The sequence below is a fragment of the Arvicola amphibius genome, chromosome 5 (genome assembly GCF_903992535.2).
Source record: "Arvicola amphibius chromosome 5, mArvAmp1.2, whole genome shotgun sequence".
In the NCBI taxonomy this organism is placed as follows: domain Eukaryota; kingdom Metazoa; phylum Chordata; class Mammalia; order Rodentia; family Cricetidae; genus Arvicola; species Arvicola amphibius.
The window spans coordinates 9,697,119-9,840,840 of record NC_052051.1 but is presented as its reverse complement, the minus strand read 5'-3'; the positions used below and the strand labels follow the sequence as shown (position 1 = coordinate 9,840,840).

Here is a 143,722-nt window from a genome sequence, read left to right as displayed (position 1 = left end):
TCCTGCCTCTGCCTCCTGAGCGCTGGGATTAGAGGCGTTGGGAAGATTTGGAATCCCCAAACCAAACCAAAACAACAAATTTTAAAGATTTGAAAAGGACCACTATTTTTATCTGATTCTCTTTGGAGCGCAAGTGGGCGGGAGAACAGGCTTGCATTGATTCTAGATGGGATCATTGGAAGAGGGAGGAAATTGAATGCCTGTAAGTAAAAGACTAGAGGAGGGAGAGAGAGAGAGAGAGAGAAAGAGAGAGAGAGGGAGAGGGAGGGAGGGGAACGGGGAGGAGAAGGGGGAGGGGGGAGGGGGAGGAAGAATGAGAGGGAAAGAGGGGGAGGAAGGGGAAGGGGGAGGGAAGTGAGGGAAGGGGAGGGGGATCTGGATGAAGCAGACCTGCCCCTATGCCAGCAGGACACTTCCTGGAGGATTCTGGGCCTTTGCTCTCTCGCCTTTTACTTCTTTGTCCGCTCTGATGATTCTCAGCTCTGCGACTGCACATGCTATACCTAAGAGTGGAAATGAACTGAATGACACCACAGTTATGGTTGGGAGGTCGTCTCCAGCCAGGGTTTGGGATAAGGCACAAAACCCCACTCTGTGTGGTGGGGCCAGAATCTTCAACCTGTGATGTTTGAAGTCTGAAGGAATTATAGTAGTAGTGACAGAAATTACCACCCTGAGCCGGGCGGTGGTGGCGCACGCCTTTAATCCCAGCACTCGGGAGGCAGAGCCAGGCGGATCTCTGTGAGTTCTACAAGAGCTAGTTCCAGGACAGGCTCTAAAAAAAAAAAAAAAAAAAAAAAAAAAAGCTGCAGAGAAACCCTGTCTCGAAAAAACAAAAACAAAAAAAAAAAAAAGAAATTAGCACCCTGGTTGTATTTACATGATCACAGTTTGCCACTTGAAGTTGATGCTTACTAGGTCAGACATGGGAGCTGGTGCACATTATAATCCTAGCATCCTGCAAGGAGTAGCAGGGGATCAGGAGTTCAAGGTCACACTCAACTAAGTAGTGAGTTTGAGGACAGCCTAGGCTACATGAGACCTTGTCTTGGAAACAAAGCAAGAAAACTCAGGTAAACTGTAAATGAAACTGGACATGGTGGTGCAGTCCTGTAATCTTAGCTTTGAGGCAGGAGAATCTCTAGTTCTAGGCCAGTGTGGGAAACAGAGTTAGCTCTAGGTCAGCCTAGACAATGTCGTAAGACCTGTCGCTAAGGATATGCTTCAGCGGAAGAGTGGTGTCCTATGTGCCCAGAGCTCTGGGCTGGATCATCAGTAGCCCTCGTCTCTTCCCCACCAAGAGTTATGAAGGCAACTGAAATGGTACCGTCCATCTGTCCATCGCACCTCCCGTTATCACCTGCCCACCCATCCTTATTCATCCATCCATCCATCCTACCTGTCTGTCTGTCTGTCCATCCATCATCCATTCATCCATCTACCCGTTCATCTGGAGGCAGAGGTAGGGGATCTCTTTCTGAGTTTGAGGCCAGTCTAGTTTATATAAAGAATTCCACAGGGCTAACACTGTCAGACTCTGTCTCCAAAAAACAAAAACAAACAAAAACAAACAAAAAACAAACAAACAAACAAAAAACAGGTAGTAACTGTTAAATGCCTAATGAATGAATAAATGAATGAATGAATGATTGAATGAATGAAACCTCTCTGCTGCAGCAGCTTGAACCCTGAGTGTCCCATGCCTTTTAGGAAAGCATGCCTGAGTTACCTGAAGTTCTTTAGTGTCCTTTTAGGCAAATGACACACACAATGGCCAGAGGAGAAGTCTTGTGCTTGAAGTTTACTGGCGTAATTGTTAGGGCTGAAAAGAGACTTCCTAACAAAAATAAACAAACAAATAAAAATATTTTAAATTTTTATTTTTGTGTGCATGATCTCACTGGTGAGCCATCTTGTGGGGTGCACAGAAGCGGTGACGTGGTTTCACGGGGTTCCCTTTCCCCAGATTACCCTGCTCCTCTGAGAAGCTTCTCCAGACATGGTAAAGTTATCATCTTTAATGAAAATATGCCCGCAGTTGGGGGGAGAGCCTCCGAGCCATTTGGTCCTTTCCTGTCTGCAGCGGGAAAGGCCTGAGCAAAGCCAATGGGGCTTATTGTCACTTCGTAAATGAGCAAATGGCTCTGTCAATACAATAAAGCCTGTGAGAACGTAGTGGGGGAGGCCATCAAGAGTGTAAAAATGGATTTTGATTAGCCTGGGTTCGACTTCTTTTTATTCTGCTCCTTCACTCTACGGCATAGGAATGCTATGGAAAAAAACAAAACAAAACAAAACAAAAACAAAAACAAAAACAAAAAAATCCAAACCCATCCAAACAGGAAGTTGATGGCCATTAAAACCCTGCAGGGCCACCTCCTACTGAGTGACAGTAAATAGTTCTCATCAAACCCATAACTGGGAGGAGGGACATATTTGCACACTCAGGCTGGGCCTGTTTGGGGTTCTGAGCAGAATTTTCTCTCCCCTAAGTGTTAATTTTCACACGGTTTTCATATTTGGGTCATAAATATCTTTTAGACACTGGCAAAAATGGCCGAGGTGTTTATGGGCTGCAAAAAACACAGATGGCAAATGCAAAAAATGGATCATTCGCACCCCACCTGGAAGGAGTGGCTCCGGAGTAGGGGAGGGGAGTCCGGAGACCCACTTCTACCCCTTTCTTCCCCCTTCACTGCCCTGGAAGTCGTTAAGGGGTATGTGTCTCATAAAGATGTTTACGAAGTGATCACAACTATTTGGGCCTGGGCAGGTGTGGGGACATGCCAGACTGTGTGGAAGAACTGGGGTCTGGCTGCTTAAGGGGCCACTTTCTCCTATGTGGCCTGAGGGGACCATGGAGCAGCCTCCTCCGGCACAGATACAGAGGACTGGGAAGGGGATTTTGGAAGAACCTCACAGTGGCAATTTCTAACAAATTCCAAATCCACACCTCGGGGCTAGATCTAGATTTGTTCTGATCTTCAGAGGTCTCCTTCCTTCCTTCCTTCCTTCCTTCCTTCCTTCCTTCCTTCCTTCCTTCCTTCCTTCCCTCCTTCCTTCTTCCTTGTTCTCCAATATTTATCGTAAGATTTAATATATTTTTTTACTTTTGCTACATCTTATCTGTGTGTGTGCTCCCATACCAGGGTGCGTGTGTGGAGGTCGGAGGACGACTTTCAGGAGTGTGTTCTCCTCCACTAAGTGGGTCCTTGAGTCTGGTGACAAGCTCTTTGCCTAATGAGCCATCTCGCAGCCTAAATTTTTTTAAAACATTGTATTTTATTTATTTGTGTGTGTTTATGTGTGTAAATGTAGGCACATGAGTGTCATGGAGTGATTGTGGAGGTCAGAGGACAACTCACTGAAACTGATTTTCTCTTGACACCTTGTAAGAGCAGGAAATCAGGCTGCCAGGGCCTTCTTGAAAATGCTTCTTACTGCTGAGCCATCTCTCTGCCTCTCCCCAACATTTGTGTGTGTGTGTGTGTTGTGTCTGGTGTGCAATGTTGGCTGAGCCATCTCTCTGCCTTTCCCCAACATTTGTGTGTGTGTGTGTGTTGTGTGTGGTGTGCAATGTTGGCTCAGCCATCTCTGTGTGTGTGTTGTGTGGTGTGCAATGTTGGCTGAGCCATCTCTCTGCCTCTCCCTAACATTTGTGTGTGTGTGTGTGTGTGTGTGTGTGTGTGTGTGTGTGGTGTTTGGTTGCATGGGTCAGATGTATGTCATAGCATTGTGTGGAGATCAGAGGAAATTTGTGGGAGTCAGTTCTCTCTTTCCAGTACGTGAGTTCTAGGGATTGAACTCAGGTTCTTGGCTTAGTGGCAAGTACCTTTACCCACTGGGCCATCAAACTACCCCTTTTGTTCTTTTTATTTGTATGTTTCCCTGAGTGTGTATATGGGAGGAGGTGTGCACATGTGTGTATGGGGAAGGGGTGTGCATATGTGTGTATGGGGAGAGTGTGTGCACATGTGTATATGGGAGGGGGTGTGCACATGTGTGTATGGGAGGGGTGTGCACATGTGTGTGTATGTTAGGCGGTATGCACATGTGTGTATGGGGGTGTGTGTATGCACATGTGTGTGTGGGGAGGGGGTGCACACATGTCTGCAAATGCCTGTGGCGGCCAGAGGTGGACAGCTTGTGACTACTTCAATTGCTCTCTACATTTTTTGTTATTAAGATTTATTATTTTTTATGCACATGAATGTTTTGCCTTTGTGTATGTCTGTGTACCACATGGGTGCCTGGTGCCCACAGAGGTCAGAATTGGGCTTGGAAACCCTGAAAACTGGAGTTACAGACAGCAGTGAGCAGCAATGTAGGTGCTGGGAATGGCACCCAGTTCCTCTGAAAGGTACCCATCTCTGCATGGAGGCACCCATCTCTGCATGGCGGCACCCACCTCAGCATGGAGGCACCCATCTGTGCATGGCAGCACCCACCTCTGCATGGAGGCAGCCATCTGTACATGGAGGCAGCCATCTCTGCATGGCAGCACCCATCTCTGCATGGCAGCACCCACCTCTGCATGGAGGCAGCCATCTGTGCATGGAGGCAGCCATCTCTGCATGGAATCACCCATCTCTGCATGGAGGCAGCCATCTCTGCATGGAGGCAGCCATCTCTGCATGGAATCACCCATCTCTGCATGGCGGCACCCACCTCTGCATGGAGGCACCCATCTGTGCATGGCGGCACCCACCTCTGCATGGCGGCACCCACCTCTGCATGGAGGTACCCATCTGTGCATGGAGGCACCCATCTCTGCATGGCGGCACCCACCTCTGCATGGAGGCACCCATCTGTGCATGGAGGCACCCATCTGTGCATGGCGGCACCCACCTCTGCATGGAGGCACCCACCTCTGCATGGAGGAACTTACCGCCCCAGCCTCCATCCACTTTATTAGAGACAGGATCTGTCAGCAAACCTGGAACTTGAAGGTATACCTAGATTTCTGGGAGCTTCCCCTGTACCCTTCCTGCACTGGGAAGATGGGGTGCAGTTCCTGTTTCTGGAGCTATGAGCACTCAGGTCCTCATGCAGAAAGCGCCTGACCGACAAAGGCATCTCCCAGCCTTCTTTTTTGTTTTGTTTTGTTTTCTAAGGCAGCCTCGCACACAGTCCAGGCTAGCCTCGCACACAGTCCAGGCTAGCCTTGAATAGTCCAGGCTAGCCTTGAAGCCCCTGGATAACCTTGGAATTCTGATGCTCCTGCCTCTGCCTCTAAAGCTCAAGGATTGTGGATGTGTGCAGCCATGTCAGGCTAAAGTCACTAGACCTTTGTTGCTGGGGAGCTGGGACCCAGGGTCTCAGTGCATGACAGGAGAGCACTCTGTCACCTAGCTACAGCCTCAGCTCTGATGTCCTGCTCCAAGTTTAGTTAAAGACTTGATCTCAAGGGAATAAGGCAGACTGTGATACACAAGACACCCAGAGTCCTTATCTGGCCTCTCTGTGCATGCACGCACGCGCGCGCGCGCACACACACACACACACACACTCAGTGCACATCTGTGCACACATAGGCACCCCCCCATAAACAACACAACACAAAATGATAAACAAGTAGATGGTTTTGGGGAGAAGCAAAATAGCACACTGTACAAGCTTTGGTTGATTTGCAGCAGCTCTGTTGTTGGATCTGCCGCAGGGAGACGGAACACACAGTGATAGGATTGCCTGGGATCATTTATGGGTGTCAGCGGTCAGTGAGCCAGGTGAAGGGCATGGGGGCCACTTTGTTATTCATGGAATTTTAAACTTTTCTCAATGGAAAGTCCTAGGAAAATGCCAGATTAAATCACAGTGCTGAGCCGGGAGGTGGTGGTGCATGCCTTTATCCCAGCACTCGGGAGGCAGGGGCAGGCAGATCTCTGTGAATTCAAGTCGGCCTTGTCTATAGAGCCGACAGCCGGGACAGCCAGAAATGTTATATACAGAAACCTTGTCTCAGAAAATCATTAAAAGAAAAAAACCAAACCAAACAAACAAGCAAACAAACTACAGAGCTGAAAACCTGGGAGGCTTAGAAAGTGGTAGCTGCAGTGGCAGGATGGAGGCTGCAGTGGGCAGGATGGAGGCTGCAGTGGGCAGGGCAGGGTGGAGGCTGCAGTGAGCAGGGCAGGGTGGAGGCCACAGTGGGCAGGGTGGAGGCTGCAGTGAGCAGGGCAGGGTGGAGGCTGCAGTGGGCAGAGTGGAGGCTGCAGTGGGCAAGGCAGGGTGGAGGCTGAAGTGGGCAGGGCAGGATGGAGGCTGAGGTGGGCAGGATGGAGGCTGAGGTGGGCAGGATGGTAGCTGTTGGCTTTCATTGCTCTAAGTGATTCCCAAGTACAGTGAATTTGAAAACCCTTCTTGAAAAGGCTTCTGGAATGTTCTTTATGATTCAACTTTCTGTAATCCATAATTTTCTGTCTTCTGAGTCATTTTGATCATGGGAAGAAACCTGCAATCTTATCGTATACTAGAATTGGCGGGTGTCTTGTTATGGAGAAACACATAGGGCCAGTAAGACAGTCCCGGGGATAAAGACACTGGACACCAAATTCGAACCCTGATGGAGAGAATCAACTCTTCCATGTTGTCCTCTGTTGCTAAATAAATACATTAAAAAAGAAAAAGAAAAAGAGAAAAGAGCTAGACATGGCAGTGCCTGCCTGTGGTCCCAGTGCTGAAAAGGCAGAGACAGGCAGATTCCCGAGGAATAAGTTCATGACATTATCCAACCGAATGAACTTCAGGCAAAAGAGAACCCCCCCTCTAAAACGTGGTGGACAACATTAGATGAAAGCTATCCATGGTATCCTCTGGCTTCCACACATATGTGTACACAGACACAGATACAGACAGACAGATCACAGAAAAGAGAGAGAGAGAGAGAGAGAGAGAGAGAGAGAGAGGAAGGAGGAAAGGGAAAGCAAAGCTGAGCATGGCGGTGCCTGCCTATCATCAAAACACTCAGAGGTTGAGTGAGCTTGAGGTTAGCCTGGGCTACAGAAGATCAAAATAAGCCAGAAAAGAGAAAAAGGACTTTTACCCTAGTGTATGTTGATTTGGTAACTAGTTGCCTTAGTAATTTAAACCCTGAGCATCCAGCTGGGCTGTAGTGCTCGGTCATAATTTAAAAGATGATTGACAAGGTCACCTATAGCTGGGTGTGGTGGCGCACACCTTTAATCCCAGCTCTTGGGAGACTGAAGCAGGTGAATTGTTAGGAGTTTAGGGCCAGCTTGGTCTACATAGTGAGTTCCAGGGCAGCCAGGGCTACACAGTGAGATCCTGTCTCACAAACAATATCAACAAAACAAACAAAAACCAACTTAGGCAGAAGAGGAGTATGTGACTGGCCCATGCTGCTGTCTATGTCTGTAAAGATTTGAAAATTTCCAGAGTACAGCTAAAACAAAAAAGGAGGCACAGGAGAGAGGTCAGCGGTTAAGAGCACTGACTGCTTTTCCAGAGGATCCAGGTTCGATTTCCAGCACCTACCTGGAGGCTCACAAGTGTCTGTTACTCCAATTCCAGAGGATCTGACATCCTCACACAGACACACATGCAAAACACCAATGCATATAAAATAAAAGTAAATACATCATTTAAAAGGAAAGAGCATTCATTCCACTGCCTGTGGCAGTGCTGTTTCGGTTCCCAGCACCTACGCTATGGCTCACAACTGTCTGTAACTGCACTCACTTCCAGGAAGCCCAATGCTCTTCCGGCTCCTGTGGGCACTGCAGGAAGTGGTGCACAGCCTCACACAGGCCAACACAGACACATATGAATTATTATTATTTTTAAAAGGAGAGGATAGAAGGGAAAGTTGGGACATGACAAGGTTACACAACTCCCATGGGGGAAATGACAGCGTATTTCTTAAAAGTACTTTTGTTTTGTTTTCTCAAAAAAATTGACTTTATGTCTGATCAGCTCAAGCTGACTGTAAAGTGAGATTCTATTCTGGGGCTCTCAGCTGTGTCAGGGCTCCCTCTCCCCTCAAACCAACCAACCAACCAAAGCAGACAGACAAAAGAGCTTAGCAGCATCCTTAGAGTTAGTGAGGAGAGAATAATGTCTGAGCTGCAGTTATGACCTCTGTTTAGTTAAAAAAACAACACAAAGTAAGTTTCTTTTTGTAGCCTTGATTTTTATTTTTTTCAGGATAAAGGCCCAGTTCAAACCCTCACCCCACTCTCCAGGAATTATAGAATTTTAGTTATCACTAAAGGGGGGTTAATTTGAATAATTGTTCTACAGAACAGAGACAGGAATCTTAAACCTAGCTGTCTTGTGTTTGTTTTCCTTTCTGTATTTGTTTGTTTTCTTCCTTTAAAATTTTTGTTTTGTTTTAAACACAATCATAAAACCAGAGTTTAGTGTGTCGTTTTTTTTTTTTTTTCAGTACAAAAGTTAAGGCAGAAGCCACACCCAGGGCTCTGGGCTCTACACTGAAGTTTGTGGGTGGGGGTGTTCATTTGCTTGTGTGTGATTTTGAGGAGACCTGAATAGCTAAAATTTCAACAAAGTCAACTCCCTGTGTTTCTGCCTCTTTGTCTTTCTATTGACCCAACAAACAGGACTCTGAGTGGTGCTGGTGTAAGCCATTGGAAAAGGAGGCCAGAGAACCTGGCTGCATTTCTCACTTGCAAAGAAGGGACAGGAGAAGGTATTTATTCCTGTCAATTATTGACACCTCGCTGTGGAGGCCAGATAATCTTTCTTTCAACCCCACCGGCTCTGTTCTGGAACCGAACTTTGCATTAAGAAACAATTGACAACCCAGTGTATGGAAGCAGGCCCTTTGTGTGTCAGAAGAACACTTCTTCCTCTGGCTCGCCAAAGCTGTTCAAACAAGAGCTCCCTTGTCCCTTTCAGAAGGGGACGATAGGAAATTGAAATGAAATCTGGAGGTCATTTGGCCTCTTCCACTCGGAGGTAGGCAGGCCAGCTCCAAACCCTGGGGCTTGCTAGCACACGACGAGCACTTTTCACAGGCGATGGGAAGGACGCCCAGCGCTCAGGGAAGTTGTAGGACGGAGATTCATCATGCTAGGGTTCTGATTCTCAACAAGATTTTGCGAACCCCACCAAACGGGTTTTATCTAAGCAAAAATAAAAGTCATGGTGGTCAGAACACTAGCCATCATGGCGGCGACTCCTGTTCATTCAGTGCCTGGCGTCCATAAGGGGAAGACTATGGTGTCTGCTTCATACCCAGATGAGTGAGGGCCAGGGCAGTGGCTTCTGCAGGTGAGCCGTGCAGTTGGCACTAAAATCTGGGTTACTTCAGAAATTATCTTTTTCTAAAATAATGATTTATTTATTTTTATTTTATGTGTGTTTGTGTTTTGCCTGCATGTATGTCTGTGTGAGGGTGTCAAAGCCCCTGAAGTTGGTTCTGGGGATTGAACTGGGTCCTTTGGAAGAGCAGCCAGTGCTCTTAACCAGTTGGCTTGAGTCAACTCTCCAGGTCCTAGAAATTATCTTATTCTTTTTCTTCTTTTTCTCCTTTTAGAAAATTAATTAGTGGGCTTGAGAGATGGCTCAGCGGTTAAGGGCACTGGCTGTTCTTCCAGGGATCCTGAGTCCAATTCCCAGCAACCACACGGTGGCTCACGACCATCTCTAGTGGGATCTATGCCCTCTTCTGTCATAAAGGTGTCCATGCAGATAAATAACATAAATAAACCTTTAAAAAAAAAGAAAATTAATTAGTACACTGGCTGGTTTTGTGTGTCAACTTGACACAAGCTGAAATCATCAGAAAGGAAGGCGCCTCAGCTGAGGAAATGTCTCCATGAGATCCAGCTGTAGGGCATTTTCTCAATTAGTGAGCAAAGAGGTGGGCCATGGCAGGTGGTGCCATCTCTGGATTGGCATTCCTGGGTTCTACAAGTAAGCAGGCTGAGCAAGTCATGGGAAGCAAGCCAGTAAGCAGCATCCCTCCATGACCTCTGCATCAGCTCCTGTCTCCCTTCAGCTTTCTACCCTGCTTGAGTTCTTGTCCTGACTTCCTCCAGTGATGGACTAAGATCTGGAAGTGTAAGCCAAATAAACCCTCTCCTCCCGAACTTGCTTTTTGGTCATGGTGTTTCGTCACAGCAACAGAGACTCTAACTAAGACAATTAGTCATTATTATTATTATTATTTTTTTTTTTTTTGGTTTTTCAAGACAGGGTTTCTCTGCAGCTTTTTTTTTTTTTTAGAGCCTGTCCTGGACCTAGCACTTGTAGACCAGGCTGGCCTCGAACTCACAGAGATCCGCCTGCCTCTGCCTCCCGAGTGCTGGGATTAAAGGCGTGCGCCACCACCGCCCGGCTTAGTCATTATTTTTAAACAGGATCTCATTATGTGGCTCTAGGGGGCCTAGAACTCTTTATGTAGACCAGGCTGGTGTTAAACTCACAAAGTTTGTCTGTTTGGCTCTGCCTTCCTGAGTGCCTTTCTCTCTCTCTCTCTCTCTCTCTCTCTCTCTCTCTCTCTCTCTCTCTCTCTCTCTCTCTCTCTCTCTCCTCTCCTGGGTCTCTCAGTGAGCTCATTGATTTACTAGACTGCTGGCCAGTGAGCCCCAGGGTTGCTCCTGTCTCTGTTTCCCTTGTGACAGGATTACAACTGCTCACTACTGTCTCTGGCTCCTTATGTAGGTTTTTAGGCTTGAGCTCATGTCCATGCCATCCTTGTGTAGCAAGCCACTTCCTGGATTGAACTCTGTCCCCAGTCACCCAGGTGTGTGTCGTAGCAACAGAAAGTTGCTGTTCTTTTATACTTTACAGATCGTAGCCTGAGAATATCCAACACACTGACTGAAAAACTCACTGAGGTTTACGGCGTCTCAGAATTATCCCTTCATTATCATCTTAATTAATACTAACCCAACTTTTTTTTTTTAAACAGGTGGAAACACAGACCCAGTAGTTGTGGCTGGCACAGGCCTAGCCTGGTGTCACTCACCCTGGTGTGTCCTCCCACCCAGCAGTCTTCCCCCTAAAGATAGGCAGCAAGGGACTGACCACTGAGAAAAACTACATTCCAAAGGTCATGGTGTCTTCTAGAAAGCAGGCTGGGGAGGCTGAAGCAGTTAGGACTGTGCCGGCATCAATACTGTCAGAAGTCAGATAGGCCATGGCGCCTTGGCTGGGGTCCCTGCTGAGCCTGGATTCTGCTCCTGGGTTCATTTCTGTTGTTACTGCCTTAGACGATGCCCTTGTCACTAGAGCCAGGTGGACAGCTACTGCAGCCTCCATTCCTACTCTGCTTCTGTTTTCTACAATCCTACTCCTAACCTGTTCTTAATTCCTCTGTGTGTGCCTGTGCACACACGCGAAATTCCTCTGTGTGTACCTGTGTGCACATGTGTGCGCATGTGTGCTCACACACATGCACAAAAAATGCTGTTGGCCCAAAGTGAGGATATCTGTGCACTGGAGATAGTTCCCATAGTATCCATAACATTTAGGTCTCTTGGTGCCTTTGGGGAGATCCTCAGCTCTGGACCCCACTAGCACTGACCAGACCCAGGGAGAGGAAGAGTCTCAGGGAAAGGCCTTTCCTGGAACATTTGTACCCAGAACCTGCTCTTTGCAGCAGGAAGGACCTCAGGAGGGAGGCAAACGTGCCTGGTGTACTCTGATGCTCTCGGGAGGGCTAAACAGTTCTCTTGCCCAGACCCTATAGGTTTGCTCAAGGCTGGGTGAGTCCTGCAGGGACCCAAGCCTCAGGCTACTTCTCTTAATGTGCCCAGCAGGTCACACCCACTTCCTCCTGTCTCCTAGAACCTGGCTGGCCTCCCTGCGCTGGCCCTGCTGACACTTTTCTGGTTCTAGGCATGTGTTTTCATAGGCATGGAACATTCCAGGCTCCCATGTAGTCTGTTGTGGTCCTCAAAACACAAAATACAAACCTACAAAATAACAGCATCTTAGCTTGCTTTTTAGCAAAGACCCAAAGACCATGGAGATTTTTTTTTTTTTTTTTTGGTTTTTCGAGACAGGGTTTCTCTGTAGCTTTGGAGCCTGTCCTGGAACTAGCTCTTGTAGACCAGGCTGGTCTCGAACTCACAGAGATCCGCCTGCCTCTGCCTCCCGAATGCTGGGATTAAAGGCGTGCGCCACCGCCGCCCGGCTGACCATGGAGATTTTTAAAATTAATTTTAATTCTGTATTTTTAATTCCGTATGTGTGTGTGGGTTTGTGTACCTGCTGAGGCCTGAGGCATCAGAGCCCCCTGGAATTATAGGCAGTTGTGAGTTGCCTGACGTGGGGTGGGTGCTGGGAATTGAACTTGGGTCCTCCGCGAGGGTAGTGCATGCTCTTCACCACAGATCATTTCCACAAACCCCACTGCAGATTTTATTTTTACTAAATATCACAATTTATAGTTTGTCACTTCAGACCGGGGGTATAGGTCTGTGGTATTCTTTTTGTTTGTTTTTGGAGTCAGGGTTTCTCTGTGTAGCCCTGGCTGTACTGGAACTTGCTATGTTGACCAGGTTGGCCTTGGACTCAGAGACTCCCTTGCCTCTGCCTCCTGACTTGTGCCACAATACCCAGCGTAATGTAGTTTCTTTAAAAAATTTTTCTATTATGTAGTTTATGATTATTGTGGGAGTGGACACAAAATATGTGGCAGCCAGAGGAGAACATCTCAGAGTCTCTTCTCTTCTTCCACCATGTAGGTCCCGAGAATCGAACGCGGGTCACTAGGCTTGGCCTTTGTCCGCTGAGCCATCCCATGAGCCCCAGTGTGTTTGGTATCTGCATTAGTGCATCTAACATCCTGCAGAAGAAGCTGAGGGTACAGAGCCACTCGCGAGAGAGCAGTGGTGGGGTTCTGTGGGGTATGTGTCTTGTGTTATTAAACATATTTTCAAAGCCAGAGGAAGTGCAGGTTGATAGCTGTTGAAATTCAGTATTTTCCATACAAGCTCATTTCACTCTTCCGGAAAGTCATTCTGGTCTTCCAGACTCCATCTCTCAGCGTAGCTGCTCGCCAGCTCGGGACACACTCATTTCCTCCAGAATAAACCAGGCAGCGTGTAAATGCCGGGATCTGGGGAAGATGCGCCGTTAGTTACCCTTTTCAGTTTGTACACTCGGATCTCAGCAAATACTCTGACCCCCCCCCCCACCCGCGCCCGCGCCCGCCTCCTCCAGGCCTAGTGGGGACGAGGCATTGAATTACCAGCCTGTCACCGACGCCACGGGCTCTCCCGTTCCTTTGAACAGGAGCTGGGCTTAAGAAGAAAGTTTTTCTTAATAAGTAGCTGCTCCCCCTTTGATATGCACATCTGGATACGAGGTCTTATCTGCAGCCAGCTAAGGCTGCTTCCTGAGGGTAAATGATAAAAGAACAGCTCAAAATAACAAAAAAGGAATAAAATGTGCCAGATGCTTGGGAAAGCAGACAATGTGGAAGAAAGCAACTACTGACAATTGAAGCAATCATTTTAGAGGCTCACTGACTCCAGATTTTTTTTTTTTTTTAAGGGATTAGGAAGACTCGGCTGACAGGCACTGCCGTATTCTGTTGGAAATTAAGGGGGGGGGGATAACGACGAGCGTGCTATCAATCACTTGGGGGTTAATTTTGCTTCTGTTCTGGTCTGGTTCTGCAGCTTAAAAAAAAAACAAAAAACTTCCCTTTTACTTTGTCGCCCTCTGTTTAAGCACAGTTAACTCTGAGGCCCCACCTCAAAGATTCTGATTCACAAATTCTCTCAGGAATGACAAAGGATTTCACGCTGACCCGAAAACACCGAGAAAAGTGACCCTCGGGTAGAGCCATCTTCCCGCCTTCTCTCCCGTTCAATTTAAAAGAAAGTTTTTCTTTGTTCCGATTCCCTTCCATACTAGATAGGGTTGTTTTTTTTTTTTTTTAATTTATCTTGATTTCTTTGTCACCTTTGTTGGAAAGCATTCTTATGGAAACGTTATGATCTCAGTTTGGGGGCTTTTCCAGGGAACTTCCGTCCCCTTCTCAGTATGGGCTGGCGTTTTTTTTTTTTGGGGGGGGGGCGTTAGAGCGGAGGGGTGGAGTTGACTGAGGTGTTGCACAAATATGATTCTCGAGGCTAAGCCTTTGTTCTTTTCAAAGGAAGCAAGGCCAGCTTGCTTTGTAAACACGTGCTGGCGACTTCAGTAATTCTGCGGCTGACGGTAACTGATATGTTAATAGCCACGTGAAACGTGGGCCTTCCGTATATTGCTCCTTAGAGTGAAAACTGAGGATGGCGTGGGGGCGGGAGTGGCAGAGCAGGCCGGGTCCCCTGCACCTTTCCCTGCCTACCCAGATAAGGCGCCCGCATTGATTCCACATTAACATGCAGCAGGCATGGGAAAATGATAAACTCCTACGCCACTGTCATGGCAACTGAAAAAATGGCTGCTTTAGCGGGGTTGGGGGGGAAACAAGGGCCACAGGAAAAGAAAAGCCAAGGCCTGTCTCTTTTTTTCTGTTTGACATCTGTTGTTTAACATACAAAATTGTATTATCACGATGAAGGGAGGCTGCTCTCGCCCAGAAGTTAAAGGAGCGCGGCTCTGAAGCAAGAGTGAATAAATCCTCTGGCGTTTCCACCTAGAGTTGAAAGTCGTGCGCCCCCCCCCCCCTCCATTCCAGGTAGGGAAGCTTGAGCCTCCTGGGGAAGGTGAGGTGTGGCGGCGAGGGGTGGGGGAGCCTGTAAAGCACTCGTGAAGTCTCGTCAATTATCTTCATTTCTCTTACCCCCCCGCCCCCTTCTTTAAATCAAATTTTGTATTCTTCTGAAGGGACGTTTGAAAGGGCTTGTGATCACCGGACACAGCAACGTGTCCTAGTTATAGAGAATATAACTAGGGTTTGTAAACACGGATGGGGCCCAAGGTTGAAAATGGTTATTGCTGGCCACTGAAAAGGGCGGGAAGGGTTTGCCCCTCCCCCACGGGTCCCGGGACCTCGCACACAAGAGGGATTCCAGCCCAAGAAGTAGCTTTTATTGCCTTCCTCTGTGGCTCCTTCACACATTTTTATAAAGCGATCACTCACGTAGCAATCAAGTATTTTGAGTGGGACTGTAAGACGCTGATATTCAGGACTCCCAACGCTGACATAAAACTTCCATATTACCCAAAACGTCGTATTACCTGGAGCCTGGAGAGAATGCATTTCCTTGCCACATATGTGTGTGTGTGTATATATATACATATGTTTTTTTTTTTTCTTAACATGAAGTGACTTGGGCTGGGTAAAGGCGCTTGCTGCCAAGGCTGATGATCTGAGTTCAGTTCCGGGAACCCATTCGAGGTGGAAGAACAGAGCTAGCTTCTAAAAGGTGTGCTCCGACCTCCACGTGTGCACGTGCACGCACACAGCCTCTAAATAAATGTATGTCTTTAAAACCTGGAATTTCAAATGCAGCAACTTTCAATCACACGTCGTGGCTCACAGGAGTAAACAGCTCACAGCGGGGGTTCAACAACAGCTGTTGAAGATTGCTACCATCTCCACACAGCCAAACGGAGGCTTTCCGGGAAGGCTGAGATTAAACCCCTCGATAGGGGGAAGATCAGATAAGTCCACACAAAGACCTTTTATATAATTGCCACCCGTAATCAGCAAAGTTAGCATTTTAAGGTGTGTGGGGGGAGCAGGAAAATAAAAAGGAAGAAGAACCCAACCTCAAGTTAGCAACCTCAAGTTCTGTAATAACTGGGTCCTGGCAAATGCAGGCCTGGGAGGGGCCCAGCAGCCTAAGAAATCGGGAAGGTCAGAATGGAATTGTTTGCTTTTCCAAACTGTCGAGTACAGTTACAAAAGCCCATCACGGTAAAGCTACAGAGGGTGTATCCTGCGACTGCGGGGAGTCTCCAAGAGATCGGAGACTCGATTGAGGGATTTACCTGGGGGCAGGGAAGGAGACCTAAGGGCGTTAGAGGCTCAGGCCTAGCAAAGAGGGACTGCTAGGTGCCTGGCCTAAAATGGCTTTGCGGGGAGGGATGTTGGCCGGCCTGTGACATCTGGACTAGCGCTCCTGGATTTCTGTTTTCGGCTTCCAGGTTTCATCAGCATAGTCTTTGTCAGAGGGGCTTAGAGTCTGACATTTGCAATTCTAGATTTTTCATTCTGCCGGGCTTCCGCCTGCTTCCGCTTTTTACATATTCATATTTATTGCACATCAAATTCAGGAAGCCTTCCCACTAGCCCTCGGATTCTCCGTGAGCGGGGATGGGGGGGTGGGGGTAGCGAGGGGCTCCGTGAGACGGGAAAGGCCTATCTTTGCCAGGCGGGGGTGGGGGGTGAGGGGGTTTGGAGGGGTAAAGTTCTCCCAGAAAACTTTCCTATTCAGATCCTCCTCTGCCTTCCTCCTCGGTCTCATCCACCTTTTTTTTTTTTTTTTTTTTTTTTTTGAGATCTGACCACGCTCCCCGACACAATTCTCTGATAAAGTGGATCCCATTTCATCCGGTAGGGTGTGAAAGTCCCCCAGGGAGGTCACAAAACTTGCCTTGGCTTCAGATTTTCTGATTCAAGCTCCAAAAACCCAGAAATTAGACCCATCAGGAAAGTTTCTCAACAGTCAGAAAAAAAAAAAGGTGTACAGGGAAGTACGCGTGGGTCGAAAACCACGGGAATCGCTGCTAACACTGAAGGCAGCTTCCGCTGCTACGGCCAGCCAGGTCACGCTGCTGTGAAGGTCGCCTCCCCAGAGGGATCCTTTGCAGCAGATTTACTCCCGAGCTCAGCCTCTCATGGGTAAAGCCAAGACCAAAAGGCTGAGTGAAGGAATTTAACTCTGAAAATTCGCCCGCCAGGGAATTGGCTCAGAGGGTAATGATGCTTGCTGTCAAGCTTGAACCTGAGTTGTGATGGTGGGAGGAGAGAACCATGTCTTTGCCAGTTGTCCGCTGAGGAAACTGGTGGCTGTTTGGGGTTTAACGGTGTCTGCTCCAAATCCACACAGTGACTGTAGTTTGAGGCAAAAGTTTTAAGGAGAAAACTAAGGTTAAACTTTTCAGAACTGGAGAGGTGGCTCCGAGGAGTAGAATTTGGGTCCCCTCACTCCTGTTGGGCAGTTTGCATCGCCCTCTTCTGGTCTCTTCAGGTATTGCATGCATGCATGTGGTGTACATACAGACACACATAAATAAAAATAAATACGAAATTTAAAGATTATTTTCTTTTCTCATCGCTGTCATGAAAATAACTGACATAATCGGTGGAGTGGGTGGAGGATTCATTTTGGTCTGGTCCATGGTTTTAGCGGGGCCCCAGTTTGTAGGGCATGTAGTCAAACAAATTTACATAAATATGCCTGCCCCCAAGTGGGACAGAGCCTGGAAAATGATAAACAGGTTTCCTTTGGACTCTCTCGCTCCCACGTGCCGTGCTCCCACATGCACGAATAAAATCAAAGGTTGGGGGATCTGGGATAGAGCAGCAACGAGCTCATGCCTCTATTGGCGTGTTCTCAGATGCAAGTACCAATGAGTGGGCTGAATTTTGCACCCTATGCCACCATTTACTTCACATAACAGGAACCCAAAAGTCACCAAAAGGTGCCATCAAAAGATCACCAAGACCACTGAAGAACCATCCCACCCAAACCATCCCGTCCTCCTCATCCAGGCCTCCCAGTCAGAGCAGCCAGGAACTTACTCCCAGAACAGGCAATTTCAGCCGCTTTGGGAAAAACCATTGTCAGCTCCTCAGGCCCACAAGCTGTGCAGAAGGAGGGCCGGAAGCCAGACACCACTGCCTTCGTTTTGCATCTGTGTTTTGGCTGAAGACACGGAGGTGAGCTCTCGTCCTAAGCCAGCAGTCCCCTCAGACTGCAGGAAGAGCAAGCTCTAGCCTAGTTCACCCCCTAAATGAGGATGATTGCCCTAGAGGGTGAGACCACACCTGGAGCAGAAGCTTGATTTCTTCCCTCAAGCGAATGACGGGGTGGCGGTGGAGGGGAGGGGGGGAGACTGCTGGGGACCACTCACAGGACCAGCACTGATAGTGATTAAGGCCACCAGTAACCCCAGGAAGACTTCACTACATGTATCTTCACCCCTTCCTCTCTCTTCTACATTTAAGCCTAAATGTTGTTCAGTGTCCTGAGGATGGGCCTGGGGACTCTGGATCCCTTTGTCTTAGTGTGAGCGGACTGAATAAATCATCTCTCTGCCTTTCCCCAAGATCCATTTCTTCAAATGGTGTATCGGGGACACTGACTGACCAAGCCTAGCTTGTTGGAGCTGCCAGGACCCAGGCTTGTACCCTAAAGATGCTCCTAGCACCCCATAGTAATGTCCAAAGTAGTCTGTCTTGAAATTCATCTTTTCCGTGGGGGAGGAAAACCCTACAGAAAAGTGTCTTTTTTTTTCTTAAAGATGTATTTATGTGTATGAATGTTTGCTCGCATGCATGTATGTGTGCCACATGCATTCCTGATGTCCTCGGAGTTTAAAAGAGGGTATGAGGTTCCTTGGAGCTGGAGTTATTAGTGGTTGTGAGACACCGTGTGGGTGCTGGGATTTGGACCCGTGTCCTCTGCAAGAGCAAAAAGTGTTCTAAACCTCCAAGACATCCCTCTAGCCCTGAAGTTTCTTAGTAGACGTCCCCTTGCGTGTTTGTGGTCACAACTGGGTTACATGCTTGCTTATAGAACAATCCCTGGCAAAAAGGTTCTAGGATCTGCAGGTAGTGATGGGCTCCCCTCTCCCCCCCCCCCCCCCCCCCCGCTTCCAAATTTCACAAGGAGGAAGAAAAGAAGTGGCGTTTGGATAGGAGAACGAGAACACTGGCCACAGGCTTGTTTCACAAACCCTTCCGTGGTGAAGCTGAGTGACTACAGGTCATTTCCAAGCCTCTGGACTGCTGCTGCATGGCCTGTCCACTCACATCCAGGTGGATGCATGGCGGCTCTGCTGGAAGGTGGGGTCCCCTATTGCGGGAACGCTCCTGGCCCCACCACAGCCCGCTGCAAACTGCTGAGAAAGATAAATCCGAAGAGGCTTCAGTCTCTAGAGAAACTGCTTCCCAGAAGGTGACATTGTCATATCAGCTTCTTCTGGGATGGAATTCTCCCTCAGCCCTTCTCCTCTCCTTAAAAACACCTTAACACTGGTCCTGGGGAGATGGCTCAGGAGATAAAGGTGTCAACTGCCAAGCCTGGCCAAGCCTGTACACCTGGGTTAACTCACCAGAGCCAACTCCCAAAAGTTATACTCTGTCCTCCACATGTGCGATGTGGCATTTGTGTGCTCATACACAAAATAAATAAAAATGTTAATTAAAAAAAAGTGGGGGGCTGGAAAAATGGCTCGGCAGTAAAGAGCACTGACTGTTCTTCCAGAGGACCCAGGTTCAATTCCCAGCACCCACATGGCAGCTCACAACTGCCTAACTCCAGTTCTAGAGGATCTGACACCTTCACACAGGCATACATTGAGGTAAAACACCAATGCACACAAAGTTAAAAAAAAATTAAAAAGTAGCTGATGATTAACGAGCAATGAGTTCGGGGCCACTTTACCTTCCTTTTTTTTTTTTTAACTTAAAGATTAATGCATTTGTATGTGTGTGTGCTTGAGTGTATGTGTGTACTTGCACCACCTGTGTGTAGGTGCTCCCCTAGAGCTGGAGTTAGAGTTGGTTGGGAGCCACTGCGTGTGCGCGGAGAACCAAACTCAGGAAGAGCCGTAAGCCCTCTCCATCACCTACCCACATCTGCAGTAGCCTCCCGTTCCTCTTCATATAGAGACTGAAGAGATAAGAAGAGATTGTGCTCCGGTCTCATTTCCCACTTCCAAAGGTGGGCCACTTCCCCCACAGCCCACACCGTACACCGTCTCCCACCCACAGCGGGGGAAGCAATCACTTTCAATGGTGCTTAGTTCTTAGCCTGGTATCTTTTTTGGTTGTTATTTCTTTATTTTCATTTTTATTTTTTTAATTTTTGGAGACAATGCCTTGTTATGAAGCTCAGGCTATCCTGGGACTCAAGATCCTCCTGCAGGCCTCCCTCTAAGGACTAGAATTCCAGGCATGCACCCAACTGGGTCTCTGTACCTAGGAGGCTTCCCTTAGGCTATGTCCCTTTGCTCAATTGAAGATGGGAGATTTTGATAGTGGGACGGAGGATGGGGTTGAGGACCGAAAAAGCCAAAGCTGCTGGTGTGGCTGATATAAGCCAGGCACCATGCAAAGAACTTTTTCATGTAAAAACTGGGGTCACATTTGGTTATGTTGGTGTACTTCTATCACCCCAATACTTGGGCAGTACAGTCAAGAGGATCAGGAGCAGCCTCAGCCACATAGGGAGTCGAGGCCAGCCTTGGCTATGTGAGACCCTGTCTCAAAAACAGTTGGGTAAGAAGATGGTTCGGTGGGCAGAGTACTTGCTTAAATATAAGGACTTGAGTCTGGAGGCCGAGCACCCACATAAGGAAAAACAAAGCCTGACAGTGTACACCCATACTGTGCTGGAGGCTTGGAGCTCAGATGAACCCCAGGTCTCTGGCCAGTCACATCAGCCAAAGGAGTGGACTCCAGGCTAAGTGAGGGGCCCTGTGTCAAACAGCAATAAAGTGGAGGCTAATAAAGGACGCCACCAACAGCACTCTCTGGTCTCCATACTGCCATGCTGGTGTCCTGGTGAGCAAGCACACACATTCACATGCGTGTACATACACACATGCATGGACACATATACCCAAACTGGGTTTCTGTGGCTCTATCAACTATAGAGTAAATTTCTTCCCATGCCCCTTTAGGGGCGCAGGAGATGTGGAGTAAGTAAACACAGCAGGAGCCGAAGGATTCTGACCCTCTGCTGCTCCAACCCTGGGAGCCAAGCAAGAGTACAGACTAAAATGTGTCTCTCCTAGGTCATGTCTGGATCCCCATCCCCACACTACTGAGCAGGGGGCTGGTTTGAAAGAAGGGTGCAGCACTTCTGATAAAGAGGGGGAGTGTTAGAATGAGACGAGCCTGGACTCAGGGGCAGACCGTCAATCCAGTGATAACCAAACCTCTAAGAGGAAGGAAGAGGCAGAGCCCAGAGAAGCCACCGAGTCACCACCGTCACAGGCCAAGGCTGTCTGGAACCAACGGGAGGTGGACTAAGAAAGAATTTTTGCCTAGAGCGTCAGGGCGAGCCCTGGCTCCACTGTCGCCGTCTGTCTGACTCCTGTTTCCTTCAGTGAGCCACACAGTCTGTGGTAGATGGTGACAGCAGCTCTGGAGACAGCCCGGTGCGACTGGCAATCACCAGGGCCCCCTTCTCATCATCTGCAGCCCTCAAGGCTTGAACTACAGAAGCAGTTCTGAGGAGACTGTGCTGGAGGCTGAGAGAGGTACATACTGAACGCTTTTGTGTAAACCAGAGGGGTCTATTTAGAGTCCTTGCATATGTGTTTGGAGAGTCTCCTTCTTCTTCTTCCTCCTCTTCCTCCTCTTTCTTTTTTTTTTTTTTTTTTTTTTTGTTTTTTTTTTTGTTTTTGTTTTTCGAGACAGGGTTTCCCTGTAGTTTCTAGAGCCTGTCCTGGAACTAGCTCTTGTAGACCAGGCTGGCCTTGAACTCAGAGATCCGCCTGCCTCTGCTTCCCGAGTGCTGGGATTAAAGGCGTGCGCCACCACCGCCCGGCTCCTCCTCTTTCTTTATCGTCTTTCCAGACAGGGTTTCTCTGTGTAGCCCTGGCTGCTCTGTAACTCACTCTGTAGACCAGGCTGGCCTCAAACTCACAGAGATCCACCTGGCTCTATCTCCTGAGTACTACCACTACTACCCGGCTCCTATGGTCTCTTAGTTATGATAATGTAAGTACATTCTACTATTAAGTTGGGGGTAATGTCTGAGTAATTGATGCAGGCAAAATCATGGCTTCTTTCCATGTGAGCAGGCTTGTCACCAAGCAAATAAAACAAGACTTTCACACCCAGCTGAGTCAAATAATGTAAGAATTTATGTAGTGAGAAGCGGCGGGCTGCCACCCGCCGCCGGCTAGCTTTACCCAAAATAATTACACGGAAACTGTATTCTTTTAAAACACTGCCTGGCCCATAGTTTCAGCCTCTTATTAGTTAATTCTCACATCTTCCTTTAACCCATATTTAGTAATCTGGGTAGCACCACGAGTTGTGGCTTACCAGGAGAGATCTTAACCTGCGTCCATCTCGGAGAGCAGCAGCATGGAGACTCACCACGCGACTCCCTGAAGCGTCTCCCCAACTCTCCTTCCTTGTTCCCACAATTCTGTTCTGTCTACTCCACCTACCTAACTCTCTGTTCTTAAAGGGCCAAGGCAGTTTTCTTTATTAATTAACCAATGAAAGAAACATAGACAGATAACTCTCCTCCATCAAATTTATGTGTGTGTGTGTGTGTGTGTTGTGTTGTGTGTGTCTGTAGGAGACACGATTGGAGGCCTTGTGAGCTGGCTCAGTGGGTTAAGATGGGGTGCTTGATGTCAAACCACCTGAATTTGATCCCCGGGACCCAAAAGGTGAGAGAAGGAACTCCTTCCTGCAAGCTGTCCTCTGACCTCCACACACGTTGTGACACACGCATGCTCACACTCCATTCACAAACATACAAACAATAAAATAGGAAAATTTAAAGGAGGGGGCTGGAGAGATGGCTCAGAGGTTAAGAGCATTGCCTCCTCTTCCAAAGGTCCTGAGTTCAATTCCCAGCAACCACATGGTGGCTCGCAACCATCTGTAATGGGGTCTGGTGCCCTCTTCTGGTCTGCAGGCATACACACAGACAGAATATTGTATACATAATAAATAAATATTTTTAAAAAAATCAAAAAAAGAGAAAAATTTAAAGGAAACTTAAAAAGAGTAGAAAAGAAAGAAAGAAAGAAAGAAAGAAAGAAAGAAAGAAGGAAACAGCAAAGGCTCTGGAATCAAAGAGATGGGATAAAAATTATTGCGCTCACTAGGAACCCAGGCTTTTCTTCCAGGACCAATTGGAACTTCCTGGTTAAATTTGGGCCTTGTTGGAACATCATATCTGTCATACTTAGAAAATTTCTATCGGCCAGGCGGTGGTGATGCACACCTTTAATCTCAGGACGCAGGGGCAGGTGAATTTCTGTGAGTTTGAGGCCAGTTTGATCTACCAGGACAGCCACGGTGACACAGGGAGTTTTGAGACACTCCCTCCACCCCCTAAATTTCTATCTACTTCTTTCTGTGAGCTTCGGAATCCTTCCGTATCTGTTTCCCTGCTTTGAGACTTTTGGAATTGAATTTACTGTGTGTGACTTCTCTAATTCCATTTTAAGGTTAGAGATTGTGAAGGATTTTTTTTTCCCCTCCAGGCAAACGAGATTGCGCACGCACGGGAACTTGTAAGCAGTTGCCCACCATTTCCACTCCTGCTAGTGTTCAATGAAGAGCAAAGTTTGTTTTGTTCTCCAACATTTTTAATTGCTACTTAGATGTCTAGGCTGTAATTTTGCCGCTATGTAAATTACATCACCAGCAAGGAAACCAAGCAAACAGTGTTTACTTCCCCCCCCCCCCCCCCCAGAGGCTGGCTGTTCCTTATGGATGTGCAGAAACTAACGAGGGCAAGACTCAGTTCCCAGCCCCACCCCGTGATTGGATTTTAAATCATTCCCCAGAGAAGACAGATAAACTCTAGGTGGTGTTTTTTAAGCTCTTACTGACAATCCAGTGAGCAGTAAGTCACAAGAAAAAAATATTTCCTTGTTTAAAGTCATAAGGAAGTCTACAGACTGAAGATTCCAGAAACGGGAGCCATTGGTGGCTTGGCGGCACACCCCAGCAGCGGGAAGCTGCGATGTTGGGTGAGGTTTGGGACACGCTAGTCAATTGTGCACGGAAATTAAACGGAAGCCTAGCTTAATTTTTATTCCTGGCTAGGAATGCTTATTATATACATCCAGCTGAGAGGGACCCAGAACCTACCCCCACCCTAGTGCTTCCCACAGGGTCAAAGTTTGTTTTCATTTGATTAAAAGCTAGGTAGGTGGTCTCCGGCTGCAGTGGCCCATTTTGGATGCCAGCCTCTTTCCTGGAGCTTAGCACTGCACAGTCCCACACCCCGTCCTTGAGAGGATCTCACGTGGCCCTTGCTGGCTTCTAAGTCACTGTGTAAGTCACTGTGTAACAGAAGATGACCTTGAACTCCTGATTTTCCTGCCTTCACTCTGCTTTATGCAGTGCTGGGGATTGAACCTGGGTCCTTGTGCATGTTAGGGGTGCACTCTACCCCTCTACCCTCTGAGCCACAGTCCCAGTCACTTCTGACATTTTACTAATCTCACGGCCTCCGGATGATGCAATCTGTCGAGGCAGCAAGACATAAGAAGGGGAGGGGAGACTGGAGGGATGAAGCTGAAAGGCTTGCTGCTTTTCCAGAGGACTTGAGTTCAATTCCAGCATATCTTACATCCTTTTCTGGTTCCTATTCCAGGGACACGGACATATGTGTAGGCAAAACACCCATACACATAAACTAAAAATAAAAAAATTATTATTTTTTTTTTTTTAAAAAAACAATAGATACTCGAATCATTTGGAGTCCGCTCTCTCGGCTTCCAGCCCCGGCTGCCATGCCTACTGTCTGTACCTCAGCTCTGCCATCATGTATGTTTTTTCTCTCCCAGAGACAGTGTCTCCCATGTAGCTTTTGCTGTCTGAGCACTTACTATATAGACCAATATGGCCTCGAACTCACAGAAGATCCACCCGTCTCCACCTCTCAAGTGTTGGGATTAAAGGTGTGCACCACTCCACCTGGCTCCATTGTGCATTCTTACCCCTCTGGAACCATGAGCCCAAATAACCCCTTTTGGCTATAGTTCCCTTGGTCATGTGTTTTATCACAGTCACAGGACAGTAGCTAAGACACAGGCCCTAAAGAAGTCTGTCCCTGGGGCTGGCAAGATGGCTTGGCAGGTAAAGGCACCTGCCTCCCAGCCCAACCACCTGAGTTGGTTCTCCAGGACTCACAGGAGAACGGGAGGAGAGAAACAACTCTCACGAGATGCTCTTTGACCTGCACATGTGGGCTGTGGCAGCCACCCCCCACTCCCTGCCGTACATAATATATACATATATATATGTACATACACACATATTCATTAATACATGCATATGTATATAAAGGAAAAGTGAAAAAGTGTTCACTTAACATATCAAACCACCCATCTTGCAAGAGCTCACAGAGTTCTGTACTCACCCAAGGGCCCAATAGGCAGGAAGAAGCCAATGGCAGTGGGCCCAGAAGCTGCTCTGAGAAGTCATAGGGTAAGACAGAAGGATGGAAAGGTGGGTATGAACTTTGGCATTCAGCAAGCATGAGATTCAGTAGCTGTGTGTATTCCCTTTGTTTTGTTTTTGTTCTTCAAGACAGGGTTTCTCTGTGTAGCCCTGGCTGTCCTGGAACTTGCTCTGTAGATTGGGCTGGCCTCACAGAGGTCCACCTGCCGCAGCTGTCCGATGTTGGGATTAAAAGCACGCACCACCACTGCCTAGCTAAGAAGGGACTCTTTAAAGATGCTACGTGGAATACAAGCAAGACTTTGAATTATTAGTAGCTATATTGCCTTTCTTTCTTTCATTATGGACACAAGTCACCCAGGCTGGCCTCAAACTCACTGTTGTAGCTGAGGATGGCCTTGAACTTCTGAACTAACTTCTGGTCCTGTTTCCACTTCGGGAGTGCTGATGTCGCAGGGGGTGGAGACCACAGAGTCATCTACGCCAGGTCTGTGCGCTAAGGACTGAACCATAGCCTCTTCTTGACATCTGGGGTCTTGTAAGTCTTTGTGGTGTGCCTCGTCTGAGAGGAGAGGGAAATCTGAAGCCTTGTGAAGTTAATTGCATCATCCCTGCCTGTGATGGGGCAAATGTCTCCAGACATTGTTGTATGTCCTATTGGGAACCAGTTTTACCTGGTGACCAGGCATAGTGACATATGCTATTCTAACACTTGGGAGGCTGAGGCAGAGGGAGGGATTGTGAGTGAGCTCAGCCTGAACCACATAGGCAAACCTTGTTTCAAATAAAGCAAACAGTCCATAGTTGATATAGACTTTTGACTCTTAATATACATGCTGAAATATATAGTTATATTTATGTAATCATATACATATGCATAATATAAACATGTATATACAACAAAATACCATTTTAGCTGATATAAATACTGTATACATATAACAAAATATATGAAATACAATTATAAATGATATAGAAGCATATAGAAATATTTGTATAGAATGTCCAGAAACCCAAAGAAAAGATCTATGCGTCTTTCTGTATGGAAAGCATTGATGAGGACAATTAAAAGTTAAGAAAAAGGTAAAAAGCCACATACATGGAAAGGAAAAACTTAAGTAAACAAAAGGAGATTCAAAATCCAAGCTACGGTGACGTGGTGTCTAATTTCCACCAAGGCCAAATGTGGGCCAGATGGGATGAACAGGCCACACAGAGGAATGTGATTTGTTCAGGGCAAAGTGTGTGTGTGTTGTGTGTGTTGTGTGTTTGTGTGTGATATGTGTATGTGTGTGGTTTATGTGTGGTGTATGAGTGTATCTGTATGGTGTGTGTTTGTGTGTAGTGTGTGTGTGTGGTGTTTGTAGTGTATTGTGTGGTATATGAGTGTGTGTGGCATGTATTTGTGTATGGTGTGCATATGTGTGTGGTGTATATGTATGTGGTATATGTGTGGTGTATGAGTATAGTAAGAAGGAATGGCAGGCTGCGTTCCTACCTGGATCCCGGCTAGTTTATGCCCAAAATAATCACACAGAGATCTGTATTAATTAAATTGCTGCCTGGCCCTTTATCTCCAGCCCCTTATTGGCTAACTCTCACATATTGATCTAACCCATTTCTAATAATCTGTATTGCCACTTGAATGTGGCTTACCGGCATGAGTCTAACCAGCGTCTGTCTCAGAGAGGAGAGCCATGGCGTCTGCCACGCTGCCTTCTTCCTCCCAGCATTCTGTTCTGTCTACTCTGCCCACCTAATTTTCTGCCCTATTAAAAGGCCAAGGCAGTCTCTTTATTTAACCAATAAAAGTAACACATAGACAGAAGACCCTCCTACATATGAGTATGTCTGTGATATATGTGCATGGTGTGTATGTAGTATATGAGTGTGTATGTGGTATATAAATTTGTGTGTGGTGTATGAGTGTGTGTGTGTGGTATAATCTGTGGTGTATGTGTATTGTATATTGTGTATGGTATGTGATGTATTGTGGTATGCATGTAGAATATGTGTGTATGTGTGGTGTGTGTATTTGTATGAGTGTATGTGTGGGGTGTGTGTGTGTGGACTTGTGATCATGGACCTACTGCTGTGCATACCTGGTGTTTGGATGTAAATGGAGACTGGTCTTTCATTTCCCGACTGCTCAGATCCAAATAATCACACAGAAGCTGTATTATTTGAATACTGTTTGGCCTATTAGCTCAGGCTTCTTATTAACTAACTCTTACATTTTAAATTAACTCATTTCAATTAATCTGTGATTATAAGCATTATTAAAACATTCCAGTGTTCTTACATATTAATATTATATATTCTAATGTTCAATATATTAATTATAAAATTATAATTAATAAACTCCTGAGGCTGTGACTTATCGTAAAGGTTCCGGATCCTTCTCCTTTGGCAGCTACATGTGTCTCCCTGACTTTGCCTACTCTCTCTCTATTTCCTGCCTAGCTTTACTGTGCTAAGCCACTGTCCAAATCAGCTTCTTTAATAATCAATGGTAATAAAGCATATTCACAGCATACAGAGGGGAATCCCATGTCATCTCCTCTTTTCTGTTTAAATAAAAAGGAAGGTTTTAACTTTAACATAGTAAAGTTACATATAACAAAAAAGGTTCAACCAATAATTACAGTTATAATATTTAATCTACTTGTATCTGGCAAAATTAAAAAAATACTATCATCTATTTTATCTTTGTGAGTCTAAAGTTTCATATGATTAGATTAGGAGTTTAATCTAATCATAACTAAGAAAAAACTATAACTATCTGTCTTTAACTCTTCAAAGACCCCAGAAGGATATATTATTACCAAAGTTAACAGGAAGTGCATTGTAAGCAACTTCTAAAACTTCAGAATTGACAGAGCCATCTGGCTGCCTGGACAGTCAGCCAAAGTTCTTCTGTAACGTCGGGGCACCCATCTCCAGCCTGCAGGCCCATGGTATCCAGCAGACTTCCCCATGAAGCAGTTCACTTGAAAGGCTCTTTCGCGTATCTTGGCAGTTTGTCCATCACTTTCTTCTGCGTCCTGCAGAATGTCTGGCAGTTTCTTGTGTGAAGCAGGAACCCTGAAGGACCGTCTCACCTTTAGGCAAGTTCAGCAATCATTTTTCTCTGGGTCCTGCAAGTCCAGTTAATACAGCATACCATTAAGCAGTCCAGGCAAGAGCAGTTTCTTACCCAAATGGCTAGCCTTGTCACATTGAAGGCAAAATTCCATAACAAGTTTCTTCAATGCCCATCAACTTCTCTAAAGTAATTGGTGCTGGCAGAAGCAGACATGTCTCACTGTCGAGAAAAGTCTAAGTTCTTCAAACATTTTAAATGCCATATTCCATATTCCAACCTTGAAGTGTTGAAGATTATCTAGCTAACTGAAATAATTCTCTATATATCTAGAAAACCTAACTAACATGACTACAGTTTGACTATTATAGATAGATGACTATCTATGAATCTGTATTTCTTAATTATACATTTCATTTTTAAATGAACTTCACAAACATAATACCTTAAACAAGAGCAGAAATAAATATACGCCATGTAACAAAATCAACCTTAAATATGCATCAATAGTCCAAGATCCATACTAATGCAAAGTTTTCATATCCATATCATATCTCCCTTAAATGAAAAAAAAAACATTTATAAACAATATATTTACAGCATACAGAGAGGACTCTCACTTCATTTGGAAGGCCCTGGGAGGACAAACATCTAGGTTATGGAGTTCATGTTCAGTGGGAGTCACTCTCCCCTTTCTGCCCTAATTCAGGGGTCAGGAAACATTTAACTCACCCACTATTGTCATTCAGAGCTCAGCAATGGGTCGCAATGGCTCTAGTCCTGCCTCCCCTTTCGTGCACCCCTCTCGGGTACAGAGTCTGGTGCCCGGCTCCTGGTTGGCTGCTTGGGAAGGACCGACGACGGTGTTGCTAAAATTCCTTCCCCACTGACATAAGCAACTTCTGCCATCCTCCTGTAGTGCCAGCAACAGACCTGGATATGATTCCACTAAAGTTTGCCCAGCGGAACCATGAGTTTATGGGACTTGTAACAGAACGTGGGTGAGGGGGTAACGGGCAGAAGCCTGGGTAACTTAAGCAGCCACAACAGGAGGTCTGGACCAGCAGGGATGATGGCTTTCCCGGGGCTGCACAGATAGAACCTCCTCCCCTGTTTTCCACCACCTGCCTCCTCTAGCCCCTCCCACAAGGCCACGGTACAGTTAGAGCAGAATTGTGTTACTGGTTGGAGTGGTGGCTGGATATACAGGGGAGGGTCCGTTTCTTCCCTCTCCTCCATGAGCGTTCAACAATTGACAGGCTCCATTGTGATGATATTTTGGAAGTACGTCAAGCCAAACTCCTGAAGATGGCAACGGTTTGGCCTAGAGAACAGCTGGCACACCAGCAGGTGACTGTGAAGAAGTCCCAGACATTAGGTGACACTGAGAGACAGCAGTGGTGGTAATTGTCCTGTACCCAGTGTTTTCATTGTCCTGTGCTGTCCTCAGCGTGATACAAGCTCCTTTTGTCCTCATAGAAAGTTCAGGAAGCCAGGTATGGTGGTGCTGTGTGTTTCGCCAGTCCTTGAGAAGTGGAGGCAGGAGAATTGTAAGCTGGGATACATGGGGGAACCTTGTCTCGAAAAGCAACCAGCACCAGACAGTGGTGGTGCATGCATTTAATCCCAGCACTTGGAAGGCAGAGGCAGGCGGATCTCTGAGTTCCAGGCCAGCCAGGGCTGCACAGAGAAATCCTGTCCCACCCCTCCTCATATGTGTATGGGTGGTTTGCCTGCACGTATGTCTGTGCACCATGTGTGCTTGGTGTCAGTAGAGGACAGGAGTTGGAATCAAATCCTGTGGAACAGAAGTCACAGGTGATTGTGAGCGGCTGTTGGTGCCGGCCTGCGAACCTGGGTCCTCTGGAGGAGCAGCCAGCGCTCTTACCTGCTGGGCCACCACCTCTCCAGCCCCAGCTCTACCATTTTAACAAAAGGCAAAATAAGGGTGTGATGACACATGCCTATAATCCCAGCACTTAGGGGGCCAAGGCAGGAGGACTGCTGTGAATTTGAGGGCAGCCAGGAATATGCAGCAAATATGGTCAAGCAGTAACAAAAACCAAAGAGCCATAGCACTTGAATTTACAAGCCAGGCGTGGCAGCACTTGCGGTAATCCCAGATCCTGGGAGCTAAGAGCAGGAGGATCAGGAGTTCAGGGTCATCCTTGGCTACACAGTGAGTTTGAGGCCAGCCTGGGCTACATGAGACTTTGTCTCAAAACAAACAGGCTGGAGAGATGGTTCTGCAGTTAAAAGCACTTGCTGCTCTTGCAGAGGACCCAGACTTGGTTCCCAGAACCTGTGTGGTGGCTCACCACCCTAGGTAATGCTAGCTTCGGGGATCCTGTACATGTGACATACACACGCAGAGACATATACAAAACAAAATAAAAATAAATCTTGGAAAATGTGTCTCAATGAAAATTATTAAAACTATACCATATACACCTGGAAAGATATGTAATATTTAAGTCTTTATCTTTTCCAATTCTCCCAATTCACACTGACAAGATGGAATGGAAATAAGTTCAGTTTTGCCCAAACAATGCAAGCTGGGGTCTAGAAGAGTCTAAGTGAAATCAAGAAGGAATAAAAGAGCATAACAAGTTAAAAGTGAGCTGGTCTGTTTGATTGAGGCAGGGTCTCATGTAGCCCAGGCTGGCCTTGAATTTTCTATGTAGCTGAGGATGGCCTTGCCCTTCACCTCTCAAATAGTGGGACTGCAGACCCAAACTACCACGCCTGGTTTTGTGTGGTACCAGAGATCAAACCCAGGCACTTGTGCCCACTAGGCCAGGACCGCACCAAGCAGGCTGTACTCCACTGCCACCCAGGTTCTTTTCCACGTCTCAAATCCACTCGGAGAGAAATCCCTCTGTGTTTATCTCTTCCCTAACAAAACGTGAGCAACCTTGTCCTGTGTTTGTTCTCTAACAAATGTAGCTTTTCTCTTTTAAGTTTGATTGCGTTTGTATGTGTGTGTGAGTGTGCATGTGTGTGTGCATGCGAGTGTGCATGTGTGTGTGTGTGTGTGTGTGTGTGTTTACATGCACTCATTTCTGTGTAGAATTCAGAGAACAATTTCTGGGAGTCGCTTCTCTGTTTCCATGTGGGTCCCAGGGACCAAACTCAGGTCATCAGGCTTGGCAGCAGGCGCCTCCACCCACCGAGCCATCTTGCCAGCTCAGATGAAGCATTTGCAGAACTGACGACCCAAAGTTCAGCTTTCAGAGATTCTGCTGCCTGCTTCACTTGCTCATCTCAGCACTGGACTCAGAATCTGATGCATAATTGACATTCATGTTTGTGGTCTGTGCAGAGGAGGAGGGAGGAGATTTTCATCTCATATTCTTGGTTTTACTATCTTTAATAAAACTGAAGACATTAGCTGGGCAGTGAAACTCTTCCTTAGCATGTGGTGTGAGGGACTGGGTACAAGTCTCTCTCTCTCTCTTCTCTCTCTCTCTCTCTCTCTCTCACACACACACACACACACACACACATACACACACACACACACATCACACCCTTTCTAAGCCAGGAGGGGAGGTGCATACCTATAATCCCAGTACTCAAGAGGCAGAGGCAGGAGAATCATCATAAATACAAAGTTTAGTCTATCTAGTGAGTTCCAGGACATCCAGGGCTACAGAATGAGACCCTGTCAAGATAACAAACAGGCAAAAAAAACAAAACAAAACAAACAAACAATGACAATAAAAAAAGACAACCCACACCAAAACAACCAAAAACTCACACAGTCTGGCTGTGGTTTTACACTTTAGTCTTGGCGATTAAGAGGCAGAGGCAGGAGGATCTCTAGGTGTTCCAGACTACCCAGGGCTACACAGTTGAGACCCTGATTCAAAAACAAAACTTAAGAGCCTGGAGAGACAGCTCCGTGGTTAAGAACACTGACTACTCTTCCAGAGGACCCAGGTTCAATTCCCAGCATCCACATGGCAGCTCACAACTGTCTGTAACTCCAGTTCCAGAGGATCTGGCACCCATGGCAAAACACCAATGTACATTAAATAAATAAATAAATAAAAAATTAATCCCAGCTCTTGGGAGGCAGAGGCAGGTGGATCTTGAGACCAGCCTGGTCTACAGAACAAGTTCCAGGACAGTCAGAGATACACAGAGGACCCCTGTCTCAAATGTACATTAAACAAACAAACAAACAAATAAATCCAGCTCTTGGGAGGCAGAGGCAGGCGGATCTTGAGACCAGCCTGGTATACAGAACAAGTTCCAAGACAGTCAGAGATACACAGAAGACCTCTGTCTCAAAAAACCAACCAACCAAATGACAACAAATACTATAAACAAACCTCCAACCCAGCAAACAACAACAGCAATTATAAAATTTCAGAGCAAGTATAAGAGAATGTGGAGTACCCTTTAATGCTGTAATTACAGGCAGCACTGGCTGGCTTCCCTTCGCTGCTATTTCTTAGGAGTACTAGTTAAGCAGTTTGTGAGTTACCAGTTAAGAGTCAAACGGGTTACTTCTCACCTTGGCTCGGGCTGGGCTCTCTTTAGCCAAACCCCTTTCCTAGTGCTTTCATCCGCGAAGCAAGACCCTGGCTTTTATCCTAATGCCATTTTAAAACAGGAGCGGATGTTTCCGGGAGTAATTAGTGCTTATTTAATACAAGGACCCTGAAGGCTGGAAGGGCCATGGGTCTGAATTGTTAACAGGCAAAGCGGTGAAAAATAGCGAAGCATTAGCAGATAGCATAAATAGTCAGGCCTGACCTCCGAGGGTCAGCGAGAACTAAATAACCGGTCCCAGCAATGGTTGATTTAAGTCTCTGCAGCCTTAATTTCCTTTCCGAGGGTGTAGCCTTAGCATTCTAGGATGAGAGGCTGGAGGCTTAGGAGAGGGGACTCCTGCCATGGAACTTTACTACAGATGATTTCAAGAGGGGAAAAATTGTATTTCAGGAGCCAAATGAAATTGTGAAAACAGAATGCCATTGTGGGCCTATGGCTGGGCATGGCTGTTGTGGGAATGACCCACGATGAATCCATAATTAACTATGGAAGTATTTGGACATCAGCTCTACACACACACAGACACACACACATACACAGACATATACACACACAGACACTCACACAGACACACACACACACACACACACACACACCCTGATTAGTAGGCTTCGGAGATTGACACTTACACCCTTATCTTATAAAATGGAAATTTGGGGGCAATATTTCTGCTTGGCTCAACCAAATGATATACCTTTCTTTTGTAAAGGGTATGTTAAACTTGATAGCTTGTGTATTCATTCAGATTTCCATCCATTTAAAAAAGTGTAAGATCCCCCCCTTTTAATTTCTTTACACATTACACATTTGGCTGCTTGTTTGATCAGCCTCCTGTAGATACTAAGTAACTTGTTTCAAATCCTTTTTGAGGGGAAGAGATCTATATCAGTTTTGATTACGGAAAGAATATTAAAAGCGAGAGAGAGAGAGAGAGAGAGAGAGAAAGAGAGAGAGAGAGACAGAGAGAGAGACCAGACAGAGAGAGAGAGAGACGAGAGAGAGAGAGGAGAGAGAGAGAGAGAGAATATCTTTGGGCGCTCTCTGATCACTCTGATGCCCAGGGGGACGGTGCTTCAGCACCAAAACAAATTTGTCACAAATCATCGTATAAAAGAACAGCAGGACCTAAGCCGGGCTCAGGGGCCGCGCACATTCATCCTGCGTCTGTTCGGGGAGCCCCACCCTCCCCCTGCCATGTTCACTATCTAATTGGCATTCTGACCCTTGAGATGACTGAACAGCTGCGACTTGGATGCATCCCGGAGGCCCTTTGTTCCTGCCAGCCGAGTTCAAGGGGCTCTCCACGGATACACAGGGCTCACGCTGGCCATTGTGTGCAGTGGCCTCATGGAGCTGACACAAAACTTTTGCTGGCCCATATGGAAAACTGAGCACACTCCATGGTCCCACCAAGCAGTGCTCTACTGCAGAGGACAGGGCAGTGACACACCAACTTAGCTCCTCTTTTGTGGATTTTACTGCCATGTATTAGCTTTATATAACCACGGGCTTCATTATTATACATACATATGTATGAATATTATGTATTTTGATCATATTTATCCTCTCTTTCCCTCCCTCCCTCCCTCCCTCCCTCCCTCCCTCCCTCCCTCCCTCCCTCCCTCTTCACGTCCCCTTGAGACAGAGTCTCACTATGTAGCCCTGGCTGGCCTGGAACTTGCGGAGACCCACTTGTCTCAACATCCTGAGTGGGATAAAAGATGTATACTACCACATATGGCATATGCGTGTGTGTGTGTCTGTGTGTGTGTGTCTGTGTGTATGTGTGTCTGTGTGTATGTGTAGATCTGATGTCCAAATACTTCCATAGTTAGTTATGGATTCATTGTGAATCGTTCCCACAACGGCCATGCCAGGCCATAGGTCCACAGTGGCGTGTGTGTGTGTGTGTGTGTGTGTATGGCGCTTGTACGTGTATGTGCATGGGCATGTGTGTGTGATCTCTTTTAGGAAATGGGAGTGATGTTTCCATGAGTCCTCAGTGACAGACTGAGATCATATCCAAGAAACTCAGCACATAAAAGAAATCATAAGCAATAAGATGTCAAAATTTGAGATAAGAACAGGATCAGTGGACAGTTACTGAGTGAGTTTTGGGTCCCTTGGGATGAACAAACTTGAGATGGATAAAGAATTAATACTATAAACCCATTCTGCCCCACCTCATCCCAAGGCCTTGTACATTTTAGACACAATATCACTGTTTTGATGAAAATATTCAAATACCCTCAAATCATTCTTTTCTTTTCTTCTCCCCACCCCTACCGCCCAAGACAGGGTTTCTCTGTATAGCTTTAGATGTCCTGGAACTCACTTTGTAGACCAGGCTGGCCTCAAACTCACAGAGATCTGCCTGCCTCTGCCTCCGAGTACTGGGATTAAAGGAGTGTGCCACCACCACCCCTGGCTCCAGATTCAGTATTTCTTAAGATTTTGCATTACTTGTTGCTTTAGCTGCTGTCTGTGCCCTTTCCTTAGAAGATTATTTTCTTTTATTTATCAGTAGTAGTGTGCGTGCATTTGCCTCTGCACAGGTGCACGTGTGTGCCTGGGCTAAGCGTGGAGGTCAGAGGACAGCTCTGTGCTACCCATGCTAGCCTGCCACCTTCATGTGGTCCTGGGGAGCCACCTCAATGCAGTGAGATCATCTCATTTCAGGCTAGTTGAAACCAGGTTCCACACTGTGTATGTAGCCCTTCTCTGCAGAGCAGGCTGGTCTTGAACTTGTTGCAATCCTCCTGCCTTCGACTTTCAAGGCCTGAGATACCCACGCCTTGCACCATGCATCCTACAGTCTGGTACACACACTAAAATAAACAGCAACATCAGCCTAGGATGTCTGCTTGCCCTGGATTTAATGGGATCAAGTCCGAAGAAGGTCACTCACTGTGTTTAGTTATCTGAGGTGCGAGAACTCTCCATAGGGTTGACACAGGTGGTAGACTGTGAAATTCCTAGTCTTCAGTTTCCCTGGCCTTCCACTGTGAAACATAAACAAACAAACAAAATTCCCACCTATTTTCCAACCGTGTTTATCCAAGAGAAAAGCCAGGGGCCCCATGAAATAGTTGTGGGCTGCCTGTTGGGAAGGCTGGGACGGGCCTGGCCCATTGTAGCACCCAAAGCCTCCTTGTGGTCTAGGCTGGCCTCCAGGTCCTGGGCCTCCAAGCCCCTCTCGTTCATTGTTTACTGCCCTCCTGGGGGGGACCTAATCCCCTGTCAGTCAGGACAGGGATGTTCTGGGAGCCAGGCCTGCATAGCATCCACGTCTCAAGACCCCTTTGATACATTTTATCTCCTCTTATCCCTCCAGACGCACCGTGACCCTCTGCCAGTCACAGTCATCCAAGGCCTGACACCCCTTGTTCGGATGGGAAATGGGGAGTTTTCTTTTCTTGGACAGAAATCATTGTTGATCCCATAAGACCTCTGTTAGGAAATTGTCAAACCAGCAGTGCCTGGAGTCCAGGATGCAACAGCCGTTACCAGCACTAAGCAGCCTTGTTGGCTCGTCTTCTCTGGAACTTTCCCCACTGGTCAAAACCCAGGACTTAGTTTTGTTAATTTTTTGGAGAGGGCGGGGGAGGGTGGAGGAGTCATGAATGAGTAGGGCTTCTAATATACGCTAAAGATAAAAATGGCCACATGCTTACATTCTGATGCTCAACTGTTAAGGACTCACACAAGGAAAAACGTCTGGGCTCACCATGTTACTATACAATAAATATAAATGTAGTAATGTTAATATCAAACTAAGTGCTTGGTTGAATTTTTTTTAAATAAATGAATTTTTAAATGAATTTCTTTGGTATAATCTATCCATCTTTTTCAGTGCATTGACGTTTTCCCTAGAACTGGAATTTCAGACAGCTGTGAGCTGCCATGTGGGTGCTGGGAACTGAACCCTGGTTCTCTGCCAGAGCAACAAGTGCTCTTAACTGCAGAGCTGTCTCCCCAACCCCCAAAGCACAATGTTGCTGTCTTTTTGTTTGTTTGTTTTGTTTTGATTTGAAACAGGGCATCACTACTTAGCCCTGACTGTCCTGGAACTCGCTCTGTAGACCAGGCTGGCCTCAAGCTCATAGAGATCCACCTGCCTCTGCCTCCCGAGGGCTAGGATTAAAGGCATGCTTTACCATGCCCGACTTGGTTGAAATTTTTACTGGCTACTGGTGATTTTATTTTTTAAATTTGATTATCTCATACATTTATTTTATTTTATTTTGACACAGAGCCTCACTATGTAGACCAGGCTGGTCTGGAACTCCCAGAGATTGACCTCCTTCTGCCTCCCAAGCGCTGAGATTAGAAGTGTATGCCACCACACCCAGCTTGTCTACAATTAAAAAGCAAAATTAAAACAAATATTAAACTATGTTTATTATTATGATTCATTGGGGGTCAGTGTCATGGCACACATGTGGAGGTCAAAGAACAGTTTTGTGGAGCTGGGTCTCTTCTTCCATCTTTACATAGATGCAAACACATGTTGCCAGGCTTGCATCACTGGGTATCAAGTGCCTTTACCTGGTGAGCCAGAAAAGCAAATTTTAATTAATTACATACCCAACAAATGAATTCTGTTTGCCTAGTGAGTACATCCATATACTTCAAGGATAAAAGTTTTTCTTGATTCTTTTTTAATTACAGAAATTTTAATTATGTTTAAATATGTATCTATGCATATGGCTGTGTTCTTGAGTACAGTGCCTTCAGGATTCAGAAGGTGTTAGAGCCCCTGGAGTTGAAGTTGTAGGTCCTTGTATACTATCATGTGGGTACTGGATTCTGAGGCTGGGTCCTCTGCAAGGGCAGCAAGGGCTCTTAACAGCTGAGCCCTCTCCAGTCCCTATATTGACTCCTGACTCCCGTCCCTCACCTCAAGTCCCCATCCCCTTGAAAGGCTGTCAAATAGCTATTATTAAATAGCAGAACTTGTTAGATGTGATGGCGAAAGTCTTGAATCTAAGTTCTTGGGAGCAGAGGTCCTCAAAGCAAGTGCCAGGACAGCCAGAGTTAAGTAGTGAGAGTCTTTCCCCAAAGCAAAACCAAACAAACAAAAGCCCCCACAGAACTTCATTTCTACGCATGTGACTCTGTTTGTCTCTCTAGTTTGTTTGTTCGGTTGGTTTTGGGAAATAGAATCTCATTATGTGAGCCTCCAGCTCATTATCCTTCTGCCTCAGCCTCCCCTATGCTGGGATTACTGGTGTGCACCACCGTGCCTGGATAATACATGTTTGGGATTTAATGTTGTGGTTCTCTCCAGAGTAACAGATGTCCTTAGTAGCTGCTTGCTGCTGAACGTGGTCCTTTCAGAACTTCTGTAAGGGCATCAGCGTACAGAATGACGGCACTTGTTATAGAAAGCCCAGGCCAGGGCTGAGTGAGAAACTGCTCAGTGGTTGAGCAGCGATTGCTCCACAGGGAACCTAGGTTTTGTTCCCAGTGCCCACATGGTGGCTCCCAAACACCTGTGACTCCAGCTCAGCTGATCTGATGCCCCCTTCTGGCCTCTAGGGGTTTCTGCACACACACGTGTGCATACAAACTCATGTAAACACATTCAGAGATAGATAAGAGTGATAAAGAAATATTCTCCTTCACCTGAAACTGGAAATCTTAGGTTCTAAAGTTGAGTGAAAGGGACTTTTATGAAGATTGTGGCACACCTCTAAACCAGCACCCCAGAGGCAGGGGGATGGCTTTGACATGTTGCAGGCCAAGTCGAACCAACACAACCAAACAGAAAGGAAGGTCCTTAAAGGAAGAGGACTCCACCCGCCTCACTTTCGCCCTCCCCCTTCCTGACTGCATTAGTTACGCTTTCTTTCTTTTCTTTTTTAAAAAAGATTTATTTGTTTATTATCTATATAGTGTTCTGCCTGAATGTACGCCTGTGTGCCAGAGAGGGGACCAGGTCTCATTCTCTATGTTTGTGAGATACCATGTGGATGCTGGGAATTGAACTCAGACCTCTGGAAGAGCAGACAGTACTCTTAACCTCCAAACCATCTATCCAGCCCTTAGATAGGGTCTCTATTGCTGTGATAAACACCGTGAGCAAAAGAGCAAACAAGGAGAGGAAAGGGTTTGTTCGATCTTACAACTCTCAGGTCACACTCCATTCCTGAGAGAACTCAGGGCAGGAGCCCTGAGGCAGGAGCTGAAACAGAGGCCATGGGAGTGCAGCTTACTGGTTTGCTCACCTTGATTGCTTAGAGCATTCAGGTGCACTTTCCCCGGGGTGGCACCACCCACAGTGGGCGGGGCCCCACCGATGTCAATCAATCATGCAAATGCTCGGAGACTTGCCCACAGGCCAATCTGGTGATGGCATTTTCTCAACTGAGGTTTCCTCTTCTCAGATGACTCTAGTTTCTGTCAAGTTGAATATAACACAACAGCACACATAACTTCTTTCTTATTATGCTGCTGCTAGCCCTGCCTGCACGTCGTTAAACATGTTGAAGGCGGAGGAACAGCTGAACCAGCAGCGGTTCTCATGGGATGTCACCGCACCTTTGCGGAAAGCAGAATTATTTAAGTGAGGTTTTCGTTTTGTGTCCCTCTTTGAATTCCACCCAGATGGCTTTCCCCGCTCTTATTCTATATTCATAGTGCCGCTTGTTTTACTGGTTGGCTGCTCACTGTTGAATTCCTCACACATCCTACTCCGGGGATACGGATGTATAACTGCCAGCTCAGAAGTTTTTAATTCCCCATAACGTAAGTAGAGGAGCTGGGGATGTGCTCAGTTGGTAGGGGGCTTGTCTAGCATGCACAAAGTAGTGGGTTCTGTTCCCAGCACTGCATAAACTGGGCATCATTGTGCACACCTGTAATCCCCAGCATTTAGGAAGTAGAGGCAGGAGGATCAGGAGTTTCAAGGTCCACATTCCTCAGCTACTAGTAAGTCCAGGCCAGTCTGATCAATATGAGACCACGTCTCAAACAAGAAACAAAAAAAAACAAAACAAAAAACAAAAACCCCCAAACAAGAAAACAACTGAATAAATCATATTTATTGAATAAACGAATAACAAATCAAACAATCATGTTTATTTATCTGTATCTGTGACTGGTGAGACTGCCTTGGTCTCATGAGTTAGTCTCCCGAGTTCAGGGACAAGTGTGCACTCCTGTGTTGGTTCTGGCTCCTTACCAGATCCCTCTAAAGAGCTATTGACATCAGGCAGACTCAAAGGGGCCAAACATCTCATTCTCAGAAAACATGATGACATCATTGTGTGTCTCTGAGGATAGAAATGGAGGCTTCAAGGAGACCCGAGCTCATGCAATGGCAGAACTGAAGGACTGTATCTGGGAGCTTATGACTTTTTGGAGTGGGGGAGAGTCTTGTTTTGTAGGCCAGGCTGGCCTCAACACTCATGAATATCCCTGGCCCCAGCCTCTCATGAGGTTGGGATTATAGGTGTGTGTGCCACCTCCTTTGGCTGAAAAAATTTAAAATGTAGCATTTTTTATTTATTCTTGAGAATTTCAAACATGTGTGCAATGTATTTTGATCATATTTGATCTTCCAGCTCAACTTCATGCCTTTTTTTATTATTATTATTCATGGAGTCTAGTTTGTGCTGCCCATATGAACACAGGTCTGGGGCCACTGGAGCGTGGTAACCTACCAGGGGCCACACTCCTGAAGAAAACTGATTCTCCCTCCCCTGACTGACATTGCCATAGCTCCTTAGTTCCTGTGACGTCCTCCCACCCCCCAACCTCCAGGCTGGAGCATCCTCGGCTTGCTCTTGTGTAAGCAGCCACAACAGCTATTGCGTTCATGAGTATAGAAGTTTCTAGCATGGCCACAAGAGACCATTTCCCCTCCATTCTCCTCAACTCCTGGCTTGTATGATCTTTCCACTCTTCCTCCAGGTTCCCTGAGACTTGGGAGAGGGGGCGGTATATCTGTCCCATATAAGGCTGAACACTGGTTGAATTTTTTTGGGCTTGAAAATGCTTCTCATGTCAGTGTGGTAGCATAGGTATAATCCCAGTCAGCATGGGAGGAGTAGAGGCCAGAGGAGCAGGAGCTCAAGGTCACTACAGTGACTTAGAGGCCAGCCTGATCAACCACTGCAGCAATGAAATCGGGAGCTGTTTGTTACTGCACTGTTCCCATCAACCTCCAATTTAGAGCTCTTTCTCTCTTCTTTCTTTTCTTCTTCTTCTCTTCTTCTTCTTCTTCTTCTTCTTCTTCTTCTTCTTTTTTCCTTTCTTTCTGTCTCTCTCTGTTCTTCTGTTCCTCTCTTCTTCTTCTTCTCTTCTTCTTCCTTTTCTTCTTGTTTCTTCTCTCTTCTTCTTCTTCTTCTCTTCTTCTTCTTCTTCTTCTTCTTCTCCCTTCTCTCCTCTCTCTCTCTCTGTCTCTGTCTCTCTCTCCTCTCTCTCTCTGTGTTGTGTGTGTGTGTGTGTGTGTGTGCGCGCGCGCCCGGCGCAGCCTAGAGGGTTGACATCAGAGCTCCATCTTATTTACTGGGCAGGCCTCTGCTTTGAACCCCAGCTCGCAAACATTTATTATTCTGTGGAGCCAGCCTGCCCTTAGAATCTGTTGACTCTTCCCCCCCCACTCCCAATGGCATTACAGGCCACACCCACCCGCCTTGTTAGTGCTGAGGATTCTGAAACCGGGGACCTCACATTTGCATAAATTTGCCTGGACCTCCCCAGCCCAAGGCTGTTTTCTTGCCTGCTTATTTCTCTCCACCGCCTTTTATTTTGTGTGTGTGGAGAAGGACTTCAGCTTGCCTGGAGGCTGGGGTTATAGATGGTGAGCTGCGTTTGTGGGTGTTGAGAACGAACCCAAGTCCTCTGGAAGAGCAGCCAGTGCTCTTAATCCCTGTACCATCTCCCTAGCTCCGAGGTAGTCTATCTCCAAGTGATTCATTCTTGGGGAACCAGATGTCTGGGATGACCAATGAGTGCTAGAAGAGCTTGCAAGCTTAGCTGTTTGTTTTCCAGCCGTGTGGAAGCCAAAGGCCGTGCTGAGGTGGCTGGAACGGAGTTTTTTATTTTTTTTTAATCAGTTAGTTGAAAACATTCACCAGGAAAGAAAATTAAATAATAAGTCCTAAATGTATGCACAACTCAGCTCAAATAGCTAATTCTCTGTGGTTTTACACATTCTAAACAAAGCCACCACATGCCTACTTGAGAAGAGGAAACAGGAGAGAGAGAGACTGAGATTTAAATGCATACTCCCAGATGAACAGTTTTTACTGTTCGATTGAGTCATAGTGAGAACACAGTTTGGTTGGAGCCGAATTGAGAGGCGGCTCAGTAGTTCAGAGGTCATGCTTACAACTCTTCCTGAGGACTGGGTCTGCTTCCCAGCACGGATGTCAAGCTGCTCACAACTGCTTGTAACTCCAGTTCCAGGAAGCCAACACCCCCCCTCTGGCCTCCATGGGCACCTATCTGAGAACACAGACACACCACAAATATATAAATAAGAAAAAATAAAATAAGTCAGGTGTGGTGGCATATGCCTTCTAATCCCAGCACTCAAGATGCAGAGGCAGGTGGAATCTCTGTGAGTTCAAGACCAGCCTGGTCTACAAATCAAGTTCTAGGACAGCTAGGGCTACCACAGAGAAACCCTGTCTCAAAATAAACAAACAAATAAAAAAAAAAACTTGCGGGGTATGGTAGTGGAACATCTTAAATTCCCAGAACTCAGGTGGCAGAAGTAGATGTTGCCAAATCAGGCTATGGTCAACTTTTAAAAATTTATTTAGGGTTTTTTCTTTCTGTCTTTTTTTTTTTCTTTTGGATTTTCATGTAGCTTTGGAGCCCTTGTCCTGGAACTAGCTCTGCAGAGCAGGCTAGCCTTGAACTCACAGAGATCTGCCTGCCTCTGCTCCCAAGTGTTGGGACTAAAAGTGTGAGCCACCACCACTCAGCAACTTCTACTTCATGTCATAGTATGTATACAACTTTATGCATCTGTATAAAAGCCAGGAGCCACAGGTGACATTTGTGTTTCTGAGGATGACTCGCTTTGGTCACTGTTGGGTTTCCATTTGCATCCATTTTCCAGAAGATGACACTATTCCATTTCTTCATGGCTGGCAACAGATCTATGCTGGGCTGGGAGGTAGCTCAGTGGTAGAGCAAGTGGCTGCCTAGCAAGCATTCCTGGAGCCTTGGTCCCTGCCCAACAAAGCATAAAACTAGGCACAGTGGCATACACGTAGGACCCCTGCTCTAGCCAGATGCAGGTAGAGGGTCAGAGGCGTACGCTCAGGGACCAAGATCCCTATCAGGTCTTCCTGCAGGGATTACATGCCCAGATTTTTTTGTTTGACTGTTTTGTTTTTAATGTGGGTCCTGAGGACCAGAGCCAGGCCTTCACGCTGGCTCAGCAAGTTCTTTCTGACTGAGCCACCTTCCAGCTCTGCTTCCTCTCATTTTTAAGACAGGATCTCAGGGCTGGAGGACGGCTCAATGGTTAAGAGCACTGGTCGCTCTTCCAGAGGACCGGAATTAAGCGTCCCAACTCCTACATGCTGGCTCACAGCGGATCTAACGCCAGTCCCAGGAGATCTGATGCCATAGGCATGTGCCAAGGTGCACAGACTCACATGCAAGCATAACACACACACCATATATATATAATAAAATAAAAATAATGATCTTTAAAAAGAACCCTCTTGTAAAAATATGATCGGCCTATGAGAAGTGCTTGATAAAGACCAACTATTAGAGACTCACATCTCAGCTTTATCACCTCTGAAATGTGTTTATGTACCAGCTCCGAACATACACATATATGCATGTACCCCCAAACATGCACACGCACGCACGCACGCGTCGCACACACACACACACACATATATTCATGTACCCCCTGAACAAACACACACGTGTGTGTATACTATATATATTCATGTACCCCCCACAACACACATATTTATACACACATATATACTCATGCACACCTCCCCCCACAGGAACACACCACATACTACACACATTCATACTCACCACCTGCCCCACTCACACCCTCCCCCACACTTACCCCCACACAACTAACTTCTCCTTCCCTCCAACCCCCACCCCCCACATACGCCACTCTTAAAACATAAAAACATATTGAGAAGTATTTCATGATGGTTACAATCACAGATCCTGCGAAATCACAACTCCATGAGGACAAGGCCCCCTGTAGTTGGCACTGTCCGGTCCCCACATCGCAGTCTGATGAGCCAGTAAAGGCATCTATCTGCCTCTTGCCCCATCACGTGTGTGTTCTCCGCTTCTAACTGATTCCAGGGACTAGAATCCATCTGACCCCTAAGGGGCTTCTCTAATGCAGTCAGGAGAAGATGAGACCCCAATCAGCTCTGAGTCAAAGGCTGGACAAACCTGGGATGAATTAGAACCCGTCAGAAAGAAGCTGCCTACGGTTCCCCTGTTCTCATAGTCCCCTGGAGTGTACCAGCGAAGCCAGTGATGTTTGCCCTTGAGGAACCAGGGGCTAGGGAGGCAGGGCTGGGGCCAGAACCTGGAGGAAGAGCTGTTCCGGAGGCCTTTTGCTGCTCCTGGGCCATTGCTCTCCAGGGCGCACTCAAGCCTGCTTTCTTTTACCACCCAGGGACCACCTGCCCAAGGGTAGCACCGCCCCCAAGTGGGCGGAGCCCTCTCACATCATTCTTAATCCCATAAATGCATAGAGGCTTCCTTACAGGCCACGTCGGTAGGTAGAGGATAGAGGCATTTTTCTCCAGTTCCTGTTCCCTCCTCTCAAATACCCCCACTGTGTCAAGGCGACAGAAACGAGACATCACAGTTGTGAGCTCCAAGTTTAGTGAGAGACCCTACCTCAAAACAAGATGGATGAACCAGGCATGAAGGCTCACACCTATGATCCCAGCACTTCGGAGGCGAGGCAGGCAGATGTCTGAGTTTGAGGCAGCCTGTTTCTACATAGTGAGTTCCAGGACATCAGGACTACCGTGAGATCCTGTCTCAAATAACAATAACATAACAATAATAACACACATGCACACACATACACACAATGTACACCCACGCACACACACATGCATATATGCATATACAGTGCACATACATGCACACAACCTCAGATGCTGAACAGGCTGGAAACCTTCTCTTTTTTTTCCTTTCACCAGAAAAGTTTTTTTGTTTTTTTTTTTTTTTTTTTTTTTTTTTTGGTTTTTTCGAGACAGGGTTTCTCTGTGGCTTTGGAGCCTGTCCTGGAACTAGCTCTTGTAGACCAGGCTGGTCTCGAATCACAGAGATCCGCTGCCTCTGCCTCCCGAGTGCTGGGATTTAAAGGCATGCCGTCCACCACCGCCCGGCTTCAGAAAAGGTTTTAAATAAACCAGTGTATTATAAATATATATATATGATACATATATACACACAAATATATACACATATATGACATACATACATGCATGCATGTGTGTGTGTGTGTCTGTTCCCCTCCTGCACGCCTTGTGCCCACAGAGGCCAGAAGGATGCATCAGATCCCCTAGAGCTGGAGTTAACAAATGTTCGTGGGTGCTGGACTCAAACCTGAGTCCTCTCAGTGAAAGCAGCAAGTGATTTACCCTTGAGCTTTCTCTCCAGCTGTGAAATATTTTATATCACATTTTATTTATAATGCATTTGTGTGTGTGTGTCTGTGTTTGTGTGGTGGGGGGGGGGCACGGCAGAGAAACAACTTCCGGGAGTTGGTTCTCCTCCATCCACCTTGTAAGGTCCTGGGGTTTTGAACTCAGGTCATCAGGCTTGGCAGCGGCTCCTTTATTTGTAGAGCCAATTCTCAGCCCCAATTTTATTATTTTTATATTGTGCCCGCCGGCCTCAGCTAAAAGGGAAGAAGGGTGCAGTTTTTGATTTGCACAAGAATGGTGTTTGCCTAAAGCTCGGCGAAAGATCATGGGTGTAACCAGAGGAGGGGAAAAATCCATCAATCATTCCTTTCTTGATGGCTATTTTAAATATTTAGCTGAAATTGTCCTCATCTGTGCGTAGCTGTTTTCTCTGCAACAGCCTTCACCCTTGTGCTCACACGCAATACCGGGAGGCGGGCCCCAGCTGCCGGCCCCCTCTTGTTGTTTCAATTTAAAGGGTCTCCTAGATCATTCACACAAACATGGACAGAAATACGCAACTTGTGAATTGAGAGAGCTAGTTTTGACTCATAAAATCCTTTGATAGTTAAGCCATCTGGTCAGAGTGAAGCTTCGCATAAAAGAGGTCCCAGTAAGGTCAAAGGGCACCCTCTCCGAGGGTCAAGGGGCCCCGGCAGAGTTTGCTCCAGTGGACTGGGCTAAAAGGATGCCTGACAAATTATTGCACATTCCATAGCTTTTTGCGTAAGTATTTGATTACAGTGGGCAGGAATGTTGTTGATATTTCTAACCTGTGTGGGGGAGGAGAGGGAGGCAGGGCGGTGTCCCCAGTGGTTTTTCTGCCCATCTTTGGGTTTTCCTGGCCACAGCCAGGTTTTGGCAGGACGGGCTTTGGGCACTTTCCCTGTTCTGTCCTGTGGCTGGCTTTGGCAAGGGACCCCAGAGAGAGCTTGCCTCTCTCCCTCGCTGGGAGAGAAGGAAGCACACAGCCTATCGGGGAGGTTCCAGAAAATTCCTGCTGCTGTTTCTCTGGGCGATTGGCAGTAAAAGTAGGCAAGAGCGGTGTTGTTTCTGGTGTGAATGTCACAGAGCGGTGCATATTTACGGCTTGTATTCTCGAAGGGGATCTCGGACGGAGAGGGATTTGAGGTGATTGAGTGCCGTTCTTTTCCAGATTTGGGCCAAAGCCCTGGAGGGAGCCACTGGATTTTACGGGTCTTGGATAACAGTACAGTAGCTGAGAGGGTAACAGGAATTGGAACGGCTCTGGCCACCAGTGGCTGTCCTGGGAAGACGCTCTGCTACAGCAGAAGAGGGACTGTTTTGTTATGGTGACGTCAAAGTGACGCTTTCCCCATTAGACATTTTTGGTAATTTTTCCAGCTGTTCGGACTGGGAGGAAGTAGATGGTAGAAAACCAATGTGTGCCCATCGGCCCCAAGAGGAAGTGTGTCTATGGCTGATCCCTCCCCCAGCAGTGGGAAGCCAGGCTGTGGGGAGGCCCCTTGTCACCCTGGTGGAGAGTCTGGAAAGCCTCCTGAGAATATCTAGTTTGTTCATGTGTTATAAAGCAGATAAGGTAAAAGTTAATTCTTTTTTTTTTTCTTTTTCTTTTTGCAGTGCTGGAGTTTAAACAAGGGCCTTGTTCATGTTAAGCAAGGTCTCTGCCACTGAAGCCACACCCCCCCAGCTTAAACATTACCATTTTATTTTATTTTATTTTATTTAGCTTTAATTTAATTTTATTTTATGCATATGGGTGTTTTGCCTCATGTATGCCTATGTATTACATGTACGCAGTGCCTGTGGAGACCAGAAGAGGACAGTGGATCCCCCAGAACTGGAGTTACAAGAGGTTGTGAGCAGATTGTGGAAGCTGCTGGAATTGAACCTGAGTCTGCTGGAAGAGCAGCCAGTGCTCTCAGCCGCTCAGTCAACTTCTCCAGCCCCAAAAAGGTTACCGTTTTAAAATGCACAGGTTGGTGGCATTATACATTCACAATCAGAGTGAGAGGACTGGGGAGATGGGCTCGGTGGTAGTAGAACAATGTGTGAGCAAGAGGACTGGAGTCAAGATTCCCACAAGCCACATACGTGCCTATAATTTATGTATATATAGTGAGATACAGTGAGAGGAGCCATATCAGCGAGCCTCTGGGTTTGATTGAGAGACCCTGCCTCAACAAATACAATGGAGAGAGGACCAACAGTGACTTTGCGATATCACGGCACGTGCCCACACCATCCACACGTGCTGTGGTGGTTCCAATGGAAAATGGCCCCCGTAGGCCATGGCGAGTGGGCCTAATAGCAGGGGTGGCCTTGTAGGAGTAGGTGCAGCTTTGCTGGAGGAAGTGTGTCACTGTGGGTGTGCTCTGAGGTCTCGGATTGCTCAAGCCATGCCCAGTATTGTCACCTCTGTCCTCTCTTTCCCTACCTGTCTGCCTATGTGGATTGAAGAACTATCAGCTACCTCTCCAGCACCAAGTCTGCCCGGGTGCCACTATGCCGCCATCCGTGTTACCTCTGAACTGTAAGTCAGCCCCAATTAAATGTTTCCTATGAGGGTCACCGTGGTCATGGTGTCTCTTCACAGCCATAGAGACCCTAACTAAGGCATACACGAAACTCACGTAGACACAAGGCACACCACGCATATATACACAAGAAGGAGACACGGTTGCTGGGAAATCCTTCCCAGATCTGCTCCCTGGTCCTTCTTACACAAGTCTGGTATGAAAAACACAGACACGTGCTAGACGTCTCGGGGGTGGGGCACGGCGGTGAATAGATGACAGCGAACAGAACCATCCTACCACTGTGGCACCAGGCCTGTCACCTCAGCTTGCACTCAGGAGGCTGAAGCAGGCAAGTCGCCGATTTCAAGGCCAACGCGAGCTACACAGTGAGTTCAAGGTTAGCCTGGGCCACGTAGCAAGACTATATTGGGGGGGGGGGGTTGGAGATTTAATACTGCTGCCAGTGAGGACAGTACGATCACTGTAGTTCTGGTGAGTTTGCTGATCAGCATATTGAAATATCATCTTGGTGGCCCTCGGTTTCCTCACGGGGTGAGAGGTTATGAGTGGGCTGGCTCCAGAGGTAGAGGCACTTCTGCCACGCCTGACGACCTGCGCTCGAGCCCTGAGAACCACGTGGTGGGAGGAGAGAGCTGACCTCCCTAAATTCTTTGACTTTCACATGTGCACCGTGTGCGCACAGATCCCACGCACGTACAACTACGGGAAATAAGATGATAAGCATTTATAGGCATTGATCATTATTGGGGGCTTTGATCATTATTGAAAGTCATAAAAAATAAATAATGCATGTTGGGCTGGGCAAAGAGCTGAGTGTATAAAACACTGCCATATAGACATGAGGGCTGAACTTCCGGTCTCCAGGACCTACATACATACAGGAGTGGGCAGTTGCCATCACAGCCTTCAGGAGCAGACACAGCATCCCTGAGGCAAGCTAGCCAGCTAGACCATGGTGACTAGCTCCAGGTTTGGCTGACAGACCTCGCTTCAACCAATAAAGTGAAGAGGTGATGAATTTAGCCATCAACACGGCCTCCACACGCACCTGGACATAGGGCAACACGCAGCGCACGCACACGCACACGCCCACCCCCACACATACCCCACATGCACACAAATCTCTGTATCTACCTACCTGCCTACTTACCTACCTACCTACTTACTACCTACCTATTTTCCTCCCACTCCTTCAGGGGCCTTGGTGTATCTCAGGGGAGAGGCAATTACCTTCCATGAGCATGGCCAGGGCCGCATCCACAGTACTAAAAGTAAATATAAATATTGACCACCATTTGGCTTTCTGAAAACATTTTTTTCCCCAAGCAGGAGAAAAGACTAGAAAACTGTTTTAACTGGGCGGTGATTGGTGGCGCATGCCTTAATCCCAGCCCGCCCCTCAGGAGGCAGAGGCAGGAAGATCTCTGTGAGTTCAAGGCCAGTTTGGTCTACAGAGCAAGCTCCAGGACAGGCTCCAAAGCTACCATAGAGAAACCCTGTCTCAAAAAAGAAAGAAAGGAAGAAAGAGAAAGAAAGAAAGAAAGAAAGAAAGAAGAAAAAAACTGTTTTATACAGATCATCCAATTATTGACATATTTGCTTATCAAACATTAAGAAAGAATCCTATTTGTGCATATTACCATTGTCCCCACTTCAGCATGTGAGTGGGGACTGGAGAGATGGCTCAGTGGTTAAGAGCACTGCTTGCCCTTGCAGAGGACCTGGGGTCAGTTCCTAGCATCCAGAGGGTGGCTCATGACCATCTGGAACTTCATCTAGTTCCAGAGATCTGATGCCTTCTTCTGGCTTCTAGAGGCACCTGTGTGCAAATGGCTACATAGGTCTCATACACATAAAATACATCTAAAAATGTTTAAAAACTAAAAGAGAATGTGAGTATCATGGAGCCGTGAGTATGAGATGGTCCATATAAACACTCCCAGACCCTAGGTTTTGCTTAAAGATCCAAACTTTTTTGGCAAACAATGCTATGCTACTTGCACTGGAGCAATGGGTTACTTCATTCATTTTCTTTCTTTCGAGACAGGGTTTCTCTGTGCAGTCCTGGTTGTCCTGGAACTCACTCTGTAGACCCAGGCTGGCCTTGAATAACTCATAGAGATCCACCTGTCTCTGCCCTCCTGAAGTGCTGGCCTTAAAGGTTACGCCATCACAACTGCTACTGGGAAACCACAACTACTCCTTACTCACAGGTAACAGGAAGTGCACTGAACTAGGTGTAGCTTGAGCATAGGAAACCTCAAAGCCCCTCCCGCACAGTGACACACTTCCTTCAACAAGGCCAGACCTACTTCAACATGGCCACACCTCCTAATAGTGCTGCCCCCTTTGGTGGTATTTTCTTTTATAGCACTACGGCCCCTTCCAAAGGGCACCCAGCCAGGAGTGTGCTCTTACCAGACTGGCCCCGTGATGGCACATTTGAGCATCTCAGATTTACGTGCCAGGCTTTGACTTACAGTGTGTCCAGCCCCCAATGATCATGTGTCAAGCTTGCTTTGGAGAAGGCCACAGCCCCACCTCACCCACCTCACCCCTTGTGGTGTCATTTGTCACCAGGAAAGGTCTAGATGACATGCCAGCCCTCCCCATTTCATCCAGGGCTCCCTGGCTCTCAGCCCACTTCTTCTGACACTTCATCCAAAGCTCTGTGGTCATCTATTCGAGTTGGGATCTCCTTAGTCAAGATGTGCTACTTATCAGAGTCTCAGGGTCTCCCTGGCCTATAGCAAGATCTCTGAGACAAATTGTCAGAAGAAGGGCTCTCCCATTCTTTTGTGATGGCTCACTTCTGACAATTTTGCTAGCTTTTTTCCCCCACAAGAAGGGAACAATTTTCAGCTCTGCCACCAACGTTTGAAATAATAAACACTCAGACTAGCAAAATATAGGAGTGAACCCTGTAGTTCCTCGAGAAGGATTTTGTCCAAACCACAAAGGAACCTCCAATGTTATTTGATTTCCTTTTCAGAAACTCAAGCTGGAGCTGGAGAGATGGTTCAGCTATTAAGTAGAGCTTTGGCTACTCTTCCAAAGGACCCAAATTTGGGTCCCAGCACCCACATGGCAGTTTACAGCTATCCATAACTCCAGTTCCAGGGGATTCTATGCTCTCATCTGATCATCTCATGGGCACTGCATGCATGTAGTACACAGAACTACACCGCTTGCAAACAACCTCTTCACATACACGTACAATATAAAACCATAAAATCTTGAAGAAAATTGGGACAGGAGGGGCTGGAGATTAGTGCTCAGCCACAGTGGCTTGCCCAGTGTGCCAGTTCTGCTGGCATCTTCACATCTTGAACTTGGGCTCCCAAGTCTTGAGAACTTGCTTACATTTCTATGGTCCCTGGTACGTTGCTATGGCAGCCTGAGGAGATGCAGGCAGTAAGCTTCCCAAAGTGAGGAGCCCAGCCTTTTTGTCACAAGGCGCGGTGCTCAGTCTGCGGCTTAATTCCAGAGAGCTCCCTGGAACAGCTCCCTGCCTTCTTCTGCAGAAAGGCTGCTCACAACACCTGTCCCTGCCCTGGGCAGTTCTGCCACATTCGGGCCACTGGATGCTATATCTCTGCAGAGAAATAGACTGTGTTTTGAGGCAGGCAGAGTAGGTACAGGAGTTGGAAGTTCAAATCTGAGATCTGGTCCAGCCATGCCTCTGAGTGCCTTCATCTTCTGAGTGTCAGCTTCTTCATCTACAAAATGGGGCTAAGAAGGCTCAGTTCTCAGGGATGTCAGGCCCTGCTAAGCCCTTTGGCGGAGAGTAACAGACACTTAAATATTAAATGAATTTTTAAAAAATTTTAAAAAGATTTATTTTGTGTATGAGTGCCCTATCTGTGTATACACCTTTATGCCAGAAGAGGGCATCAGATCCCACTATAGATGGTTGTAAGGGGGCACATGGTTGCTGGGAATTGAACTCAGGACCTCTGGAAGAGCAGCCAGTGCTCTTAACTGCTGATCCATCTCTCTGGCCCCCTAAATAGATTTTTCTTTTCAAGTTCTTTTTTCATATGTGTATGTGTGAGAGCCTGGATATATTTGTGTGCACCGTGTTCATACTGGTGGCCAGAAGAGGGTGTCAGGTCCGCTGGAACTGGAGTCACAGATGTCCTGAGCCTTCATATACATGCTGGAAATTGAATCTGGGTCCTCTGGAAGAGCAACCAGTGTTCTTACCAACTGAGCCATGTCCCCAGCCCCTAAATACATTGTAAGACTGCATGTGTATGCACAGGTTAGAGGACAAGCTCACTCTCAGAAACCATGTTGACATGTGAGAATGAGACTCTCCTTAGCCTGGCGCTCACAGATTAGCCTAGGCTGGCCTGTGAGTGATGGAGGAGTGTCTCTGTGTTAATTTCATTGGTTAATAAAGAAACTTCCTCGGCCCTTTAATAGGACAGAAAATTAGGTAGGCGGAGTAAACAGAACAGAATGCTGGGTAGAAGGCAGTGAGGTAGAAGCTTCAGGCAGTCTCCATGCTTCTCCTCTCCAAGACAGACGCAGGTTAAGATCTCTCCTGGTGGGCTGGAGAGATGGCTCAGAGGTTAAGAGCATCACCTGCTCTTCCAAAGGTCCTGAGTTCAATTCCCAGCAACCACATGGTGGCCTCACAACATCTGTAATGGGGTCTGGTGCCCTCTTCTGGCTGCAGGCATACACACAGATAGCATATGTATACATAATAAATAAATAAATATTTTTAAAAAAAGATCTCTCCTGGTAAGCGACCACCTCGTGGTGCTACACAGATACTACATATGGGTTAAAGCAAGATGTGAGAATAACCAATAAGAGGCTGAAACTAATGCGGCCAGGCAGTGTTTAAAGAATACGTTCCAGTGTTGTAATTATTCGGGTGTAAAGCTAGCCGGGTGGCGGGACGCAGCCCCGCCGCTCCTTCTACACGGTGATTCTTTAATATGGTTCCTCATGTTGTGGTGACCCCAACCATAACATTATTTCTATTCATATTTCATAACTGTAACTTGCTACGGTTATAAATCCTAATCTAGTATGCAGGATAACTAGTACGGGATCCCCACAAGTGAGAACCACTGCTTTAAATAAATAACCCCGGGGGCCAGTAAGGTGCTCACTGGGGACGGGCACTTGCGGTATGTGCCCAACCCCTTAAGTTCAGTTTCCAGAACTCATATAGTGGGAGGAGAGGACCCAGTCCTTGAAAGTTGTCTGACCTCCACACACACTTCCTGTGTCCCCCCCCCCCCAACAAATAAATGGAATAAAAAAATTCAAAATTAATAGAGGGCATGATGGCTCAGCAGGTAAGGGTGCTTAGTCAGAAACCTGGCTCAATCCCGGAAAACACAGAGGTGGAAGGAAAGAGTTGCTGCCTAAGGTTGTCCTCTGGCCTTCACATGTGTGACAACACACTCCACACACCACTAATAAAAAGAATTATTTAAAAAATTAATGTGATGAGAGCCATTTTCTTTCGAATCCTCTCCAACCTTTTGAGACTGATTCTATGTAGCCTCAGATTCACCATGTAGCCAAGGATGACCTTGAATTCGCCATCCTATTCCCCTGCCTCAGCTTCCAGAGTGCTGCGGGTGACAGGTGTGGGCCACTGTGCCTGGCTTTTGCTTTGTTGGGGAAGGCGCCCTGGCCTTCTTGTACACTCTGCTAATCAAGTCCACACCCCAGCCCCTCAGCTATAAGTTTAAAAAACAACAAACAAACAAACATAAGATTTCTGCTTCTGGTTGAACCTTGTCAGAGATCTTTTCCTTTTAGAAATATTAAAATATAACAAGGAATGCAAGTGAGTGACCATCCCATTTCCTCAGGGGCAGTGACTGTGCAGGGTGCCTTTAGGGCATGTGTGTGTGTGTGCATGTGTGTGTGTGTGTGTGTGTGTGTGTGGCATGCGTGCGTGATGCATGAGTGTGAACTCCATTAAGTGCTATTAGGCACCCCTAATCTTCTCGCAGTACAGTTAATGGGTGTTTCCCGAAAGACTGTTTGGATTTTAATGACTTGTGAACAGAAAGTTGCCGTATTTATGGGCTGGGTAAAAAAATGCTTATTCGGAAGTAAAGTTGGGGGTCACTAACACGAGGGATAATTGAGTTAGTCATTTGTCACAGGCGAAAGGTTTTTGTGGTGAGTACATGTGTGGCTATGAGCGTGGACATGAGCATGGACAGAGTCAGAGGTCAGCATCAGGTATCAGCCCTTATCTCTTCAGATGAGTCACTGAGCCTGGAGCCATGGATTTGGCGACTCTGGCTGGCCAGTGTGCGTTGTCCACTCTGCATTGTTTCCTTCCGTTAGGATTCTAGGTGGGGCATGGCTGCCCGGCGGGTGAACTCCCGTTTCTCACGAATTTGAGATGAGCGCTTACCGACCAGCAGCCTCCTTGAAGCTGGGGGGTTGGAGAGCGGGAAGGGGACCAGTATAGAGGGAAGAAGCCCGGAAGCATGGAGAAGGCCTCCAGGATGGCCCAGGGCAGGACATGGAGGAGTGAGAGGACCCCTGTGAACCTCTCGCCTGCCCCCCAGAGCAAGCACCGCTGCTGTTTACCAGAGAGCGATCCATCAAACAGTGGGTGAACGCAAACATGGAGCCCAAAGCTGGCCGACAAAAACTGGACCCCAGCCTCCGTCGAGGAGCATGGAGGCTCTGGAGCCGAGGCTTCTTGTTTGTTTGTTTGCTTGGCTGGGTTTTTTGGTAACAGGGTCCTGCTATGTTCCTTGTGTAGTTCAATAGAATGGATATGTATTAAAAAGGGGGTTTTCAATTGGTTTACACGATACCATCTAAGACCGGCGACAATGGAGTCTCCTACTGAAGAGCGAGAACACTAGCTGCCTCCATCTACAAGGCTGGACGCCTCAGCAGCTCAGCCTGGCCCTGAAGGCCTGGAGGATTCCTGGAGAGTCACTGGTCTTCAGTCCACATCGGATGACTGAGGCCATCAAGAATGATCAAGAGCTTGTCTGCTCAGGCTTCCTTCTATCGGCCGCCACATTTAGGGTGGGTTTTCTCACTTGAATTAAATGGATGGAGGAAATCCGAGGTGCCTCGGCTGTTTTGTTACTCGATTCCAGATCCAGTCAAGTTGACAAAGCGTCGTCAACACTGTAGCCCAGGCTAGCCTCCTGCCTCATTCTTTTGGAGGAGGGTAGATCCAGAGATTCTTCCCTTGTGTTTCAGTGCAACAGAAATCACAATTAAGTTTGGTTCCCAGTTGCCTGCACCGGAGGCGCTCAACTGCTTCCAGCTCTACGGAATGTGGCGCCCTCTTCTGGCCTCCGTGGGCACCTGCATCCACAAACATATACTATAGATAAAAATAATTTTTTTGGTTTCGTTTTTATTTTATTTTTTTCCAGACAGAGTTTCTCTGTGTAGCTCTGGCTGTACTGAACTTGTTTCTGTAGGACAGGCTGGCTTCAAATTCACAGTGATCCTTCTGCTCTGCCTCCTGAGTGCTGGGATTAAAGGTGTATGCCACCAAAGCCGTGATAATAAATCTTAAAAAACAAAACTCAGACAGAGGAGTGGAGGGGAAGGAAAGGAGGAAAAAGAGGCAAGCAACGAGTCTAGTGGGTTCGGCTCTGTAATTCTGCTGAAGCTGAGGCAGGAGGATTGAAAGTTCAAAGGTTAGCCTGTACAACATAGGGAGATACTGTCTCACAATTAGAAGTAAAAGAGCCACGGGGGTAACTCAGCTCAGGGGTAGAAAGGCTTTGGTCAAAACACATTACTGAAAAAACTATGTATAGATTTAGATATAGATACACACACACACACACACACACACACACACACAGTTTATATATTCTAGGCAAATGCAAACCAACAGCCGGTTACAAGTGACAGACTCCATGATTTTACACACCACCCCCACATCCCTATTTTTTTTTCAAATACATCTTCCACCTGAAAACTGAGCGAATTAAACTGGGTGTGGTATCACACACATACCTGAAATCCCAGCATTCTGGAGGTGAAGGCTGGAGGGTCAGAAATTCAAGTCATCCTCAGCTATGCCGTTAGTCTGAAGCCAGCCTGGGCTACAGGAAACCTTATTTCTAAAATAAATAAATAAAGTGAACCAGACGGCTCAGCAGGTGTAGGTGATTGCTGTCAAGCCTGGTGACCTAAGTTCCATCCCTCGGACGCCAACGACGGAAGCAGAGGGACTCAACTTCTGCAGTTACCTCGAATGCTACATACATGCTTTGCATGCGCACCCTGCAAATAAATAAATGTCATTCTAAAAATTAAAAAACAAAGCACAGAGGAAACCACTCTAAAACAAAGGAACCCGGCAAAAGAAGCATAGCACATATCTATGCTATAAATGAACACTTTAGGTTCACAGCTGCGCAAGGTAAACTACCTAGTGTTGTTTGTTTGTTTGGGGGAGAGGTGTGCCTCTGCCTGTCTGTGAATGCGGAGGTCAGAGGATTAGCTTTCAGGAGCCAGTTTTCATCTCCCATGTGGATCATGGGGACTGAACTCAGGTCACCGGCCTTGACAGCAACCACCTTTACCTCTGAGCCATCTACCCATCTTTTTGTTTGTATGTTGTTTTTTGAGATCATTAACAGCCTGGCTATCCTGGAACTTGCTTTGTGGATCAGGCTGGCCTAGAACTCACAGAGATCTGCCTGCCTCTGCCTCCTGGATGCTGGGTTAAGGATGCGGTGCGTTGCCACCACTGCTGGGCCTCTGTCCATCTTTAACACTGTTTGCTTTGACCAGTTGCTTATGTGCTTGCACTTGCCTTAAAGAGTTTTTGTTGTTGTTGTTGTTGTTTTGTTTTTCTCTTTAATTTGTCTAATACCGGATGCTACATGTCTTTATCAGGTTACGCCATATTTATTTTAACAGTATCAGAAACTTCTCTCCCCACACTGGAGTTGGGTCAGTGACCAGAATGGCAGGACTAGTCAGAAGATCTATCCCAGTCTTCAGGCAACATTGGCCTCCTCAGGTTTCTGGTGCCTGCTAATCAGTTTAGGGAGCTTAAGCCTTCATATTCTCAAATTCCATTTTCAAAGAAATAGGGCTTAAGTCACCCCAGACGTGCATAATGTCACCAAGAGGGACCTCACCAGTGGCAGTCCAAAGTTGTCTGAAGCCAGTTGGGCAACTTGAAGCCACAACACTGCCCTCTGCAACTCCAGATACTTCTGAAACTCGGCCCTGATAGAGACTAAGAGGTGTGTGTCACCTACTATTCCAGTCTCAGCTGAAGCAAAAAGAAAGTTAGGAAAACAATGTAATTAGGAAGGGCATTGCTGTAGGGGAGTATGCTGTGTTGCTCCACCATATATGTCCCCCAGCTTCTCTTGTGTAACCATAACATATTTTTTTAGAATGAAGAAATTAGCATCAGTACAAAATAAAAACCTGGGGCTGGAGAGATGGCTCAGTGGTTAAGAGCCCTTGCTGCTCTTCCAGAGGCCCTGAGTTCAATTCCCAGCAACCCACATGGAGCCATAGCTGGCTGTGAGCCACTATATGGGTGCTGGGATCTGAACCCAGGTCCTCTGGAAGAGCAGCCAGTGTTTTTCATCATCTCTCCAGCCAAGAGCAGGTACATTTCTCTGGAGTCCACCCAGAGCCCAAGTGATAATACTAGGTCCTCAGTGGGTGGTAGTATTGGTGGGGGGTAGGGTGAGGACCAATAACAGTAAGTGACTTATCTGTGTGGCCCATTTATGAAGGTTCAAACAGAAAGTTCCAGGGCTTCGGAGGACCAGGTGTGCCAGACCAGCTGGCAGAGCAGGTGGGGCACATCAGCACCCTGTCACTTTGTCCACCAGGCAGTGGAGGAAATGGGAGATTTGTCATAACACCGAGTCATTTGCCCCTGTCCCTTCTGACCACCCAGCTCGGTGGCCACAGCCCTTGGAAAGCCACAGTGGAGTCACTTAGTGACACCTTAAGGAGAGGTGGAGTACTGGCAGCTCCCCACTCAGAAACCCCTCCTCGGGGACATGGCCACACGAAAATAAGAGACTAGACCTTGAGTGAGCATCAGGTGATGCCTGAGGAAGCTGTGGCTGTGGCTTAGCAGGCAGAGCATTGCCTAGCGTGCATGAAGCTCTGGTTCCATCTCTAACGCCTTTAATCCCAGCCCCCAGGATGCAGGGCCAGCCCCCGTCTACACAGTGAGTTTCAATATAGTGATACTCTTTCTCAAATAAATTGCAATAAGAAATCAAGCAGGATCAAACTTTAAGAGATTGCTAGAGGGCAGCGGCTTCTCTACCCCCGTCCAGCTCTCAAGGCCCCTCTTCTTCTTCTTTCTTTCTTTCTCTTCTTCTTCTTCTTCTTCTTCTTCTTCTTCTTCTTCTTCTTCTTTCTTCTTCGTCTTCTTCTTCTTCTTACTTCCTTCTTCTTCTTCATCCTCCTCCTCCTACCTCTCCTCCCTCGCCTCCCTCCCTCTCCTCCTTCCTCCTGCCTTCTTCCCTCTTTCACAATGAGCTCCTCGTCTGCAGATCTGTCTACTTATTTGATTGTGGTTCCCAGCTCTCACAGCCCTTCCGGATCTCCATCTGTTCCACTGTTAAGATTTACATTTAAATGTGGGAGTCTGAGCAGCCCTGAGAGGTAATCGATGGAAATGGTTCCCTCTTGGCCAATTGCAAGTGGAGTCATCACCGAAAACCAATTGTGCTGGCAGCGTCAGGTCACAGGGAGCACACCCTGTCCCATTAGAGGGGCCAGCATTTGCTGAGTTCTAGGATCTATGGACAAGTGATACTTATGTCGCTTGAGTGAGTCGAGGGAATGAAGGATAATTCCCAGTACTCTTGGTGCAAAAAGCCCAAAATTTTAATAGCATGCCTTTTGGACGGTTACTATAAAAATGTTGCATTCAAGAGGCCAAGTTTCAAATGAGTTGGTGTTTACAAAGCTTACTGTGTTGTGATCGAGGGTTGGTGGATTTTACGGCTGTGTGTGACACCTCATTCAGAACCTAGTAGGATATGGTGGCTCTCACTGTAATTCCTGAGAGGCAGAGACAGGAGGATCACAAGTCCAAGGCTAGCCCTCATCTACATAGTGAATTCCAGGATAACCTAGGACTATTTGAGGGTTTTTTGTTGTTTTGTTTTGTTTTTTCAACAGGGTCTCACTATGAAGAGTCTTGAATTTGGCAATCATCTTATCTCAGCTTCCTAGGTGCTGAGATTATAGGCATTTACCATCATGACCAGTTGAGATTAAGTTATGTGTGTCTGTGTGTATATGTGTGTATCTGTGTATATGTGTGTCTGTTTCTGTGTTTTGTCTGCCTGTATGTGTGTGGGTGGTGTGCGTGCATGTGTGTTTGTACATGCATGCAAGCATGGGTGTGTCTACACACATGTATGCGTGTGTGCATACATGCAACATGCCACAGCATGTGGAAGTCAGAGGACAACCTGCAGGAGTTGTTGGTCCTCTTCTTAATGCTATGTAGATCCCCAAGCTCGATCTCGCATCACCAGGCTTGGTAGCAAGTGAACCCACTGAACCGTCTGCATGGCCTGAGATTCTAAAATATCACCCACTAAATGCAAACTGTGGTCCTAGAACAGACTGTGGGGGGGGGGGGGCTGTGCCCCAGCCATGCTCACACGTGGAGGTCTGAGGACAGCTTGCAGGAGTGGATCCTTCCCTTCCATCGTTCGGGTTCTGGAGATTTTGATTAGGTCATCAGGCTTGGCGGCGGTTATCTACCCATCTGAGCGATGGACAGCCTTCTCTACCTTGGTTTCTCGGGACAGGGTTCTTTGTAGCTTTGAAGCCTGTCCTGGAACTAATTCTGCAGACCACGCTGGCCTCAAACTCAGAGATTTGCCCTGCCTCTGCCTCCTGAGTGCTTGGATTAAAGGCGTGTGTACCACTGCCTGGCTTCTACCTTGTTTTTGAGTCAGGATCTCTTGCTGAACCAGGAGCATACGGTTTCAGACAGAGTTCTGATCCAGGGAGCCCTAGTTCAGTGTCTCCCCTCTGAGCATCTCCTGGAACCCCCTCCTGCAGTAGACTTTTACAAACTTCTCCTCTGATGTCAAGAAGCTGCTAATGCTGTAGTGTGATCTGCTTGTCTAAATTAACACAGAAGCAAGAGCCACAAGCATTGCAGAACCTTTGGCCCAGTAATTCAATTTTGGGGAATCCTGCGGAAGGAAATAATCCTATCCACAGTAAGCGCTTTGTGCATTCAGGTGGAAGCATTCTTTTAATTCACACCTAGGGGGCTGGTGAGAGGCACCTGAGTTTGATCCCAGCATCCAGGAGGAGCCAGGGGTAGCAGTGCCAATTTGTGCCCCTGACCTGGGCTCGGGGAGCCAGAACCCCTGGGGCGGCAGAGTGGCTGAGCTCTGTGTTCAGTGATGGGGTCTGCATCAAGAAATAAGTCGGAGGGACTAAAAGACGACAGCTCAGTGGTAAAAGTGAGTCCTGCTCTGGTTTGGTTCCCAGCACCCACGTGAGGTGGCTCACAGCTCGGGAGAGCTGAGGCCTCTGGCCACACAGGCATCTGCGCTCATATGCACATAGATCCCACTCAGGTGTAAGAAAAAGGTTTTGTCTTTCTCTTTTGTTTTTTTGTGACAGGGTTTCTCTTTGTAGCCCTGGCTGTCCTGGAACTCCCTCAGTAGACCAGGCTGGCCTCAAACTCAGAGATAGTCTGCCTCTGCCTCCGAGTGCTGGGATTAAGGGCGTACGCCAGCACTGCCTGGTAGGAAAAAAAGATTTAAAAAGTTTTTTTTTCCACATCTGTTTTACTTACTAGAGGTAACCGTTATTAAAGTTATTTTTATATCTTTTAAGACAATACACACACACACACACACACATTTTTGCTATGCTGGAGGCGTAAATGCTCTACTCCTGAGCTGCAATTGCTGCTCCATCTATGTATTTTTATTTTTTATTAAAAAATTTAAATTTATTTATTTTTATTTAACATATATTGGTATTTTGCTGTGGGTGTCAAAACAGTAAAGGGTGCAGAGAAATGGCTCAAAGGTTAAGAGCACTGGCTGAGCCGGGCAGTGTGGCACACACCTTTAATCCCAGCACTTGGCAGGCAGAGGCAGGTGGATCTCAGTGTGTTGAGGGCCAGCCTGGTCTACAAAGCGAGTTCCAGGACAGCCAGGACTGTTATACAGAGAAACCCTGTCTCGGGAAACAACAACAACAACAACAACAACAACAAAAAGAGCACTGGCTGCTCAGAGGTCCTGGAATGCAATTTCCAGAAACTACATGATGGCTCACAACCACCTGTAATGAGATCTGGGGCCCTCTCTGGCCTGCAGAACACTGTAAACATAATAAATAAATCTTAAAAACAAACAAACCAACCAACAACCAGTAAGTGTGTGGGGCTGGAGGGATGGCTCAGCAGTCTCTTGCTTGCCAAGCCTGAGCTTGATCCCCAGACCCATGAGATGGGAGGAGAGAACAGACAGCAAATCGTCCTCTCCCCTTCACACACATTCCTTGGCACACGTGTGCACACACCTATACACGTGCACATGCACACAGAATAAATACATGAAAATGTAGTAAAAAATTACAAGCAACAAGAGGATGACCCTCTTAGGGGGTTCTGGGCCACTGCCTTGTCCTTCGTTTTTCTTTTCTGTTTAGCAGTGGCCTTTGAGCCACTCTCATTGCTAACGCAAGTGGGTCCCGGTTCCTTTGAAGGCCTGTGTACTCCCTCAGCACCCGTAGTGTGACCTGACAAGGGAACCGCCCTCTTCTCAGATTTTGGTTGTACCTGTTCCCTTTCATGGTGCTGCTGTGTGGCCCTTGTGCACACCCATTTTCCTTTTATGGTTTTGTTTTGTCTTTTTTTTTTGTTTTGTTTTGTTTTTGTGAGACAGGGTCTCACTATGTAGACCAGGCTGACCTGAAACACATGGAGATTCACCTGTTTTTTTTTTTTTTACCTCAAGAGTAGTGGGATTAAAGGTGCATACTTGCCTTTAAAAGAAAATCTATATGTTGTGTGTACGGTGGGATGCATGTGAAGGTCAGGAGAATCTGAGGGCTTTGGCTTCTCTCCTCCCACTCTGTGGGTCCCAGGTTGTTGGTCTTGGCAGCAAGCACCTTTACCCAGCGAGCCATCTTGTTTACTCAAGGTCAGAAATTTTAATAAGCTCATCAGTTTGGAAGTACACTCCTCCCCCAATCTTTTTTTTTTTTTTTTTTTTTTAGATGGGGGCCCTATCTAGATAGTCTTGGCTGGCCTAGAACTCCTTCTGCTTTGGTTTCCTGGGTGTTGTGATTTAAGGCATAAACTAAGAAGCAGTCCATTTTAGCCAATGGGGTGGCACACACTTTCAACCCCAGCGCTCTGAAGGTAGAGGCGGGAGGATCTGAGTTTGAGGTCAGCCTGGTCTATAGAGTGAATCTCAGGACAACCAAGCTACACAGAGAAACCCTGTATCTGGGAAGAAAAGAAAGAGGAGGCAGAAGAGAAGAAGAAGGAGGAGGAGGAGGAAGAGGAGGAGGAGGAAGAAGAAGAGGAAGAGGAAGAGGAAGAAGAAGAGGAGGAGGAGGAGGAAGAGGAGGAGGAAGAAGAAGGCAGCTCAGCGTTCCACACTACTGGCTGCTCAGCATCCGAAGAGCTTTGTTAAGTCATCTCACCAGAGGCTAAACTACAAGCTTCCCTGCTGTAACTGACAGCTACTGCCTGCCTCAGGGAGAAGAAGGAGAAAGTGCTATATTTAGGAGCTAAGGGCTAACAGCCTAAACTAAGCCTCCAAGGACCATAATTCCAGCGGCTGCAGGCCCAGTCCTTGTCACACACATTTGATTCCTTACATTTGTCTTGCCAACCTACAAAAGTCACAAGTGCTCACCAATAATACCCAAGTCATGTTTGCCTCCTGGAGGCGAAAACAAGTTCAGATGGGGGCTGGCGAGATGGCTCAGCTAGTACAGGAGCTTGCAGCTAAGCCTGGTGGCCTGATTTCAGTCCCTAGAACCATCCTGTGGAAGAAGAGGATTGGCTTTCACAAGTTGTCTTTTGATCTCTGGACACTGATGAGGTGGCCCACACATGCTTCCCCCCACCCCCACAAGACCCCAGAGAGAGACAGAGACACAAAGAGACAGAGACAAAGAGACCAGATAGAGACAGACAGACAGAAAGAGAGAGAGAGAGATGTAGGGGGGAGTCAAGGGGGTGTAACAAAAACACTTAAAAAGATGGATAACGGCCAAAGAATAAGATCTGAGGGTTGACCTCTGACCTCCAGGGACCTCCAAGTGTATATGCACACACATGTGCACACCTCTCCCCAGGAACAGGCACAGGCATGTGTACGCCCAGACACACAAAGGAGAAGGCCAGTTCCAAGGTTAATAAGCCCACCCTGCCCTCAGAGTGTAGATGACAGCCTTCGCCCGGAGTCTCTTCCAGGCTTTAAGAAGCCACAGAGCTGCCTCCCAGCATCCTTTGCCCCACAACGACCATGAGATTGGATGGAGACAAGGAAATACCAGAAAGCAATTTTCTAGCGGTCTTCAGGGGAAGGGGAGCACAGGCCGTCCTTCCTAGAGTTTACACCGAGGGCCTGGTGTTGAAGATATGGACACAGGAAAAAGGCAGGTAGAGAGCCCTCAGCCAGAAAGCCAGCCAGAGGCAGGGTTTTCGACACTCAACCCTTTAGCTTATCACAGCAGGTGGCTTCCGGGAAAGCGGAGCAGGGATTCCCGGGGCCTGAGGGAAAGCAGCTGTTGGTCAAAGGGCTCGGCTGTTCAGCTAGGAGATGAACGTGGCTGGAGCGAAAGGTGCGGCGGAGTGCGGTGACTGACCGCGTTTGGTCACGGGTCACACTGGCGCTCAGGTAGGCCGGGCACTCACATTGAACGTGCTGGACATACACACTCTGCCGAGAAGATATTTTTAAAACGAAGTTTCTTTGGGATTGCTCTGTCACCGCCTACCCAGATCTGTCACTCTAAGTACCGCTGCTCGGTAGAGACAAGCTGGAAAGCTCTGGGCAGGGAGAATAGCATCAGGGAGGGGCTGGTGTTGGCTGAGCCCTGCCTCCGGCACCTGGTAAAGGTGGGGCTGAAATCTCAGTGAATTGGACAAACCTTGTAACACAAAGCTGTTCAAAACCAAAACTGGGGCCTGGGAAGATGGCTCAGTAGGGAAAGTGACAGCCACACAAGCATGGGGATCCTAGCTCTGTCCCTAGAAGCCACATCAAAGAAGCCAGGAGTGCGTGCAGTGCTGGAGAGACGGCTCAGTGGATCTCTGCCTGCATGCACGCCTCCAAAGGACCCAAATTCAGTTCTTTGCACCCTTGTTGCCTGAAGTCCCATCCCCAGGAGATCTGATGCCCTCTTCTGGCCTGCATGGTGCTGTATGTATGTGGCATGAATGTCTCTTCTCTCACATATAAATGAAATGGGGGGGGCAGGACACATATTTCTTACTCTGCAGGAGGAACAAGAGTTCAAGACTAACCTCAGGGCTACATATAAAGTACAAGGCTGGGCTAAGACAATATCAGGGAGAAAAAAAATACCAGGAGTGGCGGCACTGGGGGTGAGGGTTGGGAGGAGCTGGGTCAGAAACAGGAGGATCCCTGGGCTGGATGATCGGCCAGCTTAGCCTATGTCCTGGGCTTCACATCAGTGAGAAACCTTGTCTCAAAGCCTGGATGATGGCATCTGAGGAAAAATAACATCTACGGTTGACCTCTGGTTACACATGTACAGCTGCATGTACACACATGGGGGGGCAGAGGAAAAGAGAGAGGGAGAGGAAGGGAGGGAGGAGAGAGATAGATAGATAGATAGAGAGAGAGAGAGAGAGAGAGAGAGAGAGAGAGAGAGAGAGAGACAACTCTACATAAGCCAGCCCTGCACACTTTATACACAGGAACCTGTGTACGTTTGCAGAACCCATTTCATTCTGATTTCCAAGCAAATCCTGGGACAGGAGCAAAGTGGTGACTCACGGGACTGTTATTCACTCACGCTTAGCTTAGGAAATATTGCTTGGGGCTGGAGAGATGGCCCAGTGGTTAAGGAGCACTTGCTGCTCTTTCAGAGAACCTGAGTTTGACTCTCAGCCTCCACCCTGAATGGCCTGTAACTGCAGCAATAGGGGATCTGATATCCTCTTCTGGCAACTGTGCTAACGATACACACACTCTCAGGGCTTGGGATGTGGCTTCCTTGGTAGACTGCTTGCCTAGCATATGCTGAACCCTGCAAATTGGCTTGGTGCTGTGTGCCTATAATGCCAGCATTCAGGAGGTAGAGGTGGGGGGAGATCGTGAGCACAAGGTCTTCCTTGGCTACCTAGGGAGTTAGAGGCTGACCTGAGATACATGCTATGTGAGACTGAGAAAGAAGAGGCAGAGGAGGAAGGGAGGGAGGAGCAGAGAAAGAAGAATCACAAACAACAGCAGACTTGGAGCCTGGGTTGCCGCCCCTCACCTTAGACCTGATGCTAATGTCCTGGTTCCAGCTCTGGAGTGGATTCACAGGGGCAGTCAGGGTAACCCAGAGTTGGGGCTTATGTGTCACCTGGTGGTGATGCTACCAAGAATTGAGGCAACTTCCTTCTTGGACCCCCAGCGAAAGAGCGAGAGTTTGTGCCCTATGGGCTCCTAGCCGAGCCTGGAAGACTTCACAGCTGAGAGGAATCAAGAGAAGAGGAAGCCAGTTTTCCAGCACGCAGTCCGGACCCTAGTTGGCATGAAACAGCCCTTCCCGAAGCACTTCCAAGACTCTCTCTCCCCCCCCAACCATTGAGACAGGGCCTTGCTCTGTAGCCCAGGCTGGCCTTTAACTCACGAACCTCCTATCCAGTGCTAGGATTGTAGGTATGCATCAGTCTGCTCAGGTACCCCAGGCTGGCCTCAATCTCTCCTAATGAGGACCTTGAATTTCTAATCCTCCTGTCTCCACCTCCTCACTGCTGGATTTCAGTACACACCTTTGCCTGGTGTGTGTGGAGTTCAAGACTAGACCAGGGTTTTGAGCACACTGGGCAAGTGTTCTTCTTCAACTGAGCTATTCTATACCTCCATCTTTTTTTTTGAAAGACAAAGTATGTAGCCCAGGCTGGCCTGGACTCATTATCTTAGTCCCTTAGCCTGCTGAATGATGGGACTATAGCCTGCAACACCACACCCAGCTGAAGGTCCTTTTTAAAAATTTATTAAAATTAAAATATCACCAACAAACTTGACTGTACTTTCTGTCAGCCCGATTCATGAACCTCTTCATGAATTCATGGGTCTGGCCTCTTCTGTTGCATTCTGCAAGTCATTTTTCTGTCGATTTAGCTCAAACAACTGTTCCGGAGGGGTCAGGTGGCAGGTAGGGCCTGTTTCCATGGTATTTCACTGCGTGACTTGCTCATTCCGTCTTGCCACCTCTGGTTGCTTTTGTGTTAAAGCTGTGGCCGCAGACATTGCTCAGAAGAACACTTGTTGCTCTTACATAGAACCCGAGTTTGGTTCCCAGCACCCACATGGCAGCCCACAGTCATCTGTTAACTCCAGTTCCAAGGGATCTTTCTGAATGCCTTCTTCTGACCTCCACAGGCACCTGGCATACGTGTAGTATACAGACATACATACGGACAAAACATTATACATATAAAATGAAATCTAAATTCTGAAAAACAGTGCAGAGCTGAGTGGTTGCAAGGGAGCCTTTGTAGCCCCAAATGTCTAAAATAGGCAACACCTGACCCCAAACTTTCTGCTCCCCTGTGTGTACTATGAATCCAGATTTGCTAAGTAAACTGGGTGTGGTGGTGGACATCATTAATCCCCGGGGCAGGGGCAGACCTCTGTGAGTTCAAGGTCAGTCTGGTCAGTGTAGTGAGTTCCAGGACAGCCAGTGCTAAGTAGAGAGACCCTGTCTCAAAAACAAAACACAAGGTGGGTGGTGGTGGCGCACATCTTTAATCCTAGCACTTCGGAGGCAGAGGCAGGCGGATCTCTGTGAGTTTGAGGCCAGCCTGGGCTACAGAACAAGTTCCAGGACAGGCTCCAAAGCAACACTGAGAAACCTTGTCTCGAAACAAAACAAAATAACCCAAACAAACGAAAAAGAACCCCTCCCCCCGACAAAACCAAACAAAATCCAAAAATCAAAACAGAAGCAAAAAACAAGGGGGCTGCAGAGATGATGGCTCAGTGGTTATGAGCACTGGCTGCTCTTGCAAAGGACTTGGGTTCAAGGCCCAGCACACACACGGCAACTCCAGTTCCAGGGAATCTGACACCCTCACACAGACATACATTCAGGCAGAACACCAATGTACATAAATAATAAAAATAAATAGATGTTGGGAGCTATGAACCCTCAGATTCTGAATTTCTTGTAAACAACTTGTTTTCCCTGATCTGAGTGCCTACAGCTGCTCTGAGCACGAGACCCTCAGGAGTTCCTGATGGCAGGGGAATGGTTTCTGGTGCGTGGTTATCCCTATATAAGCTGCCCCTGAACACAATAAAGGGGGCACTCATGGGGCATTCTGGCATCAAGGATGATCTGTGTCTCTGTATGTTTCAATCTTCAGCCCCTTGCCTGGTTCACAAACTGTATGGTGGCGCGTACAGTGTAGACGGGTGTGGTGCACCGCAATTAGAAAACAAACAAACTTGCTAATTGATATCAGGCTAGCTCACCAAGTCCAACTCATACAATTTCATATTAAACAAGGGCAGTGCTCAAAGAAAACCAGCTGGGGCAGAAAACAGAATTTCAGATGACTAACAGGTGAATCCTATAGGGCTCAGTGATAGAGCCACTGCCTAGAACCCCCCAGTGAGGAGCTGGGGTGTGACTCAGTGATAGAGCCTCTGCCTATAATAAACTTGCCTGAGGTCAGAAAAGCAAAACAGTCAGCCACTGGCTCTTACCTCAGCTTGGTCAGAAAATGGCGATCCTGCCTCCAGAAATCTCAGAGTGAGACTGTATATAAGAGCTGTCTCCTCCAGTTTTATAATCCTCTCTAGTGCTGGGATTAAAAACATGCACCACTGTGATTAAAGGAATGCACCGCCTGGTTTCCATGGCAACTAGTATGGCTACTGGGATTAAAAGTGTGTGTCACCACTGCCTGGTCTGTAAGGCTGCCCAGTGGGGCTGTTTTACTTTGATCTTCAGGCCAGCTTTATTTATTAAAATACAAATGAAATACCACTGCACAATCTGGACGCTGGAGCTTTGAGTGACAGGTCTGATCGGAGGACTGAGTTAGGGTCCTCTGTATTACGTGGAAGACCCCAGTCTTGGTCTGGTCCACTCACCTGGGACCCTGTCCAGGACACCCTGGGCCCCAGACTTTACTTTTTCCATTTGCGGTTCAAATTCTGTACCATCTGACAGCAGGCCTTTAGGGCTAGCTTGATCTTTGGCGCCACCATCAGTTCAAACTGCATCTCGCTTCCACTGGAAGATCCTAGGAGCCTCTGCCTTCATTTACTGCCTGGGGTGGGGATAGCCTGTCTAAGCATGATTGTAAAGCCGCTCACATCCCTCTCTAGAGTTCACTTTTTATTGCAAAAAAACCCAGAAAAGACACCACACAAATGTATAAGAGCAACACTAACAGTCATACCCAAGTTAAGAATGAGCTTTACCATAGACCCTGATGGAGCACCGACTCCTTTCCCCCCACAGCTCAGTTTAGATGGGTGTTCTGGGTTTGCCAGCTTACTAACTCCATCAGAGACCAGTCAGCTTTCAAACCACAATCCACACAGAGCAACTCTCCTCAACGGGGCAGAGGAGTGCTTAGTGGCTCCCATCTTTGAATGACCCAAGCCACAGTGCATCATCTAAGGAGGCAGCTGGACTGTGGGCAATTGTTTCTGTGGCCTCCCTTTGGCACCTCTGCCCTCCTGGGGCTGGAGGCTGGGGAGGTCGGGGCTGCCAACTCTGGAGGAGAAGGCAAGGGGTCCTCCTCATGGTGTCACCACGAGGGGCTGGCAAGGCGTTGTTCAGATTCCTAAGACCACTCATGCTACTCTAGAGGTCATGACTGGGCTCCAGGGTGCTCTCCAGCTGCCCCACAGAGACAAGTGGGCTGAGCTGCCCTGAAGCAACACTTTCTGATGGGAAAGTGACCAAGTTCGAGTTCTTATTCTCACCCCAGTCACTGTGCTGCTTCCGATGGCACCTCAGAGAGTCGTCCCTGACAAAGGAGGCGCCACACTTGTCACACTGGAAGGCCCTCTGGGTGATAATCTGGGCCACGTGGTGGGGGCCGCTCTCCCGCGGCCCGTCCCGCCCCTGCGGGGCCTTGTTCTCTGTCTTGGCCCCTTCCCGGTGCACTTTGTCCATGTGCTTGGCCAGGCTGCTGGGCCGCTTTGTGTCAAAGCTGCAGAAGTCACATTTGAAAGGCCGGTCCTTGCAGTGGACCCTGCTGTGCACGCGCAAGGCGGCCGGGCTGGAGCAGGAGTAGTTGCACTGGGGGCATTTCTCGGGGTGGTCAGCCTGATGCAGTCGGCTGTGCTCCAGCAGGTCGGCCCGGTCCCGGCCCTGGAATGCACAGTGCAGACACTTGAAGGTGTGCTTGATGCGGACGTGCGACTTGAGGTTCGCCTTCATGGTGCAGCGGACGTCGCAGAACTCGCATTTGAAAGGCTTCTCCCCCGAGTGCACAATCATGTGGCGCTTCAGATCCGAGCTGATTTTGAACTTGGCGCTACATAGCCAGCACTGGAAGGGGGTGTCCCCTAGCAACGGAAGGGATGATTACATTAGCGTGGACAGGCAGCAGAATTACTACCTAGACATACATCATATACTTGACCAGGAAATGGCTAGGTCTTTTGAACCGTTCCTTGCAACTTCCCAATGACAAAACTTACCATGTTTAATAACTCAGTGCTGTTGCCCTGTTTTAAGGATGAGGCAACCGGCGCTCAGAAAGCTCGAGTGGCAGGGGCCCAAACTCACGCACCACGCCCCCACCAAGTCCACACTCAATTACACTTGGTTTCTAGAAATGCAATATATGTTGCATATGAATTCTTCAAATAAGATTTACAGACACAGGGCAGGCAAGGCGGCTCAGTGGTTAAGAACACAGGTTGGTCTTGCAGATGATCCATGCCCAGTTCCCAGCATCCACATGGTAACTCACAACCACCTGTAACTCCAGTAGCAGAGACTCAGACGCCCACTTGTGGCCTCCACAAGTACTGCACAATGTGGTACACATACAAACATGCAGGCAAAATTTCCATACACATTAAAAAAAAATCTTATTTTCAAGATAGGGTTTCTCTGTGTTAAAGTCCTGGCTGTCTGGAATTCACTCTGTAGACCAGACTGGCCTTGAACTCACGGAGATCCATCTGCTTCTGCCTATTAAGTACTGGGCTTAAAAAGGCGTGCACTTTGCCTGGTTCAGAATGGAACTATCTAAAAAGCTAACACACAAAGGTGGCAGGCCCCACACCCTGGGGGCAACCAGTGGAAAAGACACAGCTTTCCAAGGTGGTGCAGTTGAAAATTTTCTCTGAAGGCCTTGTAGAGGTTTTAGTAATCATAGGGATGGCTACGTTAGTTGTTATCAGCTACAGAAAAGCCCCTAAATCATCCTTGCTCATACTCATCAGCCGCGTGCCCATGGCAATGGCCTGCTTTCCCAGCATTACCTTCTAAGGAGAACAGCGGCCCACACCAGAACTGAGTTTCTTTTTCTTCTCTTTGCAACAAATTCCAAATTGTCAGGGTGGTTTTGTATTTATTTATTTTTGGTTTTTGGTTTTTCAAGCAGGGTTTCTCTGTGTAGCCATGGCTGTTCTGAAACCTGTTTTGTAGACTAGGCTAGCCTTGAACTCAGATCTGCTTGCCTGCCTGCCTCTGCCTGAGTGCTGAAATTAAAGGCGTGAGTCACTGTTTGACTTGCAAGATTCTTTATTGATTAATTTTCTTCCTAGACAATTCAGAAATAATAATTCTAATTTCTGACGTTTCATCCCCTAACTTTTTTTTAAGTTTCTGGGAAGTTTTGTTAAATAACTAGCAACTCAAGTCCCCCCCACCCCACCCACAGACCCTTTTGTCACAAAAATATAAGCTGATTATAGTTCCCCTCCTTCTACTCCATTTCCTCCCCACCCCTTCCCCTTTCATCCAGGTTCTTCCCACTAGAAAACAAACAGGCCTCTAAGGGATAATAATATGATAAAACAAAAACCAACACATTAGAATAGGACAAAACAAAGAGAAGGAAAAGCACCCAAGAGGAGGCACAAGAAACAGAGACCCACTGGTTTGCACACTTGGGAATCCCACAGAGACACTCAACTGGAAGCGATGATAGGTGTGTCAAGGACCTACAGGGCAAAAAGAGAGATCACTAGGCAGTGGTGGTGCACGTCTTCAATCCCAGCGCTCAGGAGGCAGAAGCAGCAGGGGGATCTCTGTGAGTTCAAGGCCAGCCTGGGCTTCAAAGTGAGTTCTAGGACAGCCAAATCTATATAGAGAAACCCTGTGGGTGGGTGGGTGGCGGTGGCAGGAGAAAATAAAATGAAATAAACACAACAATAAAAAATAAGACTAAAAAAATTAAAAAAATTTGACATGACATTACAAGACGAGGAACCTCCAAAGATGCCACGGAGTTTGTTTTCTGTTGGTCTTCTACTACTGAGTATGCAGTCTACCCTTAAGAACAGTGTTTCCTCAGTGAGAGAGAAAAGAAAATTTTCCTTTGCAAGTGGTTCTCAATAGGAGATAGCTTTGGGCTAGGGACTCTTCCAGCTCTAGGACCCTATCTGGAGCAGCCCCATGCAGCCCTCTGCATGCTGCCTAGCTCTCTGTGAGTTCATATGTGTATTGACCTTGTTGATTTAGAGGGCCTTGTCTTATTGGTGTCCTTACCCCCTACCTAGCAGCGTTACCTTTAATTCAAGCCTTTTTGTTTTGTCTCTTCATGGACCTTACCTGCATTTCTGCTGGCAATACAATCAATTTAGCAAAACTCTTCCTAATTTCCCAAGTACTCTGGCTTCCAGGATTCATTGCTGGGCCTAACATATTTCATTTCTTTACTCAATTAAACTCTTGAGTCTTTGAATAGACTACTGTTCCTCGTGCATGTGGGATAGTTGTGCTGGCTATAGAATTATATGTTCACTTATCAAGCTGGTTTCAAAGCAGAGAGCCCAAGTACTTCACACTAGAAACACAAAGGGAGGAGATGCCCCAGCTGCTGGTGAAGATGCATGAACAGGTTCAATCAGTTGTATATTTGGAAAAATAAAGCTTTATTAAATTAAAAAAATAATTATACATTCATAGTAAATTACTTTGTGACACAGTGTGGTAATTTGAAAGAAAATGGCCCTTAAAGGGAATGGCACTATTAGAAGGTGTGGCTTTGTTGGAGGATGTGTGTCACTGTGGGGGTGGGCTTTGAGGTCTCCTATGCTCAAGCTATACCCGGTGACACAGTTCACTTCCTATTGTCTGCGAATCAAAATACAGAACTCTCAGCTCTTTCTCCAGCACCATGTCTGCCTATGTTTTGCCTTGCTTCCCACCACGATGCTAATGGACTGAGTCTCTGAAACTATAAGCCACCTAATTGAGTTGCTGTGGTCATGGTGTCTCTTCACAGCCACTGAAACCCTAATTAAGACACAGGATCTCGTGTATCCCAGCCTGGCCTTGATCTTCTCTCATCTCTGACCCCCAGAGTTGCTTTAATCTCCCATGTGCTGGGACAATAGGTATGCACCACCATGCCTGGTTTATGTGGTGCTGGGGACAGACCCTAGGGCTTCACGCATTCTAAGCAATTGCTCTAACTTGGCTACATTCCCCAGTTCTTTTTTGTTGTTGCTTCGAGACAGGGGTTTCTCTGTGTAGACCAGGCTGGCCTCAGACTCACAGAGATCCACCTGCCTCTGCCTCCCGAGTGCTGGAATGAAAGGTGTTCACCACCACTGCCCGGCTGAACTCAGCTTTAAATGCTAACACCTTTCTATGGTCTCGCCATCTATCAGTTTATTGAAATGCTCGTATCTCACTGTTAATGCCTCAGCTCTCCACCTACTTGTGTGCGTATGGGTGCGCACTATAATGAGTTGGTTTTATCTAGCTAACATTAGTTTTGTGGAGTCCTACCTACCAAGAAGCGAGGGGAAACATTCCAGAACAAGATGCGTATGGTTTACAAATGCATTCAGTTGGCTTTGCTACATTCCTAAACGATGCCTGCCAGGCAGAGAGCAAACCAAAACACTAAAAACACCTAGTTTGGCCAGTCATTTTTATTTGAGATGCATCCTTTGACATGTGGCTGCTGTGATGGGTAGCCATCCCCACCTGTATTTTATGTAGTTACAAAATACAGCCATCACACTATTCTATTGAAAACTGGTGTTTTGGCAAAGAAGATTGAACAAGCTGCATTGGGTCAGATTCCAAATTCCTGTGCTTCTCCCAGCAGCTCATCTCAGTCACTTGTGTTGTAAGGAAGCACCGGTGAAGAAATAGAGAAAGCAAAGTAGGGAGCTCCTGGGGGAGGGGCTTACCCGTGTGCGAGCGCAGGTGCACGGTGAGCTGGCTGGAGTTGCGGCTGGCGTAGGGGCAGAGCTGGCACTTGTAAGGCCGCTCATCCGAGTGGATGCGCAGGTGCTTCTTGAGGCTGCTGCTGTCCACGGCCGCGTAGTTGCACAGGTGGCACTTGTGTGGCTTCACGCTCGTGTGGCAGCGCATGTGCATAGTCAGGTTGTCCTTCCGGCTGAAGCATTTGTCACAGAACTCACACTTGTGTGGCTTGTCGCCTTCAAAGACATAAGGAGTCAAGGTTATGGGGCTTGGTCAGGGCTAGGTCTTAGTTCCTCTTCCCTTTACTGTGATACCCAGTGATTACCCTGGCAGACAGACGCAACTTACAGGGTTTGGTTCTGCTCACAGTTCAAGGATACAGTCCACCCTGATGGGCAAGTAGCTTGAAGCAGTTGGTCACATTTCAGCCACAATCAGGAAACAGGAATGAATGCCTGTGGCTGCTCAGCCCCCTTTCTCTATTTAAACAAGATTCCAGTCAGGGAACGGTGCCATCCAGTCTTTATACCTCAGTTAACTCCATCAAGGAAATGCCCCCAGGGCATGCCCAGTGGCCTGTCTCCTAGGTAGTTCTAGGTTGTTGGGTTGACAATTAACTGTCATAGAGTGATGCAAGATTTGATCAAGATGACAGTGTAGACAGGTGGACCTCCCCCTCTGTTTGGTGGCCACACAGACAAGAGGAACCAAAAGTCACCGGGTGGAGAACAAGAAAGTGAGTCAAACATCAAGGGATCCTAAGATATAGGTTAAGCAAAGTTCAGAGGCTAAATTCCGCCACAGAACAATTCAAGGTAAGAAGTGACAAGCGCAGGAGGCTTGGACAGACTTCTGGCCCCTAGATGATGAAGCACTTACAGAATGACCAGGCTGACTGTTACCAGCTCCCTCTCCACCCCTGGGCCTCATGTAGCCTAGATTGTTCCCTGAACTCCTGACCCTCCTGCTTCTACTTTCCTGAGTACTGGGGGACATTAAGTTTGCCTTACAATTAAGATCACCTTATTCCCTCTTCCTTTTTTTTTTTTTTTTTTTTTTTTTTTTTGACAGTCTCATTGTGTATTCCTGGCTGTTCTGGAACTCTCTCTGAAGACCAGGCTAATCTTGAACTCAGAGATCTGCCTGATCTGCCTGCCTCTGCCTCCTGGAATTACAGTGCATGAAATTAAAGTGCTGGAATTAAAGGCATGCATCGTGATACCTAGCCTTTATATCCCTTTTGGAGTTACCTTTGAACTTTTACTAGAGAGCGAGCATGCCAGCGCCAACTCTCCTGAGTACCAGTGTGGAAATCAATCTCCTCCTATTATGGGTTCCATGGTTTGAACAGGTTGGCAGGTTTGCTCAGCAAGTGTCTTTATCCACTGAGCCATATTGATGGCCCGTTTTAGTAATAATAAAAAAGTATGCTATTTTAAAAAGTCATGTATGATGGTGTGCTCCTGTGATCCTAGCATGTGGGAGGTGGAGACAAGAATCAAGTGTTCAAAGTCATCCTCCACTGCACAATAAGCTGGAGGCTAGCCTGGCATACATGAAGCCCTGTCTCAAAGCCAAGAAAGTACACCACCAAGAGGGAACCTTAGCTTAACTAAGGACCCTGGTGATGATGGTGTGCCCATGTAGGCTCGATTGTGACAGCGTGTACCTTTTGTTTAGGATGGCCAGAACAGGAGAGGTTGTGGGAAGTGGGGGCTGGGAATATATGGGAGGTGCTTTTGGTTCAATTTCTGTCTACACCCAAAACTACTCTAAAAATATTAGAAGAAAAGGGAGCTGGAGAGATCTCTCAGCAGTTAAGAACACTGGCTGCTCTTCCAGAGATCCCAAGTTCAATTCCTAGCAACCACATAGTGGCTCACAACCATCTATAATGGGATCTGGTGCCCTCTTCTGGTTTGAAGGCATACCTGCAGGCAGAACACTGTATACTTAAGCTTTTTTAAAAAAAGAAGGGATAGGAAAACAACTCCCACTATCAGGACTGCGTATGTAGCTCAGGGATGGGTTCTCATCTAGTGTGCACAAGACACTGGGCTCCAGATGCAAAGATAAATGACCAAGAAAGGAAAGCCACCTCCTGTGTTTTGGCAGTCTCCTTTCCCAACCATACATGAAGCCAGAGCATCATCACATGTGTGTGTCAACACCAAGCAACATGACACATTGCAAGGGACTGCATACAGAAACAGCTATGGGAGCCTGCCTACTGGTCTTGCAAAGGTGTGGGCCATGCTTCCCATCAGCTTCTGCCTTGGAAGATAGTGTCTGCTCATTAAGATGTCATATTAATACAACCAGTCTGCTGTTATTATAATATGGGTACATTAATGTTTTGGCTTTAATTTCTAATGTGGAAACCACCAAGGACATCGCTTGGCGGAGGTTGTGATAGTCTGAATGAATGTCTCCCGTACTCTTGGGCATTTGAACACTTTGCCGCCAGTCGGTGTTGATGTTTGGGGTGGGTCAGGTGATGCAGCCTTGCTGGAGAAGTGCATCCCTGGAGGCTGGCGTTGAGATTAAAGCCCTAGGTGTCAACTGAAGTTTGCTTCATGCATGTGGTTGTGGTTGAGGATTCTCAACTTCCTATTCCAGCCACTATGCCTGCTGTTTGCTGCCACGCTCCCCACCATGACAGATTCTTATCCCTCTGAAATGGCAAGCCCAAATAAACTCTTCTAAGCTGCCTTGGTCGTGGCATTCAGCACAGCCACAGAAAAGTAACCAACAGAGAGGCCTTCAGCCTTCAGGTATAAAAGGGTCCTCAATAGGGGTTTCACAAGTGCTTGGCAATCTAGTATTGGGCCACCATTGGCCAGGTCCCTCTGTTCTCCTAGTCACAAGTGACAGTGGTTCTACGTTATCCCCCGAGGGAGGGATTCTCTGAGACCTCCAGGGCCTCTAGTTTTTAAAAAATGACTTTTTTTCTAATCCCCCCCATGTGTGTATGTGTACATGAACCACAGTACATGTGTGTCAATTAGAGGACAGTTTGTGGGTGTCTCTTCTCTACTTCCACCATGCCACCAGCTTGGTGGCCACTGCTTTTACTTGCTAAGCCCCCAGTTCTGCAGGATCTCACACAGACCAGACTGTCCTCAAATTCTCAATGTAGCTGAGGCCTTGAACTCTTGATTTTCCTACTTCAGTCTCTTGAGTGCTGGGCTCCGGGAGTCCACCTCCATGCCCCGTCCCCTCTCACTGAGTGCTGGGCTCCAGGAGTCCACCTCCACGCCCCGTCCCCTCTCACTTTCTGCCAGTTGAGATGCGAAGAGCCAAACCAGATGCCGTGAACTCAGGGAAGCAGCCCCTGTCACCATTTCCTCAAGGATAAGACCCTCCCCAGTTTCCTTATCCCCAGCATGCTTATACCAAGCAGTTAAACACCATCAGAGAGTCCACTTCTCTAGGCCACCCATTCAGGCACGGTACTGTGAGCACCTGAGGCCAATCCACTTTGGCTGTAGTTTTCTTCTTCCCACTAGATGGCAGCAGTGCAAACCCCAGCTCATGATGAGTGGTAAGCTATTCTCTCAGTATACTTCCTGGCCCTGAATTGGTCTCTGTGTTGGCAGAGCCTCCTGGTGCCCAGCCCTACACGCTTCCAGGGATGCCTGGCTGCCTCATCCGCTGAGGTGAGGCAGGATCTTCCTACTATAGAGGAGGAAGGCGAGCTTTCCTTTCAGTCCATTCGCAGCAGAAACCAGCAGAGGTCCAGGAGACTCTGTGATCTCAATGCTGCAGCTGCAAGGTAGACCTGAGCAGTGGTCACCATCCCCAGAGCCATGTCTTGCTCCCCTGGATGCTAGGGCAACACCGTTAAATCTCCACTCACTTCACTAGACCAGAAGGCTCAGCTCCTGGGCCACAGGCAGAGGGAGGGGTGCTGTAGGCATCCCCAGCCTCAATCTTGCTTCCCACTGTAGAGATTCACAGATTGAGACCTTGGTCCCAGAGATGGCAGAACTCTTATTAAACTGTGCTCAGAAAGGAGGCAATTGGATTTCACATAGGAGGTACAGTTTACAGAAAGCAGAAACCAAAATGGTTAAATATGCACGCGTGGGGGGGGGGCTGGAGAGATGGCTCAGTGGTTAAGAGCATTGCCTGCTCTTCCAAAGGTCCTGAGTTCAATTCCCAGCAACCACATGGTGGCTCACAACCATCTGTAATGAGGTCTGGCGCCCTCTTCTGGCCTGCAGGCATCCACACAGACAGAACATTGTATACATAATAAATATTTAAAAAAATACGCACGCAGGATTTTTTTCTTCAAGAGAAGAAAATGATGGCCTCCTAGTCAGTCTGAAGGCTGGGTGGATGTCTGACAACCTGGAGATCTTTTGCTATCCTATGGAGCCAGCCTTCACCCGAATGCCCCAGAGGCTAAGCATTGCACAGGCGTTAGTCCTGAGCTTTGTCTCTCGGAGAACAGAACCATCCTTATGAACTTTGCACCCTCTGTCAACAGACTCCATCTTTACTTTAGGACAAATTACTCCTCCCGGGCTGGAGAGATGGCTCAGAGGTTAAGAGCATTGACTGCTCTACCAGAGGTCCTGAGTTCAATTCCCAGCAATCGCCTGGTGGCTCACAACCATCTGTAATGAGATCTGGTGCCCTCTTCTGGCCTGCAGGCATACATGCAGACAGAACACTATATACATAATAAATAAATCTTTAAAAAACAAAACAAATTGCTCCTCCCTGACTGTGTATCAGTCACTAGAGCCCGTTCTCATGGTGACGGTCACAGGTGCTCCGCAGTAGAGGTGCCCTTTGCAAGGGGGTTTCCACATAGCCATCCCTGAAGCTTTATTGTAATAGCTGTCACCTGGAGACTTTCCCCCAAAGTTTAAGAAAATAAACCGCTCAGTTGGGCTCTGCCAGTTTTTGACCTGGCGCCTGCTCATCTCATGTGGATTTGGCTGTGACATTTGCAGGGACACTTAACAAGTTAAGCCACTCAACTTGGCTTCATTAGCAGCAAATGAACCCACACTCTGGCCCAGACAGGCACTCAGAAGGTATTTACTTTAAAGAGCCAGACAATAGCTGCTTTGGGCTTTGGAGCACCAGTCTGTGCCCTCAGGTCTATCACTGTAGAGCCACATCAGCCACAGAGGATAGTTGTTGGGAGCAGAGAGACCCCAGATCCTGAATTTCTTGTAATCCCCTGATCTGAGTGCCTACAGCTGCTCTGAGCAAGAGACCTTCAGGAGTTCCTGATGGCAGGAGAGTGGTTTCTGGTGGGTTTGGCTGGGGCGTGGCTATCTCTATATATTCTGCCCCTGAACACAATAAAGGGGGCATTCTTGGGGAATTCAAGGATGACCCATGTCGTTGTCTTTCTGTCTGTGTCTGTGTATTTTAACCTCCTGCCCCTTGCCCGAATCTCGCGAACTCGGCAATTGGAGGTTCCACCGAGATATCGGGAACTAGGGAACGCTGAGAGGTCACCCTCAGAAGATGAGGGTAGATTGGGGTACATGTGTTAATCCTGACGTCCTTCGCTCGGTTTGGCAGCAAGTGGAACTCCAACCGAGAAAGAGGGGTAAACGAACAGGGTTGTCCCTGGCCGGAGGGGACTTATGTATTGGGAAAAGATAAAGTATATAGCTTAAAAAGATAAATGTGTACAGATGTATGATGTTGATTGTGTTGTCTTTTGTGTTCTGGACTGGAGAAAGACATTTGAGGGGCTGGAGAGATGGCTCAGAGGTTAAGAGCATTGCCTGCTCTTCCAAAGGTCCTGAGTTCAATTCCCAGCAACCACATGGTGGCTCACAACCATCTGTAATGGGGTCTGGTGCCCTCTTCTGGTCTGCAGGCATATGCACAGACAGAATATTGTATACATAATAAATAAATAAATATTAAAAAAAAAAGACATTTGATTCTAGGAACTGCTAAGGTATCTTGACTTTAAAATATGGGCTTAAGAATTTGATGTTTTGGAAAGGAGGTTCTGTTTTTGTCTCCACAGACGATGAGAGCCTAAGGATTTATTCGATATTCATGTGGTTTGAATCCCCGAGACCTCCTGAAATGTTGCAGTGGAGTGTGAGTGGCAGCAGGCGATGGGCACTGAGGGGCTGCGACACATGCAAACCCCGGGACCTGCCTCGAGGACTGAGGCAAGAACGCTAGGTCCACTCCAGCACGGGCCTCAGGGCACGGAAGCGCAGCACGACCGAGACCGGCATCTGAGCGCTACTAGTAAATTGCAGTAAATTCCCCTAAGAATGCGGCGTCCCAGCTCAGCAGGAAGTAGCTAGAGAGATTGACAACGCCCAAATTCCCTAAGTGGGGCCTCTTCAGTGGTTGCAGAGGAGCAAGCCTGCTTCCCTGAGTTCTGCTCCACTTCATGCACCAGTGTGGACCCAGAACTAATGCAGCTGGGGCTAGAAGACAGCTGGAACAGAGCTTTGCTAGGTGGCTGTGGTGGAAGGCACATTGCCTCAGCCCAGTCAGTGCCTAGCCTGGCGGATGCCACAGCAGTGCCAGAAGTACATGTTACCTGGAGATACTGACCCCTCATCCCCCCTGAATACTTAAGATCAGACACTGTTTTATAAAAAATTTAGGGGGGAGATGTTGGGAGCAGAGAGACCCCAGATCCTGAATTTCTTGTAATCTGAGTGCCTACAGCTGCTCTGAGCAAGAGACCTTCAGGAGTTCCTGATGGCAGGAGAGTGGTTTCTGGTGGGTTTGGCTGGGGTGTGGCTATCTCTATATATTCTGCCCCTGAACACAATAAAGGGGGTATTCTTAGGGAATTCAAGGATGACCCATGTTGTTGTCTGTCTGTCTGTGTCTGTGTATTTTAACCTCCTGCCCCTTGCCCGAATCTCGCAAACTGGGTGCCAGCGCAGTGAACGCAGACACGGGGGCGCGGTGCGCGGCAGATAGTAACTAGACAAAGGATCTAGCAGTGGCTGAGATTCCTGGGGTTAAAGCTTGCACAGTCTCTGTTGTAGAGAGACGTGTATCCAGCCCATGCAGCTGCGTACGGCCCGTGTCCACCTTCTGTATGTGCTGACCAGACTGGTCTTGAAGCAACAGCTTTGCTGTACCCAAAGCTCTGTCAAGGCCATCCTCACATCCCTCCCTTCCTGTTCCAAGCTCTAAGCTAGATGCCACCAGCCATAGACACACTCCTGGGTCCCCAACACTTAATTATACTTCCTTGTATTTTCCCCCAACTCCTGAGTGAATGGATACACACCTGTGTGGATTCTCATATGGCGGTCCAAATCTTTCATGCCGTGAATGGTTTTGAAATGACAACCTGGAAGAGAAGCAAAGCTGGCTCTCAAAATGCCCAAAATTGCCACGGCTTGGCTTTGACGGACGCCCACCCATGCTGTCATTTCCTGCTTTCAGTACGGCTGCCAGCGAATGACAGCCCCTGCCAACCCTTCCTCATAGAGCCCAGAGTCTTGCACGAGGCTTAAAGGGGCTGGCACACTTGGTGAGCCGAGGGGATAAAGAGTATTTTCATCTTCCTTCTGTCTGGCAGTGCTGGGAGTGAGTCCCAGAACCTTTGGCATCCCGGGTAAGTGCCGTGTGGCTGGGACACACCCTCAGCCCTCATGCATTTCCTTCTTTTCTTTTCCTTCCTTCTTTTTTCCATTTTTACAGTATCTGGCTAGACTGAACTCATTACACTCACTAGGTTGTCCTTAAACTTGCAGTAATCCTCCTGCCTCCGCCTCCTGAGTGCTGAGATTCCCACACCCATTCCTTCTGCATTTTAAATAATTTATTATTCTTATGTGTGTTGGTGTTTTTTTTTTTTGTTTGTTTTTTTTTGTTTTCTTTTTTTTTTTTTTACATGCAGTGTGGTCTATGTGAGCATGCCGGGTTCCCTGGAACTGGAGTTGCAGACGGTTGTGAGCTGCCATGTGGGTGCTGGGTATTGAACCCAGGTCCTCTGAAGAGTAGTCAGTGCTCTTAACCACTGAACCATCATCACTCCAGCTCCCCTCTTGAATTGACTTGATATTTCAGCTTAAAATGGGTTTATGGAGACACGACTCCACTCTCAGTTAAGGGCTGTGAACTCAGTCTTTGTAGTTACTCTGACACTGCAGCGGCGGGACCCGTAAGGACCTACAGGACCCCTGAGGAGGACACATGCCAACTCTGTGAGTGACCTGGGTTTGGGCAGGGAAGGGGCTGCTACCACCAGGCTTGACTCTTTACCTGGGTAGCAGCAGTTAAAAGTCCTCTCTCCGAGGGTGGCCGTTTGTTCCTTTGCTTCCGAGGGTAGAGTGACAGCAGGGGCCTGCTGGGTGTCACTGTCTTCAGCAGCGAGGTCCGATGGTTTCGGGACTTTGTCATCTAGCGCAGAGGCTGCAATGGAGACAGGAAGTTTGACTTGGCTTCTCAGGACAGTAGTCATGGTGAGTCTGAGAAAAGGGTGGTTTTGGGCCGTTTTCACTTTTTTTCCCGATCTTGCAGAGGACTGGAGTTGGGGTCCCAGCACCCAACTTACAACTGCCTATCCAACTTGAAGGGATCCAACAAACTCTTTGGCCTCCAGACACCTGCACACCATGCTCATACACTGACACATAGCTACACACATACTAGAGCTTGGACTAGGACTCAGTTGGTAGAGGACTTGCCCAGCATGCAGGAAACTGTGGGGTCAGTTCCCATCACTGCACAAACCAGGACTGGTGGTGCAGGTCTGTGATCCCAGCATTTAGGAGGCAGAGGCAGGCAGATCTCTGTGAGTTCGAGGCCAGCCTGGTATACAGAGCTAGTTCCAGGACAGCCAGGATGTAGCTCACGATGCCCAACCTCGCTCAGTGTGCCACCATACAATTCATGAGCCTCAGGGCAAGGGGCTGGAGATTGAAACACACAAAGATACACGGACCTCTAGTCACTGGTAAAGAAGCCCCTTATTGAATAGCACCACGGAGGCTTATATACCCAACAGTCAGGTGGGCCAACAGGTGAAAACCTCATCCTCTGATCCTCAAGGCAAGGCAACACATGGTCATGAAGCAGAGCTGGTAAACAACTTTGACACAGCTTTTAGTAACTCAAAAGGCCAAGTAAATAAAGGTCACTAGCAGGGAAGAGCAGCTGGAGGCCAGGACTCCAAATGGTCCCAACACCAGGGCTGTCCAGAGAAACCCTGTCTCGAAAAACAAACAAAAAATTTCAAGATCATCCTTGGTTACCTAGCTAATCCAAGGCTGGCCTCGGCTCCGTGTGAACCTGTTTACAAGAAGAACAAAGAAAAAGAACACGGTGCCACAATACCTGAAGATAAATGACCAGTGAGCAGGGCACACGTGGCAAATACACCAAGATTGAATACTGGTTGGCATGTTTGGAGACTGGCTCATGCTATGTGGTCTACCTTAACCCTGGATGGCCTAACACAAGCCTGGCCTTGAAGTTACAGTGGTTCCCTGCATCTGATTCCAAGTACTATAACCCCAGCCATGCTCTACAAATTCTCAAAGACATAGCTTTGTATTCCTTCTTGAGACTTAGCTTGCATGTGTGTGTGTGTGTACCACATGTGTGCAGTGCTGCCAGAGGCCAGCAGAGGATGGCAGGTCCCCTGGAACCTAAAACACACGTAAGCTACCAGGAGGGCATTGGAAACAATGCTCCTAACCACTAAACCATCATTCTAGCTGTTAAAGATTTTTTTTCTTGAGACAGGGTCTCACTATGTAGCTCTGGCTGTCTAGGAATTCACTATGTAGACCAGACTGGCCTTGAACTCAGAAATCCACCTGCCTCTGCCTACCCTATAGATGTAGTTTTGTGAACAACTTCCTATTCACCAGTGGGCTAATATTTTGTACCAAGTAATAAACATGAATTATAAGAAGCAGGGGTAACTCGAATTCTTTTTTTTTAAATATTTATTTATTTATTATGTATACAATATTCTGTCTGTGTGTATGCCTGCAGGCCAGAAGAGGGCACCAGACCCCATTCCAGATGGTTGTGAGCCACCATGTGGTTTCTGGGAATTGAACTCAGGACCTTTGGAAGAGCAGGCAATGCTCTTAACCTCTGAGCCATCTCTCCAGCCCAACTCAAGAATTCTTATTAGACACAACAGGACATGAATGATAAGAAAGGAGACGGGGAGCCCAAGGATTCTTATTAGACAAACAGAACGCTGGAGGCACCAAGCTGCTTTATTATTACTATTATTTTACATTATGTTGTATGTGTCCACATGCAGGGTTCACATATGCATACATCAGAAGATAACCCATGGGAATTGGTTCTCTTCTATCATGTGGGTTCTGGGGATTGAACTTGGACCAGCAGACTTGGCAGCCTGTGCCTTTGTGCACAGAGCCATCTGGAGGGTCCATGCAGCAGCTCCCCTCCCCCAGACAAGGTTTCTCTGTAGTTTGGAGCCTGTCCTGGAACTCGCTCTGTAGACCAGGCTGGCCTCAAACTCACAGAGATGCACCCCATGCAGAAGTTCTGCAATGCTTAGGCTCACTCTAATGTTGAGTTGATTTGCTCCAGTTCAACCATGGGTCACAGGCCATGCTGGAGGCATTGCACTCGCCAGGATAAAGCTCTTCAACAAATTGCTCGAAAGAAGGGAGAGAGAAACCAGAGGCCTCACAAGCTGAGGACCTGACACATGGCGGGACCTTATCTGGCTTATTCAAACACGCCACGCATGCCAGCTGAAATGGTGTAATATCCTGTGTTGGCAGATGGGCTTTAGATTAGAGGCCGGTGCGTGAATGAAGGCATTTAAAGCATCCTAGTGCTTTAGGGATGAACGCTGACATGCTTGCAAGTGGAATGGTACCTTACTTCAATCACAGCTGAAGGGAGAGGACACATGTGGAGGACAAACCTAGTTGGCCCGGAGGAGCTGCCTGAGGGACCTCAGCAGTGGGTCTGCGTGTGTGCTGGGTGCAGCTCTCTCTAATATAGCAAAGAGTGGGGAACATGGCTTTGTGTGGATGTACATGTGTGCATGTGTTTGTATTGTGTGCACACACACGGAAGGCAGAAGTTCAGTCACTTTCGATCTTAGTTTTTGAGACAAAATCCAAGCTCACCAGTTTAGACAGATTGGTCGGCCAGCGAGCCCCAGAATCCATTCCTCTGCCTTCCTCTCCCCAGTTCTGGGATTACAGATACACCCCACAGAGTGGCTTTTACAGTGGTGCTGGATGCTGGGGCTAGCCTGAGAAACAGTGAGATCCCCCCTCAAAAAAGAGGGCACGGGGACTGGAGAGTTGCTCGGTGGTTAAGGGCGCTTACTGCTCTTGGGGAGGACCCGGGTCTGGTTCCCAGCACCCACATGGCCTCGATCTCCAGTCCCAGAGACTCGATGCTCTCTTCTGACCTCTGAGGGCACCAGCCCCGGATGTGGCACACAGACATTGCGGATACACCCGCACACACACAAAATGAAATCAATAAATCTGAAAAAGAAAAAGAGAATCTGTGGAGCTTTGAGAGATGGCTCAGTCAGTAAAATGCTTGCCATGCAAGATGAGGACCTGAGTTCAATCCCCAGGAACCACTTAGAAAAAAAAAGTTGGAGGGGACAGAGAGGTGGCTCGGTGGTTAAGAGCACTGGTTCTTCAAGAGAACATGGGTTTGACTCTTAGCACCTTAATAACATCTGTAACTGCAGTTCCAGGTGTTCCAACCTGACACTCTTTGTCCTGTTTGGGCACTGCAAGCACATGATGCACAGATACACACCCTTACATATAAAATAAAATGAATACAATCTTAAAAAGAAATAGCTGGGTGGCGGCGGCACATGCCTTTAATCCTAGCACTCAGGAGACAGACACAGGCAGATCTTTGTGAGTTCGAGACCAGCCTGGCCTAACGAGCAAGTTCCAGGACAGGCTCCAAAGCTACTGAGATACCATATCTCAAAAAATCAAAAAAGAAAAATAAAAACAATAATCAAGAAAGTCTTGTGCACAGGCATGCATGTGCTTGTAATCCCAGCTTTGGGAGGCAGAGACAGGTCCCTAAAGGAAGGACAGTGAAGCCAGTTTCTGGCCTACACATACACACAAGAATCCATGTTTAGGGGGACTGGAGAGATGGCTCAGTGGTTAAGAGCACTGACTGCTCTTCCAGAGGACCTGGGTTCAATTCCCAGCACCCACATGGCAGCTTACAGCTGTCTGAAGATCCAGTTGCAAGGGATCTGACACCTTCACACCAATGCACATAAAATAAATAAAAGTTAAATAATAAACCATAAAAAAAAGAATCCATGTTTGGAGGGCCCAGGCACAATTCTTTTGCTGTCCTGAGGACTGCCAGGGGCCTGTGTCAGAAGCAAGTCCACAGCTGGGGACCCTGTCACAGGCATCTGGGTGCATCCTCAGGGGATAAAAGATTAAACAATACTCGTTCCATTTTAACAAGTTCCTGCAAATTACTGGGGGGGGGAAGGGTGAGAGGGGAGGAGGGAGGGAGGGGGGGAGAGAGAGAGAGAGAGAGAGAGAGAGAGAGAGAGAGAGAGAGAGAGAGAGAGAGAGAGAGAGCTGACAGGCAGTGGCTCTCAGCTGTGAGTGTGTAGTTGGGCCTACCTCTAGAATTCTCTGGTGGGGGCTATGGCAGAGCTGCTGATATTTTCCCATTCCCAACTGGTCAGTGATGGGGGTGGTGGTAGCGGTCTGGGCTGACACTAGACAATTTGTGCTTGATGAGAAATGAAGAAAGTGGCTCAGAAATGCTAAAGGTCAAAGGGCTGGAAGATTTTAGATTATTCAAACCAACCCTTACCTATTTGTTGGCTCTGGGAAGGTAGGCAGTAAATCTTAGCTACTTAACAATTCACATATTTAAAAAAAATACGAAATTCGGGAGAAATTTCTATCTTCACAGTAGCCATGTCGGACTAAACACTGAAATCTAAATGAGGTGTTGGACCATAAACAGGTTTGTAAGTTACAAATTCTGGTTGTCTCTGTAGCTGTGTGGCCCCGAGTCAGTTGCTCACCCTCTCTGTTTCTGTACTCCCACATCTGTAAAAAGGAAATGGCTTCTGTCTCACAGGTCAGCTGCAGGCTAAGTTCACTGTTGCATATTAAAGAATGCTGTGCACAAGCTGGCACATTTCCGATGTAAACCTTAAAAAGAGACAGAAAGGCTGAGAGGCCAAGCCTCTAGGATTGTGAGTCACCTTGGCAGACTAGGTTGGTGTTCTACAAAGAAGCCTCTGGTGTCCCCTGATGCTCCTTTGTTATTTCACTGATAGAATTGGGCATTTAAAAAACGCTATCTATCTATCTATCTATCTATCTATCTATCTATCTATCTATCTATCTATCTACTTAATATTTGTTTCAAGACAGGGTTTCTCTGTGTAGCCCTGGCTGTTCTGGAACTTCCTGGAACTTGCTTTGTAGACCAGGTTGGCCTTGAACTCAAGAGTTCTGCCTGCCTCTGCCTCCTGAGTGCTGGGATTAAAGGCAAGGACCTTCAACTGCCTGGTTTAGACCAGGCTAATACTGAATGCAGAGATCCACCTACCTCTGTCTTCAGAGTGCTGGGATTAAAGTCTTGTGCCACCGCCTGGACAGGGTCTCACTAGGCAACCCTGGCTGGCCTGGAACCCCCTATATAGACCAGGCTAGCTTCAAACTTACAGCCTGCCTCTGCTGTGAGGCTTCTGGGTTGGGCCTGAGGGAGTACAAAGGTCCTTTGCGAGGTGGCACAGACCTACCAATCACGAGTAAAGACCCACCAGTCTTCACAGGGCACTTTCTGAAGCAATGGCTAGGAGCCAGGACTCCTGACTGGGAGGTTGGAAAGAGGGGGGATTCTCGGGTTCCCCCCCTCTACACAGCCAGCCACCGATTGCAGCGACAGACAGTAACTCTGCGTACTACATTGGACTTTGCACTTCTGCCCTGGGTTATTCAGCAGGGAGGACCCTCTAACTTTACCCAGACTGTGCCAACTGACTGGACTTCAACGGTGGCTGGCTTATGGTACCCCTTATTAGGTTTTAGAATATAATCTATTTAGAAGAGTCCTTATCAAACTACTCCCCGCCCCCCTCAGAGAGAGATGCTCACTGGAACCCTGGCCAATTCACCAGGCGAATCTTCCCAGAGGCTGATGGGGGATGTGGAAATGGAATTTGAGACCAGAAGAGGACAGAGTACCCCCACCCCGGGAAGCCGCAGGTAGGTGGAGAAGGGAATAAAGTCCATCTAAAATTCCTCTCCCCACCCCCTAGCTTCAGAAAGAAGGGACAGGAGGAATCTACAAAGTCCAGGGAGCAAGAAAATCAAAGAGAGGTGCCTAAGGAATGCCGAGCCCCACCCTCCCTGGGGGCGTGTGCCTGAGGGTGACTGAGGAATTTATAGACGCTTAAAGGCTCCCCACTTTCCCTGGTTCTTCAGGAGTAGGGTGTGTGGGAGGGGGAAGACCTAGGGTACTCAGAGGGGAGGTGTCACTTCGCCGCTCCCTACTGGTCCGTGCAGCGACGGAGGTGGGTGGTGGAAGCGAGAGCCTCTTGGTTTCAACAATGTTGCCCCCACCTCTTCACGGCTCCACGCACTTTCCAGGGGTATCGCGTCCTTTATCAGGCTCCAGCCTCTCAGTTGCCGCCCCCCCCCCCCCCCCACATTCCCTTACACATCCTTCAGGTCCTTGGAAGATCTCCTGTCAGGGAGGTGGATAGCCACTTGAAACTCATCCCACCCTGGTACTAAAGCTCTCTGTTTTGTCTTAGGGTGGAGAAGAGCTAGCTAGTATCTTGTCCTTGGATTCAGCTTCCTCCCTCGGGGCTCTAAGCACCCCCCTCCCCGCCCCGCGGCCAGTGTGGGAAGCGAACCCTCAGCTCTCAGAGCTTTCCCGGAGATAGTAGCCCACCCGCGGAGGGTGTAATCGACAAGCGCGCATAATTCACAAAGCCCCGCAGACGCGCCCAGGTTTGTCTGGGTCTCTGGACTGGAGCTGGAAGCTTTGCACACCTTCGTGCGCACCTCCCCACCCGCTTCCAGATCTGACATCTGCAGGGCTCAGGCGACAGGGACTTCCGAGCAACTGTCTCCAAGTCCCAAGACTGGAGCTGGAAGCTTCGCGCACCATTCTAAGTACTCCCTCATCTGACACTAACGGGGCACAGGGTCAGGGACTGTCCTCAGTTCCTTGGGCTGGAGCTGGAAGTTTCTTGCACCATTTCACGCACCCCAACCTTCCCCTGCCTAGGTATGAGACCCACGGGGAGGTCCAGGGACTGAGGGTTGTTGGAGGACATCAGAGTAGCAGTCCCCAAGTCCAGGACTGCGGCTGGGAGCTTCGAGCACTATTCCGCGCGCTCCTTCCTCCGTCCAGACCCGACACCCACAGAGTTCCCGGGGTGAGGTGAACATCAGAAAACTGAGGACGTCGGAACCACTGTCCCTGGCATCCGCTGGCTACTCACCCCGCTCCCCGGCTACGCGTGGGACCGCTCTGCCGGGCTCCTTGCACTCGGGCTGTGGCTCCAGCGAGTACAGGTGCTGGGGCTTGGCTTGCTTGCGCCGCGACATGGCGCGAAGATGAGGCTCCCGGCGGGTCCCCAAGAGTGGCCTCCTGAAGAGCGCGCGTTTCCAGACTTCGGAGGCACACCCCCCCCACAGGCCGGATCGCGCATGTCCCGGCCCCGCCGCCAGTCAGCCCGGTAGGACGATTTATCAAGTGTCCTGACAGTCGCTTGGCTGGCAGCCAGGACCTCAGGGGTCTCAGGAACCCCGCTCCCACGCACGAGCTCCGGCTCCACCCCGGCCCCGCCACACCAGAATCTGCATTTTAACAAGCTCCCCAGGTGATGCGCGCGCACGCTCAGGTCGGAGAAACCCTGTCTGCATTTTAACGAGATCCCAGGTGATTCGTTGACTCATTAAAATTGCAGAAGCGCCAGCCCTCTTCCCACTTTAATGCGCTCCCTGAGTCGCTGGGGAGCTCGTTAAAATGCAGATTCTGACTCGGTGAGTCTGGGGTGGGGCCCGAACGTCTGTATTTCTAACGAGCTCCCACGTGAGGCCGTGACCGCTGTCACGTGGGCTGGAGAGCTTTACACTCCCTCTTAATTGGTCCAGCCTGGGACCGCGGTCCTGGGCTATTTCTCACAAAAGCTAGCAGGGATTTCTCATGCACAGGCGAAGGTGGAGAAGGAGCTGGGCACGTGGCGCGTCCTCTCACCTGTGCATCCGGGTGTACAATTTAAGGACAGGGTGCCTCTAGTTTGCAGAGTGCACTCTTTCCTCTGCAGCCAGTTAAAAAAAAAAAAAAGTAGCTGTGGGCTTCGAGATGGCTCAACAGGCAAAACCGCTTGCCACCAAACCTGATGGCTTGAGTTGTCACACAAGGTGGTAGGAGAGAACTCATCCCTGTAAGATGTCCTCTGGCCTCCACAAATGGGACAGCACACACAGACACAAACCCAAATAAATGCAGTAACAAATTAAAAAGTAAATTCTAAAAGTCCTGGGTTCAGGAGGAGAAGCCTGCAACTAGTACATTTATTCTGCCCTGCGTTCTTTCCCCAGGGACTCAGGGTCTAGGACCACACAGGAGAGGTCTCTGGGGCCAGCCAGGGCGCAGGCCCCACCCACTGGGTGACTGAGGCGCGGTACTGTCCCGGGGGTTTTGGCTAATTGACTTTTCGTGCTCAGACTAGCTGGGACCTTGCGGAGACCCGAGGGGGACCCCTCCTTCCAGCTTCTGAACGACGTCCAACAAGGATCGGGAAAGCCACCAACGTCCCCTCAAGGTGTTTACTTTCTTCACATTGGGAAGTTACTTAAAACAGGGCTGTGCCCCAAGCCTGCCCAAACCTGAGAATCACGTGGTGGCCACGGTTCAGAAAGACACAGCCGCGCTCAGCGGCGAATTCTGCGGTGGGGACATGAGACTCGGTATTTTTAAATCAAGGCAAATGAGACAAATTAAGGAAAGGAGGCTTTATGGGCTCAGAGGGCTTAGGAGCAGGGGATGCGCGCGTGTATTTGGCACTGGCTGGGCTGCCTTTCTTAAACTTCCTTACGGTTCCTGGGTGTCAGTCTTCTCAGGTATGTGTAAGCAATGCTGGGTGAACTCGCTTAAGTTTAAACCCTAAGACATAATTGAATAAAAGTTTTCTTTGTTATATATGTGCCGCTATACCTCTGCTGAACCGTTTACATTTTTTTTAAGATTTTATTTTTAAATTCTGTGTATGTGTGTGCAGCTCGTGGGTCTGTGCATTTGAATGCACATGGCTCCAGAGGCCAGCGGCATTGGTTTCCCTGGTTACAGGGGTCCTGCGCTGTGACTGGGCTCTGGTCCTCTGCACTGCTGAGCCCTTCCCTCATCCACACTCTCTCCATCAGCTTTTTCCTCTTACAGTCTGGTGTAATTTAATCCCAGCACTTGGGAGGCAGGGGCAGGAGGCTCTCTGTGTTCAAGGCCAGCCTGTCTGCGTGGTGAGTTCTAGGCCAGCTAGGGTTCTCTCTCTCTCTCTCTCTCTGTGTGTGTGTGTGTGTGTGTGTGTGTGTGTGTGTGTGTAGGGGGGAGCTAGAAGCAAACCTGTAGGAGTCAGTTCTCTCCTTCTACCATGAGGGTTCCTGGACTCCAACTCAAGTTGTCAGGGCGGTGTCTAATGCCCCTTACCCGCTGAGCCATCCCCCTGCCCCACAAGCAGACATATTTGAAAGCACACACTGTGCTCTGGACTAGTGCCTCCCAGGACTATCTCAGGACCAAAGATCCTCAGGACAGAACTCCCCTCAGGAAACTTGGAAAACGGGTTCATTAGGGGTGACATCTCGTCGGGAGACACTTGATACTATGTTATACCTGGGCAATGGGAAAGCCCATTTCTTGCCCAGACTTCTCACAGGACCCAGCAGTCCCCTTCTCATCTTTAGTGCATACTATCTGCGAAGATCTCTCTTCTTTCTTTTTTCTGGGTTTTCAAGATAGGATTATTTCTCTATACAGTTCTGGATGTCCTAGAACTCACTGTGTAGACCAGGCTGGCCTTGAACTCTCTAACTCAGATAGGCCTGCCTCTGCCTCTGGAGTGCTGGGATTAGCGGCAGGTGCCATCACGCTTGGCTAGATCTCGCAAGTATTGTCGGTGTTTATCCACTTGACTACTGTAGGATGATCGTGGAGTGAGGACACCGTGGTTTATTCACTTGCTCTCCTGGGCAGCTGTACGTCTGCCAGGCCTGTGCTAGTGTGGGCTGGGCTGCCAGCGTGCAAGATCATCCCCAGAAGGGTCCTGGTTTCTCTCGAGCGAATGCAAGCACCATCCTAGGCTGCCTGGAGGGAGGATGAGAAAATGATCACACCAGTGTCCCCCATCCTAGCAGGGGAGAGGAGACCACGGCCCAACACAGCCTCCCACACACAGTGCCACCAACTGTCTCACTTCTGTCAACTGTACTGGTGAAAATGGCCACTCATAGCATTGTAATTTGCATTTTCCCTGTGTATATGATTCCAAGAAAGAATAAGATGGAAATTGAAGCACGATTAATAAAAACTCAGAGAGGAAAAATTGGCATTCAACCTGAAGGCCAGAAAAGTAAAACAGCCAGCCACTGGCTCTTTCGTGGCAGAGGAACTTTGGGTGACTGTCCAGGCAGCCAGCTGTTTTCTGTCATTACAGTTTTTGGAAGTCACTTGCTTGCACCTCCTACTTACTCAGTTAATATTATTTCCTTCTTGGGTCTCTGAGGAAGTTGAAGACTAGATAGTTATAGTTTTCCTTGTTTGCCTGATGCAGAAAGCAAGTTATGATAGAAAGTAAATTAGGTACAAGACTTTGGACTCACAACATAGAATAAATATGGAGTATTTTCTCTAAATTTGTCAAATGCAAATGGACTAGACATTGTTGATGTATTTATTGCCTGTATATATTGTATATAGTTATTGTACTTATTGTATATGGTTTTTCTTATATTAGTTATAGCCTTCTTTTTTATTTTAGATAGAAAGGGGAAATGTAGTGGCATTTCAATTGTATTTTTAATAAATAAAGCTTGCCTTAAGATCTGAGAGTAAAACAGCCCCACTGGTCAGCCTTGCAGACCAGGCAGTGGTGACACACACCTCTAATCCCAGCAGCCACACTAGTTGTCATAGAAACCATCCAGTGCATGCCTTTAATGCCAGCCCTAGAGAGAATTATAAAACAAGAGGAGATGGTTTTCAACCACAGTCTCATTCTGAGACTCCTGGAGGCAGGATCGCCATTTTCAGGACTGAGGTTAAGGTAAGAGCTAGTGGCTGGCTGTTTTATTTTTCAGGTTGAACCCCAATTTCTCTGAGTTTTTATTAATCATGCATCAGGAAATTATATTTTCCATCAATAAAATGGTTACCTATTTGTTTATTGAGACAGGGTCTCACTATGAAGCCCTGGCTGGCCTGGCACTCACAACCTGCACCAGGCTCCCTTGGATTGAACTCACTGAGATCTGTCTGCCTCTGCCTCCTGAGTGCCAAGATTAAAGTTCCCTTTCATTTCCCAGTGGCCAGTTCACTTAGGCATGTATAGGTGATGCTGAGTACACCACCAGGACTGGGGAGATGGCTCAGCAGCTAAGAGCATCGGCCACTTTTCCAGAGGACCTGGGTTCGATTCCCAGTGATGGCTCGCCATCACCTGGGACTCTGCTTTCAGAGGATCTGATGGCATCTTCTGGCCTCCATGGGTACCAGGAATGTGGTGCATGGACACGTGCAGGTGACACACCCATACATATCAAATAAAAACTTTAAAAGCATGTGCCACCATATCCAGCATTTAGTTGTATTTTGAAAGGATGTTATACTATTTTATAAGGTCTATCTAAAGTTCTAGCCAGTTTGTCTGTCTGTCTGACTGCCTGCCTTCCTTCTCTTCTCCCTCTTTTCAATCTGACAGGGTCTCCTATCAGCCCAGCCATCCTCCTGCCTCAGTGCTCATTGCTGGGTTTTCAAGCCTGCTTGACATCTGGTCAAAGTTCTAGTTCTACTTTTATTACTAAATTTTATTACTGAGTTTATTACCAAGTTTTAATGACTTGATTTCATGGATCATTACTAAAAATTATAGAAAACGAACCGCAGGGCCCTGCTCAGGAGCCATGGTTGTTACCTTTCACCCAGTTTTCCTATCAACTGGTTTTTGTTTAAATCTAGTCGATAATTCTGAGTGTGTATGTATGTGTGTGTGGTATGTCTGAACATATGTGTCCGGGTCACACATGTCCAGAGGCTAGAGGAGAACACCAGGTGTCCCGGGCTGTCTGTCGCTTTTGCTGCCATTGAACCTGAAGTCAGGCTGGCAAGCAGCAAGCCCCGGCAGTCCGCTCCTGTCTCCTGTCTCCTCTCCCAGATGATGGAGATACAGGTTTGTCCGTGGACCATGCTCATTTTTACACAGACACTTAGACACAAGCTAGGTCCTCTGTGCAGCAAGCATCCTGGGCTGCAGCTGATAAATTTTGATCCTTCCTGATAATCAGGGACTTTTGCAAATTTACCTGAAGAGGAAGTCACTTCCAACCCCTGAAGGTCTAAGATGACATCGTAGCAGATGGGAGAACTCTGCCACTGAGTTCCAACACGGGTGGTGTGTGTGTGTGTGTGTGTGTGTGTATGTGTGTCCGTGTCCATGCAGGTGACACCTTCCCTCCTTCCTACAGCAACATCTCACAGGGTCCCACCGCCAAACCTGCATTTTCACACTCCTGACAGCTGCTGGAGTTACTTCCTCATTCCATTCAAGACAGACCCATCTCCTTCCTCTTCCCAGGTGGTCAAGCTGTCCACAGAGAAAATGGTCACAGAGGAAGCCAAGCCATTTTCACTGCAGTGATCAGTTGGGCAAAGCAAAACAATGGGAGCCCATGGCTTTTCAAAGCTCAAGTATTTTGCCAAGGGATAAACAGCACAGCTCTGACTACTGAGAAGACTCTGCTGGTCCCTCTGTGGCGTGTGTGTGTGTGTGTGTTGCACACCCCCACAGGAGCATGTGGGCCAGAACAGAATGCCCAGTGTCTCTCCTTATCGCCCTTGGCCTTCTTGTCTTGAGACAGGGTCTCTCGATAAACCAAACCAAACAAACAAACAGAAACCCCTCCTCATTTGACCAGTGAGCTCTCAGGATCAATCTGCCACAACTCCAATGTTGGGGTTACAGGTACCGACTTTTTATGTGGGTGCTGGGGATTCAAACTCAGGCCCTCAGGCTTGTAGAACAGACATGCTGCCCACTGAGCCATCACCCCAGCTCCTGTGCAAGCTCTGAAAGCTGTCATTTGTTTCCCACTTTTCATCAACGAAATGACAAATGCTGCCACAGTGAGGGTGACTGTGCTGTGGCGGGCGGAGGAGCACAGACAGTGTCTGCTACTGTGACGGACGGACGGACGGACGGACGGACAGAGGAGCACAGACGGTGTCTGCTACTGTGACGGACAGACGGGCGGAGGAGCACAGACGGTGTCTGCTACTGTGACGGACGGACGGACGGAGGAGCACAGACGGTGTCTGCTACTGTGGCTGGGACGGACAGACGGACGGAGGAGCACAGACGGTGTCTGCTACTGTGGCTGGGACGGACGGACGGACGGAGGAGCACAGACGGTGTCTACTACTGTGGCTGGACGGACGGACGGACAGAGCACAGACGGTGTCTGCTACGGAGGCGATGACAGCCATCTACACGTCACTAATTATTTGTGATGGTGAGGTGAGTGTTTGACTTCCCCATAATAAAGCTAACACTCAACTGTAACTCAGTCCCACTTAACCAGATGAGACAGTTTTCCACGGAAATGTACTCGAAGCAAACATGCACAGGTGACACTGCTCTTCTGAGTTGTGAATTCCCATATCCTCACACCAGCTTTACATCCATGGGAACACAACAACGATGGATTTCTGTGCTCACAGATGTAGGAAATGCTTCAGGATGTATCAAGTACAGACAGCCGAAGGACAGGGAGCATGCGCGTGACACCACTGTGCAGATGTGTATACGCATATAAACACACACAATAATGTATGTGCGTGACACCACTGTGCAGATGTGTATACGCATATAAACACACACAACAGTGTATGTGCGTGACACCACTGTGCGGATGTGTATATGCAAATAAACACACACAACAGTGTACATGCGTGACACCACTGTGTGGATGTGTATACACATATAAACACACACAATAATGTATGTGCGTGACACCACTGTGCAGATGTGTATACGCATATAAACACACACAACAGTGTATGAAGCACAACACAGATCTTGCAAACACATTTAGAGGGACTTTGAAATGCAGGAGAGGCCTGAGAGGTGGCCTCTCACCTGGGGGGTGAGACTGGGGGTGAGACTGGGGGGGGGGAGGAGGAGCAGTGAAGTTGTGGTTGAGTGACTGACATTGTAGAAACCTTTTCACAATCTCTTATGTTTTTAAAAAGATGTTTTAAAAAGCTTTTTCCAAAAGGTAGGGGTGGCTGGAGAGACGGCTCAACAGTTAAGAGCACGGGCTGCTCTTCCAGAGGACCCAGGTTCAATTCCCAGCACCCACGTGGCTGCTCACACCATCTGTGACTCCAGTGTAGGGAGCCGGACTGACAGCCTTGTCTGTCCTCCATAGGCACTGAATGCATGTGAACAAACACAGATACCTTTTTTTAAAAATTAAAACTATTACCCTGGTTTATTTTATCTATAGTGTGCCAGTCGTGTTGCTGTCTCACCCTTTGTTAAACTCTTAAAAGTATCATTGTCATTTAAATTGCTCCTCTGAGTAAAAAGGAGCCGACCGTTAAAAGCAAATTTTTAAAATATTTATTTGAACTGTGTGTATATGTCTGTCTGTATGTCTGTGCACACAAACGCAGGTGTAGAGTTCAGGAGAAGGCGTCCGATTCTCCTGGGGCTGGAGTTACAGGCAATGGGGAACAGCATACTATGGGAGCTGGGAACTGAACTCAGTTCCTCTGTAATAGCCACCTCTTCAGGCTTTAAATTTTTCAAAAATTTAAACAATAAAATTGGCTTACATGTAAAAATGATAACCATGCCATTTCAGGACAACCCCTGCCTCCGAACAAACAACAAAGCCTAACCCGCTTTTGAGACTCCCTCCCGTCTCGAGGCGTGGCACATTCTTGGATTCGGCAAACCCATCAGCTCTCCCTCCTCTGCCAGCCTCTTTCACTACCTCTGATTTTTTTTTTTTTTTTGTAAGCTTCACTTATAAATTTCATCACCTAAATGATATGCTGCAGTCTTGCCTTCTTCATTGAGTGTTTTCCTGCCTGGAATCTGGAAGCGTGTGATTCAGCATGTCACCACAGGCAGCTGCGTCTGTTTTCATCCCCCCCCCCCCCCATCCAGTGTGTGAGTACACCACACTGTGTGCCTTGCTCCGCCAAAGGACGCTGTCCGACATGGTAATTATGAGCAATGCAGGTATGTACATTCCTGCATGGATTCTTGGTCCCTGTATAGAGGCTTCTCCATACCCTGAATCTGCCCTGAACCAGCTCCCCGGGTGGCTCAAACAAGAGAAGCAAAGATCAGAATCTGCTTTATAACAAGGTCCCCAGAGTGTCACGTGGGCTTTATCGGTTCACACTCTCATCCATATGTTATTTTAAATAAAGAAGAAATAGTTGGGGGGCCGGGCCGGCAAGATAGTTAGGGGCTTTGTAAAAGTCTTTGCCCCTCAAGCCTGACACACCGAGTTCAATTGTCAGAAAACCCACAGCGGAAGGAGAGAACCAACCCCACAAAGGTGTCCTCTGACCCGCACACACACACTGTGGCATGCAGGTACCCCACACTCCCACATAATAATAAAGAATTTTATAAAGTAGCCGCTGCCTGGGCTGGGGCTGCAGTGCAGTTGGTACAGCGCTCGTCTCGCGTGCACAAAGCCCCGGGTTCCACCCCCAGCATCGAAGGAACGGGTGCCTCACAGCTGTTCTCTCTGCACTCAGGAGATTAGAAGCAGTGGGGGAACATGAGTTCAAGGCTATCCTTGGCTACATAGAGAATCCAAAGCCAACCTGGGCTACCTGAGACACTGCCAGTTCCATACAGTACAGCCTTAAAGAGACAGAAAGTCATATTCTTGGCTAACAAGGGAAAAAGTGGAGAGCAGGCATGAGGGGCTTGAGGGGTTGGCTCGACACGATCTAATTGCCCTCCTCCTCCTCTGCCTTGTCTGTTGCGGTACGGTGTCTGTTTTCCTTCAAAATCCTGTGTTGGAAGGGACATGATTAGGTCATGAGGTTGGGGTCCTACCAGATGGATTAGTGTCCTTCCACAGGAGACCCCATGGGCGGTGGTACACTCAAGGCACGTTGTGTAAGTGCATGACATTTTCAATAAATAAATACAAATATCATTTAAAACAAATAAGAGACACCAGGAACACCCGGTGAGGATGACGCTGGAAGATGTGTCTGTGAGAAAAGTCTCTCCCACACGCTGACCTCTGCCCTGGCGCTTCAGCCTCTGACTTCTTGGTCTCTAGGATTAGAAGAAAGGATCTGCTGCTGTTTCTGAGCTACCTGGTCCTCTGCACTTTATTACGGCACCTACACAGACTAAGGTGAACCCAAGTAGGCTCCTTGCCTGGTTTGGGAAGGTGACCTAATCACTCCCGGCCTGAGGGAACATGAGGCTGGCACAGGGAGAGGCGTGTTCATGCTTATGAGGATGCAAAGTCAGCACTTACAAGCTCACTGTGGGCTCAGGATGGCTTGAAAACCCATTCTACCTTTATTTAAAGTTCCAGACTTTGGCTCTCGCCCTCTTCTGGCCTCCACGGGTACTGCATGCACATGGTACACAGATGTGCATGCCGTCAAAACACATATACACATAAAACAAAAGTGAATAAATATTTAAGAAAAAATATAAACAACAAAACAAAACTCAAACGAAAACCAAAACCAGGGTGGGCAAGATGGCTCAGTAGGTCAGGCACTTGCTGCCTAGTTTCGTAACCTGACTGGATTTTTCCCTACATCAGAGGGAGGGACCTGACTCCTGCAAATTGTCCTCTGACGTGATCACAGGGTGCTGAGACACATGGTAAGCGCTCCCACCTACTTACACACAAAGAAGTAATTTACCCCCACATATTTTCCAATGTCACATTCTCAGACCCAAACCATTAACATTAGGGAGCAGAACCAAAATCCTTTCCCAAATTTGAACTACTTCTTAAAAAACTAAGGAACATGGCTTTAGCTCCTGGATTTCATTTCCTTCTAACAACTCCCCTAAAACAATCAGCAGACAGCCGGACGTTTAGGGAAGGGCAAGGCATTTACGTCTCCGGATATGGAGATGTTAGGGGAAGGGTACGGGCATTTACGTTTCCGGGTATGAGACGTTAGGGGAAGGGCAAGGCATTTACGTTCCGGATATGAGACATTAGGCGAAGGGTACGGCATTTATGTTTCCGGGTATGAGACGTGAGGAGACGGATACGGGATTTACATTTCCGGGTATGAGACATTAGGCGAAGGGTACAGCATTTACGTCTCTGGGTATAAATGTGGGGGAACTTGGCCGATGGGTTTCTAACCTTGTGCACTATGAGATTTCCTGTATTTTACATACATTAGAATAGGTAAGTCATTATTATTGCTCATATCAAAATAGAGAACTTCTGACGAAGAGCAGAGACCCAGAAGTAATAAGAATTGTGCTCAGGTCGCGGTGGTGGCATACCCATTTAATCCCAGCACTCGGGAGGGAGAGGCAGGCGGATCTCTGTGAGTTAGAGGCCAGCCTGGTTTACAGAAAAACTCTGTCTTGAAAAACAAACAAAAAAAAAGTAATGTGCTCAGATATCAATAACCCAGAAAACATAGGAAGGAGACAAGCCCAGCTCTAAGGCTCGCCAGGGGACTCGAACTTTGCATGTAAGGGTGTGTTATCCTGTCTCCCCCATCCCCCAGCTTGGTCTTCGACTTGTTACCTGCTTAAAGTTAACTTTGGATTTGTGATCCTCCTACCTTTAATTCCAGACCTCTGAGACCATGAGCTCACAAGTGCGTACCGTGGGGTGGGTGTGGGGATGGAGCCCAGATCTTCCTGCATGTTAGGCAAGCACACTATTGACTCAGCCCAGAACACTATTTCAAACACTACTGTGTTCTGTATTTCCCCAGTTTATTACCCCAAACAGATCATCTCTTCATATAAAAGTGAGATGGTTGCATGACCACTTCCCCCCACTCCAAGAGGGTTTCTGGGTCTACCTTTGGAGCCTGTCCTGGAACTTGCACTGTAGACCAGGTTGGCCTCGAACTCCCAAGAGCACTGGGATTAAAGGTGTGTACCACCATCGCCTGACCCCTAAAATTTTTTTTTGTTGTTGTTTTTTTAATAGTGACTGACAGTCCTACCCTGGAAACCAGAGACACCATTCCTACGTTTAACATCTTTGGTCTTTCTGGCTTGCTCTTTGGCGCCACCTAGTGGCCAAACGTCATTTCAATTCAAAAGGGAAATTTGAATTTCTCAGTGTGGCTCATGCTTCTCAACAATGCAATGCTTCTCTCATTTAGACCCTGAGCAGAGATAGACATTCAAGAAACCATGTCTTGAAAAGCCCACTCAAACTTTACTAGGATCCTACACCCTATTTACATCTAAACAGAAATGTCAGGACCGTCATGAGGTCTGCAGTTTCAAAGCACAGTTGGGTCGGAGCCACATGTGGCGAGCAGCACACAGGCGTGTAATCCCAGGAGGCAGAAGGCCAATCCTCTGGGTCTTGAATTTGAGGCCAGCCTGAGCTACAGAGTGAGATCTTGTCACAAAAACAAAAATAAAGGCAAAGAAGTTTGAGTCACTTGAGACATCGAATGTATTACACGCAGCTGAAGGAGGGAAGTATTTATGAGAAAACCCCAGACCCCAGCTGTGCTAAGTCCCCCCCGCGATGACAGAATGAACAGTCCACAGGGCTGGGGAGATGATTACAAAGAGTACGTGCACTATTAAGTTTCTTTCCCAGAACCCAAGCCAGCTCACAATCACTGGTAACTCCAGCTCCAGAGGGATCTGACACCCTTTCTGGCCCCTGTGGGTACCTGCTCTCATGCACGCATGTGCGCGCGTGCACACACACACACACACACACACACAAAATAAGTTAAACTTCACAATCCTACACTCATGTGGAGCTGTAACAAACTATCACTAGGGAATATATTTTAACCAGGTGTAGGACACTATTCCTTTCGGATCCCCGTCTCCAACACTCTTGTTAGAAATGGTCTGACATAGATTTGGATCTATGCAGGAACAAATAGGGATCTATGCACTACACAAGTATTCGGGACTCTTTGTGTCTGTAATTCTGGAAAGGGGCTCCCGAGAAGCTAAGTACCATCACCTACTATACAAACTGAGTGCAATGGAAACCCCAAACCCAAACACCTTTATTCCAGTTGGAGAATCACATCTGGAAGATGGGAAATCAAACTGTTAACAAACACATTCAGTCCCTCACGCAGTGAGCTCGGATTCCTATTGGAATCAGCCTTGGCAACCTTTAAGACAACGTAACAGCTTGAAGGAGGAATCAGGATGGTCTCCATGTTGCTTCTCTGTTAAAAAATGACATAAACCATATAAAATACAATTACAAGGAGTCAGGGGCCTCTTACAACATTCTTCTTGTAGGTTCTCTGATAGCAACCCTCCCCCTTCAGAATGTTTTGAATCTCTGAAGTACTAATCTGGTATAGAATCAGCTGGGCAGAGCAGGGCAGGGTGTGCAGCCCCGTGGATGATAGAGTAAGTCTGCTTGGGCAGTTCTTGCTGAGAGGAGAATATAGAGGGCGCTGTGGTGGCCACCGTGATGCTCTGGCCTCCGTCGCTCACCACGGTCACCTCTGCAGTTCCCTCCTGGATCAGAGCGTTAAGGCCTTCCAAGTCCGAGCAAGTGATGCCCGAACTGGCAATGAACGTCTGGTTTCCTGTGCCTTCCTGGGTCCCAGCTGGGGTGGCGGGGATCAGACTCTGCTGCAGGGTGGTCCCCGCCGTCTGGTCATGGGTGGTCAGCAGAACGGTTGGCTGACTCAGGGCCCCTGCTTCGCCAGGACACCCAGAAGGCTGAGGAGGGGCGATGAGGCTGACCTGGCGTAGGATCTGCAGGCGGCCATTCCCCGGGAGCTCCTCTGGGGTCTGGGCTACCAGGGTGGGGGGCACGATGTTGACAGCAGCTGCGGCCGCTTGGACGATGGTGTTAGTCTGAGGTACCTGATGCCCTACGATGATCTTGACCCTCCCCTCGCTGAACTGAGACACCTGGCTGGTCTGGAGGGGGACCTGGAGATGCTCCACAGTGAGGGGCGCAGCCGGCTGCTTGCTGGGGTCAAGGTGAAGCTGCACAACCGTCACATCTGAGTTCTTACTGTCGTGGTACTCACTGTGCTGCCTCTTGTGGCTGCGGAGCGAGTCCTCCCGCATGAACGAGGCGTCACATATGTCACAGTGGAACGTCTTCTTGGCATCCAGCTTGGTCACCTGCCGGCTGCTCTGCCTGCCGGTGTCCTTCCTCTCGGGGGCCTCAGTCTTGAGCATGTCCGCGTGGAACTTCTTCATGTGTTTGCTCAGGTTACTGGGTTGCTTGGTGTCGAAGCTGCAGTAGTTGCACTTGAACGGGCGCTCAGTGCAATGGATGCGCTCGTGCACGCGCAGCGCGGCCTTGCTGGAACAGGAGTAGCTGCATTCCGGGCACTTTTCCGGGTGCTCCGATTGGTGCAGGCGGCTGTGCTTCCGCAGGGTCGATTTGCTGTCCCCCAGGAAGTCGCAGTGTGGACACTTGAAGTTGTTGCCGCTGTGTTTGATGCGAATGTGCGACTTGAGGTTCCCCTTCATGGTGCAGCGGACGTTGCAGAACTCGCATTTGAAAGGCTTCTCCCCCGAGTGCACGCGCATGTGCCTTTTCAAGTCGGAGCTGATTTTGAACTTGGCACTACAGAGCCAGCACTGGAAGGGGGCGTCCCCTGTCAACACAAGGTGAGTTTCCATAAGAACAGGTTAAAAACGACAACAAGGATCAACAAGGATTCCCCGAAACACACACCAGAAAATGGCTTATAGCAAGGCAGGAGGCTGGCTTCTCCTCATCACAACAGTTCCCAGCAGCCCTTGGCATTCTTTTAGGTACCCAAACCGAGTCATCACCGGGATGCCGTCACAGATCCACCGCTAGAAAACCCAGATGTGGGGACAAAGAGACATTTAAATGTCTTGAATAGGATCTGCATTAATCCCAGGACCTGGGACAAGGAGACAGGAGGATCTCTGTGAGTTCAAGACCAGCAGGTCTACGGAGCAAGTTCCAGGACCAGACTGGCCCCCAACTCACAGAGATCTACCTGTTCTGCCTCCCTAGTGCTGGGATTAAAGGCAAGCACTATTACATCCTACACCTGGCTTCCTTATAATTGTTATTTTTTTCTTATAATTGTTTTTAAAAAATAATTTCATTTCTAATTTTACATACACTTTCATAGCCTACTTAGAAGCTGACAGCTCCATGGCTCTGCATCCTCCTGGATATGGACGGAAATGAGTTCCGTCCCAGACCTATGAACACATTTCCAACGGGTCAGCACCAGGCTGCATTCCTGAGCACCCCTTCCCACTCCCCACGTGATGGGAACACTGCGGATAGTTCTTGCAGGTTTTCATGATTAGAGACGTGTTTATTGCACATGATTTACTCTTCTCTTACTGTGCTCTCTACTTGGGAAGAAGTTGCAGAATCCAGCTGCTTGATTTTTTGTTTTCTGTTTTCTGTTTTTTTTTTTTTTTTTTTTTTTTTTTTTTTTTTAATTTGTATTTGCTGAGAGATGAATGGGGGAGTGGAATTGCAAACATCGAAGTGGCTGGGATATCCCAAACTCATTTACTCGATGGGTGCCAGGTCCAAATTAGTGGAGGTAGCGATCACCAAACAAGCGGCTTGCTCTTGAATAGTGTGTTTTCATGTGTACCGTGCGTGTGTGTGTGCGTGTGTGTGTGTGAGTGTGTGTGTGTATCTAATCTAAGGACAACCTTGGGTGTCACCCTCAAGAATGCTGCCCACCTTCTTTGAAACATGGTCTCATTGGAGTTTACAAACTGGACCAGGCTGGCCAGTGAGCCCCAGGGATCCACCTGTCTCTGCTAGCCCAGGGCTGGGATCACAACCATCCACCATGGCTGACATTTTTATGTGAAATCTAGGAGCCGAGCTCTTATGAGCTGAGGCGCTTCCCTAGCACAACCACGATGGTTTAAGCAAGTGAGCTAACAGTGGTTCAGAGTTTTAAGTTGATTCTGGATGGCTGAAGCCACGGCAAGCACACTACAGGGTGAGACTGTCCCTGTTGGCAACACCCCTACAAGGCAGGAGCAGCCATTGTTGACATTGGTCTGAGCACTACGCTACAAATGAGTGGGGCCCTGAGCCCGTGTAGCTCACTCGTGGTCACATACAACACGTGACAGGGCTTGCTTCCAAGCCAGACTGACTCCGGAGCAAGGTGACGAGTTGTTCCTGCAAGCCACGCTCACACTCTCAGGCCGTGCCCTCTGAAGACTGTGATCAGACTTCACTTTTTGGTAGGTGGCCAATGATGTCATCCTGAGCTGCCTAACACATTCAACTAGAGGCTGCAGGGGTCAATTTAACACAATCACAGAAAACCAAGATGCCTGAACGAAACAAATACTTCACATGGTTGATTACCCTTACCTTAGGCGCACTAACTCCTGAACCGGAAGTGGGAAGCTTCAGGCTGTGGCCTAGACCCTGGCCACTGATAGTTTTATAAATAAAGCTTACTGGATCAGGGCCAGCCATTCTCCTCCTATGCCGAAGACTGAACCCAGGCCTCAGCCACGTTAGGGCAGTGCAGCTGTTTATATCTGTTTACTGTCACGTGGCCACTTTCCTGGTTAGTTTTTATTGGCTCAACCCAGAGTCACCTGAGACCTCACCTGAAGACCTGCTAAGCTTGTCTTGATTGAGAATGGATGTGGGAGGGCCCAGGCCACTGTTGGGCACCACTGTCCCTAGGCAGGTGAACCTGAACTATACAGGAAAGCTAGCAGAGAACAATCCGGAGAGCCAGCCAGCCTTCCTCGTGATTTCTGCTCTGTTCCTGCCCCTGACTTTCCTCAGTGACAGCTGGGACCTGGGAAGTGTGAGCCCTTTCTTCTCTCAAGTTGCCTCGGGTCATGACGTTAATCACAGCAACAGAAGGAAAATGAAAATAGCCACGTGTAGATTAGTTGCTGTGCCAGTGGCTGCTTGGCCCTTAAAGCCCCAGGCATTCCTAAGTAGTCTTTTAAATTTATGCAAATGCAGGGTGTGTGTGTGTGTGTGGGGGGGGGGGTGTCCAGAGATCAACCTCAAGCACGGCTCCTTAGGAGCTGTCTACTTGGTGTTTCTGTTTTCGAGACAAGGTTTCTGTGTAGCCCTGGCTGTCCTGGAACTCACTCTGTAGACCTGTAGACCAGGCTGGCTTTGAACTCGGAGATCCACCTTCCTCTGTCTCCCAAGTGCTCTGATTCAAGGGGTAGGCTACCACTGCCAGACCCTACTTTGTATCTTTTAAGACAGGGTCTCTCATTGGCCTGGGCCCAGCCAGTAGGTTAGGCTAACTGCCAGTGAGCCTTTGGAGTCCTCCTGCCTCTGCCCCCAGTCCAGGATTACATGTCTGCCACTATGGCCAGCTTTTCACATGAGTGCTTCAGTGGTAAACACAGACTGAACCATATCCCGGGCTCCCAAATGGGTTTTTAGTAAACATTAGCTTTCCCCCTGCCTTCAAACAACGTTGCCCCCTTGCAGCAGTTTGTAAAACTCAAAGAACACTTCTACAGGAAGTTTCAAACGCACAAACTAAAATAAAACCAGGAATACAGAAGAAACCAATTACATTAAGACGGCTATTAAAACCACTGAAAGAATCGTAGCGAGCCATATGTGCCTTAGCAGCGATTCCATCGCCACCTAGTGGCGGGTCTTGGAATTACAGCAGCTTCTAGCTGGTAGTTACAAATTTACTTTTGCTCAACTGCTTTGATGGCTTTGAAACCCCGTGAGTCCCCTGGGCGACCAGTTCATAGCATTTGCTCAGAGTGGAATAACAGGCATTTCCTTTTGTTCTCTCCATCAATTACATTAGTGACATAATCCAGGGGGGAAAAAAACCAACAACCCAGAACCAAATCTTATAGGTAGGTCGCAGAGCTAACAACTCTTTTCTAGAGATTGTGATTTTTTTGGGGGACAGGGGCTCTTCTAGCCCAGGCTAGCCTCTAACTCCCTATGTAGCTGAAGGTGACCTTAAATTCCTGTTTTTGCCTTCCCCCCAAGTGCCGGGATTACAGACATACTCCACTGTGCCTCGACTATTCTTTCTTTAATCACACGTTTTAAAAATGATTTATTTTGTGTGTATAGGTGTTTTGTCCGCATGCATGTTTGTGCACCACTTGTGTGCGGTACCCACAGAGGCCAGAAGACAGATCTAGATCCCCAGGACTGGAGTTACAGGGTGGCGAGCCATCATATACGTGTGTTGGGGATCAAACCCAGCCCCTCTGCAAGGGCAACAGGTGCTCTTAACAGCTGAGCCATCACTCTGACCCCACAAACATTTCTCAACTTTCTTATTACATCTGGATGCATTAAAATCGCATTAATTATTTAATGATTGAATGCATGTGTGGTAGGGTGCTCAGACGACAACTTGTGGGAGCCAATCTCTCCTTTCACCAAGTGGGTCCTGAGGACTGAGGTCATGTAGCAGGCAGCAAGCACTTTTACCCATTGAGCCATCTCTCTAGCCCTAAATTCCTCCCTTTCTCCCTTCCTCCCTCTCGCTCTCCCTCCTTCCCTCCCTCTTTCCCTCCCTCTCTCCCTCCCTCCCTCTCTCTCTCCCTCCTTCCCTCCCTTCCTTTGTGATACATGGTTTCTTTGTGTAACCTTGGCTGTCCTGGAACTGACTCTATAGATCAGGTTGGCCTTGAACTCACAGAGACCCACCTGCCTCCACCTCCTGGTTCTGGGATTAAAGGTGTGCGCCACCACAGCCTAGTTCTAAATTTATTTCTTTAATGGAGTGTACTGGTCAAAGCCCTACTGTAAGCTCTTCAGTGCCAATGGCCACACCCTCTGCCTAAGGATGTTAAATTGTGTTTAAACCCACAGCGCCTTCCTGACCCTCAGCGGTAAGCAAAACGGTCGGCGGCACAGAACACCAGACGGACCGGCATGTGAAATAACACTGTAACTCAACAAAATGAACACTCCGTGGAGATGACACATAACTGGCACACATTTAAAACGTTAGGAAACACGCCTTTCTAGCATAATCCAAAGATGCCACTAATATGAGTCCAACTCCGTAAGCCCAAGTGGGCTACTGATGCTGTTGTGTGAGATCAGGTACCGTTGTGTAGCCCTGGGTGGCCCTGAACTCTTAATTTCATCTTTTTGTATATATTTTATTTATTTTGTGTGTGTGTGTGTTCACATGTGTGAGCGTGCGTGTGGAGGCCAGAGGTTGATGTCAATGTCTTTCTCCATCACTATCTGTTTTATTTACTGAGGCAGGGTCTCTCAGGGAACTTGAAGCTTGCTATTTTGTTAGTCTGGCTAGTCAGCTTGCTCCACGGATCCTCCATTCCATCCTCCCGAGTGCAGGAGTTACAGGCAGGCCACTATCCTCACCCATCCCGTGCTATGTCCGTAGCAAGCAGTTTATCTACTGAACCAACTCCTTAGCCCAGGCTATGAACTCTTGATCCTCCTGCCTCAGTCGGGTATTGGCTTTTGGGTTTGAATCACCAGGAAGAACCAGCTGGAAGAAATGGAGCAGACTCCAGACAACAGACTGCATGCCAGTTAGGTCAGTGTTCTAGCCTGCTGCAAAGATCACCCCCCTCCCCAAGTCTCCCACCTCCTGTCCCTCTTTGTGTCCTCTGACTCCTATACAATTACATAAGCTCACTGACAAGGGCAGGGTGACATGCTGTGACCTACATTGGGCTCAAAGGTCACTGGATTCGGCTTATACTATTTAGCAGGAGCAACCAGACTTGACACAAAGGTGGTATTATTATTATCATTACTATTATTATTGTCATTACTTGTTTGGTAGGGGGTTGTTGAGATAGGGTCTCATGTAGCCCAGGATGGCCTTAAACTGGTAACATAGCTGAGGATGACCCTGAACTACTGATTCTCCCGCCTCTACTTCCTGAGTGCTGGGATGACAGAAAACAAGGCCCACTAGGCACTTTGGAACGGCTCTGTCTTTGGGAATGTCTTGCTCACATGTCATGAGAAGGTCGCTCCTTGCTAGCCCGCTGGTCCCAGGAGAACAACGACAGGTGTGTGGTGCAGAGGCGGATCACTCCAGCCCAGGGCACAGTGACTTTCGTCACAGCAGCTTCACTGACTGAAAGCCCAGCTGGGGACAGAGTTACCTACAGGGACCTCAGCTGCTCCCTAGAACGAGAATGGAGGATGCTGCCACGTGCAGAGGCTTTGGGGAGGGTAGGTTATCAGGGACCTGGAAATGGGAGACTGTCAACGCAGAGAACCCAAATCTTCAGCCTGGGTTTGGGAATCAAGCTGCAAAAACAGTAATTCACAGTGACAGGAGACATCCAGATCCAGCTGCTAAAGTTATTTAATCCGCACACTGGTAAACAGACACCCAGGCAGCTCGAGCTTTGGAGAGTGCTATGATTGGTCCCGGAAGGAAGTTCACTAAAGAGCCCAGTGGGTTCCAAGCAGAGTGTGGAGGGAAAGGCAACGATTTTCTAGACATAATCTGTTGTCGGCATCCTTGGAAGTCATTTCCTACTAGCTCTAGCTCTTGAAAAAATTTACTTTAGTCAGGCATGGTGGCACATGCCTTTAATCTCAGCATTTGGGAGGCAGAGGCAGGTGGATCTCCATGGTCAAACCTTGTTTCCACACAAAACAGAACACTGAAGTTTTTACTTATGTACACGTATCTGTGTGTACATGCAAACGTGTGTGTGTGTGTGTGTGTGTGTGTGTGTGTAACCACAGAGTCCAGGCGAGGGTTGTGGATCCCCTGAAGCTGGAGTATAGGTGGCCAGTTGTACGCTGCCTGACGTGGGTGCTAGACTTTGGTCCTCTGGGAGAGTAGCAAGCACCCTTAACCACTGAGTCATCCCTCCAGCGCCTCCAGCCAGCTTTTTTATAACTTATTTACTTTTATTTATGTGCATTGGCATTTTGCCTGCATGCATGCCTGTGTGAGGGTGTCAGGTCTTGGAGTTACAGACAGTTGTGAGCTGCCATGTAGGTGCTGGAAACTGAACCCAGGTCCTCTGGAAGAGCAGTCAGTGTTCTTAACCGCTGAGCCATCTCTCTAGTCCCCCTCCAACTATCTTTTAAAGTTAGACAAAGGCATGGGGACCAAGATCATATCCAAGGAAATAACCTCTGAATGAGGGCCAGATGAGAAAGGGGAACCCTAGTGTGAGATTCTGTGTACACCTCCAAAGGGGGTACACTGGCGCCAGGAGCCTCCCAGCTCCCTCAGTGTCAGAGGAAGAAATGTCTACAATTGAGTCCAGAGAGAGGCAGGATGCCCACCCCACAACTAGTTTTAAATCATACAAATAAATGGGAAACTCAAAGTTTTTTTTTTTCCTTCTTTTTGGGACAGGGCTTCTCTATGTAGCCCCTGGCAGTCCTGGAACTCATTCTCTAGTCCAGGCTGGCCTTGAACTCAGATCCACATGCCTATGCCTCTGCCTCCCGAGTGCTAGGATTAAGGGTGTGCACCTGCACCACTATTCCCAGCTCAGGGAACTCAAGTTTTAAAGGCAGATCCACACAAGGGGTATCAGTCTCCCCTAAAACAAAAAGGAAAAAGATCCCCCCGGCCTTTGCATGCATGTGTACCTGTGCACCCCTTTCTGTGGGCAGCATGCATGTGTACCTGTGCACCCCCTTCTGTAGGCAGCATACATGTGTACCTGGACACTCCCTTCTGTGGGCATCACGCATGTGTACCTGGACACCCTCTTCTGCGGGCAGCACACATGTGTACCTGGACACCCCCTTCTGTGGGCAGCATGCATGTGTACCTGGACACCCTCTACTACAGAAAGCATGTGTGTGTACCAGGACACCCCCTTCTGAGGGCAGCACGCATGTGTACCTGCATGCCCCTTCTGCAAGCAGCAAGCAGGAGTGGCAGTCTTGGGAGGCCAAGTCTTTAGAAGTGGTCCAGAATATAACCTGAGAGGATGTCCCAAGTAAGCAGGGTTATGAGCCAGAGCTAGACACTACTTGGCCCCAACTAAGCCTGAACAAAGGGATCTGGGGGAATATGCCAAGAGAGATTTTAGGCGTGTATGGGACCAGGCACAGATAAGGCTCTCATCCTCACCATTCCCAAAACGGGATTACTGTTACTGCTGGGGCTCTAGTATGCCACAACCAGACTTCTTATCCTTTCTGACCTGATCCTATGGCTATCTCTTGGTGTGATCCTATGGCTGGGTGAGATTTATGGGCGTCCTGGACATGGTGTGAATGTCAGAGATGAGCCTGATGGTGGGGACAAAGGTGGTGGTGGTCGTGGTCATGGTCAGTGACTGTCTGCATGAATGGTACTAAGCCTTCATTCCTCTCCTGTCCCTGTCCCTTGCCATGTAATCTGGTGGTGGCCGTCCCGCAGGTGAGCTCAAGCCATCCCTGACACCAGATCCAGCCTGTGACTTGCTTTAGGTGCCAGCATGTTGTTTGTGGACACATGCAATCCGAGGCTTCAGTGAGCTTCCACACTGGCCTTGCCTTCCTGTTCCTGTGTGGCGACCATGATGAAGCCAAGCCTGGGTGTTAGGGGCTGTGGACCCCCAGACCCTGAATTTCCTGTAAACAACTTGTTTTCCAATGCTTGCAGCTGCTCTAAGCAAAACTTGTTTTCCTGTGTTTGCAGCTGCTCTGAGCACGAGACCCTCAGGAGTTCCTGATGGCAGGGGAGTGGTTTATGGTGGGTTTGGCTGGGGCGTGGCTATCAGTTAAGGATCCCTATAGAAGCTGCCCTGGAGCACACAATAAAGGGGGCATTCTTGTTTCAAGAATGACCCGTATTTCCGTCTGTGTGCATCTGTGTTAAAATCTCCAGCCCCTTTCCCGGCTCGCATACCGTCCCGTAGTGCAGGCGCTACACCTGGGCTAGCCCACAGGCCTGAGAGCAGGGTCAGAGATAGATGGGGTACAGCCTGTTCACCCCAGGTGAGACCAATGCACAGCCACCAAGCCCACATTCACCGGCTCCTGGGCAGAGGTAGGCAGAAGCCTTTTCACACATGTGGTTAAGCTAAGCCAACACCAACAGCGACGCCTGTGGACCTGAAGGACGTGACACAATACACCTGCTGCAGTGCACCGTGGAGACAGGGTGATGGCTGCTAAGAAGCGCCACTGAGGATGCAACCCAGGGCCTCTGATGGGCCAGGCAAGAGTTACCACAGAGCCATACCCCGGCCCTTGCCGCGTGCTTCCCGATTAAGGCGCGCTAGTCTGAACACAGTGCAACATTTAAAGATGGCTTTACTGGCTGTAACTCGGACGATGATTAAAAACTCACTGTTTGTATCTATATCATGGCATATAGTCCCTCAGCCCCGTACATATGAGTTCCATAAAGACACATGGAAGGTGATGGACTGCCACACAGCTGCTCCTGTGTTACTAGGACAGGTTCTTTCACGCAGGTGAGACGGCAAAGGCAAAAGGAAGGAGGGTCGGCTACCCCAGCGCCTTTAAAACTGTTTCTATGGGACAGGGTCCCATGTAGCCCAAGCTAGCCTTGTACTCTGGACACAGCCAAGGATGACCTGATCCTCCTTGCTGCTACTTCTCCGGTGCTGGGGTTACAGGTGTGTGCCATCACGCCTGTTAAGCGGTGCTGGGGATGCAGCCTTGTGCATGTCAGGCAAGGGCTCTAACCCACCAGCCCCAGCTCCTCTCCTTCCCAGCTGCCCACGGACGGCAGGTGCCCATGCTGGGATTAGAAGCGGCGCGGCGTGACTTACCCGTGTGCGAGCGCAGGTGCACGGTGAGCTGGCTGGAGTTGCGGCTGGCGTAGGGGCAGATCTGGCACTTGAAGGGCCGCTCGTCCGAGTGGATGCGCAGGTGCTTGTTGAGGCTGCTGCTGTCGGCCGCCGCGTAGTCGCACGTCTTGCACTTGTAGGGCTTGACGCCCGTGTGGCAGCGCATGTGCGTTTTCAGCTTGTCCTTCCGGCTGAAGCACTTCCCGCACACCTCACACTTGTGGGGTTTGTCACCTTTGGGTGCACAAGCAAGCCGTGGCGGGGGAACAAGATTGAGAAGTTAACGTTTACTCCCGACACCTTCCAGGAGGACCAACCTGTAGGTCCCCGGGGTGGTTTAGAAACCTGGGGCGTGGGGTGGAGTGGTGGCTCTGCTGTGTGGCTTATTAAGAGATTTCAAACTTTTTTCCCCAAGATGACTTATTAGTTAAAAAGTACACAGCAACTAAAAAAATAAATAAAATATTTTGCTGTTTCTGGACAGGGATCCTTGTAGCCCAGGCTGGGCTTGAACTCACCCCACCTCCAATTTCTAGGTGCTGGTGTTAAGAGGCATGCCTTGCTATGCCAGGCTTTAAAACAAGAATGTTGCAGCCAGCCTTTCTGCTTACCTTCTGACTATTTCTGACCCCTTTACTCGATGTTCCCCGTTCTTTACAGGGTCTTGTATAAACGCTCTATTTAGGGCCAAGCACTCATCCACCCAACTTCTATTATCTTATTAATTTTGATTATTGTGCTTTTTTCTTTTCGAGACAGGATCTCACTATGTAGCCCTGGAACATGCTCTGTAGACCAGGCTAGCCTCGAACTTGCAGAGATCTGCCTCCTTCTGCTTCCCAAGAGCTGGGGTTAAAGGTGTGCACCACCATACCTGACTTAGCATATTTTCTTTTATTGCATTTTTGATATTTAAATATTTCCAAGATTAAAGTATTACTTTATTCTACAGACATAGATGCATTGAAGGACATTAGTGTAATGTGAAACAGCCATCTCTCTTCTATCTGTTCCTTTTTTACAGTCTTGGGCCTGCGTGGCCTGCCTATTCCACTGCCCGCTTCTGCATCTTGGCGTATGTGCTGTTTAGTCTGACCCTTGATGGCAGATGTCAGCATGTAAGCAACTGCTCGCTTCTGACCTGGAGGGTCCCTATTTATTAACTGCATGTATGTTGATATTTCTCTGTGTGGGCCTGTGTGTACCGTGTGTGAGGTCAGACGGCAAGCTGCACAAGTTGATTCTCTCCCTCTACCATGTGGGTCTTGGGAATTGAACTCATTTATAATGTCTTCAAGCTTGTCAGCAAGCACGTTTACCCACTGAACCACCTCACCAGTGCAGAGGTGTGTGCATGCGTGTGTGTATGTGTGTGCGTGTACGTGTGGATAGGGAATAAGCTAGGGTCTCGGGATTGCTAGACAAGCATTCTATAACTGGGCTACAGCCTTATCTCTTTTTAATTAATTAATTTTTGTGTATGTGTATATTTAGTACAAAAACCTCTGCCAGCTAGTGTCTTCCTTTTTTTATTTGTGGCAGTTTCGCGCATCCCAGGTTGGCTCTGGACTTGTCAAGAAGCCAAACATGACCCTAAACTTCAGCCTCTGCCTGCACAGCATTGGGAATGTGAGCGTGCGCTAGGCCTCACTGATGCCATTCTGGGGACGGAACCCAGAGCTTCGTGCATGTCAGGCGAGTGCTCTACCACCCGAGCCACGTCCCTAGCCCCTCGCACTGATTCAGACCCTTCACGCTCTACTGTCCTGTCTGTGGAGTACTTCACTTCCTCCTCTTCACAACGCTGGGACTAGAATCCAGGGCTCCCCGGCTTTTCGAGCAGATTCTACTCTACTCCCTGTTGACTTCGTTTGGCTCATGTAGTCCTTCCTGTCATTTCCACACCATTAAGCAGCTGAGGTTGAGCGATTTTACTTTATGGATGGGCTATAAATTACTGAATCAATTCCCCAGTCGACCAGGAAAGAGAAGAAAGTGCATGCGCATGTGCCCGCAGATACACACCCACATACACCCCCCCCACACACACCCCTACACAAAGACATGCAAATGTTGAGATGGCTTTAGGGGTTACAGGCATCTGCCATCAAGTTTGGTGATCCAAGTTTAATTCCTGGGAACCACACGTGGCAGGAAAGAACAGATTATAATAGTTGACCTCTGACCTTCACACGGATAAAGCAGTGGGCATATGAACATGTGTTTATACACATACACATACATGCATACAATAAAGTTTAAAAATAATAAAGACACAATATTAAGTAGGGACAAGAATATCATATTTGCTTAATAAGAGAAAATAAAATTGTGTGTCTGGAGCTAGGCATAGTAACACACGCCTTTAATCCCAGGAAGGCAGAGGCAGAGAGAGGCAGGCTGAGCTCTGAGTATGAGGTCAGCCTGGTCTATACAGTGAGTTTTAGGACAGTAATAGCTATATAGTGAGACCCTGTCTCCAAAAATAAAAAAATAAATTGTTAGTCTGTCTTAGGCCTTATATTTGCACGCAAAAAAATTCAGAATATTGCAGTGTGGACTACAAAGGTCGGTGACTTTGAGGTATATTAGGAAGTGACATGTTCTAAGCACAGATTTTTACTCTTACCCTGTCTTTTGTTTGTCTTGTCTTTCTGCTTTTTTGGGTTTGTTTTGTTTTGTTTTTTTTTTTTTTGGGAGACGGGCTCTCTTTATAGAGCCCTGGCTGTCCTGCTAGCTCTGTAGACCAGGCTGGTCTCGAACTCACAGAGATCCGCCTGCCTCTGCCTCCCGAGTGCGGGGATCACAGCTGTCAATCAGCACACCAGTGAGATTTTCACTTTCCACTCTGTAGATGACGTGTGTACCGAGCCCCGCGCTGACAGTGTGCCACAGCCGACTGTGTCAGAGTAAGGTTTGGCACATCTGAACACACTGAAGACGTGGCTCAGAGGTTAAGACTTCTTCCAGAGGTCCTGAGTTCAATTCCTGGCAACCATATGGTGGGTTACAACCATTTATAATGAGATCTGGTGCATGCAGACATACAGGCAGGTAGAACACTGTATACATAATAATAATAAATCTTAAAAAAATAAATCTTCAATCCTGGCACTTGGGAGGCAGAGGCAGGTGAATCTCTGTGAGTTCGAGGCTACAAGAGCTAGTTCCAGGACAGGCTCCAAAGTTACAGAGAAACCCTGCCTTGGAAAAAAAATACATCGGACAATTTCTTAAAGATGCTCATTTTAGCCGGGCAGTGGTGGCGCATGCCTTTTATCCCAGCACTTGGGAGGCAGAGGCAGGCGGATCTCTGTGAGTTTGAGGCCAGCCTGGTCTACAAGAGCTCGTTCTAGGACAGGCTCCAAAGCTACAGAGAAACCCTGTCTCGAAAAACAAAAAACAAAACAAAACAAAACAAAAAACCCCAAAAACAAACAAACAAAAAGATGATTATTTTGTTGAGCTAGGAATGTAACTCAGTTGATAGATCTCACTTGCCTTGCAGGCACAAGGCCCAGGGTTTGACCCTTAACATTGCCAAAACAAAGTCATTTTACTGAAATTGTTCCCAGTGGGTCATCTCTCTGCACCGTCTGCTGCCTGTGCCCTCTGGACTGTTAGTTTGCACCAGGGTACTGCCTGTTGGTGATGCAGAGGGTGGTTTTCAACAGCTCTGCCGGGCAGGAACCACATGGGGTGCTCGCCACCAACCCTAACCACCCGCCTTAAAAGTGGCCAGCAAGGATACCCTCAGGTCACCCACCCTGTTGTGCAGCGGTGTCTTCAGATGACATGTAGGAATGGATCTAAGATTGCTGCAGCAAGCGACGGCTCATTCTCACTCTCAACTTAGGAGAAACCTAGGAGACACCTCTGAGCGTGTCTGTTAGGGGTCTGTAGAGAAGTCTGACTGGATGAGCACAGCACCATCCCTGGGCTGCGGTCCTAAGCTGAATAAAGAGAAAGTGAGCTGAGCATCGAGGTTCATCTTTCTGCTTCCTGACTGTGGGTGCCATGTGACCAGCTGCTTCCTGACTGTGGGTACCATGTGATCAACGGCCTCATGATCCTGCCACCATGAACTGGACCCTCAAGACGTAAGCCAAAATAAACTAACTTCCTCCCTCCCTCCCTCCCTCCCTCCCTCCCTCCCTCCCTCCCTCTCTCCTTCCCTCCCTTCCTTCCAGTGGCATTGGTTGGACATCCTACAGCAACAATAAAGTAACCAATATGTCTTTACTTATACTCTGACTCAGTTTCCCCAATTGTCACTGATAATGTGTGCAATTTACTCGATGAAACCCTAACCAACGCAGCCCATATGGGGGGGGGAGCCACTGCTTGCTTATGAAAGTTAATATTTGGGTAATTAGAATAAGTCCATGTGACTTGGCAGTGTGAGGCCCAGCGGACAGGACAGTGACCTCAGTGCCACTCATGGGTCACAGCTGATAGCCATTAGCTGTTTGAGCTTTCAAAGGGCTGAGGCTGCCCAGCAGATAGAATGTGAGAAGACCCGTCTCTCCCTCGCTTCTGTACACTTCCCTTTGGAATTTACGCCTCTGGGTCACTTGACCAGGAACCTCTCAGACTTCCTCTAAAGCCGCCTGGCAGCAATTCTTTCTCTATCCGCAACATCTGGAAACCATAACAGCATGCAAGCTGGCTTATGGAGTCACAGGGCCCTGCAACTGGGCATTCAAATGGCTGCGGAGCAAATGATATTTGAAGCATAAGCAGTAACTGCACTGAGAAGACAGCGTGTGAGGCTGGCATTCTGGCGGGAAGGGTCAGTCCTCCGCAGTGCAGTGGGTACCCGGAGTGCAAATGTGGGCACCGTGCAGATGCTGTCTCATCTTCCCTAAGGATGTGAACATCCTTAGCTTCTGGCATCTCTGGGAAGAGGGGGCTCCCTGACAGCAATCCCGGGGGTCTAAAGGATGACTGTGTCAATAAAATTAAAATATCCCCACTTAATTCTCCTTTTTCTAAGCATTGATGTTTTTCCCTCCTTTAAAAATTTGTTTACATTAAAAATTGTGTGTGGTGTGTGTGTGTGGTGTATGTGTGTGGTGTGTGTGTGTGTGGTGTGTGTATGTGGTGTGTGTGTGTGGTGTATGTGTGGTGTATGCGTGTGCGTGGTGTGTGCATGTGTGCGCATGCATGTGTTCACACTTGAGCATGTGGATCACAAAGTACATATAGCGGTCAGAGGACAATGTTCTAAAGTTCCAAAACTGGTTCTCCGCTTCCACCGCATGGGTCCTAGGGATTGAACTCAGGTCATCAGGCTTGGTGGCAAGCTCCTTTCCCACTGAGCCATCTTTCTAGCCCTTTCTGCTGTTCTAAAGCAAACCACCTTAGGCTCCCCTTTCCGTGCTTTGTGTCGCGAGTAAAGAAAGCAGCCGTGGGAAAGCCGCTGTTCCTGGCCAGGTGTGGTGATGAGTACCTATGACCCCAGTGAGGCAGGGGCATGGAGAATTGGAAGCAAAGCCAAGGCTATATAATGAGTTTTAGTCTAGCCTGAGCTACAGAATGAGATCTTTTTTAAACAATCGACATCAACAACAAATCAAATGACCGACGAAAACAAAGCTCGTGTATCCTCTGGTTCGACCCCAGCACTGGACACAAAGAAACAAACAAACCCTCTCCTCTCTCTTTACTAACGTGGTATCATACACGACACATCTCCCACCTGAATGCCATCTGCATCTGATGTGGATTAACCACGGCACATCAGTTCTCACGTGGCCATGGCTCACGTGGCCAAGGCAGTTCCTGGCCTCTGGCTCGGGCTCACGTCCTCCACTGCTGTTTTTGTTTTGTTTTCTTTCTTTTTTTTTTTTTTGGTGGGGGGTGGGTAGAGCGGACAAAATTTTTCTGTGTAACAGCCCTGACTGTCCTGGAGCTTGCTCTGTAGACCTGGCTGGCCTCAAACTCACAGTGACCTGCTTGTCTCTACCTTCCAAGTGCTGGAATTAAAGGTGTGCGCCACCACTACCTGGCTTACTGCTGGGTTTTGATTGCTTTAGTATAAACTGCATCTTTATTTACTTTGTACTTGTGTTCCTTTGACCTCTGTAAGGCCTGGGCCTTGTCACATGTCCGATATCTCTGGGTCCCCAGTTTCTCCTGGGTGGGTGTTTAGGGTACCCTACCTAGCAAATGATATCACTTACCTGTGTGGATCTTCAGGTGGCGCTCCATGTCCTTCATGCCGTAGGCAGTCTTGAACTGGCAACCTGAAAAAGCCAACGAAAGAGTCCAGAGAAAACCGAAGTGGTCGACTTGCCACACCACGGGGAGATGGCCAGCAACACAGGAAAGACATCGACAACAAATGCCAGACACAGTACAGCATTGATCTAACACAAACCACAACCAAAAGGAGGCCAGGCAGTGGTGACGCACGCCTTTAATCCCAGCACTTGAGCAGCAGAAGCAGGTGAATCTCTGTGAGTTCGAGGCCAGCCTGGTCTACAGAGAGAGTTCCAGGGCAGTCTGGGCTGTTACACAGAGAAACCCTGTCTTGAAAATTCCAAAACAAAACAAAAAAAAACAACCCCCCAAACCCTAAAAACCAAAAGAACCAGAAGAATGATGACACATAAATTTATACTTTACAACAGTGGTTCTCAACCTGTGGGTCGTGACCTCCTTGGTATCCTGTATATCAGATATTTACATGATGATTCATAACAGTAGTGAAAATTACATTTATAAGGTAGCAGAGAGATAGTTTTATGGCTGGGGGTCACCGCCACACAAGGAACTGTATTAAATAAAAGGTGGCAGTGTCAGAAGGTTGAGAACCACTGTTTTACAACATGGCCCATAGGCTAGAAAGACAGACAAACGCTTGACTCTCTTGTTTAGAGAAGACTGAAGATTCCTAAGAACCAGGGTAACCAGTTTAACCAGGACCGGAAATGGTGCAGCAGTTAGCGTACAGGCCGCTCTTCCGGAGGACCCAGGTTTGGTGCCCAGCCCCAACACGGAAGCTCACAACCACCTGTGACTCTAGTTCTAGAGGGTTCCACGCCCTCTTCTGGGCATCAAACACACGTGGGGGGTATAGGCTCCCACACAGGTGTAGACCCACACTGATATACCTTAAGGAGTAAAAAGAATTCACCAAGAAGCTGGGCACCGTGGCTCATGCCTCTGCTTCCAACAGGTGGGAGGCTGAGACAGGAGAATCACGAGTTTGAGGCCCACCAAAGTGGTATAGTGAATTCCAGGTCTGGTTGAGCTACAGAGTCAGGACCCAGCCTCCCCCCATTAAAACAAATCCCATGAACCCTGTCTACCCTTGTGTTGCCCAGAGGCCCCTTTACCTGGATAGCAGCAGCCCAGTCTCTTCTGCATAGGGGATGTGGTGGGCTTCTTGGCGCGTGTCTTGGCAGGGAGCGAGATCACGGTGGCTGTCTGGTTTTCATTGCTCTCCGTGGGCAGGTAAGTTTGATAGCCATGTTCAAAGACGAATTCTGGAGCTGAAACTAAAGGGCCCAGTGCTTATTAATTTCCACAACACAGAGCGATGACGTAACTCAATCCAGCTGATGTGGCACGAGAGAAACAAGAATTTCTCAAAAATCAAGTGTGTGAGGTGTAGGGATGGCTCAATGGGTAAGAGCACTCACTGGCTGCTCTTCCTGATGACCCAGGTTCAATCCCCAGCACCCACACAGTGGCTCACAACTGTCTATAACTCCAGTCCCAGGAGATCTGAGACCTTCGCGGTCTCATTTGATACCAGGCACGTGTGGGCACTTTTAAAAAAAACTATTAAAGTTAATTTTAAAAAAATCAAGAGTCTGGGTGTGGTGACGCACACCTTTAATCCCAGCACTTAGGGAGCAGAGGCAGGTGGATCTCTGAGTTCCAGATCAGCCCAGTCTACATAGGGAATACTAGACAGCCAGAGCTACAAACCTGCCTTAACCCTCACACTCCAAACAAAAACAAGTACTTTTGAAGGTGGTGGCAAAAAGCCTTTAATTTCAGCACTTAAGAGTTCAAGGCCAGCCTAGTCGATATAGTGAGTCCCAGACAGCCAGAGCTACATGATGAGACCCAGTCTCAACAAAGTGACCATCCAACCACAACTACAACACGAATGCTGGTCTAGGGTTCTAAAACACCAGTCAAGACAGGGTCTCACCTAATTCAGGCTGGCGTCCAAATCACTATGTAGCTGAGGTTGGTTTTGAGCTCCTATAAACTTGGATTACAAGTAAGTACCGATATTTCATTTGTATTTTAATAAATAAAGCTTGCCTGAAGATCAGAGAGTAAAACAGCCCTACTGATCAGCCTCACAGACCAGGCAATGGTGACACACACCTTTAATCCCAGTAGCCACACTAGTTGCCATAGGAACTGGGCGGTATTGGTGCACACCTTTAATCCCACCCCTAGAGAGGAATATAAGATGGGAGGAGACAGCTCTCAGACAGTCTCATTCTGAGATTCCTGGAGGCAGGATCACCATTTTGGACTGAGGTAGGAGCCAGTGGCAGGCTGTTTTGCTTTTCCAACCTTCAGGTTGAACCCCAGTTTTTGTCTCTAGGTGCAGAAGACAGAGGACATCCCTAAGAGCTGGAGTTACAGGTGTCTGCAAGACACCTGACTTGTCATGTGGTGCTGGGATCCGAGCTCTGATTCCCATGAATTTAGCAACAAGTCCTCTTAAAGTGCCGAGCCATCTCCGCAGCCCTAGCTTCAGACCTCTTGGACGAGCAATGAATGTCCCTAAAACTGATGTCATGTCGGCATCATTAACTGCAGGCAGGTGTACAAAGCACTCTCCTAAGAGTCTGAGAGTCCTAAAAATCCAGGACTTCTTTCAAAACTCGGGCATCCGTGGCATCTCACTGCAATTGAGAGGTTAAAACAAAACAAAAAATGTAAAGACAGAAGAAAACAAAAAGATCCCGAATGAGATCATTAAAAAGATAAGGGAGGAAGTCTTGAATTTTTCTGCTTATAATTTTCGTGCCCATTTTGTGAATGATGTTCTTGGTTTTAGCATTTGCCCATGGGAGGCCTGGTTCCAAGCAAAGGTGATCTATGTTCATCAGGGACAGGCAAGATGGAGAGGTCTCGTCTTTACCACTTTATTTCCAGAATATATTGATCTGAATCAACCCAGAGCTGCCATCATAACCTAGTTCTATTTGCCAAAGAAATCCATACCATAGGCCGTTTTCTTCTAAGACCAAAGTCCCAGCTAAATGAGAAACACAGCAGACAAATCCCAGCATAGGGCAGCTGGTAAAAATACTTCACCTCAGCTAGGTGGTGGTGGCGCAGGCCTTTAATCCCAGCAGAAGCAGGTGGATCTCTGTGAGTTCGAGGCCAGTCTGGTCTACAGAGTGAGTTCCAGGACAGTCATGTTTACACAGAGAGAAGCACTGTCTTGAAAAACCAAAACACTTCACGTCAGAAACTGTCCAGGTCATTGAAAATGAAACCTGAGAAACTGTCACAGTTGGGAAGGATCTAAGATGTCACAATACAGAGCGGTGTGTGTCCCGAACCAGCACTGTTAAAGATGATTTATTTATATTTTATGCATATGAGTATTTTACTTGCATGTATGTCTGTGCACCATTGTGTGCCAGGTACCATAGACATTGATTTTAACATGTGGTCTTCTCCTCCTCCTCAGGATGATTTTCTTGAAGGGTAGCTGGCCTGGCTTGGTTTTTGTCTTTGAGTCATGCCTCCTTATGAAGGTCCTCACTTCCGGTGCCAACAGCATCCCATTCTGGGTTCCTCACCGGGAAAACCCAATCACCTTTATGGAGTCCACTTCCATCCCCACTCCTGACACCATCTGGGGAGGCATGGTTTCAGCTGAACCCCAACAGTGGCCAGGGGGACCTCTTTAAGAAGATCATGAGGGGGCCAGAGAGATGGCTCAGTGGTTAAGAACACCGGCAGCTCGGGCAGAGGACCTGGGTTTGGTTTTCATCAGCCACATGGCGGCCCACGGCCATTCGTAACTCCACTTCCAGGAGTATGTACACGGTATAAACGCACAGAGGCACACATATGTGCACACAAATAAAAGGCATGTAAATAAAAATCCTGCTAAAATAAACTGCATGCGGCCATCACCTCCCAGCACACACCTCCTCTTCCGCTATCACAGTTTGTAAACACACACTCTAATCTCTGGCCGAGAGTCCAGGTCCGCTCACCGGCACCTTTCTGGAGTCCTCACGATGCTGTCACTGATTCATGCCAGATGACACTGAGGCTCTCACAGCCTTTGGCACCTGAGCAAACTCAGTTTCCACTTTTCTCAGTGGGGAACTGTTGTGGCGGTCTGGCCACTGAAGGTCAGCTGTGGAGTTCTGACAACCACTGTTCCATCTCGACACCCAGTCTCTCCGAGTGGCCCACTTGCCTGTGTGCTCGTGGCTAGAAAAGCCACTGATTATTGAGAGCTCGGCGGGCTCTTCCGTAGGAGCTTGGAAGACAAGGCTGTTGATAGCGGCGCAGACGATGGAGGTCTGGCTTGTGAAGCTTCAGAGAGGGGCAAAGACGTTACCGGGCCTTTTGTGGGAAGATTTTGTGGTTCTGGTTAGCAGGGCTGCAGAATCAGCTGTGATTAATAGGAGACCAGAACCATTAAGGAAAGCGAAACCTTTGCTTTGCTGGGGTACTCCATGCTGGTCGGCTGGAGCTGCAAATCCAGCAGTGATTAAGGAGAGAGCAGCTGGGCGAAGGTGGCATACGCCTTAATCCCTGAGCTCCAGAGACGTAGGCAGGTAGATTTCTGAGTTCAAGGCCAGTCTGGTTTACAAAGTGAGTTCCAGGACAGCCAGGGCTACACAGAGAAACCCTGTCTCAAAAAGCCGAAAAAAGAAGAGATCAGGATCACTGAGGCGAAAACTTCTGGGAAGTGTTGCCTCAGGGTCAGTACACAGAAGCTGTGCTCCATACCGGCCAAGGTTATACCTCGTGCTGACCGCTGAACTTGGTAGCGTTAAGAGTCACACAGGTGCTGTTGGTTTCAAAGCTGTGAAGGGGTCATAGAGAGTGGCTGAGGCTTGGCACCGTGTGGCAGGGCTGGAGAGGCCAGTGGTGAAATTGCAGCCCAGTTGCAGCATGCAACCCCAGCAGTTTGGAGATGCTGGTACCCGGGATGGCCACCAGGAACAGCAGCAGCGGTAGGGTGGAGTCAGCCTGAGCCAAGAAGACAAGCTGTGTGTGCTGCAGGGGGCGGAGCTGGAGAAGTGACCCACGCCCCTTGGAGGAGCTCAGAAGATGGTGAGTGGACCCCAGATAATTGGGCACCGAGTTTCTTACACTGTTAGAGTTTGGTTTTGCTTTGTGCAGATTGTGACTGTGCCCTGGTTCTTCCCTCTTGAAAAAAGTAACTTAATTTTTTTTTCTTTCCCGAGACCAGCAGGCCTCGAGCTCAGAGATCCACCTGTCTCCAGCCTCCTGTGCCTCTGCCTCTTTAAATGCTGGGATTAAAGATGTGGGCCACCACTGCCCGGCTTAAGTTTGATTTTTATAGGAGCCCACAGCTGAAAGACTTTAAACTTTTATTTTAAAATGTTTGGTATTTTTAAAGAGACCGAACTTTCTAATGTGTTCAAATTTTTGAAGTTATGCTTTATATTGGGATATTAATATTAATGAGTCATCTAGGGGATAAATGATAAAGGAAAGGCTCTAATGGAAAAGCGATGTGCTGTGTGTCAAGGTGACAGGGGCCAGTTGTACTGGCAAGTTTTATGTCAACTTGACACAAGCTAGCGTCATCAGAGAGAAGGGAGCATCACTTAAGAAAATGCTTCCATAAGATTGGGCCGAAGGCAAGCCAGCGGGGCATTTTCTTAATCAGTGAATGATGGGGCAGGACAGCCCATTATGGGAAGTGCCATCTCTGGGATGGTGATCCTAAGTTCTATAACAATGGTTCTCAACCTTCCCAATGCTGCAATGCTTTAATACAGTTCATGTTGTGGCTCTCAGTCTGCCCCAGCCATGCAACTGTCAACCATATTCCGAGGGACTGGTTTGGGCCTATGCTGCTACAAGCCCTTCTTGGAGTCATGATTTGAGCATCTTCTCTCTCATTCTGAGGCTGCTCACTCTTTCCTCTCGTGGCCAGTGCTGCTCTCTGAATGTCAAGATTAGATGCCGATGGGAGCATGGGGTGGGCAAGTGGAACCAAGTGGGGACAGCCAGGTGCAGCAGGGGTCATTCTGGGGATGGGGCTAATCACAGGAGGTCCAGGCAGTCCAGAGGTAGAGTCACGGGCCAAAAAGAATCTGCTCAAGTGTGAGCTGGGAGGCTTCACCTCTGAGTCTCGTTTTCTTTCTTTTCTTTTTCTTTTTTTCTTCCTTTCCTTCTCCCTCCCTCCCTCCCTCCTTCCATTCTTACTTATTTATATGTGTATGTGTGTGCTACCACACATATAGAGAGGTCTGAGGATAACCTGTGGGATTTTTTTTTTCCTCTCCACCATGTGGGTCCACAGGATTAAATTCAGGTTATTGGGCTTGACAGTGGGTGCCTTTACCTATAGAGCCATCATTTTGCTGGCCCTGGCCTTAGGTTTTTTTTTTTTTTTTTTTTTTGCGTCTGGGGAATGGACTTTTTTCTTCCTCTCTTGGGGTGGCTGTGAGGGTTAGAACTGAGGTATAGCAAGCTGCTAATGCACTGGTTACTTTTCACGTGACTCCATGACTCCTAGGCAGCAAGGAACTGTCGAGGGAAAGTCTGGTTTCATCAAGGACCCTCTCAGAATGAGGGCATGGGAGCCATCAGAAATCGTCACTGAATGGGAAAGTCTGAGGCCTTGGGCCAAGTGAGTGACTCTCCAACCTGCCAGAACTGCGGGTCCCCCAGGGAGCTTCTTCAGTGACGCCGGAGTCTCCACCCCAGAAATCCTGCTTCCTCCGAAGGTGGAGCCTAGGTACTGGTGTCTAATAAGTTCCCCCAAGGATCCTGATCTACAAGACAGCTAACGGAGCAACTGTCCAAAGTGGTGGTGGGAGTGAGAGGGGAGTCCGGACGAATGTGGCAGAAAGGCAAGCAGGACCCTGTTTGGTTGTCTGGAGAGGGGCAGCTGAGCTGGGCAAAGAGAGCCAGACACTTGAGGTTGGCACATCAGCCAGCTGCCACTTTATCTGTTAGACTCTGCGTGTCTCATGGACCCCAGCAGCCATCCCTGCCCTCTAGTGGACCATTAACAACAGAATTCCTGTGGCAGCCCAGGCCTGACGCTGTGACCAGAGCTATCCGATGGATGTGGGACATGAGACTTGGGTGTCTCTGGACAGGAGATGTCCTCCCTGAACTGCATACCAAGAGAACCCCACGCCTGGCCTGAAACAAGAGCGGCAATTCTAGGTAGAGACACCACCTGCCAGGGCTCTAGAGTGCTAAGAAATGGGGTTCAATGGAAAAACTGCAAGGAAAAACGTGTGCGCCCTGGCTGTACATGTGGAGGGCGTGTGTGTGCGAGGGAGGTCAGAGTCGTGTGTGTAGACTGTCACCAGGTGCCATCAGCCGGGCAGAGCTGGGGAAGGCATTTTCAGCAGAAGCAGTAGAGAAACAAAAGGCTCAGAAGTCAGTGTGGTGAACGCCTCAGGCAGAGCGTGGTCCAAGGCTTTCCAGGCAGCAGAATCCCTCGGAATTTGTCTTACAGCTCTTCCTGGGGCTGTGTGTTTGCAGTCAGGAAGCTCAGCTCTCTTCAGGGAGATGCCCATTAGGAAAAGGATGAAGCACTTGTTCCAGGACAACCCTGGATCCGTGGGTTCTCCTGGACCCATCTCTTCACCTCAGGCAGTTTCTCCTTATCTAGCTGAGACACAAGCACGTCGCAACAGGCCAACTGCAAAGCTACTTCTTACTGTTTGTGTGTGTGTGTGTGGGGGGGGGGACCCACACAGGATTTCTCTGTATAGCAGCCCTGGTTGTCCTGGACCAGGCTGGCTTCATGCTCAGATCTGCCTGCCTCTGCCTCCTGGGTGCTGAGCACTGTGTGGTATCTAGTCTCCATATTTTCTTGACTACTTCCTTTAAGGGTTAGTTTATTATCCTACCTAAAATCTCTCCAGACACATATTTTGGGAGCATTAAAAATACTCAAGAAAGCCGAGCAGTGGTGGCATGCGCCTTTAATCCCAGCACTCGGGAGGCAGAGGCAAGTGGATCTTTGAGTTCCAGGACTGGCTCCATAGCTACAGAGAAACCCTGTCCTGAAAAATAAAAAACAAACAAACAAACAAACAAACAAACTCAAGAAATTCTGCTTATTGTCCAAAACTGTTTTATGTGTATATGTGTGGGCCTGGGTGTAGTACTCGGGCCATTTTCAGGCACGTGTGTGGGCCTGAGTATAGTGTATGTGCCTTGCTTGTGCACATGCTCTCAGAGAGTCAGGGGGAGGGAATTTGATCCCCTGGAACTAGTTACAGACATTTTGAGCTGCCATGTGGGTGCTGAAAACTGAACCCAGGTCCTCTGCAAGAGCAGCCAGTGCTCTTAACCACTGAGTTGTCTCTCCAGTCTTAGGTCTCAAATTTTAGACAGCACATGAATAATTTATAAAAGTGGGAAGCTGGCTGACCCTCGGCTCCAGTAGACCTTGGAGCTGAGACTGAGAACATTTGGGCTGTTGAGATGGCTCAGCTGGTAAAGGTGTTTGCTGCCAAGTCTGACCACCTGAGTTCGATTCCCAGCGCTCACCTGGTAAAGAGAATAAACTCTAAAGTTGCTGGCACACACGTACAAATAAACATAATTTAACTTAATTAGGAAAATTCATATTTTTTTCTTTTTTGCAACTAAAAAAAATCAAAACACAGAACTGGCCGGACCCAAAGAAGAGCTGCTTTGTGGGTGGTTTTTCCAGTTAACCACAGTCTGTGCCGGGCCCTAATGCCCACCCCCTTCAGGCTCTCATGATTTTGCTTCCTATAACAGTGTAACCCTGTTAGATTTGCACACACCTCCCCTGCTCTCACACGGACATGGCCCCTCTTTCTGAGGCTCGGGCACTTTGTGCTGTATGGTGTCTGACGTGGTTTTACCCACCTCTCTCCTGAATGGCACACATAAAACTGTGGCTCTGTCCACAGTAAAAACTGTAACGAACACCCTTCATCTGCCATCAAGCTGTACAGGATAAACACTTAGAGACTGACCCATTACAAGTATTTAGATATAGTTCATTAATTAGTTCTTCCTCATTTTTTTTAATGTGTGTGCGTTATGTAGGCTCACGTACACACATCATAGTGTATGTGTGCGGAGGTTGGAAGACCACCCTGGGAGAGCACTCTTTCCTTTTGCCGAGATCAAACTCAAGTCCCCAGGCTCGTTAGCAGTGCCTTTACTGTCTGCGCCATTTCTTCTGCCTAGTGTTCTGGTAATTTTTTTTTAGAGATTTATTTATTATGTATACAGTATTCTGTCTGCTTATATGCCTACAGTCAGGAAGAGGGCACCGGATCTCATTACAGATGGTTGTAAGCCACCATGTGGTTGCTAGGAATTGAACTCAGGACCTCTGGAAGAGCAGCCAGTGCTCTTAACCTCTGAGCCATCTCTCCAGCCCATAGGAAGGCTTTTTATATGTGTAAGCTGCAAACTTTTTTTCAACATGCTCAATTTTAGACCCTGTATTTTTGGGGAGAGAATAAGTAACATCATTGCAGCTACATTAATAACTCCCTCCCTCTGGGGGAGGGCAGTCCAATCACCAAGGGATGTATTATTTAATTCCTGGAGCACCCAGCCTCTCGGAGAGTGGTATCTTACTTTTTTTTTGGTTGTTTGAGACAGGGTTTCTCTGTGTACCCATTGTCTTGGAACTCACTCTGTAGACCACACTCGAACTCACAGAGATCTGCCTGCTTCTACCTCCCTAGTGCTGGGATTAAAGGCATGTGCCACCATCACCTGGCTGTTTTGTTTTTTAATTGGTAAACGAACATCTGTGTCTCCCCAAAACCAGCCAAAAAACAAGCCAAGATAAGACCCCGACATTCTTTACGCTCGTCTATCACACAAATGATGCCAACGCAGGGCTCGCGTGCATACCCACCCCAAATATCTGTGAGATTCTGCTTCTCAGCACCCAGAGGTTTGGCTTAGAAACCTGGCCTTTGTCTGTCTGCTTACACACGTGACATTTCTCACAATGCACACTTGATGGAGGACTCTCATTGGTTAATAAAGAAACTGCCTTGGCTTTTTGATAGGGCAGGATTTAGATAGGTGGAGTAGACAGAACAGAATGCTGGGAAGAGGGGAAGTTAGGTAGACGCTTCAGGCAGTCGCCATAGGCAATCGCCATGCCTCTCGTCTCTGAGACAGACGCCATGGAGCCAGCCACCAGGTCAGACATGCTGAATCTTTCCCGGTAAGACACCACCTCGTGGTGCTACACACATTACTAAAAATGGGTTAAAGCAAGATGTGAGAATTAGCTAATAAGAGGCTGAAACTAATGGGCCAGGCAGTTTTTAAAAGAATACAATTTGTGTGTAATTATTTTGGGTATAAAGCTAGCCGTGCGGGAGCTGGGTGGGATGAAAAGCAAACCTGCTCGCCCCACACTACACACACTCATGGTTTAAACCTAAAAGCCTCCAAACCCTTCCCAGCAGTGCTGGTTAAAAATAACAAATTGGCGATTGAGGGGCTAGGACCTGGGCAGGCCGTCCATCCAAACAGGTCTCACAGAGGTTGGGGGGGGGGTGTTGCAGCCAGCTACCTCTGTCCCCTTCCCCGCCCGGCTGTACCTGTGATAGTCTGTGTCTCCACCTCTGTCCCCACCCCCGCCCGGCTGTACCTGTGATGGTCTGTGTCTCCGAACTGATGGCCCTTGTGGTGGTCTGGCTCTGGGTGGCAGGCACTGTCTCCTCCGACACAAACTGGACCGTGCTGGGGGCTGTCACCGGCGTGCTGGTCAACTGGCAGCCGCTCTGCTTGTGAGCTACAAAGGCATCCAGGTTGCTGAACTGCTGCTTACAGATACCGCAGATGTGGATGTCAGGTGTCAGCTCTACCAGGACCGTGGTGCCTCCGGGGACTCCATGGGACAAAGGAAAAAATCAGAGATTAATTTCAGACCAGTGTCATGGCAGGAGGCAGACAAGGTCATGTCCCTCCTTCTTTCTTGGAAACCTACTCCATATTCTGTGGTAGCAGCTATGTCCCCAGATGGGAGCCACGGTCTGTGCACAGCACTGCTCACGGGTACCACCGAGGGTTTGGGGTTTGTGTTTTACAAGAGAGTTCTTTCAGAGCTGGGGAGGCAGCCACAGATTGCTTGCCCTGCAAGCATGAGACCCCGGGTTCAAACCCTAGAGCCCATATAAAGAGCTGGATGTTAGGTGTGAGTTTGTAATCTAGCATAGGGGAGGAGGCAGGGGAATCCCCATGCTTGCTGGCCAGGTGGCCAACCAAGCCTACTTGGCAAGTGTCTCAAAACCCAAGGAATGGTACCTGAGGAACAACATCAGAGATTGTCCTCTGGCCTTCACATATTCGTACACACAAGGATGTATACCATTGTACACACACACACACACACACACACACACACACACAACCACTAAAAGACAAAGTTAATCTGATGTGTAGGACTGCCCAGTCCTGCCCAGGGACTGAGGCCAAGTCCTGCCCCAACAGGACGGTCACTATGGAAACTTCCCCCATCCCAACACACAGTCCCAAACGCCTCATCACCTACAAACCCACTAGTTCACAATGGTGCTCCCTGAGAGATGTGCGGACTCCTCCAGCACACATACCACAAAGGGAGCAAGGCCAGCTGTGGCTTCCTCTTCCTAAAGATGCTGATGCAGACACGATGTTCACACATCAGCAGACACTTTATAACTATGAAGAAAATGCCAAAATCTCCCATTCTTGCTCCCACTTCCCTGGTCTCTGAATGCAACCCCAGAATAGATCAATTGGGTTGGTACAGTTCAGGTTTCTGGCACTTGCAGACTAAATTCATTCTTAACTAACAGGGACAGCTTTTTTTTTTTTTTTATAGCAATGAGAGAGAGAGTAACTGTATTGAGAGCTTCAAAGCAACTAGCATGGTTCCTGATACTATATTAGAAGGTAATATAGCTTCACATGCAGTGCAGTGGGTAGAGGGCTCACCTTGCATATCTGAGGCCCCAAGTTTGAACCCCAGCACCTCCTAAAAAATGGCATGGTTGATGGAGCACACAGGCCAGTAATGCAATCTCAGCCACTACAGAGGTGGAGGCTGGAGGGCTGGGTCTTAAGACTCCTCCTGGGCCTTGGCTAGTTTGAAACACCTAGACCCTGTCTCAGAACAACAGCAAAAGAAAGCACTATATAAACGTTTGTTAAACAAGATAACAATTGGGCTGGAGAGATGGCTCGGTGGTTAAGAGCACTGGCTGCTCTTCCAGAGGTCCTGAGTTCAATTCCCACATGGTGTTTCACAACCATCTAGATAATGGAATCTGATGCTCTCTTCTGGCAAGATAACAATTAATTAGTAAGTCTCAATACGAGAAATTTAATTTTTATCCTTAAATTTTTCTATTGCGGAGTTGTAGGGATGGCTCTGTAGTTTTACTGTTTACGGAGTGTCTGAGTTCAGAACCCACACTCATTAGCACATGACCAGCAACATCAGCTCCAGGGGATCTGACCTCCAGGAGCACATACCCATTCCTATGTACACACACAATTAAAAATAGAAATAAAAACTTAAAATTTTTCTCTTGCATTATAATAAAACTCACACAGAATAAAATCTGGAATAGTAAGAATTGGCAGAAAAAAACTCATAATATTTGCCACTTGTACTTTCATGGACATTACACATTTTCTATTTATGTTTAAAAATTCATTTTCCCACTGTATTGTGAAGCTAATCTTTCCCCTATATAATACCAACCATGAAAATTCTTCATACATGTAATTGTTTAGTGGGAACACGTCACTCCATGGTATCCATGTATCATATAATGTCTGTAACTACTCAAGTTAAATATTGCAAGACTACATTTGTAGAACACAGTGCCCGTACAATGCAATTTTCTGAAAATTATAAACTATTTCGATTCTGTCCAGTTTCCTTCAGGACTAAGACTAGGCGTTTGCCTGAGGTGTCCTGTGGTAGACGTCCCAGGGAAAGTAATGCTGGGGGGAGGGACACTTTAGAAGTCACCTTGCACAATGCCTCAGAAATCAACAGATGATGCCAGGGACAAGGCCTTCCTCCTCTGGACTGCTGCAGCTAGGTGACCACAGGGACAGTCCAGTACTAGGGAAACGGTGAGAATGAAGCCATATTTGCACAGCTAAGGTTGTCTTCGTGGTGGACTAGTATTAGTGTCCAGGAGGAAGCAGTTTCCGGTACTAAGTTATGCTTCTGGTACTCACAAAAGGTGTAAGTCACAACGGGGACTTTTCTTAGCATCTTTAAACTGCTACTATCAACACTGACTTTAGCCCTGGGTTTTCAGTCTGCAAAATGAGGGCAAGACAGCTCTCTCCTTAGGGCCACAAAGAGTAAAAGAGTTAAGGCCCGTAAGGGGGCCCCATTTCAACTCTAAACCAGGTCACGTGGTGGGGTCGTCCCTTTTAAAGTGCATGGCACCGGAGACACTGAGACACCATGGAGTGGGGACTGGGGTTCAGTGAAACCTCTCTGTTCTATACTTCATGTAGGGCACACCCAGGCAAGTTTCGGAGCCAATGGCTCCAAGAACAGCAGTTAGCAAACTGAGCCAGGTGTCTGTAAACCCTGGCCAGGGCTTTTCAAACTTCCGGTGCTCCAGGCAGCCGGAGAAGACATCAGATTCTGGCCCCACCCCCGGAGACCTGGGGGGGGGGGGTAGGCGGACCCAGCCGCCTTGTTTTAAACACATGTTGGTGCTCCAGGTGGTGGCCTCCGGTTCAGTCCCTGGCCCATACTTTGGGAAACAAAGGCATACGGACATACTAAGAACTTAGAGGGGGTAAAATAAAAGCTGATGTGATGTCAGGAAAATGATAGAGAACACGAAACTCAGAGCAAGCCATCACAGCCTGGTCTTCCCTACCCACAACCCCCCACCCAGAGCGCTGGGGAGAGCTTTACAAACCTGTCCACAGTCCTTCCGCATGCTCTGACTTGAGCCACTGAGGCAGAAGTTTTACTACCTGTCTGCCCGGGTCACCCCACTTTCTTTTTCCCTCCGCTACACCCCAAACTCTGCCAGGCGGGCAGGGAAGGTGGTGATGGTCTCTGCAAGGCATGGCCTTCCCGGACCATGCCTCCCTGGGGGTGTTACAGGAGTTCTGCTCCCAGCCCAGCCTCTCTCGGGGCTGGGGGTGAGGGCATGCAAGGTGCGCCTCACCCGGATCCCAGATCCCCGGGCCTGCTCGCTAGCTGCGCCCGTCCAGCACTAGCTGCATCCGTCCAGCACTTACTTTGCACCGACCCTGAAAAGCTGTCGCCCTCGCCGCTCGCGTTCATGGCCTCAGACCTGGGGTGCCGTTCCTGGGAGCCCTCGGGTCGCCCTACATGGTTCAAAGACTTTGCTCTTGCATTTTTCTCGCACACCCCCCCCCTCCACAACCCTGCTTGTCTGCTCCCAACTCTGTGAGGCGGGGACGGATGTACAGCTCGCGCCACTTCCGCTGCCTAGAGGGCGCTGGCCCGGTGCGTCCAGCGGGGTTCCCATGTTGTCCTCTCCCAGGAACGCAAGAAGGGACCCGAGACCCCAGCGTCTGGATTCTACCACTCCAGCCCAGGCACTCTGGGGGCTCTGGGGGCCACCCTACACCTTTGCGTCTCGCTCTCCTTGGGACCTTCATTCTGCCGTAGACGCCAGGAGATTGTGGGGTCCTCCCAAAACCACCACGGAGCCTGCATTCATATGTAAAAGCGAAGGCCTTTATTCAAATTTAAGCTTAGACTCTCAGTCTGTTCAATGCAGTGGTTGAAAGCAGAGAGTCCCAAGGCTGGGCAGGGTAGGTTTTTTTTTGTTTTTTTTTTTTTTCCATAGTAGAGGTTGGGGTGACGGGATTTCTAGTGTTCAGGACCTCGATTGATTGACATTTATCTAGGGGTCTTGGCAAAAGAGTGAAAGACCCCCGAAGGGACCCTTCCCTCAGGTAGAGACCCCCTACTCAAGGACCAAGCCGAGACCACTGATGCAAACAGCAAGAGGTTTATTGAGTTGACACAGGTACCTGTGGGCGACAAAGTCCCTCAGAAGACTTCGCGCCTTCAGGCTGGGGAAGGGCCTTTTTTTTTTTTTTTTTTTTTTTTTAATAGGGAAAAGGGCGGCAGAAGCAGGTGTACAGAAGCAGATGCATGGTTACAGGGATTTCATTGGTCAGGTTGAATGTGGTCATGGTTTACTTGAGGGCAACTTCCCTCGGGTACCAGGAGGTCTGATAGTATCTGAGTGGGCTCTATCTAGGACACAGGTAGTTTTCCCCAGAATTTTCCGTTCCCCTCCCAGGTCAGATGTCTGACCACAGACATCCTGTTTGGCAACCTTGGGGCACTGACTTTACCCTGAACTGATACTTGTTTATGTGTAAGCCTTGCAAAATGGCGTTACAGCAGCCAAGCGGGGTTTTGATATTATAGCAGGGGCTGTGGGGGTCTTTCAAGAGGAATAGTTGAGACCTGGGCTCAGGGACATCTGGTGATCTTATCTAATGTTCAGAATGTTGGGGACATCCCTTTAGATGCTGGCCCTCCCTGGGTGGTGTCAGTTTATGGCTTTCCCTGGAACCCAGTGTTGTCTGCCAGTAAACTGAAATCCAGGCCTACTTTTGTCTCCCCTGTAGTCCAATATGGGTCCCCTCGTGATCCACAGTGGCCTCACCTCTGCCAGGTGACTCACTCTGAAATCACCACCCTTCCCTTTTGTTCCCCCCTTTCTCCCGCCCCTGCTTTCCAGGAGAGAGAGGGCAATGGCTTTCAGGTTTCATTTACCTCTGGTTTGTCCCTTCACATCATAACATTGTACTTGACTTTTCCATTCTTTTTGTTACTAGCTCTCAGTTCTCAGTCTTACGATGACCGTCACTCTCTGAGTGGCTTCTCTTCCCGCTGGCCCCCGAGCGACACAGCTGGAGGAGAGCATGGCACACTGGAATTTTCATTTTGTGTTTGCATCTTGATCACGCCACGGGCGGTCCTGCCTGCATGGATGCCTCACACTCTCCCAGGGAACTTGCTGAGGCCACACGTGTTTGGGTGCCACCCAGGTGTGCTGGAACTGTGGTCCAGGCGTGTACAGAGCAGAGACATGCCCCAGGTGACTCGCTGGAGTCTCAGACAGGGACAAAGCGGGGAATTCCCATTCTAAAGCGGATTCTCTAATGTTTAACAATGACTTGTAATCTTTTACATTAAGGTGAATGTCAGTGAAGACACAACTTGAAACTTAAAATCATGGCTAAACTGCTGTTATGGGAATGATCAAGACTGAACCTGCTGGTCGCTGGGCAGTGAGTACACAGCGTGTATTTTCCCGAGAGCTGGCTTGGAGTCTCGCCTGGCACCTAACTCAGGGTGACACACTATATGGTTTTCACTATGTGGTTTTCACTATGTTCATCAGATGATTTCACACAAAGCAAGTACACACAAGCCTGCTTTGTAAGGTTAAATAAACGTGGAAATATCCAAATCTTACTTGGACATACAATGGAAAGCAAACTCTTCTCTGCCCCAGCTTCCCTGCGTTATCTACTGACAGGGACCCCAGATTCTCTCCCAGGAATCAAGTTCTGATATCAGTTTCTGAGGTGTGCATTAAAACTCTTTTATAGACATACAAAGGCCATATGCAAATTCAGGGTTTTTTTTTTTTTAAAGCAAATACTACAAGGCAGAGACTTCCCCCTGTGTGTGGGTTTTTTTTTTTTTGTTTGTTTTTTTGTTTTTGCATGACAATGAGACCAGGGAATCACTTCCTGGTGATTCTAGGCTTGCTTCAAGAATTCAAAAAAAGTTTAGAGCTATGGGATACTGTATGCTGTAAATATGTATTGTTCTCATTGGTTGATAAATAAGGCTGCTTTGGCCTATGGCAAGGTAGGATAGAGTTAGGTTGAAAATCCAAGCAGCAATACAGGTGAAGAAGGGCAGAATCTGGGAGATGCCATCCAACTGCCCAAGGAACAACATGCCAGCAGACCGGTAACACCACGTTACAAATCCATTAAAGTATCAGAGATGGTTCCAGGTGTGACACCGTAGGAATAACCCATTCTTAGTTCTGAATTAGGAAAACAGAAGAGGCAACATTGTGTTCAACACTTAATCTACTTTCAATCTTCACCTGATGTGGGAGGGTCTTCTGTTTGAGTTGATTTCATTGGTTAATAAAGAAACTGCCTGACCCATTTGATTGGCCAGCCCTTAGGTGGGCGGAGTAGACAGAACAGAATGCTGGGAAAGGAAGTTAATAAATCGCCATGCCTCTGCTCTCTGGGTCAGACGTGATGAAGCTCCGGCCCGAGATGGACGTATGCTAGAATCTTCCCGGTAAGGCACCACTTCGTGGTGCTACACAGATTATTAGATATGGGTTAATCAAGATGTGAGTAAGAGGCTGAAACTAATGGGCCAGGCAGTGTTTAAATGAATACAGTTTGTGTGTTGTTATTTTGGGTGTAAAGCTAACCATGCGGGAGCTGGGCGGGACAAAAAGCAGGTCTGCCTGCTGCTCCCCCCTACATTCACCCTTGTTCGAAGGGCACCCGGTTTAAAGAGTTACTCTAAGTGTTAGGAAAAAGATTTTTTCTACTCATTTCTCAGACCTCAGAGGAATTACATAGTGTTTTTAGATAAATATTCAATGTTTGCATCATACAAACAGTGGTTCTGGCTGAACCAGAGTGTGTCTATTCTGATTGCTTCTCCTTTGTGCGATATTCTTTGTTTTCATTGGAGTTAACATCTTGTTTGCTTACTTTTCTATATAATCATTCATCTCAATTACTCACTGATGGCTATACAAATGTCTCTTACCATAACTGAACACAAGCTTGTATCTGTAAATTTTGTGTTTTTAAAGCCAGCTCCTCAGTCTAGAGAGGGCAGCTGAGTGGCAAGAGCCCCAGAATACTGTTTATAGCATCATCCTGAAGTTTCTATTTATTTATTTAATGTGTGTGTGTGTGTGTGTGTGTGTGTGTATGTCTGTGTATGTACCTGTATGTATATGTGTACCATGTGGGTGCAGGTTGTCACATAGGCCTGAAGAGGGCGTTGAATCCCCTGGAGTTGAAATTACAGGTAGTTGTGAGCCTCCCAACCTAAGAAGACACTGAGAAATGAACTCAGGTTCTCTGGAAGAACAGCAAACATGCCTCTCTCCCCATCTCCCCATTCTGTGCAGTTTTTTTTTTATTTATGTGTTTTACATTTCTAGGAAAAGAACCTCAGGATTTTCCTTCCCGTGTGTTTTTATTTTGCTTTTTCATGGTCCATGATGCCAGCTGAGAACAATGAAACCAAACTGGCCGGATGGGAGCAGATTGTTCTGCCATTTTTTTTAGGTCTTTGAGTTGCACATCAAATATAGGGTTTATCACTCCACACTTGTTCAACCTGCCTATGAGATTCATGATGATTTTCCCAGCTCTCTGTGATTTCAAATTCACTGATGTAACTGTTCTTCATCATCACAGGAACCGAATGATGGCTTTGGGGCCTGATGACGACCTGGTATTTGCCTCTCTTCTCAGCAGTGTTGATGCCCTTGAGAACATCAGGCAGGACATTCATGTGTACCATGGCCCAGGAAGATGGCAGAAAGAGTGGGGGAGGACCCAATGCCGCACACATGCTCCTCACCATGGAGTACTCTCTCCAGCCCCCGCTATTTGCATTTTAAGAGTTAGCATTTTGCTCCTATTTTGTGTGTGGGGAGTTTAATCTGTGTGAGGTTGCTAAAGCATTGGGGGCTCTTGTCCACCCGATGTGCTCAGGCTTCTTCCCTGTGGTCTGACTTGTACCAATGGAGTCTTGGCCTTTCAGGGACCCTCAAGGGTCTTGTGTACCTGTCCAGTTTTATTCTAGAAAGCAGCCACAAGGAGGTGATTGACAGTTCTGGGAGCATGGTAAATGTGTGGTGGTGGTAGGGATGTTAATCTCAAGCCTGGGCATTGGTGAAGAGGGACCAATTCTGGGTTGTCTCTTCCTTACATGGACTTCCATTTAACTAATTAATTAAAAAATTTTTGAGACAAGGTTTCTCTGTGTAAACAGTCCTGGCTGTCCTGAAACTCACTCTATAGACCAGGCTGGCCTTGAACTCACAGAGACATTTTATCGCTTTATTTAGCATATATATGTATATGCATGTAGGCCATAGTGCACATATGGAGGTCAGAGGTCAACTTTTAGGAGTTGGTTTGCTCCCTTCATTGTGTGGGTCCCAGGAATTGGACTCAGATTGGTAGTCTTGGAGGTGAGCGCCTTTACCTGCTGAGCCATCCTTCCTGCCTTCGCTTTGCATGTTCTGTACTGGGCAGGTTTCCCCAAAAGAACCCCAAAAAACAAAACTGTACGCTGACTACCTGGAGGGGGTGAGCTTTCCTGTGTCTCTCAGAATGTGGTAGGGGAGGAGAGTCGGGGTGCCCCAGATGTTCCATGTAAACTTTACCCACACACTTGTTTACGTCTCACTCCTGAAGCTAGTACAAGCCAAAGGGGCCATGGTGGATCCCACAGCTATATACTCAACAGCTCACAGAACCTTTGCCCACTGGGGAAACCATCACTCACCCACAGAGCAGCCTTTCTCTGTTTAAATGAACAAATACAAGGGAAAGAAAATTAAATTTAGGAGTCAAAGAGCGAGCCTGTGCTGTGTTATGGAGTCAAGCCAGCCCGTGCTCTGTGTGTTGTGGTGTTGAATCAGCTCATGCACTGTGTATGATGGCATTGCAAACCAGAAGCTAACACTTAGTTGTTGCTAAGTAAAAATTTAATAATGACTGGGCCGTATTTTCAGTCTCCTGTAGTAGGAGAATGGAAAAAAAATGGCCCAGGTTACAAGCAGAGGAGTCTCTTTATACCAAGTGATTAAAAGTGGGAATCTGTAGTTATTTTTATGATCACGGGAAAGGCACACGCTATGGGTTTATGGTCAGACAGTTAACATACCATGAAATGTCTTATGGTCAGTCAGTTCTCAGAACAACGGGAACAATTTACAGTGTGTTATTCACAGGATTCTTGAGGAAGAACTAGTGGAAAAAGTCGCCGTTTAGCTCAGGACGTAATCAAAGTCTAACATTGCTTAGCTAAAAAGAAAATGGAGTCAGATGGCTCTTAACATTGGGAGACGATATTCAGGGCTGAGAGGAGCAGAGTGGCGGTGGAAATGCACGCCCGACCCCTTCTCTGACATGGCACTAATGACTAGACTGTTTCCTGTTGCCCACCTTCCTCCAGGAAGGGAAGAAAAATGTCTGTGAAGGTGTGTGTGCTGGGAACGGGTATGATATTATCTCACTTGATCAAATGGACTCAGCACATGCGTGGAACCCCAGCACCAGTGGACAGAGAGGACTGTAAGGTCCAGGTAAGGCTAATACATACATTTAATTGCCTTCAGTGTGTTACAAGGCTCTTCATAGGGGAGTGAGGGAAGCAGGTGAGATGACTAGACAGACACGGGAGAGGAAAAAGAGAAGGAAGGGACAGAAAGCAGAAGGTGGGGAGAGAAGAGAGAGGAAGGCAGAGAGACCTGATGCACCCTTGCAGGATTTGAAGCTGTTGAAGGACCAGGAGCCGAGTGATACAGGCAGCCTGTAGACACTAGAAAAGGCAGACTTCTTCCTACAGATCTTCAGAAGGAATTCTGCCATGCCATCTGGTCAACCCCTTGCTCTGATCTCTGTACCTATGAGGGAATGAGTCACCAAGTACTCTACAGACGTGAGGGCAAACCTATTTGGAACACACAGTTCATATTTCTCATCTATGAATGTCTGTTATCTGGATTTGCCTTTGAATTGAGTTCAAGCCCTCCTTGAAGAGCCAGTCCCACTAATTGTTAACATTCAGGCCTGGCCCGTGTCACCTGGCAGGATGCACTCAGGCTGTACGCTGGCCAGCCCAGGGTCCTATGGCTGTTATGTCAGTGAGTAATCTGTATACAGACGCAAAAGGTCCCTTTAAGAGACAAGCTCTGCCCATCCCCGCTCTCTCTTTCCTGCTGCTCCTTTGAAGAGGCAGGCAGATCTTTGCACCACCTCTCTCTGCCTCTCTGTCTCTCTCTTCCTCTCCTCTTCTGCCATTCCTGTCCCTAGAGACTGGTATTTCCTTCCCCCTACCCCCTTTTCCATTCCTTTTCTCTCAGTAAAATCCCTGCATGTGAGCACTGTTTGCATGGCCTGTCTGTCTCTCCCCCACTGTGGGCTCTCACCTGCAGTGGCCCTTCCTTGGATCCGCCAAGGTTCCTCTTGTGTGCCGTGCTGTATCATAACACTGGTGTCATGAAACTCATCAGGCTCTCCTGACAATGTGAGACGCGCTGGGATCCTGGAACCATCAACAGCATCACTTTTCCAACTCAAGGATTGCTGGGCCCCTCCATTCAACACTGGTAAGCCACTCCTTCTTCACCTCTAGCTGCTTCCCCCAACTGAGGATTCCTCTTGAAGAACCAAAGTTCTTCCATTTTGTCCTCTGCCTCCATCTTGTGTCTTATGTAAGCTATCTCCCGTAAAACATTCCAGTTCTCAGAAATGGCTAGGGGCAAAAGTAACAGGGTAGCCACCTGGAAAGTACAGATAACTGCACAATGTCCCCTCTTAAATTCAATTCGTGTATGTGCCTTTGTAGCTATTGATTAAAAAAGTGATGTAAACAGCCACAGTGATCTCTTTTAAACACCTCTAATGAGCTCTGTTCACTGTAACTCCTTCTAGACTAAGATAGCAAGTCTCAAATACTTTATATTGGTATGTACTTTTAGATAATGATAATATATGGTTAGATCTGTTACAACATACTGTATATGTGATTCAACTCTGCTTTAAAATATATTCTATATGGTGATAAAATTAAGGTTATAAGCATCATCTGTTCAGCCTGTGAAGGACTAAATGATCAAGTTCTTTAATTGTAGTCATGCTAAGTACTGATGTGATTAATCACAGGGATAAAGCCTTACTCAGTCCCCTAAATGTTTTCAGAGTTAAGCTTGAAACAAATAACTAAAGACAAAGTTTGTCTACTCAGATATACCCAATAGACAGATTGTCTTCAAATGCTCAGAGATCTGCAGAATATGGCATTTAAAATGTTTACGTAAAAAGCTTTTTGAAATAGAGAGACCTTCCAGCTCCTGGCAGCTGGGCACAGAAGAAGCTCCACCCAGAACTTGCTTCAAAAGTGGCAGCACTAGCCTCTGAATAATCCTGCCTTTCACCTCAGCTACTGCAAAGATCCACTTCAGACCATGGACAAAACAGGACACTGGGGAACTGGCTGCCTCGAACTGCCTGGACAAAGGTAGACTGGTTCTCCCAGGAGTCCTTACTCCAGAGAACCCTGTGGGATCTTCTGGGGCCTTGCAGGCCTACGTCTGCCAGCTAGAGGTGGGATGTTGCCCTGAGACTTCTGCCCTCAATGACTATGGAGGACCTTGAGGTGTCTGTCTAGGTAGCCAAGCAAGTAAGTCTCTGTCGTTTTTTTTTTAAATATTTATTTTATTTATTTTTAATATTTTATTTATTATGTATACAATATTCTGCAGGCCAGAAGAGGGCACCAGATCCCATTACAGATGGTTGTGAGCCACCATGTGGTTGCTGGGAATTGAACTCAGGACTTTAGGAAGAGCAGTCAGTGCTCTTAACCTCTGAGCCATCTCTCCAGCCCGTCTCTGTCATTTTTAATCGCTAACTCAGGTGAGATTTATCCTTCTCTGGACTCTGATGCTGTTTGATGACTAGGCCAGTGGGAGCTTTGCCAATTTGGCCGCAGCAACCAGGGCTTCAGCTGCATCCCCAGGGTCCAGCTGCCTTCATGGTTCTCTATGTAGGGCTAAGGTCACAGGCCTCGCTCTCTTAGAGCTAATACCAAGTCTAGACACAATTTACCTCATTACCAGACTCAAAAAGAGAGATAAACTCACAAAACAAATTTCAGTGCAGCTTCTTACCATTCCTCTGTTTAAGGATCTTACTTTGCAGTGACTGCCCACAGCAGTCAACCTCCTGTGTCTCCTGAGTGTTAAGGCGATGCCGTGATGATGGGGAAGGAATGGGTGCTTTAAGGTTTTCTTATGTAAAGATAGAAAGGCTTAAAATATGAAGATCTAAGAATGTTTTTAGGGTCTAAGAAGGTGTTTTAAGGTGTTATAAATGCAGGTTAATAAGATGTGCAAATGCAAATTATAAAGGTCTAAGGATAAAAAAACTTAAGTGATCGAGATATTTAAAAGAAGGAAACAGGCTGGGCGGTGGTGTGCACGCCTTTAATCCCAGCACTCGGGAGGCAGAGGCAGGCCGATCTCTGTGAGTTCGAGGCCAGCCTGGTCTCACAGCTAGTTTTAGGACTGGCTCCATAGCTACTGAAAAACAAAATGAAAGAAAGAGAAAGAAAAGAAGAAAGAAAGAGAATGAAACATGTTCCAGATTTTCCTCTCTCATTATGCTACTGTTATATTAAGATTCCAAAAGTTCATAGTCTTAACACTAATCAATAAAATTCTGATAAGCTATTAGTCTAACTTTGGCAGAGGACTACCACTATCATCATAGCCACAAGCTCAAGATTTCAAGTTCCCTCTAGTTGTTTCCTAACTATAGCCTTAAAGGGTGTTTTCATTGTGCTAAAAACATCTGTCACAATTTCTTTTTCCCTTGGCTAGAAGAAAGAAGGTCAATGCTGTCAACCAAAATCATTTCTGGCATGATTATACTGCCATTTCTATAATCTGTAAAATTTCAGTGGAGATTATAAACAGTAGGAATGTGAGTGTATAAATCTTACCCTTTCACAAACTCAAAGAATTCTTGTAAGTTCCAGGAAGTCAGTTTGGATTCACCTCACCAGTCAGATGCACTCCAGGTAAGTACTGCCAATTGACAGCCTATGCCTCCCCACCTTTCCCTGGTCTTAACACCTGGTCCAAGAGGTACCTGAACCTGACAGAAGTAAGGCAATCAGATACCCCAGCTTTCTCAGGTCCCCCAAGGTTTTAATCCCCACAAATCAGCAGGAAGCAGTTCTGAGAGCCTGGTGCCCCCAACCCTCTCCAATCTGCCATTCCCTTTAAGTTCCCTATCTTTTTATAATAAGAGAAATGTGGGAATGTGAGGATTCAGACATTATGCTGATGTGTCAATTGGCAGGCTGCACTCAGGCAGTCCCCTGGCCAGCCAAGGGTCCTATGGCTGCATGTCACTATGTAGTCTGTATGCAGGTATAAAGGCCCCTTTAAGAGACAAGCTCTGCCCATTCCTGCTCTCTCTTTCCCACTGCTCCTCTGAAGAGCAGGCAGGTCTTTGTGCTGCCTCTCTCTCTCTCTCTCTCTCTCTCTCTCTCTCTCTCTCTGTCTCTGCCCTTTTTGCCTGTTCTTTGCCTCTCTCTCTGCCTCTCTCTTCTCTTCTGCCACTCCTGTCCCCAGAGACCAGTCTCTGCCTCTCACCATTTTCCTGTCCCTTTCTCTCAATAAAACCCCTGCATGTGAGCACTGTTTGCATGGCGTGTCTGTCTCTCACCTCAGGCACTCACCTGCTGTGTGGGACTCCTTGGACCTGCCAAGGTCCCTCTTGCGCCATATCATAACACCGATACCACGAGTTTAGGCAGAGGAGTCTGGTTTTGGACTTTGACATCTGGGGCTGCGTCACGATAGCAAATCAGTGTTGCTTCTAGCCTCTGTGTTCAGGGCTGTTGGTTATAGTAATCAACAAAACAACAACAACAGAGATCAAACAAAACAAAATCTAGAAAACACAAACCCCCAAACCCAAACCAAACCAAACAAAAGCCTGAATACCCCGGGGGCTGGAGAGCTGGTGCAGCCCTTAGGAGAACTTGCAGCTCTTCCAGTGGATCAGAGCTCGGCCCTGGCGCGTAACTCTACCTCTGAGGAGTCAAGTGCCCTCTTCTGGCTTCCGGAGGCAGCAGCACTCATATGTAGATGCATGTGAGCACCCACATGATGTGGGAGAGTCTTCTGTTTGTGTTGATTTCATTCGTTAATAAAGAAACTGCCTTGGCCCGTTTAATAGGCCAGCCCTTAGGTGAGTGGAGTAGACAGAACAGGAAGAAGGAAGTGAGGTAGATGCCTCAAGCAGATGCCATGTCTCTCCTCTCTGAGACAGACGTGATGAAGCTCCGGCCCAAGATGGACTTACGCTAGAATCTTCCCAGTAAGGCACCACTTTGTGGTGCTACACAGATTATTAGATATGGGTTAATCAAGATGTGAGTAAGAGGCTGAAACTAATGGACCAGGCAGTGTTTAAATGAATACAGTTTGTGTGTTGTTATTTCGGGGCATAAGCTAGCCAGGCAGCCGAGAGCTGGGTGGTGGGAAGTTGCCCGCAGCTCTCACTACACCCACACAAACATGCATGTGTAAGAATGAAATTTAAGCCAACTGTGGTATCTCACACTGGTAGGATAGGCTGGAGAGGTGGACACAAAGGGATTACAAGTTTGAGGCTAGTCTCAGACATTCCTTTAAAGGACTGGAGAGATGACTCAGTACCTAAGAGCCCTTGCTGTGAGGGGGTGTGGTGGCGCACGCCTTTAATCCCCACATTTGAGAGGCAGAGGCAGGTGGATCTCTGTGTGTACTCTACTGAGTCTGGAATTATAGACATTTGTGGGTGGCTGTATGGGTGGGTGCTGGGAATCTAACCTAGGTCTTCTAGGAGAGTAATAAAGGCTCTTGCTCTCTCTCT

At 47.9% G+C, this 143,722-nt stretch overlaps 1 protein-coding gene, 1 long non-coding RNA gene and 1 pseudogene across 4 annotated transcripts; 1 reads left to right on the top strand and 2 right to left on the bottom strand.

Moving 5' to 3' along the window:
- Positions 1-47,391: 47,391 nt before the first annotated feature.
- Positions 47,392-48,088, top strand: LOC119815464. The gene is made up of 2 exons (XR_005285509.1): positions 47,392-47,495; positions 47,978-48,088. It is a non-coding gene; the product is annotated as an uncharacterized LOC119815464 (long non-coding RNA).
- A 20,507-nt stretch (positions 48,089-68,595) lies between these two features.
- Zfp64 (ZFP64 zinc finger protein) lies at positions 68,596-132,417 on the bottom strand. 3 transcript variants are annotated; one of them, XM_038331838.1, is made up of 9 exons: positions 132,245-132,417; positions 128,625-128,864; positions 119,131-119,292; positions 117,973-118,035; positions 111,770-112,021; positions 81,865-82,014; positions 80,885-80,947; positions 73,617-73,868; positions 68,596-69,800 (listed from the first exon to the last, which is right to left on the bottom strand). In XM_038331838.1, exons 1-9 carry the CDS (start codon positions 132,288-132,290, stop codon positions 69,091-69,093), a joined length of 1,938 nt encoding a protein of 645 aa, XP_038187766.1. In that variant the 5' UTR covers positions 132,291-132,417; the 3' UTR covers positions 68,596-69,090. The 3 variants fall into 3 exon arrangements, with proteins under 3 accessions (XP_038187766.1, XP_038187765.1, XP_038187767.1); XM_038331837.1 differs by lacking the exons at positions 68,596-69,800; positions 73,617-73,868; positions 80,885-80,947; positions 81,865-82,014 and adding an exon at positions 101,081-102,681; XM_038331839.2 differs by lacking the exons at positions 68,596-69,800; positions 73,617-73,868; positions 80,885-80,947; ... (1 more) ...; positions 128,625-128,864; positions 132,245-132,417 and adding exons at positions 101,081-102,681; positions 115,554-115,740 and having other exon boundaries at positions 119,131-119,177.
- A 3,794-nt stretch (positions 132,418-136,211) lies between these two features.
- Positions 136,212-137,100, bottom strand: LOC121677188 (annotated as a pseudogene).
- Between the last annotated feature and the right edge of the window lie 6,622 nt (positions 137,101-143,722).

Coding starts and splice junctions, on each gene's coding strand:
- Zfp64 (XM_038331837.1), bottom strand. CDS start 132,290: ATGAACGCGAGCGGCGAGGGCGACAGCTTTTCAGGGTCGGTGCAAA. Junction 118,036..119,130: donor ACTGGGCTGCTGCTATCCAG/GTAAAGGGGCCT, acceptor TGGCTTTTTCAG/GTTGCCAGTTCAAGACTGCC. Junction 112,022..117,972: donor CCACCTGAAGATCCACACAG/GTAAGTGATATC, acceptor GTGCACCCAAAG/GTGACAAACCCCACAAGTGT.